General features: G+C 42.4%; 1 protein-coding gene across 4 annotated transcripts; it reads left to right on the top strand.

Moving 5' to 3' along the window:
* Positions 1-4,393: 4,393 nt before the first annotated feature.
* Positions 4,394-106,822, top strand: WTAP (WT1 associated protein). Of its 4 annotated transcripts, none has more exons than XM_073627859.1 (9): positions 4,396-4,759; positions 13,937-14,035; positions 39,403-39,438; positions 39,568-39,623; positions 44,773-44,831; positions 60,166-60,293; positions 70,575-70,753; positions 97,218-97,372; positions 105,598-106,822. In XM_073627859.1, exons 2-9 carry the CDS (start codon positions 14,006-14,008, stop codon positions 106,170-106,172), a joined length of 1,218 nt encoding a protein of 405 aa, XP_073483960.1. In that variant the 5' UTR covers positions 4,396-4,759; positions 13,937-14,005; the 3' UTR covers positions 106,173-106,822. The 4 variants fall into 4 exon arrangements, 3 of the variants coding, with proteins under 3 accessions (XP_073483962.1, XP_073483960.1, XP_073483961.1); XM_073627860.1 differs by having other exon boundaries at positions 13,940-14,035; XM_073627861.1 differs by lacking the exon at positions 13,937-14,035 and having other exon boundaries at positions 4,394-4,759.
* Positions 106,823-144,179: the final 37,357 nt, after the last annotated feature.

The raw sequence follows: 144,179 nt of genomic DNA on the forward strand, positions 1-144,179 counted from the left end.
GTCGTTTTGCAAGTCGCCCGGGCAGTCGAGGCGACCTGCAAGTCGTGTTGCCCCTGTGTGAATGGGGTCTTAAGGCATCTCAAATAAGCCAGACAAACATATGATACATTTCGTTTCTGAATGTACTATGGATTACAATACAAGAACACAACATTAAACCCAGCACAAACAGTCTACCACAATTCTGCATCATTTTTGTATCTCTTGTTTGGAAAAATCGACCCCACTTCTGGTACCAAATGTTTTGTCATGTTTTTGGGGTTGTGTTCGATATGCGCAAAGAGAGATCACACAAATACTTAAAAGTATAACATTTATTAAAAGTAATGACAGATACAGATAAAGAAAATAACAAGAACACTTAACTAAACTTGCCGTTTTCACAGAGTAACCCTGTTAAGGTGTGGACAGGTAATCAAACCAGATGCTTGCATGTTACATGATGCTGCTCTGGAGACAGGACTAGCCTATTCCAGTTTGGTCTGTGGTAGATACAGGCTAGTATGTGAGTAAATTATCAATCGAAGTTGTTTGGACAGTGATATCTACTTTTAAGGGGGATAGTGGGCTCGGTCATCCTTCATTCCTCAAGCTTTACATCAGGAAGGTACAACTATACATGTGACCTTATATGGCTCCTTGACCAAGTTTAGGAGGCTTAGAATTCATTGCTGAGCCACAATATGAACCAATAATAATAGGGAAATATGAAATATGCAATTTCCCCAAGAGCTGGTCCTAGGTGACCTAGACTGTAGCTCGTAAACATGCTATTTCCCCTGGTTGCAGTATCTTCACGCCCTTGTCCAATAGCCACTACTTCCGCTGGGGCTTGCTGCTCCTGAGCTTGTACACTTGCTGTAGTTTAGGGTGGACGCCTTTGGCTGTCAGTTTGTTTCTTGCTACAAGGGGAGTGGGCAGTCTCCTCAGAAGTTCAATGTTCTTCCCCACTAATGGAGTTCTTTTTTGGATCCAGGAGAGGAGGGCACAACACAGCTAGGGTATCAAATGTCTCGGATTGCCCAGCTACAACTTGATTGGCAGGTACCCATCATACAGGGAACATACAGGGCCCTTGTCTCCATCAACTTGGGGACAAGGTGCTTTGCCCCAAAGCAGCCCCCCCCCCCCAGTCCCCCACGGCAGTACCTGGGCCCCATACCCTTTTTATGGCCAATAATTTGCATATAAGCCTTCAAAATGGGCGCTTTTAATTTTTCAAGTTCGGGTCCTATAGACTTTAATAGGGTTTGTGGTTTGGGTCCAAACTTTTGGGATGTTCGAGAGTTCTGGAACTCAGGGGTGTTCGGCCCAACTCTAGTCACCAGAACTAGTGTCCCCGTTGGAAGATTTCCCCTCTATTACTTTTCTGGTGACAACCCAAAGTTCGGGTTTTTCTTTTACTTTCACTTTCAATGATAATGGTAAACAGGACAAATAGAAAGGGTTGTATCACCTTTAGGACCCTTTCACACTGGGGCGGTTTGCAGGCGCTATTGCGCTAATAATAGCGCCTGCAAACCGACCCAAACGTGCCGCTGCTTTGTCTCCAGTGTCAAAGCCCCGAGGGCTTTGACACTGGAGCGGTGCGCTAGCAGGACGGGGAAAAAAGTCCTGCTAGCAGCATCTTCGGAGCGGTGAAGGAGCGGAGTGTATACCGCTAGTTCCCAGCTCCTGCCCATTGAAATCAATGGGACAGCGCGGCTTTACTGCCGGCAAAGCGCCTCTGCGGTGGTTTTTAACCATTTCTCGGCCGCTAGCGGGGGTAAAACCGCTCCGCTAGTGGCCGAATACTGGCGGTAAAGCGCCACTTACAAAAGCGGCGCTTTACCGCCGCCCCCGCCCCAGTGTGAAAAGGCCCTAATAGCAATAAAAACTGACAGGTGTTCTAATCCCTCTCCACTCTAAAACTAAAAAAAAAGTTTTGTTTTTAGCTATACTTTAATGGCAACAGTGTACTCTCACCAGTGTCAGTGATACAGTAACCATGGCCTCACTGTTCAAATGTCAGCTCACCTCTGGATCTGCCTCCAGTGCTTCTGATTCACAGCACATAGCTTGTGGCAGGTTGATCTGTAAGATCGCCGGGTAATGATCTACGAAATTTCCGACCCCTCCTCCTTCCCCTCCCCCGCTGCCTTCTGGGAGACACACAGCTTCCAGAAGACAGCGGGACCATTCATAAAGTACAGTGCGACTTGTGCATGCGCAGTAGGAAACCGGCTGTGAAGCCGCACGGCTTTACTTCCTGTTTCTCTTAGTAAGGATGCAGGTGTCTGCACCCGAAGCCAATGGATGAATCAGCTAGGGGTGCCGACATCAGGGGATACCTGGAAAGGTAAGTGTCCCTATATTAAGGCTGCTTTCACACTGAGGCGCTTTACAGGTGCTACAAATAGCGCCTGTAAAGAGCCTCTCTTCTCACTCCAGTGTGAAAGCCTGAGGGCTTTCACACTGGAGCGGTGCGCTGGCAGGACGCCAAAAAAAGTCCTGCAAGCCGCATCTTTGAGGCGCTGTAGGAGCGTTGTATACACCGCTCCTAAAGCGCCCCTGCCCATTGAAATCAATGGGCAGCGCCACCGAAGTACTGGCAAAGCTGTGCTTTGCTGGTGCATTTAACCCTTTTTTGGGTGTTAGCGGGGGTTAAAAAGCACCCCACTAGCGGTTCGAAAAAACTACGGTAAAGCGCCGCTTTACCGCCGACGCCCCCAATGCCCCAGTGGGAAAGTAACCTTAAAGTCAGCAGCTACAGTTGTTGTAGCTGCTGACTTTTAATTGTTTTTTAATACAGGCTGGAACTCCACTTTAAGTGCCAGCTCACACCGGTATCGCACAGAAATGTGAAACACGTTCCTAGGTGGTGCGATTTTGCAGCGTATTCATTTGAATTGGCTGAAATCGCAACAGAACACGGACAAAGTAGTGCATGCGCTACTTGTGCAGTGCATGCGCACATGGTACCATGGGATTTTATGCACGCAAAGGCACTGCGCTTGCAATCTGCGTTTGGGGTGTCTTTAACTTTACACTGACACATGATGCAGATCGCAGATATAGCGCATTTTAAACGTGGTTTGAGAAACACACAGAACACGGGTATCCCACACCATGTTCCAGTGTGAATTGGCACTCAGACAGCATTTCACAAGTGGTGAGGAGGCGCCTTATCCCCTCCTCACCACTTGCTTCAACCCTTTACTTCCCGTACTGGCGCACCACAACTGCATGCATTGCAAACTGTTGTGGGATGCTCGAAAGTCGCATGTGGCCACTGCAGCAAAAAGAGGTAGTGTTTGCTGCGGAGGGGGGTGGGTGGGGTGAAAGTGCAGCTCAATCACAGGGTTTTACAACTGCTAGTGTGAATGAGCCCTCAGACCCCTTTCACGCTGGTGCCGCAGCCGCGGTAAGGCGCTGCTCGTCTTAGCAGCGCTCTTTGGCCACTAGCGGGGCGTTTTTAACCCCAAACAAGGGGTTAAAAACTCCCATGTTGCGGCACTTGGGAAGCGCTGCCTATTCATTCCAATGGGCAAGAGCGCTAAATACAGCGCTCCCAACCCACCCTAAAGATGCTGCTTGCAGGACTTTTCCCTTAGGTCCTGCAATCGTACCCCCCGAGGCTATTTCCGGCGCCTGAAAACCGCCCCAGTGTGAAAGGGGTCTAAATACAAGATGATTTCCAGTCAAATTAAAGGCCCAAAACATCTAGAAAGAAATGCACTTGTGACTCTTCTGTCAGCTTCCTCCTTAGAGCCCTTTAACACTGAGGTGCTTGAAAACTGCCCATAAAACGTTGAGAGCTTTTCAAGCGCAAGCGGTGTGCTTTTTTTGAAGGTCACATGACCCAAAAACTGCTTCAAGAACCATTTTGAAGCGCTTTACAGGTGCGCTTGAAGCGCTTCCCATTTATTTCAATAGATAGGGGAGCTTTTGAGGTGCTTTTTTTTTTAGCGCTCCAAAGATGCTGCTTGCAGGAGTTCTTTCACCTCCCCGCTAGCGCACCGCTCCAGTGTGAAAGCATTTATTGATTTTAAGAGTACTTTCACACTGGTGCGTCTGCACTTTACCGTTGTTTTAGCGGCGCTATTCGGCCACTAACGGGATGCTTTTAACCCCCGCCACTGTCCAAAAAAGGGTTGATTTCAATGGGCAGGGGCGCTTTAGGAGCAGTGTATACAGTGTATACATGCTGCTTGCAGGACTTTTTTTACCGTCCTGTAAGCGCACCGCTCCAGTGTGAAAGCAGATGAGAGAGAGGCTCTTTACAGGCACTATTTTTATACAGCGCCTCAGTGTGAAAGCAGCCCAATAGAAATAGGTTTTCGTGAGCCTTTCAGAGCTCAGTGAGCAGTTCCATATCACAAGCAGGCAGCTAGCACTGTGTATAATGTAGTCAGTCATGGCATTCCTTCATCACAGGGTTTCCTCAGAGAGCTGCAGGCCAGGAGAGCCGTTCACAGTGTGCTGAGGGTGTGAGCGCTGTGGGGGTGTGTTTGTGGCTAACATGGAGGCCGGCCTTTCACTCATTTCCTCCTCCGCCGCCATTTTGTGTTGGGGAAGCACAGAGAAAGAAGAGTACGAAGGGAGAGGACGAGGACTACAAGAAAAGAGCCAAAGAGAAGAGAGCCTTAAAAGCGTATATCTGCGGTGTCGGAGCCATTAAGTGACTCTGAGGAGGATTCCCCCAGCCGCTTCCATCCGGTGTGTTGCACGGGCGCTGTGAGGAGCCGTAGCCGCTCGGGTTGCGCAGCTCCCGCTCTAGGTAAGAGGCCGCGCTCAGGACGTTTGCGACTCTATGGCGGGCTGTGAGAGGGAAATGAGCGCTGGGTGAACATGGCGGAGCGGGCATTACAGTGGAGGTGACCTCCTATAGTCATTGCTGGGGGGGAGATGTACGCTGGAGATATGTGTAATGCTCACTTCACTAAGATGGCTGAGCTGCTGTACCAGCACTACATGCTTTACCTCACAATTGTCAGGGGAAAGCCTTGGTTTCCTCATACAGGTCATCTCCTCACACAGCTCCTTCCCTGCTCTCCTCTGGAGACATTTTGAAAGTCAATGGTCAGCCTGAAGCTGCCATTTATAATAAAGAGGCCCTGTCATGTGAGGTGTAAATCTGTCAGCGCCCCACCATAGAACACACACATTGGCATACGCCAATCGTTTTCTTTTCATTCTGCCTAAGAAGTGAATTGGGGGGAGGGGGCAGAGCCCTCCATCCAGGGATAGCAGAATCTGACGCTGTGCCTCCTGTATTCTGACACCCGAACAGTGGCTGCATCTGATTGGTTACAGCCACAGATGAGGCGTCAGTTTTCGCTCAGCTTCTTCGACTTTTCAGTCGTGTGATGTCTGGTGGGAGGCAGTGCACCGGGCCACTCGCTGAGAGAATTTCCCCAGGAACTGGCTGAGATTTATATAGTGTACGGCCAACTTGAGGCAGCAATTAAAAAAAAAAAAAAAAAAAAGGAAATGTCCCCCTGCAGGTTAATGTCATAATGGGCTAGTATGCGCCATATATTATGGGGAGACTTAGGGCTCATTTACACTTCAACACACATTCAGCCCTCGTTCACATTGGAGGGATTTAACAGGTCAAATCGCATGACAAGTCGCAGCCTATTGCCGGTAATGGTACAGTTCCAATTGGTGCGACACCGACTTTGCTGAACTGATTTAGTTCCTGCACTACTTTTCCTGATTTCAGGTGCGACTTTCAAGTAGCACCTGTCCTGAAATCACGCTGACCTGCTATTTTGAAATCACACTACTTCAAGTGAAGTAGCACAATTTCAAAGTACCCTCAATGTGAACCAGGGCTAAAGTGCCTACTGCTTCCACATGTGTGTTTGATGCTTCGATGGTACTTTAGGGCTAGTTTACACTTGCTTAAAGTGGATGTAAACCCACATTTTTTTTTTTTATATATATATATCATACTGTAGAGTATAAGATTTCCTATTTGAGCCCAGTCTTGCCACACAGAGTTAATCCATCTCTGAGCAATCCTCTTTTATTGTTCAGTGAGAAAAATCTTGACAAACAGAGAAACACTTTGTCAAATCCTCCCCCTTGCTGTGAGTGACAGCCTAAGACACAGACATTATTTTTTAATTCCCTCCCCCACTCCTTTCTTTAGCAGCTCTGCAAGGATTGGCTGTTCCACACCTGAAGTCATGTGGTTACTTTCCTGTCTTTTCACTGGATGTTAGAGATCATAGCAGAAGTTCAGTGTTAGAAATAAACAGGAGAAAATGCATATTGACAAGGAGAGTGTAGAGGTGGGCGGGGAGTCTACTGACATCACAACTCCACCCACCGAGCTCCAGACAACAGACCCACCCACAGAATCTGCAGTTTTTCATGTCTAATAACAGACAGAGGGGAGACATTTGACAGGTAAAGATACATGCAGGAGGCATGTATATCCTTATAGATAACCCCTATGGCAGTAGTTTAGAAAGGATGACATTGGGTTTACATCCACTTTAAGACACGCTTTTTTTTTAAAGCTCTCTTAACGCCAATCAAAGCTCCTGTCACTAAATAACATGATTAGTTTACAGTCCTGTTTACACCTTGCTTTTGCTTTGCTTCTGGCTCGGTTCAAAAATTATACCCCATGTCACTTTAGTGGTGCTTCAAAGCCTCCAAAGAAGTCTATGGAAAAGCTCGCTTGAAGCACCTGCAGCTTTTGAGAGGCTTTCATTTTAGCTTTGCTTTGGAGACATTGCAGGTATGAGATATCAACACACAAGCAAACACACACGGGTTCTGCCAAGCTTCAAAAGAGCAGCACCAAAGCATCAATAACGCATCATTGAAGCAGTAGGCGCTTTAGGGCTAGTTTACACTTGCTTCAGAACAGGGCATCAGGCTTTGGTAAAGCTCTCTTAACATCAGTTAACCACTTAGGGGCCGAGCCTCTTTCTGAGATTTGTTGTTTACAAGTTAAAAACAGTTTTTTGTTTTTTTTTTTTGCTAGAAAGTTACTTAGAACCCCCAAACATTATACATTTTTTTTTCTAACACCCTAGAGAATAAAATGACGGTCGTTGCAATACTTTCTGTCACATCGTATTTGCGCAGCGGTCTTACAAGTGCACTTTTTTGGAAAAAATACACTTTTTTGAATTAAAAAATAAGACAACAGTAAAGTTAGCCCAGTTATTCTTTTATAGTGTGAAAGATAATGTTACGCCGAGTAAATTGACACCCAACATGTCACGCTTCAAAATTGCACCTGCTCGTGAAATGGCGACAAACTTTTACCCTTAAAAATCTCCATAGGCGACCTTTAAAAAAAATGATACAGGTTGCATGTTTTGGTTACAGAGGTGGTCTAGAGCTACACCGTTTTCATATGCGGGGGCTACTCACGTATGCATTCGCTTCTGCACGTGATCTCGGCGGGACAGGGAGCGATTTTAAACATTTTTTATTATTATTTATTTTACCTTTTTTATTTTTACACTATTTAAAAAAAAAAAAAGTCACTTTTATTCCTATTACAAGAAATGTAAACATCCCTTGTAATAGAAAAAAGCATGACAGGACCTCTTAAATATGAGATCCGGGGTCCAAAAGAAAAAAAATGGCCCTTTAAGAGCTGTGGGTGGAAGTGACGCTTTGATGTTGCTTCTGCCCAGCAATTGTATGGAGACGGTTAGGGGCTATCTTCCCCTCACTCATCTCCATACCCAGCTACTGACAGGACGCGATCGCTGCCGGCGGCACTGGATCGCCGCGGAGGGGGGCCCCTCTCCTGCCACCGATAAAAGTGATCTCGCAGAAACCACTTTTATCTTGTAGCGGACTGCCTGCTGAAGACGGGGACACAGAACACACCTAAGGAACACCCCTTCCCTGCCAGTGTCTTTTATGAAGTAATCAGTGTATTTTTATAGCACTGATCGCTGTATAAATGTCATTGGTCCCAAAAAAGTGTCTGATTTGTCCGCCGCAGTATCCCAGTCCCGATAAAAATCGCTGATTGCCGCCATTACTAGTAAAAAAATGAATAATAAAAATGCCATAAACCTGTCCAATATTTTGTAGACGCTATAACTTCTGTGCAAAGCAATCAGTATGCTTATTGCTAAATTTTTTTTTTTTTATTAATATTTTTTTTCTCCCAAAATATGTAGAAGAATACATATTGGCTTGAACTGAGGAAAAATATTTGTGTTTCTTTTTTAAAAAAAAATGGGATATTTATTATAGCAAAAAGTAAAAGATATTGTGTTTTTTTTTTTTTTTGCAAAATTGTCGCTCTTCTTTTGTTTTATAGCGCAAAAAATAAAAACCGCAGAGGTGATCAAATACCACCAAAAAAAAGCTCTATTTGTGGGGAAGAAAAAGACGTAAATTTTGTTTGAGTACAGCGTCGCATGACCGTGTAATTGTCAGTTAAAGCAACGCAGTGCCGTATTGCAAAAAATGGCCTGGTGGTTAAAGTGATTGTAAAGGCTCTTTTTTTTTTTTTTTTTAAATAACAAACATACTTGCCTCCACTGTGCAGCTTGTTTTGCACAGAGTGGCCCCGAACATCCTCTTCTGGGGTCCTCTGGTGGCTCTTGCGGCTCCTCCTCGCATCAGATAACCCCCTAGGAGAAGCGCGCTCCCGAGGGGGGGGTTACCTTTCGGGTGCGCTCCCGGGTCCAGCATTTGTGTCCATAGACATGACTCGGCCCCAGCGCCCGTGTCACTGGATTTGAATGGCAGCAGCGGGAGCCAATGGCTGCGCTGTTATCAATCTATCCAATCAAGAGCCTGTGGAGAGAGAGTGCATCTCCGCCAACTTAAATAAGGAGCTCAGGTAAGTAAAACGGGGGGCTGGGGGGCCAGTCACTGCAAGGTGTTTTTCCCCCAAATGCATAGGATGCATTAACCACTTACCGACAAGCGGCGGTTCGGGTTAACGATAATGGTGGTCTCTGCGGCGGATTCGGTGGGAGAGGGCCCTCCGCCGCTTACCGGAGGCGATAGGGACTTGTCCGTGGCTGGGTATGGAGATGAGTGAGGTTAAGATGACCCCCACCTGTCTCCATACAATAGCAGGATGGAAGCGACGTCCAAACGTCACTTCTGGCCATACGTCTTAAAGGCATATTTTTCTGTTGTCGTTTTTTTTTCAAATGACAATTTTTTTTTTTTTTTCTTTTATTGCATTTTTAAATATGAGATCTGAGGACTTTTTGACCCCAGATCTCATATTTTAGAGGTCCTGTCATGCCTTTTTCTATTACAAGGGATGTTTACATTCCTTGTAATAGGAACAAAAGTGACCCAAATATTATTTGTTTATTTTTTTTTTTTTTAAAAACCGTGTAAAAATAAATCAAATCAAATAAATAAGAAAAACTTTTTTTTTTTTAAAGTGCCCCGACGAGCTTGCGTGCAGAAGCAAACACATACGTGAGTAGCGCCCGCATATGAAAACTGTGGTCAAACCAAACGTGAGGTATCGCCGCGATCGTTAGCGCAAGAGCACTAATTCTAGCCTTAGAGCGCCTCTGTAACTCAAAACATGCAACCTGTAGAATTTTTTTTTAAACGTCGCCTATGGAGATTTTTAAGGGTAAAAGTTTGACGCCATTCCACATGTTGGGTATCAATTTACTCGGCGTAACATTATCTTTCACAATATTGAAAAAATTGGTTTAACTTTACTGTTGTCTTATTTTTTTATTAAAAAAAGTGAATTTTTTTTCCAAAAAAAAAGGTGTGCTTGTAAGACCGCTGCACAAATACGGTGTGACAAAAAGTATTGCAATGACCGCCATTTTATTCTCTAGGGTGTTAGAAAAAAAATTTATGTTTGGGGGTTCTAAGTAATTTTCTAGCAAAAAAAGTGTTTTTAACCTCTTCAGCCCTGGAAAATTTTACCCCCTTCCTGACCAGAGCGTATTTTGTGATTCAGCGCTTCGTCACTTTAACTGACAATTGCGCGGTAGTGCGACGTGGCTCCCAAATAAAATTGACGTTTTTTTTTTTTTCCCCACAAATAGAGCTTTCTTTTGGTGGTATTTGATCACCTCTGCGATTTTTATTTTTTGCGCTATAAACAATAGAGCAACAATTTTGGGAAAAAAAGCAATATTTTTTACTTTTTGCTATAATAAATATCCCCAAAAAATATAAACCCATTTTTTTCCTCAGTTTAGGCCGATACGTATTCTTCTACATATTTTTGGTAAAAAAAAAAAATCGCAATAAGCGTTTGGTTTGCGCAAAAGTTATAGCGTCTTTTTTTTTTTTCCGTGACTGCGACAATACAGCGGACACTTTTGGCACTATTTTGGGACCATTCACATTTTATACAGCGATCAGTGCGATTAAAAATGCATTGATTACTGTGTAAATGTGACTGGCAGTGAAGGGGTTAACCAGGAGGGGGCGCTGCAGGGGTTAAGTGTGTATTAGGGGTGTGTTCTAACTGTGGGGGGGATGGGCTAGCTGTGACACTAGGCAGAATGGGGAAATGCTTGTCTTCATCAGCATTTCCCCATTCTTCCTCTCCGTGAGATGATCGCGGGTATCTCGGGACCCGCAATCCTACTCGCGGAGCTTGTGGCGGGCACATGTGCGTGCCTGCTATGCAAGCCCTGCAAAATCACGTAGTATAACGTGATTTTGCACAGCGGAGCCAACCTGCCACAGTAAAACTGCGGTGGCTGGTCCGTAAGCTGTTAACTTGTAAACACCGAGTCTGAAAAAGAGGCCCGGTCTTAAAGTGGTTAAGATGAAAAAACATGAAGGTTTACTACCCCTTTAATGTGTGTTGAAGCCGAAGCAAGTGTAAGTGAGCCCTTAATGAAGCTTGGCAGATGCCCTGTGTGTATATTGATGTCTCATACCTGCAATTTCTCCAAAACAAAGTGAAGCTAAAGCTGAATAAAAGCCTCTCAAAAGCTGAGGGTGCAGGCTTTGAAGCACCACTAAAGCAACATGGGGTATAATTTTTGAAGCGAAGCAAATGCAAGGTGTAAACAGGACTGTAGGCTAACCATTTTATTTTGCGACAGAAGCTTTGACTGACATTCAGAGACCTTTAAAAAAGTGGGTCCGAAGCAGTGTTTTGAAGCAAGTGTAATTGAGCCCTTGCCCTTCAAGTGCCGCCCTCCAGTAATGCGGTGTCATGACTAGGAGCATCCACCTTCACTTCTTTCTTCCAGGTTTGCGTTGTGTGGCTGTTTGAATGGCCGGGCTGCAATGATGTGACTCCTATGTGCACAGTGGTCGGAAAGGCACTCTCTGGATCTGCAGCACACTCCGTGTTCTGTGGATGCACAAATTACATTATCAGCTTAAGCTGATGCGGGTACTTGATAAAATGGCGCAGGCTAAAGCCATTTTAGAGGTGCCTACAGGCAAGACCTTTAATAGTCTCATCTGTAGGGTAAAGTCAGATTTTTTTTAAATTGATACAGAGTTTAAGCAAAACTTAAAAGTAATTTAGTCACTTTTTAAACTGTGCCAGCTTTCAGCTGGTTAGGTTCAATGAGATGTATGCCATCTGGAGTTCAGCTTTAAAGCAGTATTAAACTCAAAAGCAATAACTTATTATATACTACAGCTTAACATTTCTTAGATGTAGTGGCTACTTTAGTTATCTTTTTCCTTTTCACCTAGCCAGTAAGGGCTCGTTTACACTTGCGATTGGTGGGCAGTAAAATCTCATGGCGGAGCCACTTTCTTTACCTCCCATCAACCGCTCCCCTTTTTGCTGCTGATCAGTGGCCGGTGGTGTATACATCATGGCAGGAATTAAACCTCTGTCCGCTTGGCAGGTGGTACCGCCCACTAGAGATGTGAATGCCCGGAAATTGTGGAATATTTTATTTTAATATGATGAATAAAATATTTTAAGACAGGGTGTTCAAATGTTTTCCAAATCATTTCTAAAAAAATGTATGATATCAGATTATTCTAATTTCTGTGCACTGAGTGAGGACAAGCAAGTCCTAGGCAACAAACTGAACCCTCCAATGCAAGAACAGTATGCATTTCTTCCTTTAGGAGGTGCTGTGCTGCTATTGTAACAAGAACCGGTCCGGTCAAACCTTAAAGTGGATGTAAACCCGAAAAAAAAAATGTTTTATATCATACTGTAGAGTATAAGATTTCCTATTATTTGAGCCCAGTCTTGCCACAAAGAGTTAATCCATCTCTGAGCAATCCTCTTTTATTGTTCAGTGAGAAAAATCTTGACAAACTGAGAAAAACTTTGTCAAATCCTCCCCCTTGCTGTGAGTGACAGCCTAAGACACATGCATTATTTTTTAATTCCCTCCCCCACTCCTTTCTTCAGCAGCTCTGCAAGGATTGGCTGTTCCACACCTCACCATGATTTGGCATGCTGAAGTCATGTGGTTACTTTCCTGTCTTTTCACTGGATGTTAGAGATCATAGCAGAAGTTCAGTGTTAGAAATAAACAGGAGAAAATGCATATTGACAAGGGGAGTGTAGAGGGGGGGCGGGGAGTCTACTGACATCACGACTCCACCCACCGAGCTCCAGACAACAGACCCACCCACAGAATCTGCAGTTTTTCGGGTCTAATAACAGACGGAGGGGAGACATTTGACAGGTAAAGATACATGCAGGAGGCATGTATATCCTTATAGATAACCCCTATGGTAGTAGTTTAGAAAGGATGACATTGGGTTTACATCCACTTTAAGTTTTTAGGACAAAAAAGAGTAGCTGCAGAAGCAGAGACTGATACTGACAATTTCAACTCAGAAAATGATTCTGATTAAATGTCCATTGAAACTTAGTCCCACTCTCTTCTTAACACTTCCCCATCTTCAATTTTTTTTTTTTAATGAGAATGGGGTTTTTATTTTTATTTAATACTGTGGAGAGGAAATATCAAAAATTGTTACTTTTGGTTTTGAAAATTTTGTGGAGGCTTTTTGGCTGTTCCACATAAACTAGTAAGCAGTTCAGGAGTTTGTTGCTCCCTTTGTTACAAATAAATATTATAAAAAAGTAAATTCTGTTTGTGATTGTTTGGCTACACTATATTTTTAATATGCTAGTTGTTAATTTTATGCCAAGTCAAATTGTCCATAGTCATATTTTATGTTCCTAAAGTAACAGAATGACTTTCAATCTTAAAAAGACAAAAAAGTGCTAATGTAGCATTTTTTTTTTCAATTTTTCCGAAAATTTCCGTTTCCCCCAAAAATCAGGAAAAAAATTTTTTTTTTTTTTTCCGAGCTTCAAAATTTCCGGAAATTTTACATCTCTACTGCCCATTGAGCACGACCCATTCAAGGAGGTGGGGCTATGCTGCAACCACACATGGCTGTGACACAGTTGTCCAGTACTAAGGGGGGTTAAAACGGGTAGGCAGCTAGTGATTCAATGCCCCCCTCACCACTTTTTTTTTTTTTTGCTCTCTAAAGAGCGTTCCAAATGTGGATTGCACTTCAAAATGCAAAGCAGGTGTAAACGAGGCCTTAGTTAATTTTAAACTTTCTTTAAAAGCCCAAACTGTTCAGCAAAAGTAGCAGTTAAAGGGACAAACTATATAATACTGACAGGGGTGATTACAGTGGTCAACTTTTTTGTTTATTTAAATTGTTACTAAACCCAGGACCCTGAATTCACTATATCTGGTATCCCACAGTACATGGAAATGCAATTATTTTAGTAAATATAAACTGCGAAATACCTTTTCTTATCAGCAGTATATACCAGTCTTGTGACCTCTATCAGTGTTTGGTTAAAGCTTGTAGGAAGAGTTTGCATTCTACTCTGACTGTCCTATGAGGCTGCATGACCCCTGACCTTCTGTCTGGACAGTGCTGATTGGCCCTTTGCCGATCACATGCATCCTCAGAAGAAAAAAAATAATAAAACTTTCTAGCAATACACACTGAACTGAGCATGTGCAGAGTGACTCCAAAGGCTCTGTCTTATCAGCAGATGGATTGGGGACAGTAAAAGAAGGGGAGGATCAGAGAAGACAGGATCAAACAGCCTTTTTATACAATGCGGAGGATTCACCCCTTAGGTTCCACAGTGAGTATAACAAGCATGCTTTACTGCATATACAGACTGATTGTACTGTTGTGGGTTTAGTAACTCTCTAAATCTTTTCCCAAAAGTGGATAAAAACTGTTTTCTGCTGCATATATAAAGTTTGTGTTGGAGTTCAGCTTCAATTTGTTAGCGAAGTCCATAAATCTGCTTGTCTAACACTACCCTCTCCCCACACTGACCATGCTGCTGTCCAAAGGAGTTTGCTTTACTACTTCATCCAGAATGCAGATACCCTAAGACAGGATGAAAACTGTTACTGGCAGGATCACCAGGTGAAATAAATGGGGAAAAAAAGCCTAAAAAAACAAATGCAGCCACCACATCTAATAATTGGTTAGCTGCAATAAATGACCTTTTTTGTTTGTGGGTGATGTGTATGTAGTCAGAAACCTTGAACCAAATTCATAACTAAATGCTGCAATATGGTAATTGTCGGTCCACATGCGATACATTCACGTAGTTCTTGTTTCTGACACTTTTACTGTATGACACTATTGTGGGGCACGTACTTAAAGAAATAGTGATATATTAGTGGTAAGAGGAGATAAATAAGACCACTTCCACTGTCGAATGATTAACGCATACATGTAATTTTTAGAGGCCACTCATTAAAGTGGTTGAAAACCCTTACATGTACCCAGTGAAGTGACTGGCCTCAGGTGATACACAGAGATGAAACAAATCCTCCTACATCAGTTGTACCTGTTTATCTGCAGTCTTCTCTGTATCCGTTCAAAGTGCCGAATTATTAAGCTTGTCAGAGTTCAGAAAACGGGACGGGGAGCTGAAGTTACTCTGCAGAGTTTGGTGAGGAGAGCTGCTATCGGGGAAGAGACACCCCCCTCCACCCAGGAACAAAGCTGAGGCTGTCAATCAGCTGGAGGTCCCTCCCCTGTTACCTTTTTTTTTTTTTTCTATTTCTGTAAGGAAAACTTGTTAGAAGTGATTCATGCAGCTAGCAGAGGAACCAAGCAGTTGAGAGAAATGACACTTGGTGCTCTGTATTGAGACATGCATCCTATGCATTAAGGTGAAAAAAACCTGTAACACACCTTCTTCTCTCCACGGGATTCTCAGCTCTTGATTGGATAGATTGATAGCAGTGCAGCCGTTGGCTCCCGCTGCTGTCAATCAAATCCGATGATGCAATTGCCGGGGGGGGGGGGCCCAGTTCTGCATCTATAGACGCAAATGCTGGACTCGGGAGCGTGCCCGCAAGGTAACCCCCTCGGGAGAGTGCTTCTCCTAGGGGGTTATATGATGCGGGGAAGAGCTGATGGCACCACCGGGGGGGACCCCAGAAGAGGCAGATCGGGGCCACTCTGCAAACGAACTGCACAGTGGAGGTAAGTATGTAATATTATTATTATTATTATTTTTTTTTTTTATTAACAAAGAGCCTTTACAATCACTTTAAGGTCTCTTGCACATGGGTGAAAAAAAAGTTTGTAGCTATGTAGTGGGGTGTGTTTGTTTATGTGGTTCTTCCTTTTTTTTTTTTTTTTTTTTTTTTTTTTTTTTTAATGGATCTTAAAAGGGCTGCATTGTTGTCTATGGGACAATGCTCACAGCTTAGTAAAGATTTGTGGTGCAGCCATGGGTTCAGTTAAGTTGGAGTGCAGTAAACTTGCACAATATATACAAGTACAAAGGAGTGTATACATGTATATTAAAACCTGGACAGCTAGAAGAGGATGAAGGAGAATTTAATGTATGTATACTTGTGTACAGATGAGGTCTTTACAGAGCATACCTTGCAGTTTTTACTCAGGATTTTTCTGCTGGCAAGATCCTGCATTTAAACATCAATAAGTCATTGGAAGGTCCATGTACAAGAGGCCCAATTCATTTGTGATACTTTTTTGGTGTTATTGCCTATTGGAAAAGTCTCGTTTTACACAGGCAGCAACAGGGTGGTAAAAACATTCAGTTGAACCTCGTAATTTTACTGCCCACATAAAACATAACATACAGCCGGAGGGGGTCTTGTACATGCCACAATTCTTTCCTTTTCCTTTGTAGTTGAGGCAAAATTGATTTGGCATGTCATGTTTGACAGGTGGCACCGCCTGTCAGATTTACCCATTGAAGTCAGTTGGACTGTGCCACAAGCTCAATATTGCAGCATAGTAAATGCATGCAAAAATAGGAACGCCGGAGGAGGCAGTATCCCAGGAAGTTGCTGCTTTACTGAAAAGGAGCCATAGACCCTGCCACTGCTGTAAACAAGGTCAGTGACCTGCGCCAAATTTATGAAAGCTGTCGGAGGTGCGTGGCAATCTGATAGTTCTTATGTATGATACTTTTACATTCTGGTGTTAAGGCTATGACAGATTCATAAAAACCCTTCTCCTTTAATCTTAATGCATTCTATGCATTAAGATAAAAACTTTCTGTTTGTAGCAGCCTCCCCAGCACTCCCTACTTGCCTAAGCCCATCTCTCTCTCCAGTGATGTCCACGAGTGTCTTAACCATCTGGGACTCTCTTCCTGATTGGCTAAGACACAGCAGTGGTGCCATTGGCTCCCGCGGCTCTCAAAGTCAGTCAATCAGGGGAGAGAGGGGGTGGGGCCAGGTCGGAGATTCGTGTCTGGACGCACGGAGTTGTGACTCGGCTCGGGTACCCCCATAGCAAGCTGCTGGCTGTGGGGCACTTGACAGGAGAGAGGGGCCAGGAGCAGCGAAGAGGGACCCGAGAAGAGGAGGATTCAGGCTGCTCTGTGCAAAACCAACTGCACAGAGGAGGCAAGTATAACAAAAAAAACAAAAAACTTTACAATCTCTTTAAGAAATGCCAATGTCAGTGATTTAAAGTGGAGGACCTCTTCCATGGTGAAATTGTCACATGCAAATATTGTGCCACAATCCAAATTCTGTCTGAGACAATCCTGTAGCATACAGTATATACCTTACAACTACATGAATCTGTCACGAGTTGTGCCACTTCTTGCACAGATGGGAGACTGATTTCTAATGAGTGACTACGACACTTCTTTTAGGGATTGTACCCCATCTTTGGGACAGTTATTTGACAAAATTTTCTTTTTAAGTTGCTCTGGAACTGATATTTGATGCGTTCCCATTACTTTTCCAATTTCTCCCAAAAAGTCTCTTCCTGTAAAACTGCCACTTTGCAGGAGAGAGGTGCTGTCAATGTTTTGTCAGCGTTGTAACAGATTTATATAAATCTTAGGCCCCTTTCACACGAATGTGTCGATCGGGTCCATTTTCAGGCGGACTCGATTGGACTACCCATTGTTTACACCTGCCTGCATCCAATCTGGTCTGCCAAAAACAGACAGATGGGGATCCGTCCCCTATCTGTCTAGTGCAGTGATGCCAGTCCTCAAGGCGCCCCAACAGGTCATATTATTTTTTTTTATTTTTTTTTTACTTTCCATTATTTTGCACAGGTGATTTGATCAGTTTTACTGCCTTAGTAATTACCACAGCTGTTTCATCTGAGGGAAATCCTGAAAACGTGACCTGTTGGGGTGCCTTGAGGACTGTAGTTGAGAAACACTGGTCTAGTTGATCGGATGACCGTTGGATGGAAACCACCCCTTAGAGAACAGTGGGCTGTGTCTGCTCTGCATAAATGAACATGGACCTGTCATCCGCCTGCTCAGCGGGGATCAGCGCGTGAAAGGGGCCTTACTGACATGTACATGAATTTTGCATAGTTTTCGCTATTTGTCAATACTACAGTGAGACTGAGTATACAAGACACTACAAATTTCCCTGACTATACAGTGCTCCCCTTTCTGGTGTCCCATGTCTTCTACATCCTCTGTACCAAATCTGCAGCCTTTTATAGCACTGGGATGCTTTTGGTAGTGTTAAATGTCTATGCTTTTGGCTGCATGTTGAGGTTATTTCCTCAGCCTCTGCCACTACAGGATTCAGCAGTGATGAAAGGGGTTGCAGACATCCTGTGAGTGTGTCCAAGAGTCTTTCAGAAGTTTGCAGTGCTGGAACAGAGGGAGAGGTAGGAGACTGGGCTGCTGGAGAGGAAAATATACAACCCCTTCTCTGGCAAGAAGCTGATGGTTTATAGCTTTAGATACCTCACGGGGTCCCTTTTTTAGGAGTGGCAACCTGGGTGGTAATTGTGAATTGATAATTTGTTTAGCACATTGGGACTCTGGAGCAGGCCCCACTTTATTTAAAGAAACAATGGGGGGAAGAAACCCTGGAGGAGAGCCCAGTACTGTAGCATTATGTAGAGAGTATGCTGCGACACCGCAGGCTGCACATCACACCCCCGTAAAAACGGCTTATGAAATGCGGCAGGTGGCAATCCACTCTTTTTGTAAACTGACTCCTTAGATTCTGGTTCAGAATGCTTTTTTAATCCCAAAGATTAGAGGTTTGTAGTACTAGTAGTGGTAAAATACCACAATGTACAGGGCAGGCTTGTTGTTCACTATTGTGAATTGGGATTCAAGAAATATTTGCTGGGTAATGTGCGGTGTCAAGGGAATAGCAGCCAAACAAGAGAAACCGCTTTGTGAATTGAGCTCCATGTATAGTAATCCAACAAGAGGATCACAGTGTAAGATAGGGGTCGGCAACCCGCGGACCGTCACTGCTAAATCTCCAGCTCGTCAGTGCCTGTGATTAATTCATGGGCACCTGGCCCGCGGAGAAGTGATTGTATGTTTAATAATGTCTGCTGTCATTCTCGGCTCACCCTAATTGCTGAATTGTCAAACGAGGAGAAGAGAGAAGCAGCGAGTAATCTGAGTAACGCTCTTAATATAGCTGCAGTTTTGTTATATAACGCAGACACTTGTGCAGATAACACTATTGTACATCTTTAATATTGTTTAAATACAGTCCACAGCCATCACTTCTAAAGGTGCTTCTAAACCTCCAGTAAAACACTGAGCGCTTTTCAGGCGCTTTTGAAGAGCTTTCCATTCATTAAAATGGAGAGGGGTGTTTTTTCACCGCCCTGACAGCACACTGCCCCAGTGTGAAAGCATTCCTTGATTTTGATGGAAATAGGTTTTCGTGAGCTTTTTTTTAGCGTGAAAGCAACTGAAAAGCACCTCAGTGTGAAAGGGGTCTAATGCCGCGTACACACGGTCGGACTTTTCGTCTACAAAAGTCCAACGGACGCTGACGGACTAAAGCTGGCTGGTAATCCGATCGTGTGTGGGCTTCTCCGGACTTTCAACGGACTTTTTCAGCCTCAAATCCGACGGACTTTAGATTTGAAACATGCTTCAAATCTTTCCGACGGACTCGAGTCCGGTCGAAAAATCCGCTCGTCTGTATGCTAGTCTGACGGACAAAAACCCACGCTAGGGCAGCTATTGGCTACTGGCTATCAACTTCCTTATTTTAGTCCGGTGTACGTCATCACGTAAGAATTCGACGGACTTTTGTGTGATCGTGTGTAGGCAAGTCTGTTCGTTAGAAAGTCCGCCGCAAGTCCGTCGAAAGTCCGTCGAAAGTCTGTCGGACAGGCTGTCGGACTTTTGTAGCTGAAAAGTCCGACCGTGTGTACGCCCCATAAGAGTTTCTTGGTACAGCTGTGTGCATCTTCCCAGTATAGAAGTCTCTACACTCTGAACGGTGGATGAGAAGACACATTTTTAAGGCTAAAATGTCATCTATGGCATTTGTATCTAAAGTATATCTAAAGCCAAAACCTTTTTTCTCAGTCCCACACCCACCTTTTGCTCCTGCCACTGAAATCTACCTAGTGAAGCTTTTTATGGTGTGGCAAAAGTGCTGCATTGATCCTTAACCACTTAAAGTGGATGTAAACCCACTCATCCTTTCTAAACTACTGCCATAGTGGTTATAAGGATATACATGCCTCCTGCATGTATCCTTACCTGTCAATTTTCTCCCCTCTGTTATGAGACCCGAAAAAACTGCAGATACTGTGGGTGGGTCTGTTGTCTGGAGCTCGGTGGGTGGAGTTGTGATGCCAGTAGACTCCCCGCCCATCTCTACACTCCCCTTGTTAACAACATGCATTTTCTCCTGTGTATTTCTTACACTGAACTTCTGCTATGATCTCTAACATCCAGTCAAAACCCAGAAAAGTCACCACATCCTCAAAAAAGATAAGAGGACCTCTCAGAGCTGGATTAACTCTTTGTGGCAAGACTGGGCACAGATGACATGAAATCAAATACTGTACAAGGTGCAAGCTTTAATTTAAAAAAAAAAATTCGGGTTTGCATCCACTTTAACCATTTCCGGACCGCCGCACGCCGATGTATGTCCTTACTTTGAGGACGGATATCGTTGTTATGGCAGCACCTAGCTGCCATAACCCCGGTATCCCCGTGTTCGGCCGGCGGTCCAGTACAAGATAAAAGTGGTCTCTGCGGCAGATTTCCTGCAAGATCATTTTTATCGTCGGCAGCGGCGGAGGCAATCGGATCCCTCCCGTGGGTGTGCATGGAGACGAGTGAGGGAAGATGGCCCCCACCCGTCCCCATGACACTGCAGGGCGGAAGCGACGTCAAAACATCACTTCCGCCCATAGCTTTTAAAGGGCCATTTTTTTTGTTTTCATTTTTTTAAATGACAAATTTTTTTTTCTATGTGTAAATATGAGATCTGGGGTCTTTTTGGCCCCAGATCTCATATTTAAGAGGTCCTGTCATGCTTTTTTCTATTTTTTTTTTTTTTTTTTTTTTCTATTTCTATTTTTTGTTTTCATTCCTTGTAATAGGAATAAAAGTGACACAATTTTTTTTTTAAAAGGTAAAATAGATGAGAAAAAATTTTTTTTGTAAACGCGCTCCGTCCCGCCGAGCTCGCGTGCAGAAGCGAATGCATACGTGAGTAGAGCCCGCATACGAAAATGGTGTTCAAACCACACATGTGAGGTATCGCCGCGATCGGTAGAGTGAGAGCAATAATTCTGGCCCTAGACCTCCTCTGTAATGCAAAACATGCAACCTGTAGAATTTTTTTTTTAAACGTCGCCTATGGAGATTTTTTAAGGGTAAAAGTTTGTTGCCATTCCACGAGCAGGCGCAATTTTGAAGCGTGACATGTTGGTTATCAATTTACTCGGCGTAACATTATCTTTCACAATATAAAAAAAATTGGGCTAACTTTACTGTTGTCTTATTTTTTAATGTTTTTCTTTTTTTCAAAAAAAAAGTGCGCTTGAAAGACTGCTGCGCAAATATGGTGTGACAAAGTATTGCAATGACCGCTATTTTATTCTCTAGGGTGTTAGAAAAAAAATGTATAACGTTTGGGGTTTCTAAGTAATTTTCTAGCAAAAAAAACTGTTTTTAACTTGTAAACAACAAATCTTAGAGAGATCTGGGGTGCCAAGGTTTGACATCACTGCCCTAGAGAATAAAATGGAGATCGTTGCACCATATTTGCGCAGCGGTCTTACAAACACATTTTTTGGGGGAAAAAAATGTAAAAAATAAAACAGTAAAGTAAATTGACACCTAACATGTCATGCTTTTAAAATTGTGCACACTCTTGGAATGGTGACAAACTAAGGTACTTAAAAATCTCCATAGGCGACGCTTAATTTCTACAGGTTACCAGTTTAGAGTTAGAGCAGATCTTGTGCTAGAATTATTGCTCTCGCTCTAACGATCGTGGTAATACCTCATGTGTGGTTTGAGCACCATTTTACATATGTGGGTGCGACTTGCGCATGCAGTTACTTCTGTATGCAGGCTTGGAGGGACAGGGAGCTTTATTTTTTTTTATTATTTTACTTTTGTTGATTTTTACACTGTCCCTTATAAAAAAAAAAAAAAAAATATCACTGTTATTCCTTTTACAAGGAATGTAAACAGAAATTAGCCTGACAGGGCCTCTTTAATGTGAGATCTGGGGTCAAAAAGACCTCAGATCTCACATTTTACACTTAAATGCAATAATTTATTTATTTTTTTTTTTTTTGGGAAAAAGAAAGGGCTCTTTTTAAGGCCGGAGGTGGAAGTGACATTTGACGTCACTCTGCTCCTCCGAGGGCATAGTCGAGTGGGGGCCAGATTGCCCACTCGACTTCCTGCCCATCAGTATGTTGAATTGGATCGTTTCCTCCGCTGCTGATCTCTCTGGTAAGCAGCGGAAATGACCGGGAAGAGGGGGGTGCCGCCTGGAAGTGGTTAAAGTGGAACTTCACTTTCTGTCGATATGGACTATTTTATATCCTAATGCTGCCAGCATTAGTAAATGGATAGGAAGGTATATTTACTTTTTTAACCGGTTCCCGACCGGCTCATGTACTTTTACTGCGGCAAAATGTCACAGCTGCAGGAAACCCTGTACAGGGTTCCCTTTAAGAGCTGCCTGAGGCGAGCACCCTTTTGTGCGGCAGGGGGCACGATGCGCGTGGCCAGGGATCGCGTGCACGAGAGCCAGCATGGGGATTTGTGTGTGTAAACACACAAATCCCTGTTCTGTCAGGGGAGAGGAGACATATTGTTTGTTCCTACTAAGTATAAACAAAGATATGTCTCCTCCCCCAGTCAGTCCTATCCCCTCACAGTTAGAACACATATAGGGGACACACACTTGGTCGACCCCTAGTGTTAACCCCTTCCCTACCAGTGACATTTACACAGTAATCAGTGCATATTTTATAGCACTGATCGCTGTATAAATGTCAGTGGTCCCAAAAGTGTCCGACCTGTCCGCAATGTTGCAGTCTCGCTAAAAATCACAGATCACCGCTATTACTAGTAAAAAAAAAATGCCATAAATCTTTCCGATGGTTTGTAGACGCTATAACTTTTGCGCAAACAAATCAATATTTGATTATTGTGATTTTTTTTTTTTTTTTTTTTTTTTTTTTCACCAAAAATATGTAGAATATATATTGGCCTAAACTGATGAAGAAATTTATTTTATATAGTTTTTGCTAAAAAAAAAAGTTAAAAATATTGTGTGGGGTGTGTGTGTGTTTGTTTTTTTTTTTTCAAAATTTTTTTTGTTTTATAGCGCAAAAAATAAAACCCGCAGAGGTGCTTAAATACCACCAAAAGAAAGCTATATTTGTGGGGAAAAAAGGACGCAAATTTTGTTTGGGTACAGCATTGCATGACCACGCAATTGTCAGTTAAAGCGAAAAAGTAAAAAGTGCTCTGGTTAGGAAGGGGGTAAAATCTTCCGGGGCTGAAGTGGTTAAACTTTTTTTTTTTTTTTTAACATTTCTTCAGTTACTTCCTGATTTCCATGCCTAGGCAAATGATAGCATACATCCCAGGAGTCTGCAGAAGGGGAGGAGGGTCTAAGGACAAGCTAAGGACAGATGGCTCCCAGGAAGTAAATGCTACATGAACCTTCTGCCCTTACTCAAGATGGCCACGGCTAGAAATGCTAGAAATTTTTTTATTTTTTTATATATTGTTATTTCTCAGCAAAATTAGACATTGGGTTTGCTTTGAATGTTTTAAAAAATGAATTAAATAGTGTTTTTTGGTTTGTGGTGCTCAGAAGTAGTACTTTATTTTAAAACAGAGTTTCCAACCTGCAAGCAGCGATTCCTGTAATGACTCAGCCTCAGGAGACTCCTCCTTTCAGCACCTTTATAGTTCAGAAGGCAGGCTCTGTAGAGTCTACACAGCCATGCCTGCACGCAGGTCATAGTAAACACATATTCCAGGAAATGTGTGGGGATAATCACAAAGCATGTTTAAAGAGGCAGGCATTCCAGCCTGGGAAAAAAATTAAGTCAGTAGCTATTTTTTGCGCTATAAACAAAAAAAGCAACAATTTTGTAAAAAAAAAAAAAAAAAAAAAAACTTTTTTGCTATAATAAAAATCCAAAAAAAAATATTTAAAAATCATGTCTCCATCAGTTTAGGCCAATATGTATTCTTATACATATTTTTGGTAAAAAAAAAAAAAAATCACAATAAGCGTATATTGATTGGTTTTCGTTATTATTAAAAAAAAATATATATATATATATATATATATATATATATATATATATATATATATATATATATATATATATATATATATATATATATATATATATATATATAATTTTAATAATAACCAAAATTGTTGCTTTTTTTGTTTATAGCTGGGACCATTGACATTTATACAGGGATCAGAGCTAAAGATGGCCACTGATTTACTGTATGAATGTCCCTGGAAGGGAGGGGGTTAACACTAGGGGTCGATCAAGGGGTTAAGTGTTCCCTAGAGAGGTGTTTCTCAATGTGGTGGAAGTGGACTGATTGGGAGTAAAGAGAGATCACTGTTCCTGATCACTAGGGACAGCAGATCTCTCTCTTCTTCCCTGTCAGAATGGGGATCTGTCTGTTTTATATTGACAGATCCCCGTTCTCGCTCTCTGAGGAGCGGCCGCCGGTCATGTGCATCGCGCGCGCTCCCCCTATACCCCTTAGGCGGCCACTGTACAGTTACGGTGATTCGCGCAGGGGAGCCAACCTGCCGCCATATAACGGCATCTGGTCGGCAAGTAGTTAATATATTAACACTTACCTGTCCAGGGAGCCCGCGATGTGGGCACCCTAGCCGATCTTCAGATTGGCTGACGGGTGCTGCCACCACCATCTCCACTAAGGGAAACCCAGCAGTGAAGCCTTTCAGCTTCACAGATGATTCCGTACTGCGCATGCACGAAGTCTGCTTTGCTTTCTAATTGGCCCGGCGGCAGAGGAAGGAGGAGGGGAGCCAAACTTCCGAGGGACGACGCCATCTCCCGAAAGTGGGTACAGGGACCTGTCAAAGGTAACCCCTTCCAGGACCGCCAAGGTTTAAATGAATGTATTCCGCTTTTTGGTTTATGCCAGTAGTTCATAGTATTTTCTTTTTTCCTTTTCACACTTCTCGTGTACACAGGTGACACTTGATGTTTGGGTGCTGGCAATGTTATAGTTTGTCCTAAGGCTTCATGCAAACTGGCTGTTAAAATAACGTTATAAAAACGCCAGTAGCTTTACAGTGAGTTTTTAAACGTTTTTGCGATAGCTTTTTTTTTTTTTTTTTTTTTTTTTTTTTTTGCAATGGATCAAAAACGTTAAACACTGGTGAGCTGCATTTATCAGCGTTTTTTGACGTTAGAGCGTTTTTACACCTAAAAACTCCTCTCAGAACTCACTAGTTTTAGAGTGTGTTTTTTTTTTTTTTTTTTTTTTTTTTTTTAAAGCCAAAAAACGCCCCAGCCAAAAACTGTTAACAGCCTATGTGCATGGACACATGGGATAACATAATGGGGAGTTTATTGACTGAAGAAAAAAACCGTCTGAAGCCAAAAACAGTAGTTGTAAAAACGTCCAGCGTGCGTGAGGCCTAACATATATTTGTTAAGTAGAAAAAAACATACTGAATGCTATTGTGTGTCCACAGTTATCAGAATGCCGTATCTTTTGATTTGTGGTCCTCTTTTAATCTACAAAAGTGTTTTTTTGTTTTTTTTTTATTTTAATTTTTTTATGGTGAAAGGTGCAAATGAACAAAGAGGCACAAAAAAAAAAGAATTAAGTCAGCAGCTACAAATACTGCAGCTGCTGACTTTTAATAATCGGACACTTACCTGTCCCAGAGTCCAGCGATGCAGGGGAACGAAGCCCCGCTCATCTCCCCCTCCGCTCGTCGGTGCCGGCATTTTAACTGTGGGTGCCTACTGCGCGAGCTGCACCATGACTGGCCGCGCAATCATCTGGGACCTGTCATGTGTCCCAGTTGATTGACCGAGGGAGTGGAAAGAGGTGATCTCCCTTCCTGTGCCGAGGGAAGTGACGTCAGGAGCCCAGGCGCTGAAGGAGGCAGACTACAAGGGACCCCCTAGCAACAGGCATTTAGAGGTGAGTAAGGAAAAAAAAATTCTCCAAATGTTTTTTTTTTTTTTTTTATAAGCACATTGATAATTTTTATTTTTTTTTGGGGGGGGGGGGTGGAACTCCACTTTAAAAAGCAAAAGGCAAGACTGGTTATAGCTAGAAGTCTTACTTGGTGCCCAAGTGTAAGCTATGCTTGGTAGGACAATGGGAGGATCACTTTAAAGCTTGAATAAAGATAGATTGAGTAGGTCTTAGGCTCCGTTCACATCTTGGCATTCAGAATCTCCACGCTTCTGCATGTGATTCGAAATAGCGTCTACTCGTGGGACGCCTGTGCGATCTCCGTCACTTCCTATGGCCCCCTGATAGGCACGCAGGAGCCTGAAGCCCAAAAGAAGTACAAGAACTTTTGGGCAAAAGGCGTCCTGCGATTCTGTTTGTGTGATTTTACAGCGATTGTCACACAATGAATTGGGGCAAAATCGTGCCACGATCAGGGTGTCATTGGAAGTGACAGGGATCGCACAGCGTCCTGTGATTTGCTGCTATTTCGAATCACAGCAATTCCGAACGCCAAGATGTGAGCGGAGCTTTAGGGCTCATGCACACTTTTTTTTAAAACTAGTATTGGTGGCGATCTGCGTTTTTTTTTGTTTTGTTTTTTTTTTTTTTTCTTCTCTGGACTGCGACATTATGGAGGACACATCGGACAATTTTGACACATTTTTGGGACCATTGGCATTTATACAGCGATCAGTGCTATAAAAATGCATCGATTACTGTAAAAAGGTCACTGGCAGGGAAGGGGTTAACACTAGGAGGCGATCAAGGGGATAATTGTGTTCCCTAGTGTGTTCTAACTGAATGGTGGAGTGGACTGTGTAGGGGAGATGACGGCTCGCTGTTCATACTCTGTATGAACAGACAATCTGTCTCTTCTCCCCTCAGAGAATCGGAAACTGTGTGTTTACACACACAGATCCCGGTTCTCCGTGTGTCAGCAGTGATTGTGACCGCCGGGCACTTGCATCGGCTCCGGAGGCAAGCAGCGGGTGCACACTCCTAGTGGCCACAGGGCGAAGCAATGTAACAAATTGTCGGTTCGCCCAGCCGTGCCATTCTGCCACCGTACAACTGCGGTGGCTGGTCGGCAAGTGGTTAAAAATGTTACAAACTACACTGTTTAGGAAATATTACAGATATCTGTTTCAGTGACGTCACTCACGCATGCGCGTTTTGTCCCTTGTTACCGGCACACTCGGCAAGACGTCGGTCTATTCATCTATGTGCTGTGCCTCTGATAGCAGAGCTCCATGGCATCACATTCCCACAAGATCCTGGTGTTCTTGAAACACCCCATGTGACCAGCTACATCACAGGGGGTGTGAACAAGGACGTTCATGTTTAACACTGGGAGGAAATTGGTTTGCTGGGCCGTTGCCATGGTAACGGTATACTAAAACGAGGCTTGGTTAATCTTTACTGAGCGTGCCCGAGATTCTGGCTTGTTCAGGAAGGAAAGGGCGGAAGTACAGATGAGGCTGGAATCGGAAGGCAACCACAAACATGGCGCCGGCTTAGGCAGGAACAGATAAAGAAACCAAGCTGCAGAAACAGTAAGAAAGATACTAGAACGCTAATTCTTATCCTGGTGAGTTTATAAATGCTATACATAGTGGCCATATGATTACTGGGAATATTTCTTCTGAGTTTAAAACACTTCTAAATGTAGTTTACCGCGGTTACAAGCATTTGGCTTTGAAATGCCAGTAAACTACAGTCCTAAACACAATTTTTCTGCTTTCGAAAAAATGCCTATAACATCCATTGCCATTAAACTACTATAAACGACTGTACATGTACACATGAGATAAAGCGCCCAACTGCTCCTAAACTTCACTTTAGCAGCTGTAGTGTACATGAGACCTTATATGGGATTGCATAGCAACTTGCTTGTTTTTGAGTGTTTAAACCCGGCTTCATATTTTTACATAAAGTAATAACGATTAGACTAGCCTGAAGCCTAGTGCACACCAGTAGTGCTTTTTTTTTTTCTTCCCATCCCTGAGGGCTGAACAAAGAAAAATGACACCTCAGGAGGGGACCATGTACTAACTATCTGATGTTAGTACAGCATTCTCCCCTGCAGTTCTATTGCGTTTTGACAGGAGGACCCCCAAACCTCCCTCTCTCCCCCCACCAGAACGCCGAGAGCGCTGATCGGGGGCCGATTGGCAGACCTTTTTGGGTCACGCCCCTTTGATAAAAGCCCGCCTCACTGTAGTACACACAGGCCGAATGTCGGCCAGGTTTCTATTGAACCGGCCGATGCTGCCCAACATTCGGCCCGTGTGTACTAGGCTTTTAGTTTTTTATTCCCTAGACAGGGAATTCTTTAGGACTTAAAATTGTGAAAACTGGTTTATTTTGGTTAAAAAGGCAGGGAGTTGTTATGCATGTATACACTTTGTACATATTTCGTTTTAAAGCCCATTTACACCCTGCATTTTTATGTCATTATCTCCAGTACCATTTGTCAAAAGATGCACTTGTTGGGAATGGCAACGAAAAATGCAGCAACCAGGTTTTTTTTAAAGTACTATACGAAACTGAATAGCCATATGGTTATATTGGTAGCTGTAACTTGGGTTTGGTAATATGTACATGGGTTTTATTACTTTTAAGCCTAGGTTCACACTAGTGTGTGTTTGCTTGTACGTCATGGGTACAGCAGCTCATTTGTTTGAATAAGCTGCTTTACCTGAACCGCAGGATTCCGTGTTTGGCATTGCGTGGGGGTGCCATTAATTCTTAATGGCACTGCTAAAGAGCAGCTTGTTTTGCCTGCGGGTTAATTATGCACAAATTTTTGCGTGTATCTTTTTTCCAAAGTTTTTCCTAAATAGATGGCAGTTGAACTAAACCCATGGTAAAGTTTATGGCATTCTTAACCACAATTGGAGTATCATCACACTAGTGCATCACTTGTGGGCCCCTTGTGCTTCTCTTATTGGTGTGATGCAAGCTTCTGAACAAAAACGAAGACTCCTGGTTTCCTGAATTGGGCCTATAGGGATCGTATGTGTGCATCTCCCATACAGGACAGATGTCTCCGATGTTATGTTGTACCTTGGGGTGAGGGGTGATTGATGTGCAAAAACCTGTCAATTGGAAATAGCCAGCCCTTTGTTTTTAGAATCCTATTCTGAAGCAAACATGTTGGGTAATGTCACCCTTTTTTTAGTGGACACTAATGTTAGCCGTGCCTTGTTTGCAGTCACTTAACACAGTGCACTTCCTTACGGCTTTAGTACTTTATGTAGGGCTAGTCTTTTCCTAGTGACATGCAAAGCTTTTACACTTATGACCTCTACTTTTGCCTTCCTAATGACTTGCTGTTTTTCGAAAGCACACTTAACGTTGAACTCCAGGGAAATTTTTAAATAAGTTTGCAGTGGGGCCTCCCCTTCACTGCAAGGTTCGAATGCTTGTTTTTGCTTTGGGGAAGTTTTACTCTACCTTATCCCTCGCTCCCAGCAGCTAGCGGTTGCGCCAGGTTGGTAATTAGTAAACTTCAGCATCCTAATGAGCACTCTTGCAGCACAAAACAGTAGCAATGGCTGTATGCATGTATGTGGCAGCTGCCACACATACGTGAATGGGAGGCAGCAAATGATCCCTTTCAGTACATGTAAAAATGGCTTCATGCTTGGCCATACATAGGGCAATTTCCAGCAAACAGGAGCAGTTTTCAAATGTAAAAAAACAAATCATCATGACCTGTCAGTTTCTGTCAACACCATGTAAAGAAAGACAATGCTAGCAGTAGGTTGCCTTGATCAGTTCAGTTGTTTTTGTGATTGGAAGTAATTAAAACTGCTGTGTGTATGGCCAGCAATAGTGTAGTCATACATGTGCTTGTCCATATTATGTGCCTTTTATATTTCCCACTGTTTGAAATGCACAAGTGAAAATGTTTGTAATTCTGGTAAATGTGCTTAAAGAGGAAGTAAACCCTGATGGGTTTTACTTCCTCTTTGTTTCCCTGCAAAGGTAAAGCATAATGGGCTACTATGCATTGCATAGTAGCCCATTATGTGTCACATACCTGACACAGGAGCCTGCGATTTCCTTGATTTTCCTCACTGGCAGTGAGCGTCCATTCTTCAACCCTCCTTCCTTCCCAGGCCGCGAACTCCGGCTCTGTGACTGTCCGGAGTCGCGTGACGTCACTCCTGCGCATGTGCGCGGGAGCCTCCAGTCACGGCATGACCCCAGCTTGAAATGGCACTCTTCCTCTGCTTGGGGTTCTCGGCTCTTGATTGGATAGATTGATAGCAGCGCAGCCGTTGACTCCTGCTGCTGTCAATCAAATCCAGTGTCGCAGGGGTGGGGCTGAGTCCGGCATTCGTGTCTATGGATGCAAATGCTGGACTCTGGAGCGTGCCCTCAAGGTAACCCCCCGCAGATCGCTTCTCCTAGGGGGGTTATCTGATGAGGGGAGAAGCCCTCGAGGGACCCCAGAAGAGGATGTTCGGGGCCACTCTGTGCAAAACGAGCTGCACAGTGGAGGCAAGTATATGTTTGTTACTTAAAAAAAAAAAAAAACAAAAAAAACGAGCCTTTGCAATCGCTTTTAGCAATATTTGGGTGACGTAGACCATTATAACCCTAAAAAGTAGGTCTTTCCTTTTAGAAAGACCAAAGGTGTCAGTGGTACAGTTTCCCACCATCAAAAGCCACTTGTAAACTAGAGGAAACTTTGACAGGAGTAGTTTTGGCAGACCCAAAGCCTCAACAAATTCGGAAGTTTCTGAGATTCAATGGCTTGCGTGGCAGGCGGCTCACAGAACAGCCTGAAGCACCTTTTTCCTTGAAAAAGTCACGTGACTGTGATGTAACGCGTGGGAGGAGCCAAGGAAGCTCTGTGCAGATCAGCAGTTTCACACAGTGTACTGCACTGAATCTGCTCCTGTCTAAGGCGGCTGACTGCTATAGTAAAACCTGCATATGCCTTATCATTATAAGGCACATGTGAGTGGATTGAAGTTTGCCTGTGTACTTTGGTATCCTAACTATTGCACAATGATTGGTTTTTTTCTCTTATCTGCCTGTTTATGATTCCCACATTGGTTGTGAATAGAAGCAAAAAACACATTGGTACTATCAATGAGCACCTTAATTAAGCAAGTGTTTTTAAACAGCTTTGCTAGTGATCAAAAGCTCTATACCAATCAGGATTCTACACCTGTATAATTGAACCTTCTGAATACATCCCTATATATTTATTTTTATGTGGATTTTTTATGTGAATTTTTTACACATTTGGTGTCACTAATTTTTAATAATTTTGCACTATTTTGATTGCTGGATTTTATAGGAATTTTTACTCACCGCTGGATTTATTTGACTATTTATATTTATTCTTATATATTCATTTTCATGCACATTGTGAAGCGCTTCAAATATCATTATTTATTCTTTTTAAGTGACTCTGAAAACACTCTCTTTTGATAGCAGCCTCACTTGGTTTTATGTGTAATTATCAGCTATTTAGCATCACAGCGCTTTGTGTTTTATATATATTTTTTCCACAAACCCAAACTACCCTCGCAGGTATACTGACCAGAAATTTTCTTAGGTGTTGCAACTATTTAAAGTTACTTTTATTTTTAAGTTCTAATATTTGAATGCATATTAATATGATGTTTGATATGCTAGTTTTAAGGTTTTGGATTTATATACTCGATAGACGAATGACACTCTCTAGCTCGCGCTCTGGACCTTATGCTGTTGGCCTCCCCGAGACCCAGTGGCAACTCCAGAAGTTCCTCACCCTCCTCAGCAAGGTAGAGGGACACGCAGACAAGACATCCCTACATACAGGGTTGTGTACACTGGAACTAAACAAACTCACTTAACGCCCACGTCCCTCTATCTCTACCCTCCAACAAAATTGAGATCTGTCTCATCCCTCGCCCCACCTTATAGAAATATCCACAACCTCCTTCATTGCTATACATGGTCAGGTGGTAGCGGGACATCCGTGATTTTCGACACTCTCCCGTGTTAGGTAGTAGCCAACCCCCACACAGTGGTGGAGCAGGGTGCAATACCGCCAAGTGTGGTGTGCACGCTGTTCCCGCTCTGTACACGTCCGATTTTCCCCCCATATTGAGGCAGGCGGATAGATTCCCCACTGCCTCATTGGTAATCCATAGTGTTCACTACGCCAAACTTAAGACTACACTCAATACAACAGATTCCATTTTCCCCTACCTGACCGCCCTCTAACCCCCACCCCCATCCATTCATGGCGGAGGAAGTGGATTCTACCACAACACCATACTGTAAGGCTCAAACTCTCGAACAGCTCAAACTTTGCTCTATAAACATACGCAGTCTCAACACGCCTGAAAAGTGATTACAACTACTATCCTCTTTGCGCTTATTCAAGAAACACATTTTAGAATAGACAGCATTCCTAAACTACATGACAAACACTTTCTGACTGTATACCATGCGTCCAATAAAGACGCCAAGTCCAAGTGAGTTTCCATCCTAATATCTAAACATTGCCCGATTAGCATAACAGATGTCCAAAGGGATCCACTAGGAAGGTTCCTTTTTATAAAAGGTACACTTCACAATACGCCCATTACCATTGTGAATATATACGCTCCTAATACACAACAAGTTGCTTTCTTCCGTGAAACGCTCCAACAACTGTTGACATTCCATTCGGGCACTCTAATCGTCGGTGAAGATTTCAATGTAGCCATGAACCCCTCCCTTGACACATCCACTGGATTATGTTCACTTGCATACAGAGCCCTATGCGCCATAAAAACACAATTCAGAGACTTGTTGCTACATGACACATGGCGCACGTTACATCCTAAAGATAAGGACTTTACCTTTTTTTCCCCACCACATAACAAATACTCAAGAATCGACCACTTCTTTTTCACCCAAAACGGCCTATCCTTCCTCACTAAAGCAGCTATTGAGCCGATGATTCTGTCGGACCACAATCCCATCACCATGACCCTAAATATCCCCACCGCAATGATCAGATCACACATCTGGCACCTTGACAATTCTCTACTCGCTGATCCAGATCCAAACCAGACCTTATCCAAGACCCTTGCACACTACTTTACAGAAAACATGCAGGGTGATTCTTCCCCGGATGCAATTTGGGCTGCACGCAAATGTGTAATTCAGGGGGAATTCATCTCCCTGGCCACCAAAAGAAACTAACTTAGGAAAGCACGCATTGAGGACCTGACTAAACGTATCTCCACTCTAACAAAAACGCAAAGCATCCCTGGCCACTGAGGCCCTGACTGAATTGATTCTAACCAGAGAAGAACTCTGGGGGGGGAGTTGCACAAGACACTAAAACGTAAATACGCACTAATACAAAAGGTTTTCTATGAATTTGGCAACAAATCTTGGAGACTGTTAGCCAGAGCTCTACAGGTTAAGAAAGCGGCACATACTATTCACACGATCAAAGACCCCGCAGGTAACACCTTATCTACATCAGAGGAGATAGCAGACCAATTCTTGCAATATTTTTCCAAATTATACAACCTACCCACCCCATGGCTTACAACCTCCTCAAATGATCGGATGGCAGCGATCCAAGATTTCCTAAAAAAAAACAATATACTCCTTCTCCCCTCACGGACGAGGAATCCACAGGCCTAGACCTACCACTGACCGTGGAAGAGACCCTAAGTGCGCTGAAACAATTAAAAACAGGAAAGAGCTCAGGCCCGGATGGCCTGATGGTTGGCTATTATATGTCTTTCCCCGACACACTTATTCCCCAGCTAGTCAAGGCCTTCAATAACTTAACTCCATCAAGTATAGCCAGTAAAGATATCCTAGAAGCACATATCGCCCTTATTCCAAAACCAGACAAGGATACCATGCTGGTATCCAATTATTGTCCCATATCCTTGCTAAACGTGGATGTGAAACTCTACGCCAAAGCTTTATCCAAACACATCCTCCCCCTGATCCCCAGACTGGTCTATCTGGACCGAGGTGGTTTTGTCCCTGGCAGGGAGGCCAGGGATAATGCTACGTAAGCTCTGAACATTCACCATTGGCTCTCCACTAAATTTACGCAGGGCTTCCTTCTGTCCCTGGATGCGGAGAAGGCGTTCGACAGGGTGGCCTGGGATTATATGGAGGCAACACTATGTGCAGTGGGCATATCATAGCGCCTATTCTAGCTCTATACTCGTCCCACACAGGTAAAATTAGGGTAAACGGACACCTTCTCCGTCTCCAAAGGTACTAGACAGGGTTGCTCCCTGTCCCCCTTGAATTTCATACTCACCATGGAACCCCTGCTCCATAAACTCAGAGAGAACCCAGATATCAAAGGACTGTAGATCAATCATAAACAATATAAGATAGCAGCCTACGCGGATGACATCCTGCTCTTCCTAACTGACCCGGTAAACACTATTCCCAACCTTCTCAAGGACTTCTCACTTTTCAAATCTCTCTCTAATCTAAAAATACATTTCTCAAAAGCCCTAAACATTACCCTACCGACCACAATGGATACACAATGTAAGGACAATTTCCCATTTTGTTGGGATCCTCACGCCATCACATACCTGGGTATCAAAATCCGTACCAAACTGACTGACCTCTATGCCCAGAATTTTCAACCTGTCCTCCAAACCATCAAAGGTGATCTGCACAAATGGCATGCAGGACCATTCTCATGGTTTGGCAGAACAGCTATTTTAAAAAGGAACGTCTTGCCCAGACCTCTCTATCTTTTTCAAGCCTTACCCATAAAACTTCCAACAACCTTCTTTTCAGCATATAAAGGGATGTGTAGAACCCTCATATGGGCATCCAAAACGTCCAGACTGAGTTGGGATAGATTGACGCTCCCCAAAATACAAGGAGGTTTAAGCCTGCCGGACATCCAAAAATATCATTGGGCATGCCACTTGACGAGAATTGTCGACATATACATGTCAGCAACAAGGATTAGATTTAGCTTGAAAATGCATTTGCCCAAATTCCACTAGCACCCTGGATCAATCCTGCTATTATCACTAAAGAACTTAAGTCGCATCCATTAATCAACGCTACAATGCTACACTTCAGAGCTGCATGCCAAGAACTAAATTTGAGACCTACACATGGACCCATGACTCCTCTAAAAGACAACCCAGAATTTCAACCGAGCCTGGCCTTGCGTGACCCACCGGTAGACCCGCACAGGCCACAACTTAGAGTGCAGCAACTCTTCCTCAACGAGCAACTCCTGTCACACCAAGCCATGACTTCTAAATTCCCAGAATATCACATTCCTTTGTATAAGTATCTTCAAATCCGACACTTCCTACAAGTCTCTAAACCTACTCTGGCACAGAGAATACACGCCTTTTGAATTCATTTGCAATAGCGAAGAACCTCAATGACTCCTAATCTCGACTGTATATGCGCTCCTATTCCCAACACACAAAATCAAAGAAGACAAAATGGTCCAACGCTGGAGATGTAACGCAGCGCACGGCACACTACTCCATATTTGGTGGGAGTGCCCGCTCATGCAACCATTTTCGATAGAAATCCACCAACTAATCACCCAGATTACGACATATACCCCCCGACTTTACTCCCGCTCAATTCCTACTACATTATACCTCCATTCCAAGGACGGCATACAAAAATTCCCTTGTACTTCACCTCATTATTGCGGCAAATCATTGTATCCCAGTACACTGGAAAAGTAACTCGCCCCCCACCATTACAGAATGGATACAGCGGGTTGACTGGCTGAAATGGAAAACCTCATACACCAATCTAGAGACAATCCATCTAAATACAGGGAAACTTGAGCATGCTGGTTGCATTTCAGAGAATCACCGGAAACGAACACCTCCAATATTACCTCTTCTTCCACTATCTAGAGCAAACCGTAGCTAACGTTGACAACCACACCATAGAACTCCACCCCCCCTCCTCTCCCCCATACTCCATTCTACCACCAAAAACTCGCTTCATACTCAGTATGTTGAATAACTCTTTTTATACACATTCTAAACGAAGGCCATCACGGCCTATACAGACAGGTACACACCACCGGAGAGCTCTCGGGACAGCCTCCACCTCACAAACCTTTTAGAGCCTAGGATTGTGCTATGTATAGATTGGGCTCCCTCACACAATGCGAAGCACCGACCCTACTTGTACCATTGTTGCACATATGTATCCCCCCCCCCCCCCCGGACACAGTTGGATCCCTTTTAGGGGTGTCCGGAGGTGAGGGTTGATACTGTCGGTATACGTCTATACCTCACGCAGAGCTCACCACACACATATACCCCTACCTCCTGATACGGAGTACTATAGAATGCCTCTCGTTCATACCACCCTTGACCATGATACCCACATAGAGGTTCAGACAAACGTGTTTCAGATAGGTCTAGTCCTATATATTCGTCACAGAAACTGAGAAGAGAATGATCTAAAACGATCCCACTGCTTTTTGCAATGTATTTATCATTTTGGTTTTGTTGATGATTTTGTATTATACAATACTGTTGTGATTACTGTAAACCTGTAAATCTCCAATAAAATCTTAAAAAAAAAAAAAAAAAAAAAAAAGAAAACTGAAAAAAAAAAGTTATGCTTGCAATGGTTTTGCACAAAACAGCCCAGATTCTTGGGTCCCCCGCCACTCTGCTGAGTGCCTTTATAGAAAGCTGGTTGCCATGAGCGCACTCGTACTCATGGCAACCATTTTAGATCTTTGGGTTCATCAGACAGGGTTTTTGTATGCCGTCGAATAGGTGAACGGATGATTCCTTGATATGTGATGCCAACTGTCAAACACTGAGGAGGAAGCGTAGTGGTATAGAGCTGGATCCGTTTGCTGGATCCAGACTTGCAGAGTGGCACCCTGAACCAAATCTATTACCGTAGCATTTTTCAGCACCATGCAATACCCTCTGTAATACACTTAGTTGGTCAGGGGTTCATCCTAAATCAAGATTACCCAAAACCTACCTCCAGGCTGTCTGACTACCTTAGAAGAAAAGAACAAGTCGGTAAGCTTCAAATCATGGAATAGCCAGCGCAGTCTCCAGGCTTAAACCCCATGGAGCTGGTTTGGGATGAACTGTACAGAAGGGTTAAAGCAAAGCAAGCTAGAAGTGGAACACATTTGTGGGAACTTCTACAACAGTGTTGGGAAGAACTTTTCGAACAATTATTTGATTTCCTTTGTAGAAAGAATGCCCCAGGGGTCAGCTGTTTGAAAGAAAATGGTTCCATGATTTTTTATTTTTTTTTTTTAATGTCCAATCGTTTATTTGTTCTATGCTTTATTTTCAGAGTACATTGAGACCTTAAACTGCGTACATTTCAATAGAAACTGGAAAAATTGGGTAGTGTATAATGGAAAATTCAGTGGTTTTATAAGAGCTGATCATGTTTAATTCTTTGCACATTTGTGTTCTAGCCACAGTATCTAATTAGAAGGTATCTGTTTAGACGGCAGAGATTAATTAGGTGGAGCAGCTGTTATGCTAGTGCACAGGGCACAGAGGACCAAATCATTTCAGATAAACAACCCTGTACCTTGACAACATTCTATTTCTGTCTTGAACAATAATATGCAATCTACCTGACTAAAATTCTGTTATTAATGAAGCTTGGATTAAGCTATATGTACTCAATTGATGACTACTTCTGATTTGTCAAAAACTAATCGAGCTCTTTGTAGATCCTTTTTTTGTATAATCTTTGTACTGCATTTCCCACTTGAAAATTTTTTTCAACCAAAGCTATAAAGTTGGCTTTTAGGATGAACCTCTGCCATGTTTAGTGGAATAGGTTTGCTTAGGGTAAAGAAAAATCATTTTCACATCTGTATACACGTTAGGAAACTTTATTCCAGATGCATCTGCTCCATAGATTAAGGCTGGGTTCACACTGATACAACAAACGCTCTGACATTGGGAGCACATGTCACATGACGTGTGGAAATTATGAGAGCCGTCTTAACTGGCCCGAGTTTGAAAAAGGTTCCTGTCTGACTTTGGTCCTACTTCAGCCCATTGAACATCATTGAAGTCGGAAAGTAGGATCCTTGTCCTAACCATCCGACATGGTGATTCCAGCAGCAGTAAAAAAAATTTTTTGTCACACTGGGATTGTTTTGATTGTGCTAGTACGACTTGTCCTTTGACCAAAGTCGCATCAAAGTAGTATCCTGTTCAATCAAGCTGGATGGATGTAGGACTGATGTCGCAGAGTAAAGTAGGATGACAGTCGTATGACTCTCATGTATTATCAGTGTGAACCCAACCTAAAGGCTATTCCAGTGCACTTGCTCATGTTTATTAAATTGATTGTCAAATTGAACGTTTTGCTTTTAGTATCGTCACAGGTTGTAATTATGAAAAATTGTACCTCCATATTTCCTTAGACCAGTGGTTCTCAACGTCCTCAGGACCCACTAATAGGCCAGATTTTAAGTATTACCTTGGGGTGATGCAGACTATAATACTGCAATCACTGAGCTGCAAATGATATCACCTGTCATGTATTTCAGTTATCTTGCAAACCTGACCTGTTAGTGGGCTCTGAGAACAGGAGTTGAGAACCACTGGTCTAACAGGCCAGGTTTGGCCCGTTAGGCTAAGTTCACCCTTTTAGGAAAATGGTGTATGTGGGCAAGGGTCCCCTTTAGGTTAAAACGCACTGTGCAGTTTGTTGAAATGTTGTCTAATGTAAATTTTTTTCCTGTAGAATTTTTTGCCCCATCCCAGGACAGGCCAGCTGTTAATTGATTGCCTCCAGTATGACAGGAGTGAGCGCTGTTGCTCAATCGAATCCAGACACATGCTCAGTGCACTCTCTCCCTGTCAGCAGCAGAGCTGAGGCTGGACTACTGTCATCTGGGGGGTGGAGCTTATTTTCTAGAGCTTTGCTAAACGTGGCTTTCCCTAGGGCTTTCCCAAAAAGGTGAACTTGGCCTTTATAATTTAGTTTTTGACCTTCTATTTTTTAATTTTTAAAGGCAGCATTTTCCACGTGAGTACAAAGCGTTTGATATTGTGAAACTTTTCAAAGTTATAAGGACTGAGTACCAGAGAGTTCCAACTTATGTTTAGTATATGAAAAGAAAAGTGTGTTTTTACTATAACATTTTAGCTCGCCATGCCTTTGAATATAGCTGGCTGTAGTGTTTTATTACAGCTGTAATTATTAAAAACATCTCTAGTCAGACTTCTGTGCTTAGCACTATGTATACAGCAGGAAGTGGGAACTAGCTTACCTGGTGCTTTGTGTCATGTGAGATGAACGTCGCATAATGCAGAGCACAGTGAATTTGTGTCCCACTTTCCAGTAGTACACATAATGAGGGTTACCTGGCTAATGAGGTTTTTCCAGGTCGCCAAGGAAATTTTTTCTGACTTGCTGACAGGGACTTCTTGAAGGTTTGAACTCAAGTCTGATTTGATTATGCCTTATTAACATCTGATTTCATCGTTCAATAATTTGAGGTATCTTTGTTTCAGGTCACAATGACCAACGAAGAACCCCTTCCCAAAAAGGTCAGTTCAAGTTTGCGTGTTTTAATTGTTTTAATTGTTTTTTTGTTTTGTGTCTGTCTGTGGTGTTTTTTTTTTTTTTTTTTTTTTTTTTTTTTAGTTAACAGTAATTTCATTGATCTTTTCTTTCAGGTTCGCCTTTCTGAAGCAGACTTTAAAGTCTTACCAAGGGAAGAGTTACTTCTAAGGTAAAGAATGATCTATGGCACTTAAAAAAAGGAATTTCATTCTGGGGGAAAAATGAAGTCAACCACTACAAATACTTTAAGACTTTATTAAACATGCACTCACCAGCCCAGAGTTCCAGCTCTCTTTACCGGGGCTGGTTCTTCGCCGGTTTTCGGCTCTGCCATCTTGGATGTGGGAAGCTGGCTGTGACTTACTGGTGCTTCACAGCTGGCTCTGTACTGCACATGCACAAGACGCGCTGCGCTTTCTCAATGGTCCTGCAGTCTCCCGGGACCTGTCCCAAGAGGTTGAGGTGGAAAGGGGGAGTCGGTAAACTTCCGCTCTGCTCACCTAGGTGAGCAGAGGGGTTGGGGGCGGGTATCCGTCAAAAATGGGTAATAAAAAAAAAAGGCAGAATTTCCCTTTTTCAGGATAAGTTCCGCTTTTAAAGCGGTAGTAAACTCTTCCCCATAAATTTTTCCCTATTGAAATCATTAGTAAACACTGTACAAATTGCTGTGTGAGATGTCTCCTAACCTGCTCCGTTTGCTTGTAATTTGTCCAGTACATTTTCGTGATGTCAGTGGCGCATGCGCATAATTTCCCAGTTCGTGGCATGTTCATTTTGCTGTCGGTGCATTCATTACTATGCAGTGGCTCCATCATCTCTCTGCGGCACTGTCCCGAAATCCAGCAAGATTTGCTGGACTTGCAGCGTCACATGGAGTGTAAACCTCAGCTTATCACAGTACACAGGAGCAGAGATCAGTTGCATCACACAGCAGACTGCGCATGCACAAGATTACAGAAAATGAACGCAGAAGGGGTGGAAGTATAGGGCACCACGGACTCGGAAGGCGTTAATTAGCATGGTGCCAGCTTCTCGGGTAAGCCAGAATTTAAAAACAACTGAAAAAAAAAGTAAGAAACGTCCAAAAGGGGTTAATAATGCAGAATGAGTTGGAATGCTTGCTTTATTAAGAAGCAGCATTTGAGGGACAGTGTTTACTACCGCTTTAAGACTGAAGCTCACTAGATTTACTAAAGCATATTATGAATTGTCCTTTAAACACTAGCCGACCAGCCGCCATCATTTATACTGCGGCAGGTCGGCTCTCCTGCGCAATTCGCTGTGGCTCTATGTCGGGCTTTTTAAACGGCTATAGCAGGCTTGTGGCCACCGGGCGCAATGTCTGCCGGCCATACGCGGGCACGAGAGCCAGATTGTGTGTGTATAAACGCACACATCCCTATTCTGTCAGGAGGGACAGATCATCTGTTCCTACTAGTTAGGAACAGCGATCTGGCTCCTCCTCCTAGTCAGTCACATCCCCCCACAGTTAGGAACACATTTAACCCCTTGATCACCCCCTAGTGTTAACCCCTTCTTTACCAGTGACATTTACACAGTAATCAGTGCATTTTTATAACACTGACTGCTGTATAAATGTCAATGGTCCCAAAAATGTGTCCGATCTGTCCGCCGCAATGTCACAGTCCAGACTAAAAATTGCAGATCGCCGCCATTACTACACCTTGTTCCAAATTATTATGCAAATTCTTATTCAGTGTCACAAAGATTTAAATATTTTGTTTTTCAGTTTAACTCATGGATGGCATTGTGTCTCAGGGCACTTTTGATCACTGAAATCAATCTTGGACACATGTGATAATTAGATTGCCAGATGAGCCCAGTTAAAGGAAAAACTACTAAAGGAGGGTGTTCCACATTATTAAAACCCCTTTCACACTGGAGCCTTTTGCAGGCACTATAGTGTTAAAAATAGTGCCTGCAAACTGCCCTAAAACAGCTGCTCCATTCACTCCAGTGTGAAAGCCTAAGGGCTTTCACACTGGAGCGGTGCGCTGGCAGGGCGTCAGAAAAAGTCCTGCCAGCAGCTTCTTTGAAATCAATGGGGCAGCGCTGCGATACCGCCGGCAAAACACTGCTACGGCTGCGTTTTGCGGGCGGATTTACTCCCTTTTGGCCGTTAGTGGGGTGGGTTAAAACCACCCCCCCGCTAACGGCCGAGTAGCGCAGCTAAAACGACGGTAAAGTGGCGCTAAAAATATCGCAGCTTTACCACTGACGCCCTAGGCGGCACGGTGTAAAAGGGCTCTAAGCAGAGCACCATTTTCAAGCAATATGGGGAAGAAAAGATCTCTCTGCTGCCAAAAAGAGTGAAATAGTTTAATGCCTTGGACGAGGTATGAAAACTTTAGATTTTTCATGAAAACTTAAGTGTGATCATCGCACTATTAAGAGATTTGTGACTGATTCAGAGCACAGACGAGTTTCGTGCAGATAACATTGAGGAAGATTTCTGGCAGACCCATGCATCGGATCAAGAGGGCAGCTGCTAAAACATCATTACATAGCAGAAAACAGATATTTGAAGCTGCTGGTGCCTCTGGAGTCCCATGGACATCAAGGTGTAGAGTCCTCCAGAGTCTTGCAACTGTGCATAAACCTTCCATTCGGCCACCACTAACCAATGCTCACGAACAGAAATGGCTGCATTGAGCAGAAAAACACAAGAAGACTAATTTTCAAACAGTCCTGTTCACTGATGAGTGCCGTGCAACCCTGGATGGTCCAGATAGATGGAGTAGTGGATTGTTGGTGGACGGCCACCCTGTTCCAACAAAGCTGCAACGTCAGCAAGGCGGTGGTGGAGTCATGTTTTGGGCCGGAATCATGGGAAGAGAGCTGGTCGGCTCCTTTAGGGCTCTTTCACACGGGGCGGATCAGTGATGATCCGCCGTGAACACCCGCTTGCTCAGCGGGGATCGCTCCACCGATCCCCGCTGAGCAGGAAGATGACAGGTCCGTCGCTCTCCCCTATGGGGGATCGAATGATGACGGACCGTAGAGTCCGTTGTTATCCGATCCGAAAACGGATGGAAAAGTAGGGTTTTCCTCTGTTACACTTTTCGGAGCGGGTTGGATGTCAGCGGACATGTCACCGCTGACATCCGACGCTCCATAGGGATACATGTATGTCCGTTTTTCATCCAAAAACGGAAGGATGAAAAACGGACATACGGATCCTCCTTGTGAAAGAGCCCTAAGGGTCCCCGAAGGTGTAAAGATGACCTCTGCAAAGTATATGGAATTCCTGACTGACCATTTCCTTCCCTGGTACAGAAGGAAGAACTATGCTTTCCATAATAAAATCATCTTAATACATGACAATGCATCATCTCATGCTGCAAAGAATACCTCTGCATCAATGGCTGCTATGGGGATAAAAGGAGAGAGAGTCATGGTGTGGCCTCAATCCTATTGAGAACCTTCGGAGCATCCTCAAGCAAAAGATCTGTGAGGGTGGGAGGCAGTTTACATCCAAACAGCAGCTCTGGGAGGCTATTCTGACATCTTGAAAACAAATTCAAGCAGAAACTGTCCAAAAACTCACAAGTTCAATGGATGCAAGACTTGTGAAGCTGCTATCAAATAAGGGGCCCTATGTTAAAATGTAACGTGACCTGTTAAAATGTTTAAAAAGTTAAAATGTAGTTCAAAGTTTGATTGAAGTAGCTTTTGATTTCAGTAAATATGCTGCAAACAAAACAAATGACAATTTTCAGTTCTTTACAACCTATAACGTGTTTTGAAACTTACTGTGCGTAATAATTTGGAACCGTGCATTGTAAGTTTTTTTATTTTGAAAACAAAAAAAAACTGTTATTTAGGAGGTTTGTTCAATAAAATTTGAATTGTACTCTTAATAGTTGATAACATGAGAATTATGCTAACTGTTGTTTTTTTTTATCAATTTATTTAGGTAAATGAGAAAAATATCATTGGCATAATAATTTGGAACAGGATGTAGTAAAATAAAACATTAATAATAAAAATGCCATAAATATAGCCCCTATTTTAGACGCTATAACCTTTGAGCAGACCAATCAATGCACGCTTATTGCGATATTTTTAGGAAAAAAAAAATGTTGAATATATATCGGCCTAAATTGAAGGGTTTTTTTGGGGGGGGGGGGAGATATTTGTTATAGCAAAAAGTAAAAAATATAGCTTCTTTTTATTTTCAAAATTGACCTTGTTTTTTTGTTTATAGCACAAAAAATAAAAACCATAGAGATTATTGAATACCACCAAAAGAAAGCTCTATTTGTGGGGAAAAAAAATGACAATTTTGTTTGGGTACAGCGTCGCATGACTGCGCAATTGTCAGTTAAAGCGACGCAGTGCCATATCGCAAAAAATGGCCTGGTCATTAAGGGGCAAATCCTTCCGGGGCTGAAGTGGTTAAAGTCTAGAACTCCCCTGTAGGTGAATCAAAAAAAAAGAAAAGCAATTTTGGTTAGCAAAAATGTTGTTTTTTTCCCCCTCTGTTGGTATATGAAAAGCACATTTTGAAGCTAGAAGTTTGCATTTACATATTGATTTCTGTGGGTTCACGGCCTTTTGGGTTGCTTGCTCAGGAAGTTAAAAGAAACACCACTAGGTGCCTGCAAATGCCTCTGCTAAACAAGCAGTAAACCACCTAAACAATATTGGGGCTAGTGATGTTTGGTCTTCCATAAATTGCTATTTGTGTATTTTTTTTTTTTTTTCTTTTTATAATATAAAACTGTCGCTATAAGGGGCTATTCACACCAGAGGTTTTGTTATGCTCCATATACACTGTGCCTGCTGGCATTCATTGCGTCAGGACTGTGGAATGTGTTGTTGCAACTCATCTCGTGGATTACTTCTTTGTTAACTTTATTGAAACATTTAAAAATGACCCTCCAGTCAATATTACCCACCACAGCACATTGTGATGCATTGTAGCAAGTTGCACCAAGCTGCAGCACATAAAATTGGGACCTGTCCTACTTTTAGTGCACATCAATGCAGGGCTGTGGTGTGAACTGAAGCAATAGGACTTCAGGGAAATTGCCTTATATATGTATTGGGCAGTGCTCCCTAAGAACCCCCCCCCCCCCCCCCCCAAAAAAAAAAAAATCATGTACTAGAGTGAATGCCATGAAACAGGTCTGCGGGGCATCTCCACAGGCCAAAATAGTTGTCTATATTTTCACTGAATTTTTTTGCTGATTTTATATTGACATAAGGCAGTTTACTTAAATTTAAACCTACTATTTTAAACCTACTTAAGTTTTTTTTTTTTTTTGTTTGTTTTTTTTTCTTTCCCTCTATAGGTGGAAGCAATATGAGGCTTACGTCCAGGCCCTGGAGAACAAATATACTGATCTGAATTGTAAGTTTAAGTCTTGTTAAAAAAAAAAAAAAAAAAAAAAAAACGTTTGTAGTTGTGCGAAAAGACAGCGAGAATGTAAAGGGGACCTGTACTAAGTATAAAGGAGAACTGAAGCCTGAAAGCTGTGCTCTAAAAAGGCAGAGGCAAAGGGTTGTTCAGTATTGCCTGTGGTTTCCCAGCAGCTAAACCTTTCCTCCCCCATTACTGACTTGCCATGCCTTGTTCTGTACTGTGGTTATGTGGAGGCAGCCATCTTGGTAGAGCCAGTGCTTTGCTAGCTTTTATGTCAGAGCCTCTAAAAAGAACAACCCTGAGCAGCGTAGTCATACCACCAATTCTCATAAGACTAGCAGTCAGAGGCAGCAATCTCACATTACAGGCATACATCTATGCAGTGCCTAAATAAACTTGCACAGTAGGAAGTGCACTACCATTTTTTTTTTTTTTTTTTTTTTTTAAGGAGAAATTCCAGACAAAACCTACCTTTTTGTCACAGTACAGCTTAAGCAGAAATAATTTCTAACTTTTCCCTATAACAGAGCAAATCTTCATATGAGAATAAAATCTTGGCACCGTAGCGCTAAAGGATTCCAGAGCAATAGGACAGATAACTGTCATTGCGTGACGTAGACTGGATGATTAAGCCAATGCAGCCCTCCTAAAGTGGAAGTAAACCCATCGATTTTAAGTTTTGCAATAGTTACATTCCGGACACTGTCAAATGTTTGCGCTCTCAACCAAACTGTCAAACCATCCAATGACTGGTGTCAGAACTGAACACGTGCAGCTTCATGGCAATTGAAGACTCAACACAGGCCAAGATGACGGCTTCCTTGGCTGAAAAGGATAGGAGGGTTTATGTCCACTTTAAGATCGGGGAATCTTGAAAGGATAAATACAGAATTAAAGAAAAAAGGGCGCAAACACCTAGTCCATTATCAACAGCACTTTATTACAGAAGAAAGAGTACATACTCTTAAAAGTAATAACAGCATTGTATGTGAACCAAGGAACAGAAATGTCTTGCCCCTGATGGAACTCTGTGGCTCAAGTGAATGCCAAATTACCATCTGACATGTTTTGAGGGACGTACCCTCTTTTTCAGAGTAAAACTCTTCCTTGCCCCAGGTACGTCTCCCAAAATGCATCAGCTGGTAATTTGGCAGTCATATAAACCACAAGAGTTCTATCTGGCACAAGATGCGTCAGTTCCTTGGTTCGCGTGCAACGCTGTTACAATTTTTGCTTTTGTAAGCAAGGTACTCTTTTTGTCCTGTAATAAAGTGCTGTTGGTAATGCGCTAGGCATTTGCGCACTTTTGTTTTTATTATTTTTATACAGCAAATCTTCACTCTTCCACTATCAAGCTGGTTTGTCTCCCATTGTTTTCTTAGCACAGTGTAATATTATGAAGCAAGACAGTAAAGAAATGTGACATTGCATTATTCAGGATTTATATGCCATTGCAGCATGTACTGTAGGTCTGTACTTGGCTGCACAGGAACCTGTCAGTAGTTTTGTTAACTACTCTTTTTAGAGGGTTCCAGCTCCCACTTTCTCCCAGGGCACCGCGGCGCCGGAAGGAAGTTCACCTCTTCTCCCCCCCCCCCCCCCCCTCCCTCTCGGCAGTCATCTGGGACACGTCACAGGTCCCAGCTGACTGCCCAGCCAGTCACAGCATGGCTCGCATGCGCAGTGCGTGCCCGGCTGTGAAGCCACAGCCGGGTGCCCAGAGTGACAATGGCGGCGCCGCAGAGAGGAGGGGGAGACAAGCTGGTCTTTGTTCCCCCACATCGCTGGACCGTGAGACAGTTAAGTGTCCGTTTATTAAAAGTCAGAAACTGCAGTATTTCTAGCTGCTGACTTAAATTTTTTTTTTTTTTTTTAAGCGGAGCTTTAAAGTGATTGCATTAAGGTGAAAAACCTTGAGACGTTACATTCTATGCATTAAGGTGAAAAACCTTCTGTGCCGCAGCTGCCCCCAGAGCCCCCCCCCCCCCCCTTTCTTACCTGAGCCCATCCGATCCAGCAATGTGCACAGCAGCTCCAGCCGCTGTCTGTCCTCATTGGACAGATTTTATAACAGCAGACATTGGCTCCTGCTGCTGCCAATCAAATCCAGTAAAGTGGGGGTTGGAGCCGAGTCCTGCTGTCTGTGTAAATGTACGCAGCAGCTGGACTCGGGAACGAGCATGTACAGGTTCCCCCAGGGAAAGTGGCTCTCCGTGGGGGCATCTGATGAAGGGAAGGAGCCAGGAGCGCCAACGGGGCACCCCAGAAGAGGAGGATTGGGGGGCTACTCTGTGCACAACCCTTGCACAGAGCAGGTAAGTATAACATCACTTTAAGCATATCGTGCCTATTCCTGCTTCTGATTACTGGATACATTGATGGGCATCCAAGAGCAGTTAGGGCCATTCGGCAGAGACTTTTAGCAATGAATAAAGTGCTCCTGGGCAAAAGAAAAGCAGCTGCAGAATCTGTACTGTAAGTGATTTGTTATTTACGACCTATCTTACACTGTTTAAGGGATAAGATTGCTTGAGTCTAAAGCCTGGTGAGAGCTCAGGAGGAGCTGCTGTACAAACAATCCTATTTGTTAGTACAGCGATCTTCCCTACTGAGCTATTGTGTTCTGACAGGGGCACCCCTCCCATTGGCTCAGAGCACTGATGGGTGTCAATTGGCAGACCTTTTCTGTCATGCCCCTTTGACTGAACCCGGCCTGGCTGCCGTACACGCGGGCCGAATGTCAGCTAGTTTCTATTGAACTGGCCGTTTCGGCCTGTGTGTATGGCCCTTTAGTTCACTTTAGGATAACTTGATTGCACTTTAGAGTTTGCCCTGAATTAGATTAGCTCCACAAACCTTGATCTCTCCATGTCCTTCATTACTTTGAGCAGGTGCCACTTGCAGTATTTATTATTATTTGCTCTCTTAAATCTGAACTCTAACCTTTTTGTCAGGCTACATTTAAAAGCATTTTACATTGGCTAGGGGCATTGTGCTCAGATTTGCATTTTGGAAGAGCAGGCATTTTTTTAGACATATCGATGAGCTCAGCTTTTGCAGCTTGCTGATCATGCATTTTTGTCTACAAATTGGCAACAAGGAATGTCTCACCTCATCCAGGGACACAAATATAACCACCTCTGCTGTTTTTGTTTTCCTGTACTTGGAGAGCGGTCAACGTGGGCATTAGCCTGTCTGCCTTCTGTTTGTACCTATCTCTATCACAGGAATGAAAACATGGAAGGCATCTGCTCCACATACCTGTAGTATTACATGCATTAAAGTGGATGTAAACCCCCCAATTTTTTTTTTTTTTTAATTTGGATATCATACTGTAGAGTATAAGATTTCCTATCATTTAAGCCCAGTCTTGCCACACAGAGTTAATCCATCTCTGAGCAATCCTCTTTTATTGTTCAGTGAGATAAATCTTGGCAAACAGAAAAAAAACTTTGTCAAATCCTCCCCCTTGCTGTGAGTGACAGGTGATTTACATATCTCGTGCACTAGCTTAAGAGACCTGCATTATTTTTTAATTCCCTCCCCCACTCCTTTCTTCAGCAGCTCTGCAAGGATTGGCTGTTCCACACCTCACCATGATTTGGCATGCTAAAGTCATGTGGTTACTTTCCTGTCTTTTCACTAGATGTTAGAGATCATAGCAGAAGTTCAGTGTAAGAAATACACAGGAGAAAATGCATATTGACAAGGGGAGTGTAGAGGTGGGCGGGGAGTCTGACATCACGACTCCACCCACTGAGCTCCAGACAACAGACCCACCCACAGAATCTGCAGTTTTTCGGGTCTAATAACAGACAGAGGGGAGACATTTGACAGGTAAAGATACATGCAGGAGGCATGTATATCCTTATACTGTAGATAACCCCTATGGCAGTAGTTTAGAAAGGATGACATTGGGTTTACATCCACTTTAAATACTAGGACCATGAATGTTTCTGTAATGTTTCTGTACTGCACTTCAGTCTTGTGAATACTGGGGAAGCATACGCTGCTAAAAGTCAGCCCACTGCAACTATTTTATCAAATTCTTGCCTATGACATGTGAGGCCAGTTAGAGAAACGTGGAAAATTTGATCCATTTCTTGTTCTAAGTTTTGATATACAGGCATATGTAAACTAAGTAATATTTATACTGGCCTCACAATGCAGCAACTGCTCCCAGAGGAACAAAAGTAATGGGTTATATTTATTAAAACCCATTATATTCCTAGGATCATTAAATGAGTTAATGAACGTTAAAATTTGCTTTTGATTGCTTGAGGCATACATACTTAAAGTAAATGTATAGTTGTCTTTTGTTTTTTATGTCAGTATTTTTAGATAAGCTTGCGAAAAAGATACAGAACTGTGCAACAGTTATAGGCAGGTGTAAAGAAATTCTGTAAAGTAAGAATGCTTTTAATATATTTTAATTGATTTTATCAATTCACAAAATGCAAAGTGAGTCAACGGAATAAAAATCCAAATCAAATGAATATTTGGAGTGACCACCCTTTGGCTTCAAAACCGAATCAATTCTTCTAGGTACACGTGCACAGTTTTTGAAAGAATTCGGCAGGTAGGTTGTTCCAGAGACCTTGGAGAACTAACCACAGATCATCTGATGTAGGTTGCCTCAAATCCTTCTGTCTCTTTATGTAATCCCAGACAAACTCAATGATGTTGAGATCATGGCTCTGTGGGGGCTACTCCTTGTTCTTCTTTATCCTGAAGATAGTTCTTAAAGACATTGGCTGTATGTTTGGGGTGGTTGTCCTGCTGCAGAATAAATTCGGGGTCAATCACACCTCCCTGATGGTATGACATGATGGATAAATATCTGCCTGTATTTCTCAGCATTGAGGACACCATTGATCCTGAACAAATCTCCAACTCCATTTGCAGAAATGCAGTCCTAAACTTGCGAGGAACCTCCATCCTTCACTGATGCCTGCAGACCGTTATTATTGTACCACTCTCCAGCCCTTCAGCAAAAAACTGCCTCCTGCTACAGCTAAACATTTTGAATTTTGACTTCAGTCCAGAGCACCTGCTGCCATTTTCTCCTATGTTTTTGTGCATAGTTGAGTCACTTAGTCTTGTTTCCATGTCGAAGGTTTGGCTCAATTCATCCATGAAGACCACTTCTGGGCAGACTTCTCTGGACAGTAGATGGGTGTGTACCTGGGTCCCACTGTTTTCCTCCAGTTCTGTGCAGAGGGCACTGCTGGACATCTTCTAGTGTTGAAGGGAATTAATTATGATTTGTCTTTCATCTGTTGCATTAAGTTTCCCTGGCCGACCACTGCATCTACAGTCCTCAATGTTGCCCGATTAATGGTGTCCTAAAAGTGACTATTTGGCCCCCACAGAGCCCTGATCTTAACATTATGGAGTCTGAGGATTCCATGAAGAAGCAGAAGGATTTGAGGCAGCCTACATCCACAGAAGATCTGTGGTTAGTTCTCCAAGATAAACGACTTACCTGCCGAGTTCCTTCAAAAACTGTGTGCAAGTGTTCCTGGAACGATTGATGCAAGCGGTGGTCACACCAAATACTCATTTGATTTTGGATTTCTCTTCTGTTCATTTACTTTACATTTTGTTAATTGATAAAACACTTCTATTTCCAAAAGTATTCTTAATTTACAGTTGTAAAAAAAAAAACTTTTGCACAGGTGTGTGTGTGTGTGTGTGTGTGTGTGTGTGTGTGTGTGTGTGTGTGTGTGTGTGCGCTTTGCCCTGCTACATATAATGGGTACTCTTTTTATTACTTTTTACAATGAAAGTGTAGTTGTTGACCAGCCAGCAGAAATCAGTGCTTTTATGTGTGTGTGTTATCTTAACAACAGTTAAGTAATTGCACCAACAAATCCAAGAGCACTGTCTAGTAGATTATATATTTCTATGTTTTAACCACTTACTGACCAGGCCATAGCCAAATGACGGCTACAGCGCGGTCAGATAATTCTGGGAGGATGTACAATGACGTCCTCCCAGAATCGCGTGCACACTGGAGTGTCTGTGCTCGCTGAATTCTCGGGCCCCGGCGCTTCGCGTATCTGGGTAAAGGGCCAATCTCTGCGACCCTTTACCATGTGAGCGCTCCATCTAATGATGGAGCGACCGCTGTCATGTCCAGTTTTTTTTTTTTTTTTTTTCTCTAATCCAAGTGCCCCAGCAGTGCTCTACAGTGCACATCTGTGCCCATTAGTGCCCATCAGTAAGTGTTTATCAGTGCATCCTCATCGGCGCCCGCCAGTGCCGTGAAAATGCGTTTTCATTTTCTTTCCACATTTTCTAAAAACTTGTAGAATAAAATGACATGTTCAGAAGACTCATTATGCCTCATAGAATATACGTTGGGGTGTTTCTTTCCAAAATTGGGTCATTTTTGTAGGCATTTCCGTTGTCCTGGTGCTCCAGGGCCTCCAAAAGTGTGATGGGTAGTCAGGAAATTAGATGTGTAATTTATGTCCCTGGAACGCCTGATGGTGCTGCCTGCATGTTGGGCCTCTGTACGTGGCCAGGCTGTGAAAATGTCTCACACGTGGTATCGCCATATGCCATGTGAGAGAACTAACCTGTTAATATGACAATTATGTGAAAAAAATTAAAAATAAAAATCTTCATTTTGCAAAGAATTGTGGGAAAAAAATAAAACGTGAAACAACTTGCCATGCCTCTTACTAAATACCTTGGAATCTCTACTTTCCAAAAAAAGGGGCCATTTGGGGGTATTTGTACTTTCCTGACATTTCAGGGCCTCAAGAAATGATATAGGCCATCAGTACTTCAGGTGTGATCAATTTTCAATGATTGGAATCATAGCTTTTAGACTCTAAGCCCCGGTTCACACAGGGGCGACTTGTCAGGTGACTTAGCTGCCTGACAAGTCGCGTCCTGTTCTGTACTACGGAACCGTTCTAATAGGAGCCACGCAAGTCGCTCCGACTTAGAAAAAGCTTCCTGTAGTATTTTTGGGGTGACTTCAGGCGACTTGCATTGACTTCTATACAGAAGTCGTTTTGCAAGTCGCCGCTGAAGTCGCGTGCAGGTCGCCTCGGTGAGTCGGCCTGCAAGTCGTGTTGCCCCTGTGTGAACCGGCAGTAACTTTCACAAAGACCAAATATCATATTGCTACATATCTTTGGTAAAAATAACCCAAAACAGTGTGATTTCAGTTATTTTTGCCAAAAATATGTGGCAGTATAAATTTTGGCTAACATTTATGAAGAGAAATGATTAATTTGCTAAAGTTTATAACAAAAACAAAGAAAATGCTTTTTTTTTTTTTTTTTTTTAAGCTGAACTCTGGGCACATAAAGAATGTTATATTCATTTAAAAAGAAATTCTTTTTTTTTATTGCAATTAATGTGTGTACCTTAAAGGATATCTAAAAGTTTGGGTTTTATTTTGTTTGTTTTTTTTTTTTTAACCCTTTCATGCCTAAGTCTGGTTGACATTTGTTGCTTACAAGTTAAAATCTTTAATTTTTTTTGCTAGAAAATTACTTGGAACCCACAAACATTATATATATTTTTAGCAGAGACCCTAGAGAATAAAATGGCGATCGTTGCAATATTTTATGTCACACGGTATTTGCGCAGCGGTCTTTCAAATGCAGCTTTTTGGGAGAAAATACAAATACAATTTAATTAAAAATAACCAAAACACAATAGTTACCCCAATTTTTTTGTATAATGTGAAAGATGTTTTTACGCCAAGTAATAAGATACCTAACGTGTCATGTTTTTGAAATTGCGCACACTCGTGGAATGGCAACAAACTACGGTACCTAAAAATCTCCATAGGCGTAAAAAATTCTGATCACTTTTATTGTCACAAGGAATGTAAACATCCCTTGTAACTGTAATAGGTGGTGACAGGTACTCCTTTTTATGGAGGGATTGGAGCTCTCAAAAAACCCCAATCCCTCCTTTGCACTTCAAAGTATTCAGATCACCAAAAACGACGCTTCTGAATACTGTAGTTTTTTTCTTTTAAAAATTGGCAGCCGAGTAAACTAGAAGGGACGTTGCTTCTGTGTGTTTACATAGGAGACTGGAACAAAGCCATTTCCGACTTCATTCCAGTCTCACTATAGCCGGCGGAAGTGCCGGATTGTGGATCGGGTCTCCTGGTGGGGCGGGAGGCCCGGGAAGAGCGGTGATGTCCCCCCTCGCTCTTTTGGGTTAACAGCCGAGCAGCTTTTATCCGCATTGGTTGTTATTCCTAAAGAGCTAACCGCCAGCTCTAAAAAATGGTACCGCAGGCATCATCCCGGTATAACCCCTTAAAGCCGAGGCAGCATATGTGCATACGGTCAGCGCTAAGGGGTTAAATAAACTTGTCATACATGCCTCCTCTGTGCAAGGGTTTTGCACATAGTGGCCCCCGATCCTCCTCTTCTGGGGGTCCCTCAGTGGTGCTCCTGGCTCCTCCTCTTCTCGAGTGCCCCATTGGAGAGCTGCTGTCCCTCAGGGCAATCGTGCGGGCGTGTTTCTGTGTCCTGCTGCTGCGTTTATTGACACAGACAGCTGGACTCGACCCCGCCCCCGGCTCCCACATCATTGGATTTGATTGACAGCAGCAGGAGCCAATGGCCACGCTGCTATCAATCTATTCAATCAGGACCCAAGACACCGGCTGGAGCTGGTGTGCGTGTCCCTGTCGCTGGAAAGATCGGGTTCAGGTAAGTAAAAGGGGGCTCTGGGGGGCAGCTGCATCACAGGAGGTTTTTCACCTTAATGCATTAAGGTGAAAAACCTTGGGTTTACAACCCCTTTAATGTCTGCCTCTTGTAATCCTTTGTACAGAAGAGCACTTATAGGTGCGGGGGTCATTATTTTGAGCTGGACAGTATTCTGCACCAGTAAAGCTCTGCTGCATTCACATGTGCTGGCACTGAACCTGCTGATAGGAGAGCTAGAGGTAATCTTATCAGTCCACTGCTGCTCCATTATTGTCTAGTCATATTTTTGGTGCAAGTACATACATGACTGTGCTGTATTGCTAAAAGCTTATGTTAAAAAAAAAAAATTAAAATAAAAACCTATGCAGTACTTCCCTGCAATTCCCCATTGTTTTAATACCTTTTTAAAACTGAGTTCCACCCATTTAAAAGTCAGCTACAAAAAGTGTAGCTGCTGACTTTTTAAATAATCAGACACTCGCCTGTTCAGCGATGCGGGCGCACAAAGCCTCACTCCACTGCGCAGCGCCGGCATTCTAACAATGGGTGACCGGCTGTGACTTCACAGCCGGGCGCACACTGAACTTGCGCAAACCGCACTGTGCTCTGTGAATGGCCAGGCAATCTTCTGGGACCTGTGACGTGTCCTTGAAAATTGCAGGGAGGGAGGGGGGAGCGGTGATCTTCCTTCAGGTGCCAGGGGTGCCTGTAAAAACTGCTTTAAGATCCTACAAGTACAGAAAAATACTTTGTTGATCTGTTAGAAATGCACTCCAAAAGTAGTTCCATAGTCACAGCATACACTTTTTTATTTTTATAACATCAGCATTGTATTAGTGAGGCAAACAGTAGTTATATTTGGGAATCAAAAAGGAGTTTCCTTGCAAAATCTCCTTTCATATTGTGATTGCTGCCTGTCTACTGGTCATCTTTCAATAACTCCCCAGATTTCCTACATGCTTTGCAGCTTCTCCTCTGCCTATTTTTACTTTCAGTTTCTAAGGTCTACATTTCCCATGGTACCTTGCTGCTGATAGTTTGGTTCCTGCACTGGTGCCACCTCCTGGAACTCTTTCTCTCAACATTCCTGTAGATTAGAAGGCAGGCTCTGTGAAATGACATAACTGTGCCTACCCACAGGGCATAGTTAATGTATCACAGAATTCATGGAAGTAAATCTGTTGGAAACTTCACAAAGTACATTTACTAATTTCAAGATCGTTCAAATTAATAGAAGCAGGGTAGAAATACAACATGAAAAGGAATATATTTTTTAAATTTTGACCATAGATACGTTTTTAGCTCTGTGGTGGATTAGGTTGTGTCAACCCTGCTTATCTTTCTGAACTATTCAACCAGTCCCACTCTCTGAACTTTACAACATAGACTAATTATTCTGTAGAAAAGATCAGTACTGGAAGAACTTCTTGAGATAGGACAAGATGTGTTCAGAGGACACAGGACAGCTTGGAATGAGAGTATCTCGAACCAATATAACAATATACAATTTACAGGCCACTGAACTACGCTTCACAAACTACATTTTAGGACTTGTTCAAATTGTGTGTTTTCCTGCACTGCGCAAAAATGCGATCCCTTTTGAAGATGCACGTGAGTGCCATTAAAGTGGAACTTTAGTCAGAATATTAAGTCCTGCTGGATTACTTCTGGCTGGCCCCTTTTGCAGGTACAGGTGGTGCGCGGGTTACAAACATTCTACTTGCATATGGAGGGAGACAATATGAAGTGAGAGGAAATCTACCCCATGAAGGGAAATTCACTCCTGTAAGAGTTATCATGGGAAAAAGGTGTCTGCACTAAAGCTTTATCACCGATCTTTGTTTCCACAACAACCCAAAACTTTTAAAATCAATTTGTCACAGGGACAGAAAGTGAGGTGCAAGCTTCAGAACAGGGGCACAGACAGCAAAACCAATGTTACAAGGGTGTTAACCCATCCCTATGCTATCCAAAAAAAATTAAAAAAATTCTTTTGACTGGCGTTAGTTAAAAAATGTACCTGTTCCGACTTCCAAACAAATTCACCTACAGACCCAATTTCACCTGTATAGCTATGTAACACATTCAAAATAAGTGCCTATGCTGTTTAAAATCCAGTAATGCACTGTCTCATCCTGCTCTGCACATGATCTCTATTTTTAAGCACAGCTGAATTTGTAGAGGCCGATCTGCTGACAGCCTAAAGAATTGCTATTGTTCAAACTCGGGGCTTCTGCAAAATGGCAGCCTCTGGCAAGAAGAAACAGGAAGAATGCTGGAGGAAATTTACAGCAGCACTAATATTGGTAGCATAATTAATGTTGAATGTATATTTTTTGCTAAAGAACCTTCTTTATCACGTTATGGGTAAAGTTGCACTTTAGTTCTCTGTCAACCCCCCCGCCCCCAAATTTGCGTCTGTTAAAACACATGGTACCACAGTACCATGCATTTTTGTACCCGCAAAAAAAAAAAAAAAAACACATGTGCTCTGACGCCCCTCCTAGTAAGAATGAGCCCACAGACTTGTGTGCCTTGAGATTATGTAAAATGCTGAAGAATGTCTTGACTGAAAAAAGGTTGAGAAACACTTCCCTAAGGTATGTAACCAAATCTACAAATGTCAAAAGCACTGTCGGCTTGCAATCATCTAGAAGTGGTTTGTTATTGAATAGAGCCTGGCATGGCTACGTGAAATCATGGTATTGAGGCACAAAAAAGCTGTGAAAATGCCATCTGCCTGTAGATGAAAGAAAACTGCAACAGCAGACTTGGCCAAATTTGAATCATGCCCTTGTTATAGGTTTAGGCCATTCATGCATCTCATGACACCTGACTGAAAAACTCCCAGAGATCACAGCACCCCATTCTGCCTTGTTGCTAGGACATCGCTAAGAGACTTCAAGATGTTGCTGTTCACCCCCAACATCACAGAAGAGAGAGCATGTGGGATGGTTTGACTCGAAGAAAGAGCTCACTCAAGTTTTGGTGGAGGTCAACAGTTACACCTGAGTATGTTAGCGATGTCCTAGCAACAAGGCAGGATGGAATGATGCGATCTCTGAGTTTTTCAGTCAGGCTTCAGGAGGTAAGTAACTGGCCAACACTTACAGTATAGCTGCATAGTTTTTTTGTTTTTTTTGTTTGTTTTGGTAAAGGTGAACTTTCATTTGAGGTGTAGTTGTTAGACTTAAGCTGGCCATACACCTATAGATTATCTGCAGATTTTCTATGGTTAGATGGAAAAAGTGGGAGATTCCTCCATCCACACAGTTTAGCGAACATGGAGAAATCTGTTGCACTTTTTCCATCTAACCATAGAAAATTTGTAGATAATCTATATAGGTGTATGGCCAGCTTTAGGCTGACCATACATAATACAATTTTCTTATTCAGTTTCCTTTAGATTTACCTTCAGCTATGTAGTGCAAGGGCCTGCCTGATTGCATACAAATTGAACGTGTTTAGGTTTGATCTCTATTATATGGTTTTGGTAAATCTGAAGGAAAACTGTATGTATGGTACAAATGTGGCGTGTGTTTTTCTTTATTTTTTTTTTTTTTTCTGATATCAGTGCACAGGGTGAATGAGACAGAATACCGTACTTGTGTTTTTTGCTGGCTTTTTTCAAACTAGAAGGAAATTGTAAAAATAACAAAATGTTGTTTTTTGTGCATCTGTTGCATATCTTAAAAAACTAAAATATCTACAGAAGTGTATAATTTACATGTGTTTTTTCATAATGCTTGTTTAAGAAACAATTGGCACTAAATAAATTCCAGTTTATTATACTAATTACCTCCACGAGATAAAACAACTTTTTAATATATAAACTAGGTACTAGTATCGGTATTGGTGTCGATACCGAGCATTTGCATGAGTACTTGTCTCACTAAGCTGACAATTGCTTCTGTCCCCCCCCCCCCACACACACACACATATACACACATATACACACACACACATACACACACACACATACACACACATACACATACACACACACACACACACATACACACACACACATACACACACACACATACACACACACACATACACACACACACATACACACACACACATACACACACACACATACACACACACACACACACACAGATACACACACACACACACACACTCCTTTCTTTTACAAATGGACAGAGCAAACTGACTCTTTCCATTCATAACTGAGCATCGTAAACTGCTTCAGTTTATGAATGGAGAGGAGCCTGTCTCCTCTCCATTCATCTTCAGTGCAGCTGAGGCTGCTGAGAAAGGGACTGGGGAATCTGTGCCCTCAGTCCCTTTCCCTGTCTCAATCAAAGGGGAGATGTCAGGGGTCTGTTTAGACCCCTGACATCTCACCAAAGCCCCCCAACAGGGTTGATTTTAAAAAAAAAAAAGGGAAACATTTAAAATCAAAATTGTAAAATAAAATGAAAGAAGACACCGTCCACTCCCCCTGAGTGTGCTTAAAGTGGATGTAAATTCTTAAAATTTTGAGCTGGGCACATATCTGTAGTGTTTTGTTATCTCTCTTCAAAGCACTGTGTCCTGTAGCTGTCTCCTGCTCAGTTCTTCTGTTATCAGCATGATAACTCCTTACAAGTTCTCCATCACATGTGATAAAAGCAGCCAGAGTTTTGTGTTTGGGAGGATGCTATAAATAGATTAGCAGAGCCCTGAACTATTCAACGATCAGATCTGAAAGTCTCTACCTATGAGGAGAGGGGGTGTGTGCCTTTACTCCAATCAGCTGTCTTGGCTGTATGCACAAACTTCACTGCAGTGCTAACCAGGAAGTGAAAATCTCCTAACACAATCTGAACTTTCTCAACAGTTGAGAAAGCTAAAGATAGCAGATATACATGTAAAACTTATGTAGGGAGATTTGTTTCATCCCTGTGTATAATCTGAGGCTGTTCACTAAACTGGGTATATGTGAGGCTTTACATCCACTTTAAGGTAGCACATATATTGCAAAATTTGTGATTTCTGTTAGGCTGGCCAATCTCAGCTGGTTCAGCAGGAACCTGCCAAGATTTGACCCGGGCTGAATGTACCAAGTTGATCGATCTATCAGCTTGGGTACGACCAGCCTGCCGAATTCTCTTATGATTATCGGTAGCGGCTGCTATAGCAGTTAGAAATAATCACTATCTTCTCCTGGTTGGGACGATATGCACTGAAATTGAGATGTGTCTGTGCTTGGGTACTTTTGGCTTGTAGGTGTGTGTGTGTGTGTGTGTGTGTGTGTAGATGGAGATATAGAACACAACACTTGATACTCAAGGGGTAGAACTGCTTGTTAACAGTCTGCAAACTATCATACATGGTTTTATATATTCCTAGCAAATGGTTGGTAAAAAAAAAAACATTCTTAGTTTGCATATATTTCAGTACATATTCAAGCCAGTTGCGTCAAATTGATCCTTCTCTGGCCAGTCCTTGCTCTACTTTGCAGATGGCCAAATACTTATGGGAATCTTGTTCCTCTGTTCTCTGCATGAGTCACTTCTGGCAGCTTTTCAGGACTCCAAGAGATGATTGGTGATGGAGGAGGAGAGCTACAGCCTGTGATTGACAGCCATAGCCGCTGTGTCCCTTCCCAACCATCAGGGCTCAGATCCTCACTTTGCTCTGCAGTGTTAGACCTCATACCCCCACTTCCTGGTTCTTTAGAGCTGAGAGATGCTGTGTAAATTGTGTTGTAGAAGGCTGTAGAGAACAGAGGGCTGCAGATAAACAGTTGCAGCTTATGTAGGAGAATATGTTTCATCTACATATCACCAATCTAGTCACTTCAATGGGTACATGTAAGGGTTTTCAGCTACTTTAACCGATTGTTACTGTATAGTGATGTTGCCCTTTGGTGCTTTTGTGGTTGAAACTTGCACCCCTCCCTCTGTATCTGTTCAAGGTCCAGAATTTTATAAAGCTCATCTAAGAGTTTATAGAGCGCTTAAAGGAATAGTCAAGCCAAAGCTCGATTGGCTGTACTTCTATGGATCACAGTAGTGCAATCCGTTTTGCACTCCTGTGACCCGTTTTCAGCAGAGAGTGGACTGAAGTCCGCTCTGCTGATGTCACACATATACCAGGCACCGTGTCATCCCAACAGTGGTAGTCTGGAACCGCCAGGTGCCTGGACTGACACCCCGCTCAGCCTCTCTGCGAGCCGCTGAGAGACTGAGCCGGCCGCCCCTGCCACAGCTCAGCGCTGCAAGGAGGGAGAAGAGCAGAGAGCTGTGACTGACAGTCTACAGCTTTCTGCTCGGGAACTGTCAGAACAGAGCCATCGGTAATGTTCAATCACACGGTTCTCAGTGCAGAGGCGCCGGGGGGACAGGTGCAGCATTGGACCGATGCTGCATTCACCGAGGGAAGTACGATTCTTAAAAAACAAAAACAAATGAAACCCATACTACTTTTAAGTTACTTCTGCAATGCTCAGGGAAGAGCGCTCTAGAGGTGATCGGAGGGAAGGGGACACCCCCTTCACAACCTAACTATGATTCCTCTATTTTAATTCTATAGTTTTAAATGTTGATTGTAACTATAACTTTTAGTGTGTTAGATTTGTCTTTCCAGCATGATACATGCCTTTCTTTTGTCTTCAGCTAATGATGTGACTGGACTTCGAGAGTCTGAGGAAAAGTTAAAGCAGCAACAACAAGATTCTGCTCGGAGGGAGAACATATTGGTGATGAGGCTGGCCACTAAGGAACAGGAGATGCAAGAATGCACAGTTAGTAATTTGAGTCTTTTTCTGTATAACGTTTTGATCAGTTGTTAAATTTGGACTCGCACATCTATAAACACTGGGTTATATGTTGATTTAACTGGACAGGAGAAGTGGCATGGATAAGCTGCCAAATACATTACAAAACAAGTCCAGTTGAATATGACTTTTACTAGCTGGGTTATAAGTAAAAAAATGTTTGTAGCTGCAAACATATGTACAGTGCTGTGAAGCATATTTTCTGTGCTATATTGTAAAATGTATACTTTTATATTAATTTTAATGAAACATCTTGCCTATACAAACTTTTTCTTTTCATCTCCTCAGTTTCCTCTTGCTTATTTTGATGCCATGTTGATCTTTTCAGTGTTAAATTTATCCTTTTTAAAACAAACAGGTCAGACTAGAAATGAGAGCTGCTATTTTTTTGAATGTATGTGATCCAGGACTGTCATACCTATCCTTTAATCTTTACTATTTAGTAAGGAACTGATCTGGAATGACTTGGAGGAAATATGTGCTGATCGAGTGGCAGGACCTCACCTGCACATGCTTATTTCAGGACAGAGGCTCCATGCACACTAGCTTAAAAAAACAAAAAACACCGCCCTTGGCAGAGAAACTTACATTTTGAGCTTTTTTTGTACTAGCGTTTGGCATTTTTCTTCTGTCAGAAAAACACTCAAAAGCGCCAAACAAAAAGTTTGTTTTTTTTTCTGCCTCAACACTGAGCGTTAAAACACCTCTAGACAACCTAATGTGCATGGACACATAGGAGAACATTAGTTGCTTCTACAAGCAAAACACACAACTCTAGGTGCAGCTTTTTTTTTGTTTTTTTAAACGCTAGCGTGCATGGAGCCTAAAGCTGGCCATGCACTAGTTAATATCCGAGCGAACATTAGTACGAAAACTCTTATGGATATGTTCAATGACTTGACAAATGTCATTTGAAAGTATTTGCTTTTAATATTTGATTATGGAGTGAATTGACTTTCCAAAATGAAAACAACATTCATTGTTAGAAATGTGTTTATTTCTTTGTGGGTTTAATGTTCTGGTCGCTGTGGTTGAAAACTAATGTTTGTTTGACCCCACTAACAATTAGAAAAACACATTTCTTAAAATGTAAGTTTCCTAACAATTTTACTAGTCTAAGGCCAGCTTGAGAGGTCAAATATTCGTAAAGATGCCAGCCCCCAGAACATGTGCCATTCAAAGACAAGTAATCCATGGTGACTTCTATATTCTGTCGTGAATTCGTGTTTTACATATATACTCGCTGAGCACTTTATCAGAATCACCCGTACACCTGCTTATAATTATCTAATCAGCCAATCACATGTTGGCAGCTGCACAGTTCATGAAATTGTGCAGATGCTGATTAGGCGCTTCAGGTAAATTTTACATCCAACATCCCAATGTAAAAATCAGTGATGTTGACCATGGTGCCCAGGTAGTCTGCTTTGACTATTTTAGTAATTGCTGATCTGTGATTTTTATTTTTTTTCAGTCTCTAAATGCTACATAAAAGTGAAACAAAAGATATACAGTGCACTGTAGTTCTACAGGCATAAATGCCGTATGGATCAGAGATGTCAGTGGAGAATGGCCAGACAGACTGGTTTGAGTTGACAGGCCACAGTAATTCAGATAACCACTGTGGTGAGCAGAAAAGCATTTCAGAATGGACCACACTGGGCAACCTTGAGAAATATGGGATAAAACAACTAAAGACCATGTTGGGTTCCACTCTTGTCAGCCAAGAACAGAAATTTTAGCCGGGCTCACCAAAGCTTGTCAGTCTTCTACTGAGACACACGGATGGTAGGGTCAGAATTTTGCCATTAACATGAATCGTGAACCCGGCCTTTCTAGGGTCAACAATCCAGGCTAGTAATGTGGGGGATGTTTTCTTGGCACTTGTCCTGTCCATAAAAAGAAATAATTTGAATGCTGTAGTCTCAATTTTTCTGACAATGTGCATCCCTTCATAGCCAAATTTTCATATACTGCAGTGTCCCTAATAAAGTGCTGAGTGAGTGTATACAAGCCACAGTGAGCCTAGGCTTTACTGCTTACAAATTGAACAAAGAAATGTGACGGCAGGAAAAGACCAAGTCGTTTATCTAGTCTGCTTTTTTTTTTTTTTTTTATGTCTTTGTATAGGGCTATTTTAGACCTGTAGACTCCACCAGCAGATTCGTCTGCACAGTGGGTAATCTGTCCCCTGACCCCCGCTGGGCAGGCTGATGACTGGTCTGGTGTCCGCTCCGCTTATGCAGAGTGGACATGAACACAGCCTGCTTTTCTCTATGGGTGGTTGGATGATAATGGACCACCTTGTCCGTTTCCATCAGTCTATCTTCTGATCCAATCCCCGTCTGTTAGTGGATAGGATTGGATGTCAGCAGGTGTCAATAGATACATGTCCCTTTTGACATCCGCTGCTCCATAGAGTGCAATGGATGGTCCAGTCAGGTCTGCTTGCAAAAACTGACAGGTGGACCTGACCGATCTGCCTGTCGGTTTGTCCTAAGCAGGTGTAAATTCATTAAGGCCTCATTCAACAGGCCTACAGGACTTAATGAGTTCTCTAGAATGCATGGGGAGGTCCATTCAGCCACCTGCCTGTCACTTATTTTAACAGGCTATCTGCACAAAACACCTATATATCCCAGGTCACTAAAGACAGTAATCCTTGCACCACTGTGAAGGGCTGTGTCTGCGTGAATGAGGCTTTACTGTTTACTGATGACCTACCTCTGCTGGAAGTCGGTTCCAAGCATCAAATACTCTTGGTAAAATCCTTTCTTAGATTAGCTTTGAACTTTCCTCCTGGTAGCCTTGACGTTGTGTCCCTGTGTTCTTGATCGTTGCTTCATATTGAAAATTACTGTTCTCTTGGACCTTATTCACACCCTTAATTTATTTAAAGGTTTTAGTCATGTCCACTTCCTTCCTCAAGACTGTATGTTTACGTTTCTACAGTCTCTCCTGAAGTGTTTTATCCCTTTTCAGTTTCTGTTGCTTGTGTCTGGACTTTTTTTGAGGTCCCTAAAACTGGACACTGTGCAGGCGGTCCCTAGGTTACAAACATCCAACTTACAAACCTAAGGAGACAACAAGAAGTGAGAGGAAATTTACCCCTAGGAAGGGAAATTCACTCCTGTAAGAGTTATGGGAAAAGTGTCTCTTGGATCTTTATCACCGATCCTTGTTTCCACAACAACCCAAAATTTTCAAAATCCAATTGTCGCAAGGACAGAAAGTGAGGTGAAATCTTCTGAACAGGGGCACAGACAGCAAAACAAATGTTACAGGGGTAATAACCCTTCCCTATGAGATCCAAAAATCTTAAATTGTTTTTTTGGGCTGGAGCTACACTTAAAAAAAAAAAAAAATTTACCTGTTCTGACTTGCATATACAAATTCAACTTAAGAACAAACCTGCAGACTTCATCTTGTTTAACCCCGGGGACTGCCTGTATTCTAAATGAGGTCTTACTGAAGATAAATATAGGGGAATTGGGACCTCCTACCTCCAGCTGGTGACCCCTCTAGTGATGCAACCTAGAATTCTATTTGCTATTTCAAATAAGCATTCCCTAATCTTTTCCCTCTAGTTCTGACACACTCCATACCAACAATATTGTACTCGATCAGAGGATTTTTTTTTTCCCTAGGTGCTTCACTTTGCATTTAGAAATGAAATGCAGATTCCATTCCTTTGACCAATCTTCCAGCAATGCCAAATAATGTTCACGTTACTAACACTTCCAGGAATAAAAACCCTGTTGCACACCTTGGTGTCTTCAGCAAAAATAGACCTTGCCCAACCAACCTTTAGTTATATCACTTACAAAATGAATAAAAAGAACCATACCTAGTACATAGCCTTGTGGTGCACCACTAGTGACTGGAGTCTGTTCTGATTTTAGCCAACTGCGTTTCCACTGAACCATCGAAGAGTAGACACTTGGCTTGTGCGACTTTTTTATGAGATCATTTTGGAACCGTGTCCTAACGTTGCTGGAATTGAAATAGGCCATGTCCACAGCATTAACTTTTCCCAGAATGTGTAATATAGTCAAAAAATTAATCCGATCAGTCTCACATGATCAGCTCTCAGGAAAACATGCTGCTTTGGGTCAGCAAGTTTTATTTTTTGATCATTGTTTCTTTTTTATCTAGGAATCTTACTACTACTGATGTTTAACTTACTGGCCAGTAGTTGCCAACTCATTCCTTACTACCCTTCTTGTGGATTGATACAATAATAGCTTCCAGTCATAGAACACTTCTCTTTTTAGATTGGTTTATAAAGGTCAGTTTATGGTCCAAAAAATAAACCTTGAAGTTCTCTTAGAACTCTGGGATGAATCCGGAGCCATTGCTTTTTTAGGCTTTGGAGCTAAACTGTATCAGAGCACCAATAATTTTTAATCAAAGCAAACTCACACATCCATGTCTCCACGCTTTATTTTGTTGTGAAATCACTTTTGAAAAACACCCTCTAGCATTTCTAACTGCAGCCATCTTCAGTAAGGACACATTATTAATTTAGCATTTACTTCCTGGAATCCATCTTCCCTTAGCTCAGGCAGGAGAGTGTCCTCAGCTGAGAAAGCCCCTCCTCCACTCTTCCAGTTCAAAGGAAAAATTTGCCCATGAAAACTCATGGGATGCATGACATCATTTTGACCTAGGCCAGAAAGCGGCTAAAATGTGAGAAAAAAGTTTAAAATTGGTAAATAGAGTATACCTTTCTTGTCATTTACTAATACTAGCAGCAAGAAGGATTAAAAATAGTCAATGCCGATTGAGAGAGTCTAGTTCTCTTTAACCACTTGCTGACCGCCGCACACCGATTTACGTCGGCAGAATAGCATGGGTAGGCAAAAGGGCGTACCTGTACGTCCTTTTTTGAATTGTCCCCTAGCAGGTGGGAACGTGCCCGCGGATCCTGCAAACTCAATGTTCGCCATCGGCCCACAATTGCATTGAGGAGAGGCAGAACGGGGAGATGCCTATGTAAACAAGGCATTTCCCTGTTCTGCCTAGCAACGTGACAGGGATCTACTGCTCCCTGTCTTTGGGAGCAATGATCTGTCATGTTGTAGTGAGCCCATCCCCCTCACAGTTGGAACACCCTTAACCCCTTGATGCCCCCCCCTAGTGCCATTTATATAATCAGTGGCTGTTTGTATCTCTGATCGCTGTATAAATGTCAATGGTGTCAAGTGTCAGATACGCCATAATGTCGCAGTCCCGATAAAATCGCCGCCATTTTTTTGGGGGGGGGATAATAAGCGAAAAGTAAAAAATATTGCTTGGGGTTTTTTTTTTTTCAAAATTGTCGGTCTCTCTTTGTTTATAGCGCAGGTCAGGAAGGGGGTAAATCCTCCCGGGGCTGCAGTTGTTAAGCAAATTGGTTCATCTGCTACCTCTGTCTCTAGAAACCCTGCCTACGACCAATTGGAACAGCAGTAATTGTTTGCTACATTCAGGTCTCCTCAACATAAGTGTTGTACCCAATCTTTTATTTTATTTTTTTATTCTTAAGTATCTTTTTTCTTCCTGTCACTAATCTGTATCTGCTTAAAAAAATAATGTCTTCATAACCTAGGTTCACACTAATTCGGTTCTGCGAGCCGCGTTTTGCACTGGCACAGCCGTTCATTTGAATGGGCTGCCGTGCCCCCTGAAATGCAGGGGGAATCACTTTAGAAATGTGTAGCCTGCCCTGGAACCACCTGTGCAGGCAGTTTCCAGTGTGGGTGCAATTTCCCGTACATGCTGCGTGATATTAGGATTGACACTTGTACCTGGCTGCAGGCACCACCCACACAGATGTGAACCTAGTCTAACGGATTTAATCATTTCCATCTTTCTGTGCTTTAGCAACACCGCTAATATGTTTTCATACACATCTTTATCATCTTTCAATGTGTCCAAAGTATCTCTGCTTCTTAGCACAGTTTGATAATTCCATTCAGTGTTTGGACTATTGAAGTTACCCATAATTAAAACTTCCCCCTTCACTTTAGTTTGCGTTTTGACGAACAAGTTTTCGGAGGCATTACTGGATCATTTCTCTTTATTAGACATATTACAAAGTCAATCTTTATACTTGTGATTCAGTCCTCTGTAACTACACTATTGGGTACCTGTGTCTATACAGGGTGTTTGTATGTCCTTTTATATGTTTGATCATGTTGTAATAAAATTTATCATTAAAAAAAAAGATCTTTCCTCTCATTATGTGCCCACAAAGTCCACCAGAGTTTCTCAATCCTCAATCAACTATTTATAGCGACATTGCGGCGGACCCTAAGTGACACCATTTTTTTGGGGGGGGGGGGGGGGGGTGACCAGTGACAACAATACAGTGATCAACGCTAAAATATGCACTGTCACTGTTCTAATGGCGCTGACAGGTCAACATCAGGGGCAAATCAAAGGGTTAAATGTGTCCCTAGTAAATGCTACTATGGAGGAGGTGCTTTAACTGTGGGAAGATGGAGATCCGTGTTCCTGCTTATCATAAACACAAGACCTCTGTCTTTCCTTGTCACAGAGCGGCGATCTGCCTTGTTTACTTAGATTGCCATTCTGCCTTTGTTGGGAACAGTCGGTGGGTTCAGGTGGAAATCGGGTCCACCAGACCCGCTGATTGGCTCCCGCTGTGTCCATTCACAGTGGGAGCAGGTCGCCGTCGGCAAGCGTGTGTGCCGCAGACACGGAAGAGGAAATCGCGTACCTGCAGTAGATGTACGTGGGGTGGTTGGCAAGGGTTTAAATACAGTTGTCATTGCTTATGAGTCACAAATAACACATTTCAGTGCACACAGACCAGCCAAAGGCTCATTTCAATGTGATTGCAGGAATTTTCTGCAGAGAGTGATGGGTAATTCTCTTACGATGTTTTAAATACTCGTGTTAATAGTTATGTTTTTGAAAATGGCACAAATCTTACTTTTAAGATAAAAAAAAAAAAAACTGGAACCGTGAACCCTGCTTTCTTACTGCTGGACATTTATTACAAACCTATATACTGTACAGCCTAAAGCACCCTAAAGCAAATTACAGCTCACTAAGAATTTTACTGCAAAGTAGTGAGTCTGATTGTAGTATTTCCTCATTCTTTAAAGCGGAGTTCGACCCTAAAGTGGCACTCCTCGCCCCCTGACATGCCACATTTGGCATGTCATTTTTTTTTGGGGGGGGGGGGGGGGAGTGTGTACCTTATTTTTAGTAGGACTTCCTGTCCCTTTTCCTCCCTCCTCATTTTGGTCGCCTAGGCGGCCCCTCCCCGCCAGCGATCTTCTGGGACACAAGACAGGTTCCACAATATTGGCTGGCCAATAGCGCAGCGCGACTCGCGCATGCGCAGTGCGCCCCCTTGGCCGTGAAGCCCTAAGCTGCCACGGCCGGGTGCCCACAGTTGCTATGATGACGCTGGGGAGAGGAGCAAGGCTCTGGGCAACCGCATCGCTTTACCGTGGGACAGGTGAGTGTCTGTTTATTAAAAGTCAGCATCTATGCTTTTTGTAGCTGCTGACTTTTAATCAACTAAAAAAAAGGGTGGAACTCCCCTTTAAACGCCTCCCCTAAAAAGGCAGATAGTTGCTCTAAGGCTCCATGTACACTGGCTTAAAAATAATTTCTTTAAAGAAATGGGGAACAGTTGCTTTTAAGATTTCTTCGTAAATAAAAATAATTTTTCCTATATGACTGCAGATGTGTGTTTAAAGCTGGAACTCTGGACACACCAATTTCATTGAAATATATTTCCCAGTAGCCAAAATTGTATGAATTCACTTTGTGTGCCAAATGCCTTTTGTAAGCCCGGTTATTACCTTGCAGAAGTTTCAGTGGCATTACTATGCTGCACACTACAGACTTTCAGCAGAAAACTACAGGATGGGGGTGGACAAAAGACTGCTTACCCTGCACAAGAGGATCCAGTAGCAGTGACTGTGCTTGATAAAAGCAAAACCAAAAGTCCCCAAGTGCTAAACCATGGATCATTAGCAGTAAGGTCAAATCAATGGTGAATGGTCAACAAGACCCAGTTCAGCTGACAGAAGACATCTGGAAATGTAGCTGGCAAAGGATTTGAAGATAGTCGATGCTCGATGGGTTAATGGAAAAATCATGGGGGCCCAAAGTATTCATTGCATATAAAAACATATGAATAAGTACCAATACAAGGTGAAAAATTATGCAGAGCCTACGATGCCGCTGCAGGTCTCCATGGCAGTGGGAAGCCAACGACATCCAATGTGCCAGCGGTGGGGCACGGGGGGCGCCATTGACCGCGCTGTCCCAGATGGAATCCAAAGGAAAGTGTGTGGGGAATCCACTTGCTGCAGGTGGAATGACGAGCCGACAAAGCTCAAGCTGCCGTGGAATGTAGTGTGGCCACTGACAGCCTGAATGAGCGTGCTGCTGCAATGGCTTCGACACTGTTTGTGGTGACGGATCAGCTGACCTGGACAGCCTGAGCCCGGAACTGGAACCGGAGAGAGCCGCGCAGTGGGTGGAACGTGCTCGGTCATTGGCGCCCCACCGCTGGCACATTGGATGATGTTGGCGCCTCACTGCCATGGAGAACTGCAGCAGTATCGTAGGCTCTGCATAATTTTTCACTTTGTATTGGTACTTATTCATATGTTTTTATATGCAATGAATGAATAAATCTTATTTTATTTACTTTGGGCCCCCTTGATTTGACAGTCTTTTCCATTAACCCATCGGACGCTGACTATCTTCCAATCCTGTTCTTGTTAAAAGGAAGCTCAAAGGCAAATTTCACACTGGGTTGGTGTACTGATATGGAAGAAATACATAAACCATACACATGCCTCTTGTATTTCAACAATATATACTTATCTGCCAGTTAAACTTTAAAACCATCTGCAAAACATTTTGAAAAAAGCAGTCTATCAAAAATATGTACTCTTGTAGATTTGCAGTCCTTTGCATATGCAACATTTTGCTAATTGGACCATTTTATGTTAGAGGAATTCCAGGTATGGATAGTTTATTACATTGTTCTAGCTTGGACTATTGTAACCATTTTATAAACCATACATAGCTGATGCCCCTTGAAGCTGGAAATCACTGAAGCATACACTATTTCAGTGATCTCCACTAGCTCCTAGGTCCCACGCCGAGCGCATGTCCTGCATTCTGAACACAGGAGGTCGCCTGCCTGGCATGGGCACGATTCAGAGAATGCATTGCATTTTCTTAATTATTGCAAAGCATTCTCTGATTAGACAAGGTGGGATGGTGACATCACATTTGGGACCTCATCCAATCAGAGAACGCTTTTCATTCCATCAGAAGATGCAAAGCCTACTCTTAATGGCACACATGCTGAGCAGCTGACCTCCTGTGCTAGGAGCAGGACTCAGAAGCTTATGGAGGTCAGTGGAATAGCTGTGTCTACTTCAGTGATCTCCATCTTCCATGGGCATCAGCCAGGTATGATATATTCATGGTTGTATTGCTCCAAGCTGGTCCAATAAAAAAAAAAAAAAATTATTCATATCTGGAGTTCATCTTTTAATGGGGTTGTAAACTCTTACATATAGCCAGTTTAGTGCCTGGCCTAAGGTTATACACAGAGATAAAACAAATTCTCCTACATAAGTTGTACCTATCGGCATTCTTCTTTTCTCTACATCCATTCAAAGTGCAGTATTTATACAGCTTGTCTGAGAGTTCATAAAAAGGGGGGTGAAGAACTGAAATGACTCTCTGCAGAGCTCAGTGAGGAGAGCTTTTTAATTACTGATTGGGGGGGAAGAGGCACACCTCTCTGCACACAGGAATAGAGCTGAGGCTGGCAATCAGCTGGAGCTCCATTACTTCTTTTTTTTTTTTTTTCTCTTGGTCTCTTGACTTATGCTGATAAGAGGAACAAAGCATGGAGACAGACATGACACTTTTATGGGTTGATTTACTAAAACTGGAGAGTGCAAAATCTGGTGCAGCTGTGCATGGTAGCCAATCCGCTTCCAACTTCAGTTTAATCAGTTAAGCTTTGACCATACAATCTGAAAGCTGGTTGTTTTTTATGCAGAGCTGCGTTCAGATTTTACACACTCCAGTTTTAGTATATCAACCCCTTAGTGCTCGTAATTGACAAGTTCACACTTTAGAGAGATATACTTTTTTCATATTTCATGTGTAAGGTTTATCAACCAGCTTCTTGAGTCTTTATCTTGTTGCAGTCTTGGCATGCTGGTAATTTTCACTTTGACTTCTCTGCAGAACCAGATTCAGCACCTCAAGCAAGTGCAGCAGCCCAGCGTTGCCCAGCTGAGAACTACTATGGTTGACCCGGCTATCAACTTGTTTTTCCTCAAAATGAAAGCCGAACTGGAACAGACTAAAGACAAACTGGAACAAGCCCAAAATGAACTGAGTGCCTGGAAATTTACGCCTGATAGGTAAACAAACCAAATACTTCCCAGTCAAGACTTCCCTGACAATCCCACTGCGAGAATACTATGGTGGGATGGCCAAGTACTCGTTTTGCACACCAAGACTCAGACTCTTGTGAGCCAAAAAAAGCACCTTTCTTACATTATCCAGCTTATATTGCTTAATGTAAAACTTATCAGATGAACCTTGTATTTCAGCTTTTTATTTTCCTCCCCTCATTTGCTTCAGAGGCCTGAGAGCGTCGGACTATTCCGAAGAAGCAGCCACATCCAGCAGTGTCCCCAGTTCTAGAACACTTAGACACTTGCAGAAATGGTTCTGAGTGAAGACAATACAGGGGGAAAAGAAGTCTTATGTGTCTGGCACGTTGTGTCAGCAGCCATTTTATGGAGGAGAGAACCTAGTATTTTTTTTTTTTTTCTTTTTGGCATAAATTTCATGATTTGAACATGCTAAATCCCCATAAAAGGTTTTTAAAGGTGGAAATTTCCTTACGTTTACCTTGAGCCTAGTGACTTCTAGACATTTTAAGGCTGTATTTCCAATTAAGACTCTGGACTCCATGATTGTTCAATGAACTGTTGAGCCCAATCAAATGGTGATTTTTGTTTTAAAAGGGGTTGTTTTGTAGTAGCCTTTGGTGCATAAATGTGATCCATCACACTAGTGTAGTGCATGCTTTTGATCTACCAGCCAGTTTGTTTTTTTTGTTTCACCTATACAGCTGGTAATTAGTTTGCTTCAAGCATACTTTTGGTTTATTCAGTGGACTTTCAGTTTAAAAAAAAAAAAAAAAAAGTGTGCATTTTTGGGGAAGGTGATATAATCACTTTCATTGGAACAAAGTTTAATACGTGTTTTTTGACTTTTCTGTCAGTACTAGACATTTTATACAGTAGATTTGAAGAGCATGCCACAGACTTAATTTTCAGGCTTGTCGATGATGACTATTCATATTGATTTGCCTACATTTTAAGTCCTTTTTTTTTTTTTTAATTTTTCCGTATCATTTTTTCATTCGTACCTCTTTGGAGTTGCTATGCACTTTTGGTAAAAATCTGACGTTCCCCTGTTGGAACAAACCAGACGTTTTTTTCTTATAGTAAAAGTATTTTATATTTCCATTTTGGAAATAGTCCATAAAAGGGGACTTTTTTTTTTTCAAAAAAAAACAAACAAACCCAAAGGAACAATGTCTGTAGACATTTCTATTGAATTAGATCTTCTGTGAAGATGTTAAGGTACATGAGATTTTGTTATTTCCGTATAACCAGTAACCACAGTCTTTTCATAGGTTCTGTTTGCATTGATTTGTCCTTTTTGCTTAACCATGATGTGGGAAATAGTAATATATTTATATTTTTGGCATGTAAACTATTTAAACCAAATACTGACTATTTTTGATAATCATCAGGTAAGTGAGTTCAGAACCTGCCGTACTCCGTACATGTAGGTTGAGTTATGATTAAGATTAGCAGGTTGCAGAAATGTAAAAAAAAAAAAAAAAGCTTTCTAAAGCAAAACTGTTGTGTCTTTAATTTACAATAGGTTCCTTTTTATCAATTAAACTGTTGAAGTGACTGCTAATGTGAAAGTGCAAATATTGTGTTTCATGTTTAATTACATTAACCCAGAAAAGTTGAAATAAATTAATTTGGGTGCAGTTTATTGGATACCTATTGATATATGTTGTTAAATTACTTTTTAAATTAGGTTAAAGTTCAAAATAATTAGCCTCCATCCTGGAACAAGTATTGCATGTTTTGATAAAAGCTATCAACTTTGAATCTTCTTGTGATTTTGGGATCTCTGTTGGCAAGGTGAGGTTGTCCAGATATAGCCAAGGTCTGCACATCCTTAAACGCTTTCATCCTTTGTGTGTTCCGAAAAATATAGCAGGATGATTTGAGATTACATTGCATTTAAAGCAAAGTTGTCTTTAGTGGGAGTTTCTGAGAGAACAAGTGATTCAACTTGTCAGCTTTTACCAAACTTAGAAAGATCAAGTTGGGTTTGCCAGACCCCTCGATTCTGGATGAGAACAAAAATATTCTAATGGTACATATACATGAGGGATGTGTAAAGAACTTGTATTATTATCCTTTGATAGTGACTTTTAATTGGGAGTATAGTCTCAAGTAAAGGGTTTAGCTACAAATAACAAAGTACCATCATCCAAATTGATATATAGAGAAGAGGGTGTGAAAATAGGGCAGTTGCTGAAGCTGACCATATATTAGTTCCCAACCTCAATAGATGTGATGGACTATCTCTGTACTGATGACTAACAATGCAATTAGTATAAAAATTATTTATTACATATAAAAAGGACATACAGGGTACATGTAAAAGAACAATATTGAAAAAAATATTTTCAAAAAACAAATACTCAGGGTTCTCCCAAGAAGTATCTGTTGATGAAGTATATTTCAAGACTGGCTTTTCCTCTACTAGTTTTGTGGTGCATTTACCGCTTCTTCAGGAGGAAAAATCCGGCAGGTCAATGGCCATAAGTGGAACCAAGATGCCCAAAAAAGGGGTTCAATGTCATTTTGTAGAAAAATGAGCCGCACGGCGACTTTCTCCTAGGGGATTAAGAATCTATCATCCATGGACAGATTTCTTCTGCTAAGCATTAGCCTTGGTCCGGATTAACTTCTAGGGTGGCCATATCAGTATACCACCTGATGCTTTACTTCACTTGCAAGCCCACAGAGAATTGCTGACCTCAATACATACTTGGGTTAAGCTCTCTGGGTTCCTGCTTCCGACCTGTGTATCCAAACCATCAGGATCATTTATCCCTTTCCCCTGGAGTTTTGAAATTTTTCTACAAATGACATTGCCGACTTCCAGAACTATACCCGCACACATCCTCCTTGTCCGCCGTAGGGGGAACCCCTTTTTTGGGCCTCTTGGTTCAACTTAAGGCCATTGACCTGCCGGATTATTTCTCCCGAAGAAGCTGTAAATGCACCACGAAACTAGTAGAGGAAAAGCCAATCTTGAAATATACTTCATCAATGGATACCTCTTGGGGGAACCCTGAGTATTTGTTTTTTGTTTTTTTTTTAAATCATTTTTTCAATATTGTTTTAAATGTACCCTGTATGTCCTTTTTTGTATGTAATAAATATTTTTTTATACTAATTGCATTGTTAGTCATCAGTACCGAGAGAGTTCCCAACCTCAATAGATGTGATGGACTAATATATGGTCAGCTTCAGCAACTGCCCTATTTTCTCATCCTTTGATAGTGGTAAACAATGGGAGGGTGCATCTTAGGATGCATTTTCCAAGGGTTGGTGTTTTAAGTCAACTATAAAATCCTTCACTTAGTGCCTTATTTCCATCAAAGTTTTCTCTAGGTTTAATTCAGTTGCAGCATTTTTTTATGTTTATCCATTTTGGTAAGTAGAGTATGGCAGGTGATCTTAATGTCATCTATAAAAGATATGTAAGTTATGGGACACGTATACTCTATACTCGGTTTTAATCTCAAAAATTTGTATTTGTCTCACATTTAGTGTTTTGTTCTAGAAGTATTGCAAATGTTAGCAACATGTACAGGAATATAAATTACTTTTGTAAAGTGATAAATGCCACATGATCTGTCAAGAAAACTTAAATGTTTGTCTAACAATGTGATTGATATGGATCTTGAACTGCCAGAGAATTTAACTGGCTATTGTGCCTATAAAACAGAACAGGAAAAAGGGAAGTCCTCTCAAACAAGTAAGTTGTATTTTATGGCTCATGTCAGATTACTTGGTAAAACATTGGTAGAAGTTTGTATGTTCAGTCCTGTGTGTGTGTGTGTGTGTGTGTGTGTGTGTATGTGTATATAGATAAATATAACTGTATGTGCCCAATATGAACCCAAATATATTCAAGGATAATGTCACTTCCATATTTGATCAGCTTTGGGCTCTATTTGTAGATGCAATATTCTGTATTTTAATAAAAAAATATCCCCAGTGCCAGCCCTACATTTACATTTATTGAAGTTATGCCGCTCACTCCTAGTTAGCAGCTGGTGGTTAAGCTTTGGGTCAGCTGAATAGTCAGTGGTCCTGTATAGAATCTGCCTCCCTAGGGAGCTGCTCACTAGTGTTGGTTGGGAATGATGCCTCTGTGAGGCCTAACTTGTAACCCAGGAGTGGAACTGGGGTTCACATAATTTCAAGGGCTATCATAATGATTTACAGATTAGTATTTTACATAAAGTGATCCGTGCCTGAAAATGCAAGGTTTTCTGATCTTGCAGAGCCCATCTTCCTAATGTGAAAGCAAAATAAAAAATTTAGAAAACAAATTAAAAAACTACTTGTCTTACACTTCAGCCCTTTAACATGTTCCTCCTAGGTGAGGGTAATGTCACTGACCTTTATGTCCAGAATCTTGGGAAAGCTGAGGATCCACAGTGCCAGGACATCATCTTATGAGATTTGGATCCTTGGCTTTCCTAAGATCCGATGAGAAGACTTGGGGGATATTTACTAAAACTGGAGCTGCTGTGCATAGTAACTACGGTAATCATTTTGCTCTGTTAAACTGTTAAAGCGGTATTTAAACACCCCCCCCCCCAAATAAAATAACTATATTGCCGATTGGCTAATACTTAACGTAGTGGCTGCATTTGTTTTTGTTTTGTTTCCTTTATTCCTTTGTCACCCAGCGGTCCAGCCAGTAACACACTTCCTGTCTTTTGGACAGCTGTATTTTGAATATGGGGAGAGGGTTGTGTTAAATGCACTAGCAGATTTAGATGGACTTAACTAACAAATTAAAACCAAAATCCAGCTAACACTTTTTAAGCAGCTACAGCAACATTTTATTTTTTTTCTTTTGGGTTAAAGGTTTTACATAAATGAAGAATAAAAGCTTACTGTCATAAGCACTGAACAGTGTTTAGTGGCAGTTAAGTTTGTCCCAACCCTCTTAAATGCCACTTTTGCTGGACAGCTTGGTCTGTTAAAATTTTTAGTTTTTACTGGTGGAATCGGTGGGTGAAAATATAGGTGGCGGGAACTAATGCAGCCACATCTAAGAATTGGAAAGCTGCAATATATTATGGTTTTGATTTTGGATTCAATACCACTTTAACCACTTACGGGCCGCCACACGCTGATATACGTCCTAAGTTTGAAGAGGAATATCGTTGTTATGGCAGCAGATAGCTGCCATAACTCCAGTATCCTCTTCTTCGACCGGCGGTCCGCTTTCAGATTAAAGTGGTCTCTGCAGCAGATTCACCACAAGATCACTTTTATCGGTGGTGGGAGAGGGGCCCTCCTGCCATGCTCCCGTGCCCTCCGTCGCTACCGGAGGCAGTGGCAGAGGCGATCGGATCCTTTCTCCTCTGTGGTATGGAGACGAGTGAGGGAAAGATGGCCCCCACCTGTCTCCATACCATGGCAGGGCGGAAGCGACATCAAAACGTCACTTCAGCCCATAGTTCTTAAAGGGCTTTTTTTTTTTTTTTTTTTTTTTTTTAAATGACACTTTTTTTTTTTTTTTTATTGCATTTTAGTGTAAATATGAGATCTGAGGTCTTTTTGAACCCCAGATCTCATATTAAAGAGGTCCTGTCATGTTTTTTTTTCTATTACAAGGGATGTTTACATTCCTTGTACTAGGAATAAAAGTGACCCTTTTCTTTAAAAAAAAAAAAAAGTGTAAATAAGGAAAAAATAAATTTAAACTCTCCCTGTCCCGCCGAGCTCGCGTGCAGGAGCGAACACATAGATGAGAAGCGTCCGCATGTGAATGTGATCAAACCACACGTGAGAGGTATTGCCGGGATCGTTAGACCTCCTCTGTAACTCAAACATGCAACCTGTAGAATTTTTTTAAACTTCGCCTATGGAGATTTTTTAATGCTAAAAGTTAGCCGCCATTCCACGAGCGGGCGCAATTTTGAAGTGTGACATGTTGGATATCAATTTACTCGGCGTAACAACATTATCTTTCACAATATAAAAAAAATTTGGCTAACTTTACTGTTGTCTTATTTTTTAATTAAAAATTGTATTTTTTCCAAATGTGCGTTTTGTAAGACCGCTGCGCAAATACGGTGTGACAAAGTATTGCAACGATCGCCATTTTATTCTCTAGGGTGTTAGAAAAAAATGTAATGTTTGGGGGTTCTTCGTAATTTTCTAGCAAAGAAAACCTGTTTTTAACTTGTAAACAACAAATCTCAAAAAGAGGCTCGGTCCTTAAGTGGTTATGATTTGATAATGAGAACTAGAAGCTGATCGGTTTATGTGCACAGCTGCTCCAGCCTTTGTAAATTCCTCTTGCTGTCCTCCATCCTTTTCCTAGCCAAAGCATCCGGAATACAGTTTGGAAGGTAAGTAATCTTTTTCTGGTGTTATTTATTTTATTTTTTTTTGAGGTGGGAGGCTTCACTTTAAGAGCCAATAACATGAAAGTGGAAATTCATTGGTAAGTACTTATGCAGCCAGTTCTATTTGTGTTTGGTGTATTTGCCTGTGGTGATTATAAATTGTTGGCATTAAAATAAGAGGATTCTATGAGGTGTCCCCCTCTTATGGTCTCTGCCATGTTTTAGGATGAAACTGCATTGGCATATACTTATCCTAGCTTTATGCAAATTGCTTAAAACAAACTATTACAAAGAAAAAAGTGGCCTCTGCGACACGCTTAAAGTGGAACTTCGCTAAGGCCCCTTTCACACTGGGGCGGTGGGGGCGTCGGCGGTACAACAGCGCTATTTTTAGCGCTGCTGTACCGTCGTTCTTGCAGCGGTATTCGGCCGCTAGCAGTGTGGTTTTAACCCCCGCTGGCGGCCAAAAAAGGTTTAAAATCCCTCGTACAGCCCGGCTATAGCCGCGGTATTGCCGCGGTATAGCCGCGCTGTCCCATTGATTTTAATGGGCAGGAGCGGTGAATACACCGCTCCTTCACCGCTCCAAAGAAGCGGTTTGCAGGACCTTTTTCACCGTCCTGCCAGCGCACCGCTTCAGTGTGAAAGCCCTCGGGCTTTCACACTGAACAAACAGCGGAAGCGGTTTGCAGGCGGTATTTTTAGCGCAATACCGCCTGCAAACCGCCTCAGTGTGAAAGGGGCCTAAATGGATAGGAAAGTATTTCATATTTACTTTTGTTTTTTGTTTTGTTTGTTTTTTTTCTTTTTACATTATTTTGTTACTTTCTGGTTTCTTGCCTAGGCAAATGTCATACATCCCATAAGTCTTCAGTAGGGGTTTTCTCAGCTTAGCACAATCTCCTGCATACATGCTTGAGCTAAGGGCAGATGGATTTAAGGAAGTAAATGCTACCTGAATCTAGGGCTGAAACAACTAATCGATTTATGAAAAGAATCGTTAGTTGCAGCCCTACCTGAATCATCTGCCCTTACTCATGATTGCTACGGCCAGATATGCTGGGGGTTGCTTTTCCAAGTGATTTCTCAACAAAATAAAGCATAGAGACCTGAATGGACGAGGGGGTTTGCTATGAATTTTAAAAATGAATTAAGTGCTGTGTGGTGCTCAGATGCAGTGAATATCTGCTTTAACTGGACTGAGGGAATTTCCGTTAGGCTGACTATGGATGTCCTGAATTTTGTCCCTTGAGCCTGCGAGAAACCAGGAAAATGACTTGATTTCCCCCCTCTGTTTTATTCATTGTATTCAGTCAGTCATGGTTGCCAGTGATTGCATCTGATAGGATGTGATTACTGTTCAGTGGATAAAATTTTACCCGGCCTAGACAAATTTTAAATCCTTTTATGTCGTGCTTGGATGGTGCTTGCATGACCACCCATGGCTCAAATGGCTCCTACTAAATTGGTTTGAAATGCAAGCCGCCTTTTGGAGGCTTTAACAGGACCTTACCCTGATGTCAGACCATTTGATTACAAAGCAGAGAATTTATTTCTGGCTAATAAAAGTAATTGCAGGCATCTTTTGGATCTGCTCTAAGCAGGGCTTTTAAACATTTAAAGTGGCAGACAGGATCACTTTACAAATAAAACATGTAGATTTGGGAAGCAAGATGATTTGAAGTATGCAGTCCTTGATAACATTTTTTTGAAAAGCTTCATAATACGTGCTAGCATTATCCGGTTTCAAACTGAATAGTAGTAGTAGTTTTGTTGTCTATCGGATAATTTATCTTTTTGTTTGGAAATGTCTTTTAGAGTCAGAAGGTATTATGCTTTAATATACCATGTTTCTTGCAAGCATGGATTCAGCTTCCAGTACATGAAATGTTCAACCTTTTTATTTAAACAAAACCTTTTGTGTATATATATATATATATATATGGCTAGTATAATTAAACACTTCTGCAAGTGGCTGAATTGTGCATAGTAAAAACATCTGATCTTAGGTATTACAAATGTTTTATGTGCAGGTTATGTTTGTTTTCTTGTCATAATCCAAGTTCTGAATTTTTTTTATAATGACAACATTCTATAGAAATTTCTGAAGGTAAACGTACTGTGCAATACTGTAAGATAACTTTGTACCAGTATTTTTAAATGTTTTCAGTACTGTTCAATTTTGTGGACTTTTTGTTCTCCTGTCAGGTTTTTAAAGGCAAAACTTTTGGGGTAAAGATAATGAAGGCACATCTTATGCAACCTTATACAGCTTTCTGCCTGTACCTCTCTATGGACTTTCTGTTGAAAAGCTGCAGGGCTTGTGAATGAAGTACATAGGAGCTCTTTAGCGCTATCACACTTCATCGAGAACTTGTAGTTTCTTCATTCACCGAATGCTGTGAATGAATGATGCTGCTGTTTGAGCTGCTGTGTGACCCTGCACAGCTGCACCAGTTTTGAAATGCGATAACATCATGTAACATGCTTCAAAAGGTGAACTTTGCTTTTAACTAAAACACTGTACATTATCACCAAACATTTTCTATTACAGCAGTAGTGTCGTCTTTTGCTGAACTGTTTTTGAGGCACCATATAAGCAAACAAGTTGTTGTTTTTGAACTGGATTTATAAAGCCCTCTTTCATATTCAAGAGTCTTAATTCCAAAAACTTTGTTTAAAATCGGGGTTTAGGTTCAATTTAACAGTTCTGTCTTAAGAGAAAATGCTAACCAGAAGACTTTCTTTGGGTGGTTTTTGATTATCTCTGCGGTTTTTATTTTTTGCGCTATAAACAAGAGCGACAATTTTGGAAAAAAACACTATTTAGTACTTTTTTCTATAATATCCCCTTTTTAAAAAAAAAAAGTTTTCCTCAGTTTAGGCTGATATGTTTCCTTCTACATATTTTTGGTAATAAAAATCACAATAACAGTATATTGATTGTTTTGCGCAAACGTTATATCATCTGCAAAAGTGGGTGAAAGATTTGACATTTCTATTTTTTACTAGGAATGGCGGTGATCAGGGATTTTATTATTATTGGAACTTCAACATTATGGCAGACCGGACATTTTTGGGACCATTGACATTTATACAGCCATCGGTGCTATAAAAATGAATTGATTACTGTGTAAATGTCACTGGCAGGGAAGGGGTTAACACTAGGTGGTGATCAAGGGGTTAACTGTTCCCTCGTGTGTGTTCTAACGGTGGGGGGATGGAACTGTCTAGAGGGGATGACAGATCGTTGTTCCTAGCTAGTAGGAACACACGATCTTTCTCTCATTACAGAACAGGGTGTGTGTTTACACACATACACATTCCTGTTCTGGCTCATGCCTGCGATCGCGCATGGCCGGTGGTCATCGCGACCGCCGGCCACGTGCATCGGCACCCCCGCAGTGCAGCGTGCGCCTGCTATCCCCACTTAAAGGGCCGACGTACAGCTACGACGATTCGCGGGAACGTGCCAACCTGCCGCGGTATGACTGGTGGTTGGAAAGCAGGTAAACCATTTTTATTTTACTAGGGCGCTGCCTTCCAGTCTAAGGCTTGTTCACTCTTACCCCAACTACTAGGGCCACTCTTTCTGGACAAGGAAAATACTGTTTGTTGGGGGTTAACTTGGAGGTGTCAAAGTCAGGTCTCACTACCTAAAAAGTGAACAGTTCAAAGTCCCATGGTCCACACCCATCCCCAAACACAAATGTAATAGACTTTGCCAAAAGACAATATAAATAACACCACAGCTCTTCCTGGCTAATTTATTGCCTTCCACATAAAACTTAGTAAATTGATGTCCAGATAACCTCTTGGTAAATCAATTTCATATTTAGCATCACAGCCACTTTTCTAAGAATTCTGCATCTATTGACTTTCTGGTCTTTTTTTTTTTTTTTTTTTTTTTTTATTAAAAAAAAAAAGGTATCAATAACCACCTCAATACTACTTTAGCATAGGTAGATTTTAAAGATTATATAAAATGCTGAGAAGACTGACTTGAGTGCAAAAGACAAGATAAGAGGAAGAATTTTATAGCCAGTAATTGTAATAGTAGGTCATTTATGTTTTCAGATATTCACAATGAGAGGTTTTCTTTACTGGAAGAATGACAGTAAACCACCTGATGTCAGTTTATTATGGCAAATCTAGAGTGTGGTCTTGCTGAGCAGTAAATTATAGTGATTTGTAGATAATTTGATTTGCGTTTTAAAAAAAACACCTTGACCTAATCCTTTAGGCTTGCATTAGTTTGTATCTTACATGCTCCCTTTATCTTCAGAGCACCCAGGTACCTAAAATCCGGATCTTGTATCATGCAAATACTGCCTATCACTCCTTCCTGTTGACTAGGATGTCCATCGCATTAGACAGACCAAATATCAACCATGAAAGTAGTGGGGTCATATTTGTATAATAGAAGATTGAAGATGACCAAGTGCTCTAAGATAAACCGAAGATGCAAGCAGGCACCTGGAGATGTTTGCATTATGGACCTGAGACCACTTTACAAGGTAAGGTGAGCCCACAGGCTTACTTTTAACATACCTTTCCCTTTTTTTCATCATTTTTAGATTCCATTCACATCAAGCTGGGCTATGAAGGCATTCTAATCTAGATTCCTGCTGTTGGTAATGCAGCTGTTTTATATTACAGCTTTAATTTGATAGTGGATTCAAATACAGAAAAAACATCTAAAGCAGGCCGTAGATTATGCAGTTTTCTTTTTCCTTCCACCATGGGGGGGGGAAGCAAAGAATATTGCTTGATTTCTCTATCAACGCAGTCAATGTTGATGGGGGAATCGGTCCTGCAGTGCTATTGGTTTCTGCCAGTGGGGAGCCTTGCATGCTGGCAGCAATAGCCGCCGGCAGTGATTGCATGCAAAGAATCTGACAGGCTAAAAAAACGTTCCATACAACATGCCTGCCCATAGATATATTTGAATCTCTCGGTCAATTTTTTCTTGTATGTTGAGTTTACACCAAAAAGTACTCCCAAGTGTAAGTGCACCTTTACACGACCTACACATGTTCATTGTCTCTGTCTCCCTCAGTTTCACAGCAGTGGCTAAGATCAGCCCTGGCAACAGAGAAGAGAGACACACTGCATACTTTTAGCAGGAGAGTGAGTGCTCTGTCTCGTTTAAGTCTGAGGGACATGTGCCGAATGTACACTGCATCTTGCTACCTAGGTGGGTGCTTGCCTACGTAGTTGTTTTTCAGACAGGCTTTGGAGAAATCACTCTCACTCTCAGCTCCACAGAAATCACTCTACAGCTCCACATTGAAAATCAGCTGCTTTTTCAAAACCTTAGAATTTTTTTCTGACAATTGACCTTACACTGGAACCCCTCCACATCCCACCCAGTCCTGCTGTACCAGATTGCTGCGATCCCCCGTTGTCGGACACCAAAAAGCCGTTTCACCGGTCCGAGGATTTGAACAACCCCCCCCACGGCTTAATCTTGTGTCTGTATTGCTTAGCCAGTACATATTACATGGATTCAAATTGGTCAGCACTGTCACATGAACAGTGCTGACCACTCAGAAGCTGTCTAGCCTCTACAGTCAGCACTGCGAGGAAAGGAGAGAAAGCCGCCGGGATTTCAAATCCCCGGACTGGTGAAGCAGCATTTCAGTGTCTATCGGGGATCGCGGCAGTCTGATACAGCGGGACCGGGTGAGATGGGGTGGTGGTCCAATGTAAGGTCACCTTTACAGACAGGTGAACTTAGACTTTCAAGAATTAGTTCACCTTAACAGTAACATCGCCCATGCATTCCTGCATCCCCGGTGCATTTAAAAAATAAATTGCATTGCTAGGGTTTTGAATAAGACGCTCCTCTTCAATGTCATACCTCTGGGCTGAGCGAGACTTCTCCAAAGCCTGTCTGAAAAACAGCTATGTAGGCAAGCACCCAACTAGACAGCAGGATGCAGTGGACATTGGGCACATGCCTCTCAGCTTTGCAGGTGAGTGAGTGATTTGGCTCCTTTAAAACTTACAAGTATGCAGTGCATCTGTTGCAAGGGCTGAGCTTAGCCACTGTTGTGCAACTGAGGGAGACTTGGAGACACTGAACATGCGTGGGTTGTTTAAGCCAAAGCATTCACACCTTCAGAGCTGAGGGGTGTGCGCAACAACCAGTGGGGAGGGGGTGGCATGGGCATCCTACCTAGAAGGTTTTTTTTTTTTTTTTTTTTTTTTTTTTTTTTTTTGGACATGCTTGTCAGAGGCTGTGCATGGCATTGAAAAAGAGCTTCTTAACAAAACCTTAGCAGTGCTTTTGATTATATTGAGGATGCTGAAATGCATAGACAATTATATTATAAAGGTGAACTAACCCTTTCCATGTACAGAGAACATGGTTTTGGTTTAAAATGGTTGCTGGAATTTGTTAAGGCCTGTGGTAGGATGTCCTGTTCTTTATGTTGGTCTTTTAGATATAGCCTGCTGCTACTCCAGTTGGAGTATTATATATGTTCTTTTAGTGCCCATTGTCCTTCCTTTTTAATGGGAAGTAGAGGCATGTGTTAGAACTTTTAGCCTCCATAACAAAAATTAACAAACTTTTTAGAAGCAGATGAAACCTGCTTTTTTTAAATAAAGGGATATAATGTTTTCAGTTTTCCTCTTCTCCATCAAAAAAAAAAAAAAAAAAGTCTAAATGTAATCTTTTAAAACTCTTGTTTCTGTGTTTTTAACTTCTTAACATGGCTGTATTTAATTTTCATGATTACTTTTTTTTTTTTTTTTTTTTGCAACATGGTTCATCTGGGTCTGATTAGCTGGTGACCACTGACACTTTGCGATTCATTGCCCATATACTAGCTCCGGGACTGTGACTGGTTATGAGTTTTGCATGAGCAAAGGTTTAATGCTCAGACAAAGGTCTGCAATTGCTGACTCTAGTAATGAACTGCACTATACATGGTTTTTAAAGGTTAAGGACTTTTTTGAAGGACTATACTATTTGTTTTGCACTGAAAATTTTGTTTGAAGTTATGGTACAAAGTTTAAATGTCGATGGTTTAACCACTTAAAGACCAGGCCTATTTTTCAGACTCAGTGTTTACAAGTTAAAATCATTTTTATTTTATTTTTCCTAGAGAGAGAGAGATTACACCGAGTAAATTCATACCCAACATGTCATGCTTCAAAATTGCGCCCGCTCGTGAAATGACGACATACTTTTACCCTTAAAAATCTCCATAGGCGACGTTTCAAAATTTCTGCAGCTTACCAATTTTGAGTTACAGGAGATCTAGGGCTAGAATTATTGCCCTCGCTCTAATGATCGCAGCGATACCTCACATGTGGCTTGAACACCGTTTTCGTATGCAGGCGCTGCTCGCATATGCGTCTGCTTATGCGCAAGCTCATCAGGATGGGACGCTTTAAAAAATTTTATTTTTTTACTTTTTTATTTTGACACTGTCCTTTTTATAAAAAATAAAAATTTGGGTCAATTTTATTCCTATTATGAGGAATGTAAATATCCCTAATAATAGAAAAGCAATAGAAAAAAAGCATGGCAGGACCTATTAAATATGAGATCTGGGCTCAAAAAGACCTCAGACCTCATATTTAGACTAAAATGCAAAAAAAAAAGTTATTTGTAAAATAAAAATTTCTTCTTTTTAAGAGCATTAGGAGGAAGCGACGTTTGATGTTGCTTCCGCCAGTCAATGCCATGGAGCCGAGTGCGGGCCATCTTCCCCTCACTCGGCAGCCAGCCAAACAGGAGAGAGGACCTGATTGTCTCCACTGCTAGCGGTGGCTCTGGTAAGCGGTAGGGACCACCGCGGGGGGGGCTTGTTCTGCCCTCCTGATAAGTGATCTCGCGGTGAATCCGCTGCAGAAATGCAGAGACCACTTTTATCTGGAAGCGGACTGCCTGCTGAAGAAGAGTATACCGGAGTTATGGCAGCTGTCTGCTACCATAACAATATTCCTCTTCCAACAGCCGCCGTATATTGATGGCGGGCGGTCCGTAAGTGGTTAATACAGCACAGAGGGTATAGGCGCAGCAACATTTGCAATTTTTAGTTTACTTCACTTTGTGGGGACACAATTAGGTTGGATGCGGCCACCCATTATTAACCCAGTTATACATCATTTTAAATTAGCGCGGGGTAATTCTTCTTTTTTTTTTTTTTTTTTTTTTTTTTTTTGGCTCTACTAATCACAACCCATCCTCCGCTTTGACAAGGAAGTGTCAGCAAGGCAGTGGCTGGTAGAATAGGAGGAACCCTGTCTCTAGAGACAAGTCTATATTTGTGGGAAGGGGGGGCACTATGGAATTTAGGTCCCCTATTAAAACAACCCACAAGCTAAGCCCATTTGTCCCTTTTTTTTTTTTTTTTTTTTTTTTTTTTTTAAGGCGTGTAAGCTAAAGGAAGATGGCAATTAATCAGAATCTGCACTCCCTATCACTATGAGCAGTTGTATTCTTTAGTAAGAGCAGCTCAGCATGTTTAAAATATAGCAAGTTTTTTTTTTTTTTTTTTTTTTTAAACTATGGTACTTCAAGTATGTTTACAGAGCAGTCATGTCAAAAGGCCCCGAACAAAATAAATGTAGTTTGGTTTGAGGATCTGTTAAACATTCACAATATCAAGTTCAACAACAGTTTCAGGAACTCACTGGACTGTGTAGGGAAATGGAGATTTTTGGTCTACTGTGATCTTGGAAGTTTCAGTCTGATTTTGTAGGGCAAAATATCTTAGTGAATGTAATTGGCTATTTTAATTTATAGAGCTTTTTTCTTTAGGCTCATGGCAGTGATCTGTGCAAAGAATACATTATTGGAATGTAATCAGTAATGTCTGCTTACATTTTAATATTTTTATGCATGAGAGATGTAAGGCAAATGGCACTTGCTCTACATTTAAAAAAAAAAATTGTCAAAAACCTTCGCTATTATCACTATAATAAACTGTAGATAGTTTTTATACCTTTCATATTTACTTATGTAAAATAAAACTTGGGGCTTTAGGCTCCGTGCACACAGGGGGAGAGCTAAAAAAAAAAAAAACACTGGCTAAAAAGCTGGTAAAAGCTTTTTGTAGTAGCATTTTAGCAGCAAAAGGAAACACAAAAACTCAAACGCTTTTGGAAGCGTTTAGTTGTGTTTCTGCTGGGGAAAACACACCAAGAAACTTTTTTTCTGCTCCTAGGCACTAAAGATCAAAAAAACGCTAATAGTCTAAAGTCGTGTGCATGGACACATAGGATGACACTATTTTTAGCTTCCAGAAGCAGAAAAAAAAATGCTAATGGCTTCTAGGAGCTTAGAAAAAAACACTAGTGTGCATGGAGCCTTAACCTGCTAGCTCAAAAAGAGCCCACAAAACATGAAAAATCTTCATGTTTACCTTATTACATTTTTTATTTTCAAGGCTTGACCATAAGGGTTTCGAACATATTTGCTATATTATGTGTAAGGTTTTAGCAGAGGGTTACCTACACCAATAACGACTAGTCAAATGTCCATAGATCTAGACATTACATATAGATCTCGGGTTTCTGTGTACACGCTGACCTTTTGCCTCATCCATTTTGACCTGCGTTTCCATATTTGCTGTTTAATGTGATGAGTGACTTGACTTCTGGAAGAAATGTGAAGGTTTACATATAGTTGCCAAAATCTCTATCTACTGATGATTTTCACATAACATTTTACATCATCTCACTGAAGGCAACCTCTGCTGATGCAAGTTCTATGAAATGCTCAGCTTGAATTGCTTACTTTTTTCCTTGGGTTTACTTTTAAAATAATACATTTGTGTATTCTTAGGGAGTTCTTTAATAAGGTGTTTGATGAAAGGTTACTAAATTCTCACTTTTCCTGGCTAACAGTCTATTCTCACACACACTTCCAAATTCTGATGCACAGCGATGTCAAACAAACCCTTAGCAGTTTACATGGGTCCTAACTTATTATTGATGCTGTTAGCGCCGGTTCACATTAGAAGCGGCACGACTTGCAGGTCGCCTCACCGAGGCGACCTGCACACGACTGCCGCGGCGACTTGCAAGACGACTTCTGTATAGAAGTTTATGCAAGTCGCCCCAAAGTAGTACAGGAACCTTTCTTCTAAGTCGGAGCGACTTGCGTCGCTCCGATTAGAACGGTTCCATTGTACAGAACGGGAGGCGACTTGTCAGGCGGCTAGGTCGCCTGACAAGTCGCCCCGTGTGAACCGGCTATTAAGCACTCGGTTACTGGAAGATGGTGTGAGGTCAGGGAGTTGTCAGCCTTAGCCTTGGTTCACACTGTAGCGAATCGGAAACCAGTGCGACTCCAGCGCCGGTTCCCGCTTCGCATCGCTCCTGCAGGCAGTTCACGTTGCCCTTTGCGAACTGCTGCGGGTGTCAATATAATGTTAATTACACCACCAGAACGGTTCACAGATCGCAGTGCGCACTGTGGCTTCGGACAGTGATCCGATTCCAGTGTGGGGTAAAAGTCCCTGCAGCTTTTTTTTTTTTTTATGCGAGTTCAGCCATACAACTGTATGGCTGAACTCGCATTGCACAGACATCGAATGCGCAGTGTGTTCGCTATAGTGTGAACCCAGGCTTAAGCCCCACACGCAGGCAGAAAAAGAACTGCCGCTAGGGTCATCTAGAGTTTTTATACCTGTGAAAGCGGCTCTATGTTGTCCAATGTGCATATGCATTTTAGAACAGCATTCAGAGGCATAAAAAAATTCCCCAACCCTGGGTTCAGAGGAGTTTTCTAGTGTAATTTACACATGTAAACATGTGTAAATGCACGTTTATGCACATCATTTTTATTCTGGTAGCTTGAATAAATTAATATTTTTGTCAGTAGAATGAGTTTACGCTCGTACGCATCTAAACGCAATAGGCATGTGTGTGTACGCACTTAAAAACTTCTGGCCGCATATTTGGAGCATTTTTTTTTATACGCCCATGTGCCTGAGCCCTTAAAGTATTGCTAAATACGTGGTCTAACATATATTAAGTAAGCCAATGCAATTCTAATAATTTAAGGCTGAATCTTCATACTCCCAGCTGGTTCTTTGTATTGTCCTACAACATGAAAATGTGTCAGACCTATCTTGATTTCCTGTTTGTACAGGCAGTTGGACACAATACTCTTCATTGACAAATTAAAACAGTTAATTGTGACAATTGACAAGGCTGAAGGCCATATTCATGAAAATGCATTGTAAAAATATTGTTGCAGTCTGCTCATGGTGAATTGTGTGCTGGCTTCCTGAGCTGTGTCCTCAGCTGTTCCAAAGACATGATGGAATCTCCGCAGTTAAAGGCCTCATTTACACTTGGGTGCTTGGCCCCGGTGCATGACACTCCTGCCTTTAGGTGTGGGTGACAGGCACAGGCACACCTTCAAGCCCTGCAGCTGGGAGTCTGCAGAATGGAGAGCCTGCCTGCTCTAACATGCAGTCTGCGTTCGGAAATCCATCCCTGGCTGGATACTGCCCTAAATGTTAGTACCGTATGAGGCACGATTGTTCGATTTTCTTACCATTAGTATAGTGCTTTCGAAAGCTGATTCCGACTGTTCGGTGCAAGCTAGAAAAGTTTTATACATAAACACAACTCTGCCTGAAGCTGGGCTGGATGGTGCACCTGTGCCTTCCACCTGCACCTAAATGTTGGAGTCTTGTGCATCGAGGATAGAGGGCCGGCGTGCACGTGTCCTTGAAGGCCAACTGTGTCCTTGAAGGCTGTATTATGATCCTGTGGAGGACACAATAACCAAGGTAGAAATTTTTCTACCAAAGAGAGGTTTTGGGTGGATATTAATGATTTGACTTACTCTACAAGTACTACATTTAGGAGGTTGTGGTTTACCAATTTTAAAGTTTTATTATCCAGCTACTGCGACATTAAAAAAAAAAAAAAGTCTCAAGCTTTACGTTTAAAAAAAAAAAAAGAAGGGTAATGTCTTCAGAATTTGTATTTCTTTATAATTTTTTTACCTGTACTATGTGGATGGCAACTAAACATGTTTAATTGCACATGTTTGTTTAAATGTGGTTTACATGCTAATGCTAAAAACAAATTTTAGTTGACTGCTTTGAGATCTTTCCTGGATTAAGGCTGTATTTGATACAAGTGCAACATATGGAGTGCTGGGTGTTATTTTGCGTTTTAAAAGAATTGCAGAAGGAAGGTAAAAATCCATGTATTTAAAATCATAAAAATGAATACATGAACTCTAAAGCTTGCAGCATAATTTCTAAAACGGCTGCATGAAACCAAGGTCATTTATTGAGTACTTTTTGTGGGGGGAGAAAAGTAGGAGTGTCAATTAGGATTTTGACACTGAGCCCCAGTTCACACTTGTGCTTTTTATGATGCAAATTCATAGTGTAAATTTGCATGACAAATAAAATAGAACGGTTTCCTATTGAGGGCATTCAGATGCAGGCACATTGCAGTTGGTTTCAGAAAAAGGGTCCGGTGCGATTTAAAATGGCGCTTTATAGATTAGAATGAGAAGTCATTGAAACTATTGAGCAAGTAATGCATTTTTGTTTTTAATTGCCATTTGTACTGATCTTCAAGGCGGAGCCAGGAGGTGCTATGTGGCATAGAGCCTGCCAGTAGCATTTAGCTGCTGCATCAGCTTTTTTTCTGGTGGTGCTTCCTCCAGTCCATCTTATCAATGAATACCTTTGTGGATCAGCGGAGCTGCTGTTGCTGGTGGTCGGTTTAGTCTGCGTTTTGGATCAGCCTACAGTGTCTTTGTGTCTTTCATTGGCTTCCCTCTGGTGGTGCATTCCATGATCCATCCCTCAACACAGCTCCTTTCTAATGAGTGTTGATTGGCGGCTTTATATATCGCTCTGGCGGCTGACAGGCTCCTCTCTAAGATCCCAGTGTGAACACCTGCTCTTTTTCTCCTGAGTCCCTCTGCACATGAGAGAGAGAGATCCAAAATCGCTGCTGTAAAATCACATCAAAAAGCACTGGTATGTACACAACATTGGAATCACAGCTGATTCGCACTACAAAACTGTGCGATTTTACATCGAATATATGTGAACCTAGGCCTAAACTTTTTTAATGGTCTTGGCACCGCTTTTTTCTTTTTGATTTATTTATTGATCAAGTTAAATTGTGTATCACCTCTAACAATAACCTATTATTTGAGCCCTTGTTGTCTATTTAATATACCATTGAAAACATTGTTTTTGCCAGAAATCTTTTTGGCTGATAACTTTGTGCTTTCTGCAAATGCTGTTATCCGTTAAACTTCTTCTCAGTTATCTCTGAGGACTACAGAACCCCTCTGCTCTGTTATGGAGAGGAAGAGGTGGTGCTCTAGGGTGACAACACTGACCTATCAATATGTCTGGCCAATTGTAAAGTGTGTGTGCGGGGAGTTGGGGGGGAGGGTTCTGGAGTCCTCAGGTACTTGCGGGACAGCAAAGCTGACATGCAAGTTCTGAAAGTTTCTGCTTCTTGACTAAAATGTCACCCTAGAGTTTTTGTTGATGGCACCAAGTTCACTTTAAAGGTGATGAGGTTCCCTACTAGTGCACAAATATGCTCATTAACCACTTCACGCAAATTCACGTACCTGTACATCATTTGGTTGAAGTGGTTGTACTGGGGTGATGCCTGCAGATGCGGCTAATGAGCCGCTTGGCCATTATCATAAGGGGCGGGAGGGGAAACAGCTCCTGCCGCTCTGCCCGGGTCTCCCGTCCCACCGGGAGACCAGAGAAACCATCCGCCGGCTGTGTGGAGTCCCGAACAAAGCCGGCAACTGCTTTTGATCAGGTCTCCAATATAGACCCCCGATCCCTCCATAAAGATTACCTGTGGCTGCCTATTACTGTCACAAGGGATGTTTACATTCCTTGTGACAGCAATAAAAGTGATCAGATTTTTTTTTATAAAGGGACAGTGTTAAATAAGAAAAAAAATTGTCCCCGCGCACCAAAGAAAATGCATACCTATGTCACGCCTGCAAGTGTAAACGGTGTTTAAATAACGCGTGAGGTATCGCTGCAATCATCGGCGTGAGAGCAATAGTTCTAGCACAAGACCACCTCTGTAATTCTAAACAGGTAACCATTAGAAATTTGTGGAGATTTTTAAGTACCCTAGTTTGTCACCATTCCACGAGTGCGTGCCATTTTAAAGTGTAACCTGTTGGGTATCTATTTACTCAGCGTAACCTCATCTTTCACAATATGCAAAAATAATTGGGCAAACTTTACTGTTTTCTTATATAATTTTAAAAAAGTGTATTTTTTTTTTTTCCAAAAAAATTGCGTTTTGAAAGACCGCTGCGCATATACCATGTGACATAAAATATTGCAACGACGGCCATGTTATTCTCTAGGGTCTTTGCTAAAAAAAAAATATATAGGTTTAGGGGTTCTAAGTAATTTAATTTTATAGCAAAAAAAATACTGATTTTAACTTGTAAGCAACAAATGTCAAAAATAGGCTTGGTCTAGCTTTGCATCTGCTCATTTTACATTGAGACTTTATGGGAATGAACCTGTAGTAAATGTAATGTACATGTCCAAACGTGTTCAGATTTGTGACCACCATTGTTCAGGCAATTCATGTAACTACACCGAAATAGAAGGCAGCAGGTCCCCATTGTTTCTAAATGTTAAGCAGTTTAAAGAAAACTTGTATTGGAGAAATATATGGTTTGCTAGCATTGACCTCTTTGTGAAAATGCTTGTTTGGCTGTAGTGATCTGATAGGCATGCTAATCTGATGATGTTCACGGTCTTTCAGGTCCTTGATTTAAAGTATTGGTGATTGGCAGGTAACATTTTCATGACGTCAGTATTGACAGACTGTATATTTTTCTGTAATTTTTTCTCTTGGGTTTTTTTTTTTTTCTTCAAGGAGTGCTCAGGGCCATGTTTTTGGAGCTGCAGAGTTTGGTCCTTAACCACTTCAGCTCCGGAAGGATTTACCCCCTTAATGACCAGGCCGTTTTTTGCGATACGGTACTGCGTTACTTTATCTGACAATTGCACGGGCATGCAACGCTGTACCCAAATAAAACTGATGTCCTTTTTTTTTCCCCCACAAATAGAGCTTTCTTTTGGTGGTATTTGATCACCTCTGCGTTTTTTTTTTTTTTTTTTTTTTTTTTTTTTTTTTTGCGCTATAAAAAAGAAAGACCAACAATTTTGAAAAAGAAAACATTTTTTTTGCTATAACACATATCCCAAAAAATATAAAAAAACGAATTTATTCATCAATTTAGGCCAATATGTATTCTGCTACATATGTGAAAAAAAATCCAAATAAGCGTATATTGATTGGTTTGTGCAAAAGGTATAGCATCTACAAAATGGGGGATAGACTTATGGCATTTTTTTTTTTTGTCGTGATTGCGACAGACAGATCAGACACTTTTGACACTTTTTGTGACCAGTGACATTGTTGCAGTCATCAGAGCTAAAAATACACTGGGTACTGTATAAATGACTATGGCAGGTAAGGGGTTAACACTAGGGGGCCATTAAGGGGTTAAGTGTGTCCTAGGGAGGTGTTTGACTGGGAGTAGAGAGAGATCGCTGTTCCTGATCACTAAGAACAGACAATCTCTCTACTTCCCTGTCAGAATGGGGATCTGCTTTGTTTACACTGGCAGATCCCCCTACTGGCTCTATGGAGCGGTCACTTGATGTCCGGTGGACATTTTGGCAAGTGGCGACATGCCACGGGCGCCTGTTATGGCTATTGAACTAAGTACCGTTTCGGTATGGTGATTCGCGCAATAGAGCCGCCCTGCCGCAGTTTATCTGCGGCGGCTGGTAGGCAAGTAGTTAAATGGTCTGATACATTCCAAACTGGGATAAAGGAATAAAGTGAAATGCACACAACCACAAACTCCTTGAATTCCTTGTTTTGGTGGAAATCGAATTTGGTTGCAGTACCCTTCCTAAGTACATTTTATACAACTCTTAAGTCCTACGGGATGCTTTGTTTGCCTGACTAGATTTGACATTTGGTTCCTCAACCACTTGCCTACAGGGCACTTTCACCCCCTTCCTGCCCAGGCCAATTTTCAGCTTTCAGCGCTGTCACATTTGGAATGACAATTGCGCGGTTATGCTACACTGTAACCATGTAAAATTTGTATCATTTTCTTCACACAAATATTGCTTTCTTTTGGTGGTATTTAATCACTGCTGGGTTTTTAAAAAAATTGTGTCAGTAGATTTTGTAAATAAGTAATTTTTCTCCTTCACTGATGTGCGCTGATGAGGTGGCACTGATGAGGAGACCCTAATATGCCAAACTGATAGGCGGTGGCACTGGTGGGTGGCATTGATGGGCAGCACTGATAGCCGGCACTGATTGGTGGCATCTGTGGGCACTGATTGGTGGCGCTTTATTGTAATCGGGGCACTGATGATCAGTGTCCTGATTACAAGTCTCGATGTCCCCTGCGAGGAGATGCCGCTGATCGGCTGTCCTCGCCTCACACTGGCAGTGTGAGGTGAGGAGAGCCAATTACTGGCATTTCTGTGTTTTGTAATTGGACACAGCCGATCACATGGTTAAAGAGCCACGGCTCTTTACAGATATAGGGCTGCTTGGGCTCACAGCACGGCGGTCACGTCGCGTTTCTAGGACACAGGGCGAGCGCCAGGCTGCGAGCCCAAGCAGCCGCTCTGGGATGACATCATATGACGTTGTCCCAGAACGAGAGCCGCACTGACCCTCCATCATTTGACGGCAGGTGGGCGGCAAGCAGGTAAAGGAAATAAAGTGATTGTAAATGTTATGTGTGTGTGGGATTTGCACAGAGCAGCCCTGATTCTCCTTCTAGGGCCCCACGCCGGCACTCCAGGCCCCTCTTTCCATGGGGGCACCTGTGCAGGCTCGCTCCTGAGTCCCACTGCTGCGTCTATTGACGCAGTGGGACTTGGCCCCACCCCTGCCCCCATGTCACAGCTTTTGATTGACAGCAAGGGAGCCAATGGCTCCTGCTGCTATCAATCTGTCCAATAAAAGGAGAGTGACAGTGGCTGGAGCTGCTGCCCTTGTGTACATTACTTGATCTGATCAAGCTCAGTTAAGCAAAAGAGGGGGGGGGGGGGGGGGGGGAGCTGCAGCACAGAATGTTTTTCACCTTAATGCATAGAGTGCATTAAGGTGAAAAACCCTAAAGTGGACGTAAACCCGATTTATGAAATTGGACCTAGGCACATATATTTGTAGTGTTTACTTATCTCTCTCTCTCCAAAGCACTATATCTGGAGTGTTTCTGCTGTTTTGCTCCTCTGTTATCAGCATGATAACTTCTGACAAGTTATCAGAGATGGTAGATAAAAGCAGCCTAAAATGTGTGTTGTGGGAGGCACTGCACGCTCTGAAAGTATCTCCGTTCTTCTGCCTACATGGAGGGGGGGGGGGGGTGCACCTTTCCTCCAATTAGCTGTCTCCCAGTGTAAGCCCCAAGACTCCACACCTGTTGCTGAATGAGGAAGTGAAAATTCTAACCCGATGTAAGAACTTGGACCCCTTTCACACTGAGGCAGTTTTCAGGCATTTTGACTCTAAAAATAGCGTATGTAAAGCGCCTGAAAACTGCCTCAGTGTTAAAAGGGTCCAAGAGTTCTTACGTTGGATTAGAATTTACTTCCTCATTCAGCAATAGGTGTTTGCAATGCATGAGCAGCGTTTTGGAAGCGCTGCAACACTGGTGCTTTTAACCCCTTCGCCCGCTAGCGGGGGTTAAAAGCGGCCGAAAAGCGCTGCTAAAACAGCAGTAAAGCGCCGCTAAAACTAGCAGCGCTTTATCGCTAATCAACCTGCCGCCCCAGTGTGACAGGGGTCTAAAGAATATAGCAAGTTGAAGATTACAGCTATACATGTGAAACTTATGTAGGGAGATTTGTTTCATTTCTGTGTATCATCTGAGGCTGTTCACTTTACTGGGTATATGAGAGGATTTACAACCACTTTAAGACCCCTTTCACACTGGGGCGGTTTGCAGGCGGTATTGCGCTAAAAATACCGCCTGCAAACCGCCCCTAAACAGCCTCCGCTGTTTGTTCAGTGTGAAAGCCTGAGGGCTTTCACACTGAAGCGGTGCGCTGACAGGACGGTGAAAAAAGTCCTGCAAACCGCTTCTTTGGAGCGGTGAAGGAGCAGTGTATTCACCGCTCCTTCACCGCTCCTGCCCATTGAAATCAATGGGACAGCGCGGCTATACCGCGGCAATACCGCGGCTATAGCCGCACTGTACGCGGGATTTTAACCCTTTTTCGGCCGCCAGCGGGGGGTTAAAACCGCACCGCTAGCGGCCGAATACAGCTGCAAGAACGACGGTACAGCAGCGCTAAAAATAGCGCTGTTGTACCGCCGACGCCCCCACCGCCCCAGTGTGAAAGGGGCCTAAGGCTTTACAACAGCTGTTAATAATGCAGGGCTTTTCAGTTAAGGAAATGACTACCTTGAATTATGGTCTGTTTCCATTGTGTAGACTGAATTGTAAGTTTGGCAAATAAAGTGTAATATGCCCTAAAGTGTCACTAAAGGCAAAACTTTTTTTTTTTTTTTTGGTCAGGCCATAAATTAAGCAATTTTCTTTCCTTTCACCATAGGTGGAATGAAAGAATGTCTCAATTTCTCCATCCACTCAGTTCCCTCCTGCAGCGCTATTGTGTTCTGCCAGTGGGGAGCCTTCTCTTCTGGCAAAACACAGTGATTAGTGTTGCTGGCTATAGCCCACCGCACTAATCGGGGGGGGGGGATTCAGCAGGCTAGTTGTACACTAGTCAATTGATAAGATTGACTAGTGTACAACCAGGGTGCCCGCCCATACATGGATCAAAATTTGGTCAGTTCAGCCAGTTTGATCCATGTATGGGCAGCTTTGGTTTTTGATGGGGTGGAGCGGTATTGGAACACTTATCAAGTATTATTGTTTTCTCTGCCCCCTTTATGGAGATTGACCCTCTCTATTTGTCCTGTTTACTTTTATTGTTGAAGGTGAAAGTAGAATACAAAATTTTGAGTTGATGTCAGAACAGCAATAGAGGGTAAATCTTCCAGTGAGACACTAGTTCTGGTGACATCCCGGGATTTCCTTACTTTGGAGGGATTTTCTCACTTCCTGTTCCACAACCAAAACAGGAAGTGAAATCTCCCTGATGGCACACGTATGGAAAAATAACTGACATGGGTTATAGCCTTCCCTTTATCCAAAAAAATAAAATAAATAGGTTTACCCTTTTAAGGGACACTTTTTAAGTAATTTTACATATGTTTCCTCATACTGTAAAGGTTGAAAGACCCCTTCAGGATATAAAATAAAAAGGACAGCAGAGTAAAGTGTTTGGACCACCTGGAAGCAAGTGTCATTTTTTGATGTATGGATCTTTGCAAGCGGTGTACAGCGCATAAAATTACCCTTAGCTTAGTTATTCTGGTCTGCGTGCTTTCTATCCCTTGAATTGTCTTACTGCTTTAGTCACTGCAGTGGAAATCTATGGGGCCACCATTAACTTTGACCATTTCATTCAGAATAATGGGGTAAGTAAATTTATGGCACATTGATCTGAAGTGTTGATTTAATGGTACTGTTGTGCTCTCTGCGCAGATATTAGGGATCATAACTTAGAAAGTATAGCATGGAGGTAGGTGTACACTTTATCTCCTGCCGGTCTTTCTAGTTCTCTTTCCTGAAGAACTCCTTTAACAAAATATAATTGTATATCTTTTCTAAAATAGTTTAGACAAGCTAAAATTTCATTAAACTGGCTGCAGCTGTTTTGCTCTTGTAAGTTAAGTGACATTATTCCTTGATCATCTAAATCCTAGTAAAGACATTCTTCTAGTAATGTGATAATGGTGTTTATCGGCTTTGTTGCATTGGCATTTATCACTCTACAAAAGCTCCTAATTTTATTCCAACAAATGTTTTCTTCTAGATATTGCAATCCTACATTTAGAATTGAACCATCGCCTTGTACAGGAATATTCATGTTTTGAGTAACAAAACATTTGCTTCTCAATAGTTGTTTGTAATTTGCATGTTAAACTCAGTTCTTGAATTCAACGACCTGTGTAAGGTAACGTCTCCATGTTTTGACAAACTCTTTCCTTTACAGCCAAACGGGCAAAAAGTTAATGGCGAAGTGTCGAATGCTTATCCAGGAGAATCAGGAGCTGGGGAGACAGCTGTCCCAGGGTCGCATTGCTCAGCTTGAGGCAGAATTGGCTTTACAGAAAAAGTATAGCGAGGAACTTAAAAGCAGCCAGGATGGTAAGGGTTATATTGTTGAATACATAAAATTGTGTTACTTGTATGTTTATATTTTATTTTATTTTGTACCTACTATTTTTGTTCTACAAGTTCTGTTGAAGCTGACGTTAAGGCTAGGTTCACGCTGTTACGATCTGATTTTTGATCCAACTTTCAGTGCAATTTATGTAGTGCAACGTGGATGCAATGTTGATGCAACTTGGATATGGTTTCTATTTCTATGACTGGGCACTATTCCTCCCACTAATATCAATGACGGGGGCACTATTCCTCCCACTAATATCAATGACGGGGGCACTATTCCTCCCACTAATATCAATGACGGGGGCACTATTCCTCCCACTAATATCAATGACGGGGGCACTATTCCTCCCACTAATATCAATGACGGGGGCACTATTCCTCCCACTAATATCAATGACGGGGGCACTATTCCTCCCACTAATATCAATGACGGGGGCACTATTCCTCCCACTAATATCAATGACGGGGGCACTATTCCTCCCACTAATATCAATGACGGGGGCACTATTCCTCCCACTAATATCAATGACGGGGGCACTATTCCTCCCACTAATATCAATGACGGGGGCACTATTCCTCCCACTAATATCAATGACGGGGGCACTATTCCTCCCACTAATATCAATGACGGGGGCACTATTCCTCCCACTAATATCAATGACGGGGGCACTATTCCTCCCACTAATATCAATGACGGGGGCACTATTCCTCCCACTAATATCAATGACGGGGGCACTATTCCTCCCACTAATATCAATGACGGGGGCACTATTCCTCCCACTAATATCAATGACGGGGGCACTATTCCTCCCACTAATATCAATGACGGGGGCACTATTCCTCCCACTAATATCAATGACGGGGGCACTATTCTACCCACTAATATCAATGATGGGCCACTATTCCACCCACTAATATCAATGGTGGGGCATTATTCCTTCCACTAATATCAATGACGGGGCACTATTGCTCCCACTGACAATGGGGCACTATTTCTTCCATTGACACCTATGGTGGGGCACTATTAATCCAACTGACACCAGTGAGGGGGCACTATTGCTCTCACTAGTACAAACGATGATGCCCTACTCCTCCACCTACTGACCACTAACCCTAAGGTTCTGTTTCAGTCCTTTTCATTAAAGATTTGGACACCGGTATAAGATAGACCATATTACTAACCGTAATCAGAAGTCAGAAAAATTGAAAATCACGTAAAATCTCCATTAGACAAAGCATATGGAGAACACTAAGCAAAGCAAACAAAAACCATAGAGAGGAGTGTTTATCAGGTACTGTTAATTTTAAAAGTGGGAGGGGTGTACCACTAATCTGATTAGACGTAAGGAATCATATTCCCAATACCCTTAGTCTCACTCATATAACAACGGTACATTTCCTTATTTGATGTAACACATTGCGGTCTGTTCCCAGACTGAAGGCTGACAACCCTCAATATGCTACACAAAAGCATGTTACCTGTACCTAATGCTATACTGTCAGGACTGTCAGCCCCCTTCGTGGGGGGGGGGGGGGGGGGGGGGGGGGTGATTGCGTTGTGTAAACCCCTAGAACAAGCCTGTACCCTGAGTTGTCAAAGGGAGGAAGTGTAGTTACCAATTGAGAACAGAGGGCAGTAAGAGGTAAAAGAAAAAAAGGGGGGGGGGGGGGGTTGCGCCACGCTCCAAGCTCCAACGTTTACAGGCCACTAAACAATCTAAGCAGGTAGTGTCCTGGGATCAGCTGCCAGATATTTGATCCACAGGTCCCATACCTTCTCAAACAGCTTAATTTTTCCATTTTAGATTGCAAATAAATGCTCTTTTATCATGATCCAGGAGAGTTTGTGTTTGAGCTGATCAAACGATATGACTGCTGAACTCCAGTACCTGGCAATGATGATTTTAGCAGACACAAATATATAAGTAGTGCGTTTTCTCTGATATCTCGGGGCCTCCTACACCACACTGTCCAGTAAAGCATGTTTCGGGGATTTGATCAGATTACCTTGTGTGTGGGAAAAAATTTAAGTTATATACTTTGATCCAAAAATGCCTCACTTTAGGGTACTGCCACCAAATGTGGAACACTGTCCCCTCCTGACCACAACCTCTGAAGCATATCGGAGAAGATCCTGGGACATAGGTCCCCAGCCTAACCGGTACCATTGTAAGAGCACTTTATAGTTTGCCTCAAAGGATGGTATAAGCGGGAGGGGGGTGGGGGAAGAATCCGTGGTATTCCATGCTCAAACTATCACAAACCATCCTCTAGGGAGATGTACATATACAAAGCCCAAGGTGACCACATTTTTTCAAATTGTATGATCTTGTCAGTCAGCACCTTCTACAATTTCTCATGCACCAAAACCCTCTAGACTATGCTATGGGTTAAAGACACTCTCTTCCAAGCACACACGATTGTACAATTCTGGTGTATTTAACCACTTACTGACCAGGCCATTTTTTATGATACGGCACGTCCTTTAACTGACAATTGCGCTGTCGTTTTGACGCTGTACCCAAATAAAATTGTCCTTTTTTGCACACCGCTGATCTATCTCTCCACAGACTAATCGGCAGGTCGTGGTGGCCACCAGATCCGCTGTGTCCAATCACATTGGGAGCAGTGCGCGCAGCCCCCCTCTACACCGCATGCACGGAATCACGTACAGGTACGTGATCTTGTGCAGCTGGGCTGCCCTGCCGCAGTATGTGTACGGTGGGCGGTCCGAACGTGGTTAAAAAGTTGGGTGGAAATTAACCATTTCCAAACAGTGTTTCAAAAAATTTCAGTGGCACATTGACAACTCACTGTGCTTAAGTGATTTCTGTGAGGTAGCATGCAAGGTATGTAATTAAACAGTCATTTTTACATACCCTGTTGACCTGTGCATGCAAATGCCTCATTCAGTGAGGAAAAAGGTTAAAACAACTGGTTAGAAGTCTAGGGCTAGCAATCAAAAGGCATTTAGGATGACACAAATTAGAAATGTCTGAAGCAGACACCTTTAGGTTCTAAAATTTCTGTTTGAGCATAAAACCATTTGCAGAAGCAGAAACCCTGTACAGCAGTACAACAAAAAGTGACAAGCTGTCTGCCAGAAAGGAAATACATGTTGCTAAACAGTCTATGGGCTTGTGAGAAGCTGTTCAAACTACACCTACATCAAGTTGCATTTAGACTGAAGCAAATGGGGCACAAATGGCTTATGCTAAATAGTGAATAATTATTATTATTATACAGGATTTATATAGCGCCAACAGTTAACATGTAAAGTGTACAGTACACTTACAATACAAATCAATACAGGAGGGATCAGAGGGCCCTGCTCTTTAGAACTTACAATCTAGAAGGATGAATATTTTTTTTTTTTTTTTCCCCCCCCTATGTTTTGCCACTTTTAACCAATTAAGTTCCAGGGCCAATAACTCTTATGATACATAAGACATGTATTGTTTTGTGGTGTGTGTTTTTTTTTTTTTTTTTTGGTTTTTTTTTTTTTTTTTGGTTTTTTTTTTTTTGGTTGCGGGTTTGGCAAACAATTATTTTTGGTATTGTCTTTTAAGAGAGAAAATGTAGCGATGTACTGTAAAAGAAAAACAAATAAAAAATAAAATTAATGAATTAGAAAATTTAAGGGGGGGGCATTTTCCCTAGTATTAGTTTAGCAACCCCCATGGAAAAAACTATTATGCATCGCAATTTATTTTGACATCTGCGACTAATACATTATATCACTTATTTATTTACATTGTACCAGGTTGCTTTATATATTGATGCCATATTTACCTTTCAGTTGCATAAAGTGATTCTAAAGGCAAGACATATACCTCAATGCATTCCCTGCATTAAAAAACAGGCCCGGTGGTTGTTTCGTTCGCTTAATTCCTTATATACTTACCTGAGTGCTGTCTCGAACCAGGGCTGTCCCCATCTGCAGTGGCATTGGTCTCTTCCTTTCCTCACAGGACACAGAGGCAGCAGCACTTGCCTTTTACTCCTGTCAATCAAATCCTGTGAGGAGGGAGTGGGGGCGGATTAGAGCCACGTTGTGTGTCTATAGAGGCACACAGCTCGGCTCAGGAGCAAGCCCGGTGTGCCCCCATAGCAAGCGGATTGTTATTGGGACGCAAACACAAGAGGGGGAGCGCTGGTGGGTGACCCCAAAAGAGGAGGTTCAGGAAATACTATTGCACAGAGCAGATAAGTATACAGTGAGGGGAAAAAAGTATTTGATCCCCTGCTGATTTTTTTACATTTGCCCACTGACAAAGAAATGATGAGTCTATAATTTTTATGGTAGGTTTATTTTAAGGGAGAGACAGAACACAAATATGCAGAAAACACATTTCACAAAAGTTAGAAATTGATTTGCTTCTTAACCACTTCAATACCGGCCTATTCTGGCATTTCTCTTCTACGTGTAAAAATCATTATTTTTTTTGCTAGAAAATTACTCAGAACCCCCAAACATTATATATGTTTTTTTTAGCAGACACACTAGGGCAAGGATCCTCAAACTATGGCCTTCCAGGTGTTGCGGAACTACATATCCCATGAGGCATTGTAAAACTCTGACATTCACATACATGACTAGGCATGATGAGAATTGTAGTTCCCAACTGGAGGGCCATAGTTTGAAGACCCCTGCCCTAGGGAATTAAATGGCGGTCATTGCAACTTTTATCTTGCACGGTATTTGCGCAATATTTTTTCAAACGCCATTTTTTTTGGAAAAAAAAAACGTTTCATGAATTAAAAAAATAACAAAACAGTAAAGTTAGCCCATTTTTTTTTTTTTGTATAATGTGAAAGATGTTACACCGAGTAAATAGATACCTAACATATCATGCTTTAAAATTGCACACACTCATGGAATGGCGCCAAACTTCGGTACGTAAAAATCTCCATAGGCGACGTTTTGAAAATTTTTACAGGTTTCCAGTTTAGGGTTATAGAGGTCGTCTAGTGCTGGAATTGTTGCACACGCTCTAACGCATGCGGTGATAACTCACATGTGTGGTTTGAACGGCGTTTACATATGTAGGCGGGGCTTACGCCTGTGTTCACTTCTGAACGCGAGCTACCGGGGACAGGGGCGTTTTAAGTTTTTTTTTTTTTTTTTTTTTTTTTTTTTTTATCACTTTTATTCCTATTACAAGGAATGTAAACATCTCATGTGATAGGAATCTATTGTGACAGGTCCTCTTTATGGAGAGATGCGGGGTCAATAAGACCCCACATCTCTCCTCCAGGCTGGAAAACATGAGATTGAGAAAAAAAAATTCACCGATCTCATGCTGACACTTGCGATCGCGGCTTTGTTTACTTCTGGGAACCCGTGCGTGACGTCATAATGTCGCGCCCGGGCCTCCGACGGTCATAGATATGACTGGTGACCCTCTGGTCACTGGAAATCTCTATCGCCGTCATCCGGCGCCGGACGATTCTTTCTCCGGGCCCCTGATGGCACGGGAGAGCCCGGAGAAGCACCGGATGGCGGCGGGAGGGGGGGCGTCCCCTATAAGAATGATCAAGCGGTGGAACTGCCGCTAAATCGTTCTTATCGTGCACAGAATCGCTGGCTGGAAAGAATATTTGAATGATGCCTGTAGCTGCAGGTACCCTTCAGATATCCCCACACAAAGTCAAGGACGTCATATGAAGCCCTAAGGTATTGAAGTGGTTAATGAGTGAAATAAGTATTTGATCCCCTATCAATCAGTAAGATTTCTGACTCCCATGTATTTTCTATACAGGTAACAAACTGAGATTAGGAGCACTCTCCTAAAGGGAGTGCTCCTAATCTCAGCTTGTTACCTGTATAAAAGACACCTGTCCACAGATGCAATCAGATTCCAATCTCTCCACCATGGCCAAGACCAAAGAGCTGTCCAAAGATGTCAGGGACAAGATTGCAGACCTACACAAGGCTGGAATGGGCTACAAGACCATCGCCAAGCAGCTTGGTGAGAAGGTGACAGTTGGTGCAATTATTTGCAGATGGAAGAATCTGATCTCAAGGCAGCTGGGACCATAGTCACCAAGAAAACAATTGGTAACGCACTAAGCCATGAAGGACTGAAGTCTTGCAGCGCCCGCAAGGTCCCCCTGCTCAAAAAAGCACATGTACAGGCCCGTCTGAAGTTTAATAATAAACATCTGAATGATTGAGGAGAACTGGGTGAAAGTGTTGTGGTCAGATGAGACCAAAATCGAGCTCTTTGGCATCAACTCAATTCGTCGTGTATGGAGGAGGAGGAATGCTGCCTATGACCCCAAGAACACAATCCTGACTGTCAAACATAGAGGTGGAAACATCATGCTTTGGGGGTGTTTTTCTGCTAAGGGGACAGGACAACTTCACCGCATCAAAGAGACGATGGACAAGGCCATGTACCATCAAATCTTGGATGAGACCCTCCTTCCCTCAGCCAGCGCCTTGAAAATGGGTCGTCGATGGGTATTCCAGCATAATGACCCAAAACACATGGCCAGGGCAACAAAGGAGCCGCTCAAGAAGAAGCACATTAAGTTCTTGGAGTAGCCTAGCCAGTCTCCAGACCTTAATCCTATAGAAAATATGTGGAGGGAGCTGAAGGTTTGAGTTACCAAATGTCAGTCTTGAAACCTTAATGACTTGGAGAAGATCTGCAAAGAGGAGTGGGACAAAATCCCTCCTGAGATTTGTGCAAACCTGGTGGCCAACTACAAGAAACGTCTGACCTCTGATTTGCCACCAAGCACAGTCATGTTTTGCAAAGGGGTCAAATACCTGTTTGACTCATTAAAATGCAACTTTTATAATGCGTTTTTCTGGATATTTTTGTTCTGTCGCTCACTGTTAAAATAAACCTGCCATTAAAATTAGACTGATCATTTCTTTGTCAGTGGGCAAACGTACAAAATCAGCAGGGGATCAAATACTTTTTTTCCATCACTGTACCATGTTTATTATTTTAATTAAAGTATCCTTTACAATCACTTTAAATTGTCTCTTCAAAAACAGTTGGTTTTAAAATCCACACCATCTGTTTGTGTGGATCTGTTTAGCACAGAGTTGAGCTCTTTAATTCTGATCTGTAGCCATTCCAGTAAAATTCTATTTTTTATTTCTGATGTCCAGTTATATTGTGAAATGTATTTATTACCAAAGTGTTTTTTTTATTCAAAATCTCTTCCAGTATACCCTATTGACAACCCATTTAGGCCAGGGGTAGATTGTTGTCCATTGTGTGCAGAAGCTTGTGAGTTAGAACAGTGCAGCCACCACCACCACTTCTTTTTCCATCCACAATTGTATATTTAGTTATTAATTATTCGTAGTGAGTGGGTAGATTGTTTTCAGAAATCTCTCTCCAGACCAGTCCCTGTATTACCCCTCTGTAGTGAGCTTGACACAAGCCAGTTCTTTTTAAATTCAACATTTACATGAAAGCAGTAAAAGGTGAAGAATTAACACGGATATTACAATTTCAGACAAAATGTTAGTCCAGCTGCAACACATGGCATTTTCTAGATGACTATATTTCAGCTTTATTTTTTTTATTTTTTGTATGCTTGGAATAGAATGAGAAATGGACTTTGATGCAAAACTAAGCCATTATGAAACCACCTAATGTGAGGTTCAATGCTATGCTGTAACATTCCATATAATCATTTGTCCATAGAGTAATAGAGGTTTTATTATAGATCTAAAAATAAAAGCTTATGTGACAGTTTGTATAATGGTTTTATTTGTATTTCTTTATAATATAACTATAGGCAGAACTTTTTAGCCGAAAGGGGGGGAAAGATTGGAACACCTTTATTGCTATCAGTGTGTCCGTTGGGGCGATTCACCCTCTTTTTGTCCTTCTTACGGTTTTATAACAGAGTGAAAAGTAACAGAAAACGCCACATTTTGGTTAGTCACCAGAGCAGGAGTAAAGCGGAAAGCTTCCAATAGGGGCACTAGTTTTGGTGATTTTTGGCGACAACCAGTGATCCTCGCTTTGGAGGATTTTCCTCTCACTTTGTGTGTTTGTGCTTTTTTTTTTTCCTTTGAGACCGGAAGTGAAGAACTCTCCTTAATGGACATAGCAAAATAAAACTGTCAGAGGTTTTAACCTTCCCTTACTCTATTACAAAAAAAAGTTGCTGTTTTACTTTTTAAATATGGGTTTTTAATTTTGTGCCTTTTTGGTTTTCCATAACAGAGCTGAATGACTTCATTATTCAATTAGATGAAGAGGTGGAGGGAATGCAGAGCACTATTTTGGTCCTACAACAGCAGCTGAAGGAATCCCGACAACAGCTATCTCAGTTACAACAGCAGCAATCTCAAAATTCTGCTATCAGGACTCCAGCAGAGCCCAAGGAAGAAGGAGAATCTAGCAGTAAGGAATGCAGTCGCTTGTCAAATGGACCGAGCAATGGAGGCTCTTCTCACCAGAGAACTCACAGTTCTACAGGGCTTTACAGAGAGAGTAGTAATGCAGAAGATGACTTTCCTGCATCACCAGTGAATGAGGGCAAGTTGCCAAACCATTCGGAGGAGAGAACTGGTAGAGGTGGAGGAAGCTATATGAATCAGCTTAGTACTGGGTATGAGAGTGTAGACTCGCCCACTGGAAGTGAGAACTCTCTAACCCACCACTCTAATGACACAGACTCCAATCATGACTCTCAGGAGGAGAAACCAAGGAGTGGGAAAGGCAGCCGAACTGTAAGCTCCCGTCATGTTCAAAATGGCTTGGACTCAGGAGCAAGTATGCAGGGCTCTGTTTTGTAAAATAAACAAAATAAACTTTATTTTTCCCCCTTTTTATACATCCTTTAATTTCAGAACTAATACTGTCCAGTGCATATTTTGTCATAATTTTTGCCTTTTGAGTTTTGTTTTTCATTGTCGCTTACTGTAATACCTCTGCCAATTTGGATGTTTTAACAGATTATTACATTGAAAGTTGTAAAGAAAAATTACATTTGTTTAGATTATTTTTATGTAAAGTAATGAAAAGCTGAACTAATTTACAACTTTGGAAATATTTCACATAAATGATGTCTGTACAACGTGTTCTTAAAAACCTAGCTGTGTAATGGCATTCCTGCCCATGTTTTCATCTTATCTAGACATTCTCAACAATCTCATGGTACTGTGTGGGTTTGGCTGCCAAAGTTTGCCCAGTGACATAGCTATACCACAGGTTGGACTATTAGAGTCCCATGGTAGTTTCAGTGTTAACAGTTTTTTGCTCTCTTCAGTAAAAAAACATTTCTTCATGGCTGATTTTTCTCCTTTAGATGGCTGAACGTTAGACTTGTGTGCCGTTGCTCAGTTTTCAAACTGTTGTACTTTGTTTATGCATATGACTCTGTGACTCCAATATTACCTTGCCTGTACTGACCAAACCAAAATAAAGATTTTTAATGTCACATTTACACAGCCATTTTGTGCATTCAGTAACTGAAATGACTGAAATTGTATACCCAAACAACTAGTGCTATTATGGCACCTAGTTTAGGTAGGTGATCATTTTCTAAAATGGCTACCGCCACTGTAGGCAAGACCACTTTTATTGCAGCTTAATTTATTATATGCAAATGAACAGGTACTCCCCGCCCCTTGCCAATTATGAGACGTTTACATACTTGGAGATGTCTTTAAACGTTTTGTCCCTTTTTGTGTATGGTATGTTAATACAATTTGATGAACAATTGTTAAATACACCGTATTCTGGGGAGCTTAAAAGGAAACCTACTGGGAAGTATTTTGACTGCCATTGCCAACCTCGTCCTGGTTAAGTATGCTGCATTTCTGAAAATGTGTTGGCTGTTTGCCATGCCGATCTAGGAGTTCCATTACTTTGACCAAAAGACTGCACACTAAAGTTTCTGACATTGTTTGATTCCTGTTGTTTTGGGCCATTGACTTATTAAAATGTTAAAGCCAAAGGTAGCCAGGCAACAAGCATGTGCAGGAGGTCAGAAATGTCATCCCACATTTCTTTCAGTACAGAATTCCTTTAACAACTGGGGACTTATACCCCCTTCCTGACCAGACCAATTTTCAGCTTCCAGTGCACTCACATTTTGAATGACAATTACTCAGTCATGCAACACTGTACCCATATGACATTTATTGTCTTTTTTTTCGCACAAATAGAGCTTTCTTTTGGTGGTATTCAATCACCACTGGGTTTTTATTTTTTGCGCTATATATATATATATATATATATATATATATATATATATATATATATATATATATATATATATATATATATATATATATATGAAAAAAATGAAAACTTTGTTAAAAATGCTTTCTTCGTTTGTTATAAAATTTTGCAAATTAGTAATTTTTCTTCATAAATTTTGGCCAAAATGTATACTGCTACATATCTTTGGGAAAAATAACCAAAATCAGTGTATATTATTTGGTCTTTGTGAACGTTAGTCTACAAGCTATGGTGCTAATCACTGAAAATTGATCGCACCTGATGTACTGACGGGCTATCTCATTTCTTAAAACACTAACAAGCCAGGACAGTACAAATGGCCCCTTTCTGGCAAGCATTCCAAGGTATTTAGTAAGAGGCCTGGTGAGTTTTTTTGAAGTTGTAGTTTTTTTCCACAATTCTTTGAAGAAATTAAGGTTTTATTTCACAAATCTGTCATATTAACAGGTTATTTCTCTCACATGGCTTATGCATACTTGCAACTGTACCCCAAAAACACATTCTGCTACTGAGTATGGCGATACCACATGTGAGACTTTTTCACAGCCTGGCCACATACAGTGGCCCAGCATGCAAGGAGCACAGTCAGGTGTTCTAGGGACATAAATTACACATTTAATTTCTTACCTACCTCTTTCCTACCTCTTACACTTTTGAAGGCCATGGAGCACCAGGATAGTGGAAATGCCCCAAAAATGACCCCATTTTGGAAAGCAAAACCCCCAGCACATAATCTGTAAAACATAATGAGTCTTTTAAACATTTAATTTCCTTTCCACATTTTCCAAAACCTTGTGGAAAAAAAAGACTATTTTACACAGAGTCCATGTCCATGTATAAGATTTTTCTAACACATAGCATGTGTCAAAAATGGCACCCCAAAATACATTCTGTTACTCCTGAGTATGGCGATACAACGTGTAAGACTTTTACACTGCTTGGCCACATGCAGGGAGCACCATCAGATATTCTAAGGACATAGGTTTCAAATCTAATTTCCTGACTACCCATTACACTATTGTGAGGCACTGATGTGGCATGGATGAGGTACGATTGAGCAAATGTAATAATAAAATGTTGATTTTTAATATTTTGCTGAGAATCCTTTACTGGCAATAACTGCCTGACGTCTGGAACCCATGGACATTACCAAAAGACTGGGTTGCCTCCTTTCTGATGCTTTGCCAGGCTCAAACTGCAGCAGTCTTCAGTTCTTTGTTTTTCTGCCCTTTATTTTTTTTGCCTTCAGCAAGTGAAATCCATGCTCAATTGGGTTGAGATCAGGTGATTGACTGCATCTGTCACCTCATCAGTAAACACCAATGACCCAGTGCCACTGGAAGCCATGCATGCCATCATGCTGCCTCCACCATGTTTTACAGATGTGTGCTTGGATCATGAGCTGTTCCAAGTCTTCTCCACACTATTTTCTTCCTGTCATTCTGGTACAGATTAATCTTAGTTTCATCTCTCCAAAGAATGCTTTTCCAGAACCGGTCTGGCTTTTTTTTAGATGGTTTTGTCTAATCTGGCTTTTCTAATTCTTCAGGCTTATGAATGGTTTGCACCTAGTGGTGAAGCCTCTGTATTTGCTCTTATGAAGTCTTCTCTTGATTGTAGACTTTGACAATGATATGCCCATCTCCTGGAGAGTGTCCTTCACTTGTCTGGATGTTGTGAATGGGTTTTTTTTACCATAGAGAGGATCCTGCGATCATCCACCACTGTTTTCCGTGGATGTCCAGGCCTTTTTATTTTGCTGAGCTCAACAGTGCGTTCTTTCCTCAGAATGTACCAAACTGTTGATTTGGCCACTCCTAATGTTGCTGCTATCTCTCTGATTTGTTTTTTGAAGCCTTACAGAGGCGGTTTCACTTCCATAGACAGCGCCTTTGAACGCATGATGTATGCTCACAGCCATAGATTCCAAATGCAAACACCACACTTAGAATCAACTCCAGACCTTTTACCTACTTAATTGCTGAAGAAATAACAAAGGAGTAGCCCACACCTGGCCATGAGACATCTTTTGATTCAATTGTCTAATTACTTTTGGTCCCTTGAAAAAAGGGGGATAGCTGTTCTTAAGAACTGTAATTCCTTAACCCTTCCTCTGACTTGGATGTACATGCCCTCAAATTAAACCTGAGTGTGCACTTTCAGCCCATATCCACTATATAACTATACCTTGAATATGTTTTGGTAAATACCTGAAAAAAGCTAAAATTGTGGCTGTGTCATAATATAAATATATATTATTATGGACCTAACTGTATTTAACATATCCCACTCTGTGAGGGTTCCGAAAATTGCTGTTCAGACTCTCCATCCAATCTGACAGAGCTTGAGCTATTTTTGCGAGGAAGAATGGGCAAAAATTTCACTCTCTATGTGCAAAGCTGGTAGTGACATCCCCAAAAAGACTTGCAGCTGTAATTGCAGCCAAAGGAGGTTCTACAAAGTATTGACTTGGGGGGGCTGAATACAAATGCATGTCACACTTTTCAGATCTTTATTTGTAAAAAATATATTTATCATTTTTCCAGTTCACAATTATGTGCCACTGTGTTGGTCTATCACATATAATCCCAATAAAATACATTTACATTTTTGGTTGTAACCTGACAAAATTTGGAAAATTTCAGGGGGGTATGAATACTTTTTCAAGGCACTGTATATTACCACCTTATGCTCCATAGACACTATCAGAAATTCTGCCAGCAAAAGTCAGATGTGAGCTTTTGGTCAGAAATTCTGACCGTGTGTACGCTCCATCGGACTTTTGATGGCAGAATTCCAGCCAGCAAAAGATTGAGAGCAGGTTCTCTATTTTTCGGTCGGAAAAAGTTCCTATCCGAAAATGCGTTTGTCTGTATGCAATTCGGACGCGCAAAGAATCACGCATGCTCGGAAGCATTAAACTTCATTTTCTTGGCTCGTCGTAGTGTTATAAGTCACCGCGTTGTTGACGGTCGAAAGTTCAGAGAACTTTTGTGTGACCGTGTGTATGCAAGGCAAGCTTGAGTGAAATTCCGTCGGAAAAACCATCCAAGTTTTTTCTGATGGAATTTCTGATCGTGTGTATGTGGCATTAGACCTTATCAAGGGTTACTGGCAGATACATTTAATTAAGGAAGCCAGGGAAAAGATGGCCTTTTCCACTACAGAGGATCACTTTCTGTTTTAATGTCTTCACATTAAAAACAATAACAAAGATAAATATATATAATTTGCACAATCCAGAGTGCTCGTTTGCTGATGAAATGACAATGTGTACATTATTCATAAGAGGGGAGGCCGAAGGCATAAGGCCCCTGGCCCCACATCAACTGGAGAAGTAGTTCTTGAAATGACCACACTTAGACCCCTTTCACACTGGGGTGCTTTGCAGGTGTTACAGCGCTAAAAATAGCGCCTGCAAAGCACCCTGAAAGAGCCGCTCCTCACACTCCAGTGTGAAAGCCCGAGGGCTTTCACACTGGAGTGGTGCGCTGGCAGGACAGTAAAAAAAAAAAGTCCTGCTAGAAGCATCTTTGGAAAGGTGTGTATACCGCTCCTGCCCATTGAAATGAATGGGGCAGCGTGGCTATACTGCCGGCAAAGCGCTGCTTAGCGGTGGTTTTAACCCTTTCTCAGCCACTAGCAGGGGGGTAAAACCGCCCCACTGGCGGCCGAATACCGCCGCAAAAAACGACCGGCGCCCGCACCGCCCCAGTGTGAAAGGGGCCTTAGTCGTCTCTGTATCTACAAGCTCATGAGAGTGCTCCCAAGCTCTGCTAAGGCAGTAACAATATCCAACAAAGAGACTTCCAGTGCTCTCTCAGCTCGCAACACACCATAGTAGTCGCATAATAGTTGACGTGGGGCCCAAGAGTTGCTCCACGACTATTATAGCAAGGGTGTTCCCTGCCCCACGGGGAGGGGGGAAACCCCCTGTCCTCTGCCACTAGTAGTGCATGGTTAGAGTCTGTCAAGCACATAATTCAGCAAAGAGAAAGAAAAGCGGGGAGAAGAAAAGAGAGAGGGGGAAGGGGGAAGACCCCAAGCTCTGATCCACACTGCCCAAAGGTCCATCAGACTGGAGCCGCTTGGGGGTCTCCAGTGAAATAGCTGATCCACGGAGCCCAGGCTTGTTCAAAAGCCTTTATTTTGTAATTCAAGGCTGCCAAGAGCCTTTCATTGACCATAAGCCAGGAAAGCTTACGCTTAAAGCGGAGTTCTGGCTGAAATATGACTTTAACCACTTCTATACCAGGCCTATTCTGGCACTCCTCTCCTACATGTAAAAATCATCTTTTTTATTTTGCTAGAAAATGACTCAGAACCCCCAAACATTATCTATGTTTTTTTTAGCAGACACTCTAGGGAATAAAATGGTGGTCGTTGCAACTTTTTATGTCGCACGGTATTTGCGCAACAATTCAAACGCTTTTTTGGGGAAAAAAACTGTTTCATGAATTAAAAAAATAACAAAACAGTAAAGTTAACCCAATTTTATTGTATAATGTGAAAGATGAAGTTACATCGAGTAAATAGATACCCAACATGTCATGTTTTAAAATTGCGCACAATTGTGGAATGGTGCCAAACTTCGGTACTTTAAAATCTCCATAGGCGACGCTTTAAATTTTTTTACAGTTTACCAGTTTAGAGTTACGGAGGAGGTCTAGTACTAGAATGTGTGGTTTGAACGGCATTTACATATGTGGGTGGGACTTACGTGTGCGTTCGCTTCTGTGCGCGAGCTACCGGGGACAGGGGGCGCTTTACATGTATTTTTTTCTTTTTATTACTTATTTTACTTTATTTTTTTTTTAGTTTTACACGTTCTCGTTTTTTTTTATCACTTTTGTCCCTATTACAAGGAATGTAAACATCCCTTGTAATAGGAATGGTGTGTGACAGGTCCTCTTTATGGAGAGATGCGGGGTCACTGAGACTCCACATCTTTCCTCCGGGCTGTAAAGCATTTGATCAAAAAAAAAAAAAATTCACAATCCCATGCTTTCCAGCCGCGATCGCAGCTTTGTTTACAAGCCCGGATGTGACATCGCGCCCGGGCCTCCGACGGTCATAGAGATGACTGGTGACTGTCTGGTCACCGTAAATCTCTATGATCGTCATTGGGCGGCGGCTGATTTTTTCTCCAGGTCCCCAATGGCACCGAGAGAGCCCAGAGAAGCACTGGAGGGCAGCGGGAGGAGGGAGATGTCCCCTCCCCTCACCTGTAAGAATGGTATAGCAGCTGAACTGCCGCTGTGATCATTCTTACGGTGCACAGAATCTCCAGCTGAAAAAAGAGGATGTCTGAATGATGCCTGTAGCTGCAGGCATCATTCAGATATTCCCACTGAAAGTTAAGGACGTCATGTGACGTTCTTGGGCTGGCAGTGGTTAAAGATAAAATTACCCCTAGAATACTCATGTCTCGTGCAATGTAGCAAAGGTATGCTGTAAACTATGACCAGTGTTCTGTTTGTGCAGCATTGTTTTCTTACTTTGTGAGGTTCCTGCACAGCGCGGCCATCTCCAGTGTGAGCATCTGAAGCCACAGTGTCCTTCCACCTGGATTCCATGCATGCTGGCTGCCCAGCATGCACCTGCTGATCTCACGCATGTGCAGTGCAGTGCAATCTTGGTCAGCTTGCCATGCCAAGCTGACTAAGATTTTCCATAGATGCCAATGTTAAATGTTACAGGAGCAGTGCCATGCCAAGCTGACCAAGATCTCCCAGGAGCCAAAACCGGAAATGATGTACGTGGCCATGGCCCCTAAAGGAGGAAGTGAAATTAGATACAGGCTTAAATCAGGTAAGTGAACAGAAAAAATAGAGATTTCCAATTACACCCTGTTCCAAATTATTATGTCAATGATATTTTTCTCATTTACCTAAATACCGTATTTATCTGCGTATAACACGCACTTTTTTCCTCTTAAAATCGCGGGTGCGTGTTATAGGCCGATCCCCCGCTGACTGTGAGCGGAGGAGCGAGCGCCGCCGACATTCATACATAGCCGAGTGTACTCAGCTAGGTTCGGCTAGCTCCGCTCACAGTCACACCCAGTCCCGTCCTAAGAGTGACATAACACAGGGATTGGGAGTGACTGTGAGCGGAGCTAGCTGAACCTAGCCGAGTACACTCGGCTATGTATGAATGTCGGCGGTGCTCTGCTCCGCCCACAGGATTACGGGAGGAGCCGAGAACCGCCTAGAGACACAGGGCTGGCTCTGTGTCTCTTGGCGGCGCCATATTTTAAAACTGCAGTGACACTACAAGGCTGCAGATGGACACTGATAAGGCTGGGCATTTAAATGTAAGTTTTTTTTTCCTTAAAATTCCCTCCTAAACTTGGGATGTGCGTGATACGCCGATAAATACGGGTAATTGATGTAAGCAACAGTCAGCATAATTCTCATGTTATCAAATATTAAGAGTACAATTCAAATTTTATTGAACAAACCTTCTAATGATAAGACTTTTTTTTTCAAAATAAAAAACGTCCAATGCACTGTTCCAAATTATTACGCACAGTAAGTTTCAAAACACTTTATAGGTTGTAAAGAACTTAAAATTGTCATTTGTTGTGTTAGCAGCATATTTACTGAAATCAAAAGCTATTCCAATCAAACTTTGAACAACATTTTAACTTTTTAAACATTTTAACATAGGACCCCTTATTTGATAGCAGCTTCACAAGTTTTGCATCCATTGAACTTGAGTTTTTGGACAGTTTCTGCTTGAATTTGTTTTCAAGATGTCAGAATAGCCTCCCAGAGCTGCTGTTTGGATGTAAACTGCCTCTCACCCTCACAGATCTTTTGCTTGAGGATGTTCCAAAGGTTCTCAATAGGATTGAGGTCAGGGGAGGATGGAGGCCACACAATGACTTTCTCTCCTTTTATCCCAATAGTAGCCATTGGTGCAGAGGTATTCTTTGCAACATGAGATGGTGCATTGTCATGCACGAAGATGATTTTATTACGGAAAGCATAGTTCTTCCTTCCGTACCACGGAAGGAAATGGTCAGTCAGGAACTCCACATACTTTGCAGAGGTCATCTTTACACCTTCTGGGACCCTAAAGGGGCCGACTAGCTCTCTTCCAATGATTCCGGCCCAAAACATGACTCCACCACCGCCTTGCTGTCGTTGCAGCTTTGTTGGAACAGGGTGGCCGTCCACCAACCATCCACTACTCCATCTATCTGGACCATCCAGGGTTGCACGGCACTCATCAGTGAACAGGACTATTTGAAAATGAGTCTTCTTGTGTTTTTCTGCCCAATGCAGCCGTTTCTGCTTGTGAGCATTGGTTAGTGGTGGCCGCATGGAAGGTTTATGCACAGTTGCAAGACTCTGGAGGACTCTACACCTTGATGTCCATGGGACTTTAGAGGCACCAGCAGCTTCAAATATCTGTTTGCTGCTATGTAATGGTGTTTTAGCAGCTGCTTTCTTGATCCGATGCATGGGTCTGGCAGAAAACTTCCTCAATGTGCCTTTATCTGCATGAAACCCGTCTGTGCTCTGAATCAGCCACAAATCTCTTAATAGTGCGATGATCACGCTTAGGTTTTCATGAAATAGCTAATGTTTTCATACCTCGTCCAAGGCATAGAACTATTTCACTCTTTTTGGCAGCAGAGAGATCCTTTTTCTTCCCCATATTGCTTGAAAATGGTGCCCTGCTTAATAATGTGGAACACCCTCCTTTACTAGTTTTTCCTTTAATTGGGCTCACCTGGCAATCTAATTATTACAGGTGTCTGAGATTGTTTTCAGTGATCAAAAGAGCCCTGAGACACAATGCCATCCATGAGTTAAACTGAAAAACAAAATTTTTAATCTTTGTGACACTAAAATAGAATTTGCATAATAATTTGCAACATGGTGTAATTTTAACCACTTAAGGACTGGGCCTATTTTTCAAACTTTTTGCTTACAAGTTAAAATAATTTTTTTTGTTGCTAGAAAATACTGTTTGACGGTTCCAATACCCTAGAGAATAAAATGGCGGTCGTTGCAATACTTTTTGTCACACTGTATTTATGTAGCAGTCTTACAAGTGCACTTTTTTTTAATTAAAAAATAAGACAACATTAAAGTTAGCCCATATTTTTTTATATTGTGAAAGATGATGTTACGCTGAGTAAATTGATACCCAAGGTGTCACGCTTCAAAATTGCCCCTGCTCGTGGAATGGAAACAAACGTTTACCCTTAAAAATCTCCATAGGCGACATTTAAAAAAATCTACAGGTTGCATGGTTTGAGTTACAGAGGAGGTCTAGGGCTAGAATTTTTGCTCTCACTCTAACGATCGTGGTGATACCCCATGTGTGGTTTGAACACCGTTTTCATATGCAGGCGCTACTCATGTATGCGTTCGCTTCTGCATGCAAGCTCGGCGGGACGGGGCGTGTTTTAAAAAAAAATTTTTTTTCTTATTTATTTTACCTTTTTTTTTTTTTTTTTTACACTGTTCTTTAAAAAAAAAATATTGTAAACATCCCTTGTAATAGAAACAAAAAGCATGACAGGACCTCTTAAATATGAGATCTGGGGTCAAAAAGACCTCAGATCTCTTAACTACACTAAAATGCAATAAAAAAAGTTGTTTGAAAAATAAAAAAAAAATGTCCCTTTAAAAGCTATGGGTGGAAGTGAAGTTTTGACGATGCTTTCCGCCCTGCAATGGTATGGAGCTGGGTGGGGCTCTTCTCCTCGCTCAGCTCCATACCACAGAGGGGACAGGATCCGATTGGCGGCTCCGGTAAGCGATCTCGCTGCAAATCCGCCGCTGAGACCACTTGGACAAAGACAACATCGTCCTAATAAACAGCAGCATGGAGAGAAGGAAAAGAAGCCAGGTTTCATATTTACATTTGATCGTACAGTTTTGTTACAGATAGTACACCATTTTTATTTTAGGTTGGTATTAGGCGGTGAAGGGTACCTTAATATGTACAGTACATATATACATTTATCCACCTAAGGGATTAATCAAGGGACCCTGGGCTCCTTTTTCATCCTACACATTTCACTCTTCTTTTTCCTATTTCCTTCCCCTTTCTCCATTTCCAACATCTAGCTTATGAACTATTTGCGTGCTTGCATTAGAAAACAAAGGAGGGAAGATGTGAGGGAGGTAGACATGGGGGGGGGGGGGGTCTAAAGGGAGGGAGCTAGGGTTGGGAAGACTAGGGCCCTGGTTGATTCAGGGCGGTCTCGAGGTTTGGACTTACTAAGGTGTCTGTTCTATCAGGAGGCTCTCTGGGGAGAGAATGAATTGTTTCCATATCGCCCATGTCTTGTTATATTTTTCCTGCTGGTGTCTTGCAGAAAGCACTAGGTCTTCCATTTTGCTAACATCCTCCACCTTCTGAATCCAGCTTGCCACTGTTGGCGGGGATTGTTTCTTTCAGCAGAGTGGGATACAGGCCTTTGCAGCATTTATTAGGTGACATACAATTGATATTTTGTATTTTGCCGACATGATAGATGTAATAGGAAAAAGGTCGTATCGTCCATGATATTGTATTCCGTAAATTTCTGAATAGTTGCACTGATTGTGGACCAGAAAAGAGTGAGCTTAAGGCAGGACCAAAATATATGTAGTATCGTGCCTCTATCCCCCTAGCATCTCCAGCAGAGCTCAGATGAATCTGGGTATGGGATCTGTAAAGTTTGTGGGGTTAAACACCGCCTTGTTAGGAGCTTGTAATTGATCTCCTGTACTTTAGTACAGATAGGGGATTTTAAGGCAAACATAATTATGCGTTGAACCTGGGCCGACATGAAAGTGCGGTTCAGGTCTCTTTCCCATTTACTTATGAAGTTCAACGTCATGTCCTCTGCTGGAGAGATCAAGAGACTGTACATTAAAGACAACACCCGTGAAAGGGTATTTTCTGCCATACAGAGTTCCTCAAATGTCGTTAATGGTTTATTAAAACGTTGTGGATTAGGTATAGACGTGAGGTAGTGTCTTAATTTGGAGGGTGGTCAAGAAGAGCAGCTTAAAGGGACCTGTGGCGCGTGTGAGTGTTTCTATCGAGGGCCAGGAGCTGTTTATCAGAAAGTGTTGTGCCCTTGTGCGGTTAACTGTGTAAAAGCATGTCTCTGACTTGGGGGTCCACCCCGGGAGGGAACTGTAGGTTTCCTATAATGGGAAACAGTGGTGAGTCAGTCGTGGATAGCGAGTGTGTGAAACAAGCCTGTGAGCCTACGCGGATCGTTGTACCTATAAGTGGGTGTTTCTTTAGGTTTGGTGGCAGGTGTCCACAGCACCAAATAGCTCCTCCTAGCGGCACTTATGTTTGGGCCTGTTCTAAACGTGTCCATAAATTAGATTCCTGATGTCTGCACCAATCAAAGACTCCACCCAAGTGGGCGGCCTTATAATATTTCCTCACGTCGGGAATCACCAGGCCCCTGTTAAGCTTGGGGAGGGACATAAGGGCATGGTGTAAGCAAGATTTCTTGTTTGCCCATATGAAAGTATTAAATTGCGCATGTACTTTTTTAAAGAACTGCAAGGGAATTGAGATTGGAAGTCTCTGTAGTAGGTACAGAAATTTGGGTAGGATGCACATCTTGATTAGGTTACATCTGCCAAACCAGGAATGGAGGCCTTTGTACCATAAATCTAGCAGGGCTCGGGTCTTGATCAGTAAGGGTGGGAAGGTCAGGTCAAAAGTGCAGGTTAAGTCAGCTGGGACGGAGGTACCTAGGTATTTCAGGGCGGAGGATGTCCATTTAAAATTAAAACTAGAGTGGAGTGTGGACATGAGGGTAGTCGGTACTCTGACCCCCATCGCCTCTGATTTGTTACAATTAATTTTCAAATTGGATATAGTTCCATAATTGTTAAATTTTCGGAGGAGGTTCGGGAGTGAGAAAGATTTGTGAGAGGGAAAAGAAAGTCGCCAGCATATGCGGAGACTTTGCAATGAGTGTCCCCTACCGTGAGGCCTTAAATGTCTGGGTTCATTCTGACCTTGCATAGGAATGGCTCTAGGGATAAGGCGAATAAAAGGGGTGACAACGAACAACCCTGTCTAGTCCCATTTGTGATCTGAAAGGGGTCTGAGAGAATGCTATTAGTTTTGATCTGTGCAGTAGGGGTTGAGTAAATTTGGGTAATCCATTTAATCATAGTCTCCCCTAGCCCGACATGCTTTAGGACCGCAAACATGTATTGCCAGTGAACACAGTCAAACACCTTTTCTGCGTCGGTGTTGACAAATATAGATGGTGTATGGGTCTGATTAGCTATATGTATTAGGTTCAGCACTTTTGTTGTGCTGTCCCTGGCTTTCCTTGTGGGAATGAACCCCACTAGATCTAGATGTATTAGGTTTTGCATGTGTCGGGCTAGTCGGGTCGCTAGTATTTTAGTGAACAGCTTAAGGTCGGTGTTTAGTAGGGAAATGGGTCTGTAGTTACTACATATGGTCGGGTCCTTACCATCTTTGGGTATACCGGTGATGTGTGCCCTTAAGGTGTCCCTGGAGAGGGTCGCTGTCTGTCCCAGGTCATTATAAAAAGTTACCAGGGGGGTTAAGGATTGGGAGTAGGGTCTTATAGTATTGAAGGGTGAACCCGTCTGGGCTTTTTTTTTTCTGGTCCTGGGGCTTTACCCGGTTTGGTTGAGTCGATTGCTAATTCTAGTTCCTCTGGGTTGATTGGGGTATCTAGTTCGGCTTTGCTCTCAGATGTCAGCCTGGGCATCTGAGCGGAGGATATGTAGTCTTCTATTAGGGTGTGGGTACTTGAAGGGGCCGGCAGGTTGTACAGGGTCTCGTAGTAATCTCTAAATGCTTTAGATATTTGGTTTGGTAAGCTAACTTTGGATTCAGTCGAGGTCCTTATGTAAGGGATGTAAGTTTGTGTTTTAATATCGCTGACTGCTCTGGCTAGGAGTTTCCCGCATTTGTTCCCAGATTCGTATGCTGTGAGATGGCCTCTTTGTAGTGCCACCTTGGCTCTGTAACCAAGGAGGTCATTGATTTGCTAGCAGAGAGAAGCCAATTCCGATTCCAGTAGGGGGCTGGTGAAGTGTTTATACTGTGATTTGACAGTGCGTAGTTTGGAAAAAAGCAGCTCTAGCTGTCCCTCTCTTTCCCTTTTAATGCGAGCTCCGTGTTTTATGAGTATTCCCCTGATGACCAGTTTGTAGGCCTCCCATATTATCCCTGGGCTACAGTATTCAGTGTTTTTTGGAAATAGACGTTCAATTCCCTGCTTACTTCCTCTAGGATCCCTGGTCTTTGTAGAAGGCTTTATATCAGTCACCAAAAACACATTTTGTGTGAGGGGGTATTAGAGAGTGCATATGTCGGGAAGATGGAGGCATGGTCAGACCACGTCCGAAGGCCAATGGAGGAACTCCGCACCTCGTGGAGTTGGCTGTGAGGAATAATCTATTCTAATGTAGATTTTATGAGGGGGGGAGTAGAACGTGTAGTCTCTTTTTCCCGAGTGTTGAAGACGCCACACGTCAATCAATTGGGCCCCGTGTAGGGTTTGGACAATGCGTTTGTGGGAGCTTGTCAGGATCGAAGAAGAGCCCGAGGAGGTGTCCACCGCTGGGGTTAGAGGAACGTTAAAGTCCCCCCCCCCCCCCCCTGAGGATCAGGAGACCTTCCCGGAAGTCAGAAAGCTTGGACAGGGTGCGTCTTTAAAAAGTGTCTTGATGGTCGTTCGGGGCGTAGATAGGCGCTAATGTCAATTGCACGTCACCTGTAAGACTTTTGATAAATGCAAAGCGTCCGTCCCTGTCTAAAATGGAGTCCCGCAGGGTCCAAGGTAGGTTACTGGATAGAAGGATGGCGACTCCCCTGGATTTAGTCTTGTTGGTAGAGTGGTATGTTAGGGGAAAGAATTTGTTCTTGAGAACAGGGAGTTTGTCCTCTTTAAAGTGAGTTTCTTGAATGAAGGCTACATCTACTTTAGCCCATTTTAAGTCATTCATGAGCATGCGTCATTTATCCGGTTTGTTTAGGCCTTTCGCATTGATAGAATATACCTGTAGTCCATCCATCCTCAACCAGGGCTATAGCGGGATAGGGAGGGGGGGAATCAGCAGGGGAGGACCAGGAAGAGCCGCCGTGGTATCTGAATACATGTCAGACTCCATCGACACTGCGGGGGACGCCGGCCGGCCGTCTAATCCATGGGTCATCTCTGCCTCCTCACGCCTCTCCGCCATCTTGGAAGCAGGGGAGGCAAGCTGGGAGTGCGTGAGATATTGCTTGATATCTCCTCCATTTTTACCGGGCTTTGCTGCTTTTGCTTTCCCCTTGGTCCTCCTCCTTTTGGGGTACATGCCATGTATGGTGGAGTGGATTAGGATCAAAATTGGCTTAGCTAGCCGGGATAAGGCCGGGAGCTCAGGAGAAGTGTATCCTCAGTCAGCCATGTCCAGGCCACGCCCCCCGATATCTACTGAGACCACTTTTATCTGAAAGCAGACCACCCACTGAAGAAGAGGATACCGGGGTTATGGCAGCTAGCTGCTGCCGTAACAACGATATTGCTCTTCAAAGTGCCGCCGTATAATGACGGCGGGCGGTCCATAAGTGGCTAGGAATGCACATTAGTGCTGCGTGATGAAGAGTGAAAAATATGGGTCGAACTCCGCTTTAAGTTGGTCAAATGGGATAGCAGCTGACAACCAATTTCTGGCTATGGTGATTATGGCAGATAAAAAAGTGAGGAGTCTCCTATGGTTATTCGAGGCTTCATCAACTTTAAAACCCAACAGGGCATGTTTGGGAGATTTAATTAGGTTGATTTGGGATAAGAGTAATAAAGTTGTAAACCCTTATCCAAAATCATCGCACCTTGGGCCATTGCCACCATATGTGGTATGCAGTTCCATCCTGACCACAACTGAAAAAACACTTTGGAGAAGCTCCCGCAACATATATATCCATATATCCAGTCTGGTCGGCACCATGTACCATCTCAGGAGGACCTTATAATTAGCCTATATAATAGAGGTGTTAATTGGTGATTTTGATGCTGCGTGGGCAAGCAAATGCCACTCCTCTAGTTCAAGGTTTTTTTGAGGTCTTGCTTCCATTTGACCATGTAATCCTGTTTAGCCACTGTGCTCTTAGGAACCTTATGTGCAGCAGAAATTTTTTTGTAACCTTGGCGAGATCTCTGCTTTGCCACAATTCTGTCTCTGAGCTCTTCAGGCAGTTCCTTTGACCTCATGATTCTCATTTGCTCTGACATGCACTGTGAGCTGTAAGGTCTTATATAGACAGGTGTGTGGCATTCCTAATCAAGTCCAATCAGTATAATCAAAAACAGCTGGACTCAAATGAAGGTGTAGAACCATCTCAAGGATGATCAGAAGAAATGGACAGCACCTGAGTTAAATATATGAGTGTCACAGCAAAGGTTCTGAAAATTTAGGACCATGTGATATTTCAGTTTTTCTTTTTTAATAAATCTGCAAAAATGTCAACATTTCTGTGTTTTTCTGTCAATATGGGGTGTTGTGTGTACATTAATGAGAAAAAAAAATGAACTTAAATGATTTTAGCAAATGGCTGCAATATAACAAAGAGTGAAAAATTTAAGGGGGTCTGAATACTTTCCGTCCCCACTGTATAAATAAGAAAATAAAGTTTGACTGAACATAATATAATTTGAACAGAGTCATCTCCGTTATTTAGGTAGTACCTGACTGCCATCCGAGGTCCATCCGGAGCAAGCATATGGCAGACAAGGCTCACTGTGAGGGTTTCAAATCAACCCATGAGACTGGAGATCAGTGCCCAGAGCTAACCTGTAACTATCTAACAAGTCATTAGAACAGTAAACTTGTCAAAACGTCACTGAAAAAAAAAAAATAACGTGAACAGGAGTACTAATGGTCGTTCCACCACTGTCAGCAGGAGGGATCCATCCTAGGCATTTGTGAGATTGCTGCAATCCCCCAGTAAAGTAAATGGGGAATGAGTTCGCAGTCCTTTCAGCTGTTCGGTGGGGACTTCCTAGCTGGTGATGATCTCTGTGCCGCAGTGGCGTAGCGTGGGGGGTGCAGGGGGTGCCGTGGCCCCGGGCGCGACATTTAAGGGGGCGCCAGTATGTGTAACTGGCTGCCTCCTCCTAATTTCTCGATCCTGTGTCCCCGGCCCGGCCGCCATGTTAAGTGGCCGGCGCCCTGTGATTGGGCGTATGGGGGTCATGTGAGGCGTAGGGCTGGCCTGTCCTAGATCGCTCCTGAAGTCCCGCCTCCGCACATGACCCCCCCATACACCCAATCACAGGGCACCGGACACTGAACATAGCTGCAGCCAGAGTGCAGGGGAGAGAAGAATGTGAGCCACCGCTGTCCTCTCCTCCTCCGGATCGATGCAGGCCAAGATAAGAAGGTGAGTGAGAGTCTTGTTACTGGCCGGGGGGGGGCGAGAGAGAGAGACTGTAGGCAGGACAGTGTAGTGTAGTATAGTGGTTAGTATAGTGTAGTTTAGTATGGAGGGCAGTGTAATGTAGTATAGTGGTCAGTGTAGTATGGTGGTCACTATAGTGGACAGTGTAGTATGGTGGTCAGTATAGTGTACTATAGTGGACAGGATAGTGGTTAGTGTAGTATAGTATAGTGGTCAGTATAGTGTAGTTTAGTATGGAGGTCAGTGTAGTGTAGTGGACAGTATAGTATAGTGGACAGTGTAGTATGGTGGTCAGTATAGTGTAGTATAGTGGACAGTATAGTGGTTAGTGTAGTATAGTATAGTGGTCAGTATAGTGTAGTTTAGTATGGAGGTCAGTGTAGTATAATAGTTAGTATGGTGTTTAGTGTAGTGGACAGTATAGTGGTCAGTATAGTGTAGTGGACAGTGTAGTGTAGTATGGTGGTCAGTATAGTGGACAGTGAAGTATAGTGGTCAGTGTAGTGTAGTATGGTGGTCAGTGTAGTATAGTGGTCAGTATAGTATAGTGGTCAGTATAGTGTAGTGTAGTGGACAGTGCATTGTAGTATGGTGGTCAGTATAGTGGACAGTGTAGTATAGTGGTTAGTATAGTATAGTGGTCAGTATAGTGTAGTTTAGTATGGAGGTCAGTGTAGTGTAGTGGAAAGTATAGTATAGTGGACAGTGTAGTATGGTGGTCAGTATAGTGTAGTATGGTGGTCAGTGTAATGTAGTATAGTGGACAGTGTAGTATGGTGGTCAGTATAATGTAGTATGGTGGACAGTGTAGTATAACAGACAGTGTAGTATAGTGGTTAGTATAGTGTAGTTTAGTATGGAGGTCAGTGTAGTGTAGTGGTCAGTGTAGTGTAGTATGGTGGTCAGTATAGTGGACAGTGTAGTGTAGTATAGTGGTCAGCATAGTGTAGTTTAGTATGGAGGTCAGTGTAGTGTAGTGGATAGTATAGTATAGTGGACAGTGTAGTATGGTGGTCAGTATAATGTAGTATGGTGGACAGTGTAGTATAGTGGTTAGTGTAGTATAGTATAGTGGTTAGTATAGTTTAGTTTAGTATGGAGGTCAGTGTAGTGTAGTATAGTGGTCAGTGTAGTGTAGTATAGTGGACAGTGTAGTGTAGTGTAGTATAGTGGACAGTGTAGTATGGTGGTCAGTGTAGTGTAGTATAGTGATCAGTATAGTGGACAGTGTAGTATGGTGGTTCAGTGTAGTGTAGTATGGTGGTCAGTATAGTGGACAGTGTAGTGTAGTATAGTGGACAGTGTAGTATGGTGGTCAGTGTAGTGTAGTATGGTGGTCAGTGTAGTGTAGTATGGTGGTCAGTGTAGTGTAGTATGGTGGTCAGTATAGTGGACAGTGTAGTGTAGTATAGTGGTCAGTATAGTGGTCAGTGTAGTATAGTGGACAGTATAGTATAGTGGTCAGTGTAGTGGACAATGTAGTGTAGTGGACAGTGTAGTTCTCAGTGTAGTGGTCAGTATAGGAATCAGGTAGGTCAGTACTATTGTATTTGAAGGGACTCGGGGAGTGCTAAAAGTCCGCAGGTTAGGGGGCGCAAATTACTTGCCTTGCCCCGGGTGCTGACAACCCACGCTACGCCACTGCTGTGCGGACCTCTCTTTTTAGCCCTTTCTACAGAAAAACTGCCTAAAGCTCTTTTTTTATTATTTGTTTACTTTTTTGAGCATTTTTCTTTCTATGTGAGGTGAAAGGCAAGGCAAGACAAAACAGACAAACATATACTACTGTGACAGGTCGAGATGCGGATCCTTTTTTTCTGTGTGGCTTCATCTTCTTTAAGAAGTAGTTGTGTACTGCAATGTGTTCTTTGTTCTTTTGGATCTGTTGCCCAATTTGCTCCCTTCTCGTCGCTGGACAATTCTAGCGTACATGTATGGAGGCGAACAGAAGATTTATGGAGGTACACAGAGAACCTGTATGGAGATATGCAGGTGATGAATGGGGGTATAAAGGGGGTGTATGGGAGTAAAAGGGTAGCGAATGTTGATACAAAATGGGTATATGAGGGTATACATTTTTGTTTGTTTTTTTACTATATTTTTTTCAACACACTGTGACCAGAGCAATAAAGTGTTATCATTGTAACACTACTACTCTGGGGAAGTAATCCATATTTTGTTTTTAACACATTGTTTGTTTATATCAGGCAATTTTACTAGTATACACAACCATTTTTACTGAATGAAACTGATTTATTCAGTGTGTTTTGTTGTAAATAACTGTGATTGACCACAGCTAATCACATGGTACAGATGGGCTGTGATTGGCCCTGTCTGTACCATGTAATCACTGTCACCAATTACAGCTAGCAACACAAATGTACACAATGGATGGCACAAGACAGGCAAACATATAATACTGTGACAGGACGAGATGCGGATCCTCCTTCGCTATGTGGCTTCATCGTATTTAAGAAGTAGTTGTGTACTGCAATGTGTTCTTTGTTCTTATGGGCCTATTGCCCAATTTGCTCTTGTCTCCAAACAATTCTACCGTACTCTTGGTAAACGGATCCTGCTGTCTATCCTCTGTAAAGGGGTACACCCTCTTCCCACACTTTACAACCGAGACTGCGCACACAAATGGGACACCAGAGAAGAGATGTACAGCCAACATTGTATTTTCGTGTAGCTTAGTCCCAAAGTGGACTGTCTACAATCTCTTTTTAGCTCTTTGCACAGAAAACTGCCTAAACCGCTTTTTTTTTTTTTGAGCATTTTTCTTTCTATGTGAGGTGAAAGGCAAGACAAGACAGACAAACATACACTACTATGACAGGTCGAGATGCGAATCCTTCTTCTCTGTGTGGCTTCATCTTCTTTAAGAAGTAGTTGTGTACTGCAGTGTGTTCTTTGTTCTTATGGGTCTGTTGCTCAATTTACTCTTTTCTCCTCTCCGGACAATTCTACTGTATGTATATGGGAGGTAAACAGATGATTGATGGAGGTACACAGAGAACCTGTATGGAGATATGCAGGTGATGAATAGGGGTATAAAGGGGGTGTATGGGGGTATAAGGGTGGTGAATGTTAATAAAAAATGGGTATGTAAGGGTATACATATTAGTTTGTTTTTTTTACATTTTTTTTAACACAATGGATGGCACAAGACAAGACAGATAAACATACAGTGTCTTGTAAAAGTATTCATCCCCCTTGGCTTTTTACCTATTTTGTTACATTACAGACTCTAGTTCAATGTTTTTTTTTAATCTGAATTATATGTGATGGATCATAACACAATAGTCTAAGTTGGTTAAGTAAAATTAGAAAAAATATATACATAAAACTATTATTCAGAAATAAAAAACGGATAATTGGCATGTGCGTATGTATTCACCCCATTTGTTATGAAGCCCATAAAAAACTCTGGTGCAACCAATTACCTTCAGAGGTCACATAATTAGTGAAATGATGCCCATCTGTGTGCATTCTAAGTGTCACATGATCTGTCATTACATATACACACCTTTTTGAAAGGCCCCAGAGGCTGCAACATCTAAGCAAGAGGCACCACTAACCAAACACTGCCATGGAGACCAAGGAACTCTCCAAAGTAAGGCCCCTTTCACACTGGGGCGGGGCGGTGTCAGCGGTAAAATGCCGCTATTATTAGTGGTGCTTTACCGTCATTTTAGCGGCGGTATGCGGCTGCTAGCGTGGCGGTTTTACCCCCTCTAGTGGCCGAGAAAGGGTTAAAACCCACCGCAAAGCGCTTTGCCGGCGGTAAAGCCGCGCTGCCCCATTGATTTCAATGGGCAGGAGTGGTCACCGCTCCGAAGATGCTGCTAGCAGGACTTTTTTTCCCGTCCTGCTAGCACACTGCTCCAGTGTGAAAGCCCTTGGGCTTTCACACTGGAGACACAGCAACGACTGTTTCGGGTCGGTTTGCAGGCGCTATTTTTAGCGCAATAGCGCCTGCAAACCGCCCCAGTGTGAAAGGGGTCTTAGGGACAATGTTGTTGAGAAGTACAAGTCAGGGTTAGGTTTTAAAAATCTATGTAAATCTTTGATGATCTCTAGAAGCACCATCAAATCTGTCATAGCCAAATGGAAAGAACATGGCACAACAGCAAACCTGCCAAGAGACGGCCTACCAAAACTGACAGACCAGGAAAGGAGGGCATTAATTATAGTGGCAGCACAGAGACCTAAGGTAACCCTGAAGGAGCTGCAGAGTTCCACAGCAGAGACTGGAGTATCTGTACATAGGATGACAATAAGCCGTACGCTCCATAGAGTTGGGCTTTATGGAAGAGTGGCCAGAAGAAAGCCATTACTTTCAGCAAAAAAACAAAATGGCACATTTTGAGTTTGCGAAAAGGCATGTGGGAGACTCCCAAAATGTATTTAAGGAAGATCCTCTGGTCTGATGAGACTAAAATTGAACTTTTTGGCCATCAAAGAAAATGCTATCTCTGGCGCAAACCCAACACATCACATCACCCAAAGAACACCATCCCCACAGTGAAACATGGTGGTGGCAGCATTATGCTGTGGGGATGTTTTTGAGCAGTCGGGACTGGGAAACTGGTCAGAGTTGAGGGAAAGATGGATGGTGCAAAATACAGGGATATTCTTGCGCAAAACCTGTACCACTCTGTGTCTGATTTGAAGCTAGAACGGAGGTTCACCTTCCAGTAGGACAATGACCCCAAACACACTGCTAAAGCAACACTTTAGTGGTTTAAGGGGAAACATGTAAATGTGTTGGAATGGCCTAGTCAAAGCCCAGACCTCAATCCAACAGAAAATCTGTGGTCAGACTTAAAGATTGCTGTTCAAAAGCGCAAACCATCCAACTTGAAGGAGCTGGAGCAGTTTTGCCAGGAGGAATGGGCAAAAATCCCAGTGGTAAGATGTGGCAAGCTCATAGAGACTTATCCAAAGTGACTTGGAGCTGTGATAGCCGCAAAAGGTGGCTCTACAAAGTATTGACTTTAGGGGGTTAATAGTTATGCACATTGACTTTCTGTTATTTTGTCCTATTTGTTGTTTGCTTCACAAAAAAAAAAAAAAAAAAACATCTTCAAAGTTGTGGGCATGTTCTGTAAATTAAATGATGCAAATCCTCAAACAATCCATGTTAATTCCACAGTTGTGAATACTTTTGCAAGGCACTGTATAATACTGCGACAGGACAAGATGCGGAACCTCCTTCTCTGTGTGGCATTTATCGTCTTCGAGAAGTAGTTGTGTACTGCAATGTGTTCTTTGTTCTTATGGGCCTATTGCCCAATTTGCTCTTGTCTCCAAACAATTCTACCGTACTCTGGGTGAACAGGTCCTGCTGTCTATCCTCTGTAAAGGGGTACACCCTCTTCCCACACTTTACAGCCGAGACTGCGCACACAGACGAGACCGCAGAGAAGAGATGTAGAGCAAACATTGTATTCTCGTTTAGTGTAGTCCCAAAGTGGACTGTCTACAATCTCTTTTTAGCCCTTTGCACAGAGAATTGCCTAAAGCTTTTGTTTTTTATTTTTTTGATCATTTTTCTTTCTATGTGAGGTGAACGACAAGCCAGACAAACATATACTACTGTGACAGGTCGAGATGTGGATCCTTCTTCTCTGTGTGGCTTCATCTTCTTTGAGAAGTAGTTGTGTACTTCAATATGTTCTTTGTTCTTATGGGCCTATTGCCCAATTTGCTCTTGTCTCCAAACAATTCTACCTTACTCTGGGCGAACAGGTCCAGCTGTCTATCCTCTGTAAAGTGGTACACCCTCTTCCCACACTTTACAGCCGAGACTGCGCACACAGACGGGACAGCAGAGAAGAGATGTACAGCAAAAATTGTATTCTCAGTAGTGCAGTCCCAAAGTGGACTGTGGTGACAGGTGGCGGGTCATCTGATGCTGGGGAAAGTCATCTATGGTTCCCTAGAGATAATGCCCAACTCCAGCAGCAGATCTTCTCCATCCTGAAAAGTGGTAAAGGAGTGAGACTTTCCTTTATAGGTGAAAGACAGTTTAAATGGGAATGATCATCTATACTTGATCCATCGACTGAGTAGCTGCTGCAATAATGGCTTCAGGTTTCTCTGTTTCTGAACGGTCAATGGAGCAATATAATTGAATAATTGTATAGGCGCATCAAAAAGTAACAAAGCCTTTTTGTTTCTGGCAGCCATCATCTTTTTTCTTTTATTTTGTAGTAGTGTGGTTTGGCGATCACAACTCGTGGTAGGCTGTCTGCCCTAGAAGCAGTCAGGGCACGATGGATCCTATCAATTTCAATCTGATGGGGGGAAATATCTGGAATCATGTTCTTCATGAGCTCATGTATGGCCCCCTCCAGATCTATACAAGTTTCTGGCAGCCCCCTGATGCACACGTTATAAAAGCGTGACCTGATCTCCAGGTACTTTATTTTAGCGTTGGCTTCTGCCAGCCTGTCCTGAAGCTCAGTGATCATGGTAGAATTTTGATTGACACGTGTGGATGTATTATCGACTTTGGATTCAATGGCCTTAAATCTGCCTCTTATGCTCTGTATATCTCGCTTGAGATCAGTTGTGATAATCAACAAGGCTTTAGACAGCTCTTGCTGGAGCAGGGTGGAGAACCGGGCCAAAAGGACTGCGCCCCCTGCATAAGGGGCCTGTTGTGGAGTAGGCTCATTTTGTTTAGGGCTTGGTTGACTGAACAACAAGTCAGCCATGTACACGTCCATGGAAGATGTTGGAGAACCTGCAGACTCTGTGGTGCCCAGAGGATTAGCGGGGGGGGGTAATGAAAACAACTCACCCCTCTGGTCAGTGTTCTGTCCCACTGAGGACTGTGAAGAGGATGGGTCCTGCACTGTCTCCATCTGTTGAGCATATCTGGGTGGAGAGGAAGGTGAAGGTGGTAGGAGCTGAGAGGGGCCCAGGCCACCTCGTGTCATCTATCTATCAACCGCCATCTTGGAAGAGTGTGGTTGGTCAGGAGGGAGGCGCGCTGCTCCTCTTGCTTATATTGCCGCTGTTTCGGCTGACCGGATCCCCACCACTGCATCGCCCCACGTGGAAGACAGATGGATGGATGCTTCCTGTCCCTGCTCCTGGCTTCAGTGAGCGCTTAATTGAGCTGGCGGTGCGTGGAGCTCACTCACTGCATGTCCGATCCCGAGCCCGTGTGCATGCGCACTTCCAGAGAGTCACTTTCAATATAAAAGAATTCCATCTGGGTTGCAATCTGCCCTGCTTATTTTTCATAGGGCGATGGATAAAACACCACACCCTCATCAAAAATACACCTCAGTGTATTTGGATGACATTGTTATCTTTAGTAAAGACTGGTAGTCCCATCTTTTCTGAGTTCAGGAATTGTTGAAATCTCAAGTCTGGAAAGATCTGGAAAAGTGTTCCACTGTGAGGGAGAAGAAGTCAGTCGTGGTCAAGTGGAATTACAAGACTGAGGAGGTTTTTCTAGAGCTTAAAACAGCCTTATGCCAATATCCAGTGCTGGTTGCTCCTGATTTTTCTAAGGAGTTTTTAGTCCAAATAGATGTCTCAAGCTAAGGATTAGGAGCTTTTTTGTCCCAAGAGACAATGGAAAGAAACACCCCATAGTTTTTCTCAGCAGGAAGTCAATGGCCACCAAGAACAACTATACCATAGTGGAGCGAGATTGTCTAGCCATCAAGTGGGCTTTGAATTCTTTGCACTATTTTCTGCTGGGCAGGAAGTTCGGGTTGGTGTTGGGCCATGCCTCACTGGCATGTATGAGGCAAAACAAGCACACAAATGCTAAAGTAACCAGGTGGTTCTTGGCCCTACAAGAGTTTAAATTTTTGGTGGCACTTAGGCCTAGAAAGCTACACAAAAATGCTGATGCCCTCTCTAGGTTACACTGTAGGGTATCCCACAGTGCCTCTGACATCTCCGTGTCAAGGCAGAGGGGGAGAATATGTACAGGACGCCAGGGTTAGGTCCTGGAGGCCAGATGTTTTTGGGTTGTGGTATCTTTTACAGGGGTGATAAAAGACATTTTTGAAATACACATGGGTGCTCACCCAGCCAGGTTGGGGTGCTTCAAGGTGGTCCAGATGCAGACGAGAAAACTGATTTACAGTTCTCTCAGGATTGGTAAATCCTAATTTGGGACCCAGAATTCGGAGACTTCTATAAAAGCAGCCTAAGTAGGAATCATCATCTTATTTCACTTTTATACCTTACTGTATTAATTGCAACATGTTTCCATTTTTAATTCATTTTCAAATTCAAAAGATTCATTTCAGATTTGTTGTAATTCGTTACCATTGTAATTTGGAAATACAGGTACATTCAAATCTCGGAATAACAAACAATTTTGTCTGAATTTTGATTTGTAACAAAATGAATTGCACATGTCTAACACCTACCCCATTGTGCAAGTGTGTAAAAATGGGGGAGTCTTGCCACATCTAACAATACTGGATGAACCCTCTGCCCACTACTATACCCTTTCAAGCAAACTTTGTGTGAACTAAATGTCCCTATTTTTTATTGCATATTGCAATACATGTTTAAGCTGTCCAAATGTGTCAAAGTAATCCCTCTTTAGCCAGTCCTACTCTGCTTTGCAACTGCAAATGCTACTGTGGACACAATGCCAACCTGGGGCAAACAGACACAAAATGGGGAGAGCTACACGGTTTAGGTCTGGCCACTGACCTATTTTTTTTCTTGCAAAGTTTGCTTGAAAGGGTATAGCGGTGTGCAGAGGGTTCATCTAGTATTTTTAGCGTTAATATGCAAACTCATTCAGCACCTGGTAGATTTTATGCATGTACAAGCTATTGGGATCTGAGCACAGGTACAGTGCTCAGCATAAATTAGTACACTCCACAGATTTGCCAGAAAACCTTTACTTTCCTTTTAGAATTAACATTTTCTATGGGACACTATACTACAAAATACTCTCACAAATGTGGGCCATTGATTGCAACAAAGATTTGTTAATTTGCACACACAAAAAAGTATTTTTTCTAACATTAATTCAAGACCATGTTGCAAAAATGAATACAACCCAATGAAAGTCTTAGGAGTAAAGCAATATTTTAAACAACAAATCCTAATTAACAAGAAGTCAACTAGAGTCTAATTATTCATTAACCACTTGCCGACCGCCACACGCCGATATACGTAAGCACAATGGCAGAGATGGGCAAATGGGCGTGCCTGTAAGTCTCCTTTAATTTGCGGGCTAGTGGGCACGTGCACGCCTCGCACTGCGTGATCGTGCCCGCGGGTCCCGCGGACTCGACGTCCACTGGTGTCCCGCGATCATGTCACGGAGCGGCAGTACGGGGAAACAAGGCATTTCCCTGTTCTGCCTAGCAACATGACAGAGATCTACTGTTCTCTGTCATCGGGAGCAGTGATTTCTGTCATGTTGTAGTGAGCCCATCCCCCCCAAGGTTAGAATCACTCCCTAGGACACACTTAACCCCATGATCGCCCCCTAGTGTTTAACCGCTTCCCTGCCATTGTCATTTACACAGTAATCAGTGCATTTTTATAGCACTGATCTCTGTATAAATGACAATGATTCCAAAATAGTGTCAAAAGTGTCTGATGTGTCCACCGCAATGTCGCAATAAAAATTGCAGATGCCGCCATTACTAAGAAAAAAAAAAATAATAATAAAAATGCCATAAATTTATCCCCTGTTTTGTAGACAATATAACTACCACAGAGGTGATCAAATACCACCAAAAGAAAGCTCTATTTGTGTGGAAAAAAAGGACGTCAATTTTTTTTTTGGTGTAACGTCGCACGACTGCGCAATTGTCAGTTAAAGCGTCGCAGTGCCGAATCGCAAAAAGTGCTCTGGTCAGGAAGGGGGTAATTCAAGTATCCAGCAGACAGTTGATTATAAAAGGGTGTTACTTAACAAAGAAAACCTCTTCCCATTTCATGCTGTCAGCAATGGCACCACATGGAAGAGAAATGTCACAAGGCCTGAGAAAGAAAGTCATTTCTTTACACAACAAAGGCAAAGGCTACAAGAAGATCAGCAAAGCTTTACTTATCAGTCAGAATACTGTAGCAAAAGTGATACAAACATTGAACAAATATGGAACTATGACCATCTCACAGAGACGTCCAGGCCTTCCACGGACGTTAACACTTTGACAGGAGCATCTGAAGAAGAACAGGGTGAAAGTGATTCAGTGACCAAGTACTGTATGTCTCCTGGTCCAAGGCTGGTGCTACCACTAGGAGATCTAGGCACCCGCCTAGGGCGCACTGCTGCCTAGGGCATAGCCCCAGCTGCTGATTTACAAAGAACAAAGGGAAAAAAGCGCCTCTAAATGCAGACTGTATTCATATTTTATTAAAAAAAAGGAGGCCAAATTGCAACTCATATAGCAAGGTAGATAATAGGCTCATCAGAAAGGTATAAGTCTGGGACACTCTGCAGAATTACCTGCCGAGAACCACCAGGGTCCACTGACATGCTGCAGAGTGTTTAGGAAAGCCTTTCGGACACTTCCAAGATGGCACTGGAGTGCACGAGTGGCCCACAGCATCTGCAGGATCGCATCACCGGACTTGGAGTGTCATGTTTCAGAGCATGCGTCATGCTGTCTTTGCTTGTTCACGCACGCTCGTTCATTAGGCTGAAGATACAAAGATGAAGAGCCTCTATATATTGGGACTGGCCCGTTGACACTGGAATTTATCAGCAGTTGGACTGCAGCGCATTTGCTTTTTTAATATAATGGTATTATCATGGTAATATGAAAGTTTTTTTTTGGGGGGGGGGGTTGCAAGTGGTGGTCTTGCCTAGGGTACGAAATAGTCTAGTACCAGCCCTGTCCTGATCTGAACCCAATTGAACACCTATGGGGAATTCAGAAGACAAACATCTCTCTCCATCCACTCTCCATGCAGCATCCAGGCTCTAAAAGAGGTTGTTTTTGAAGAATGGAAAAAGATAGATGGTGCAATATGTCACCAATGTGTTCATTCCATGCCTAGAAAACGTTGTGTCATGGCCATACAAAATACTAGATGTAGTAGTTTTTGTTGTGGGGTGTACTCATATTTGCATCAACAAATTTGAGTAAAACTGAAGATTTTGTAATCTAAGTTTTTTTATTAACCTTACTTTCATGTAATGAGCTAAACAAATGTTCTATAAAAAGTTTTGTCAAAATTTTGTGAACAGCATAGTGGACCAATATTTGTTCGTTGTCCATCGTTGGGCATATGTTTACAAATGCACCCCAGTGTATCTGGTGTGAATAAACCTGAATTTCATTTTTTTTTTCTAATTACATGTAAGAATGCATATTTCATGCCTGGCTGTTCCCCCCCCGTGAATGTGGAGAATCACTGTAGTAGCATTTACTACTACAGTGATCCTTATGTCCTCCGAGTCCCGTGCTTCACACTGAACACAGGGGGTTACTGGCTCAGCATAATTGAATGAGGTGGGACCATGACGTCACAAGCTCTATCTCATTCAATCAAAGAGTGCCTTGTATAAATTAAGGGAGCTTTATTCCCTATTTTTTTTTTTCTTTTCCCTCTTTCCAGGATTGTCTGGTGTAATCAGATGCTCTGTCGCAGCATGCCAGGTCAGGCACCGCCATCCTCTTTTCTTATGTCATCAGGGGTATGGCTGTCTCTTCCAGGTTCTTGCAGTTGGCTAACTGAAGACATACTGCAGTAAATGTGCAGTCTAGTGTAGGCAAAACAAAAATCTGAGCGCACAGGCTCATGGTGCAAATAACGTTTGTTTATTGGAATATAGAACATACAGTGTAGTGTAGATGCATCATGATGACTTGATGAGGAGGCTTTGGGCAGGGGTGGGACAAATTTCTCGCCTAGGTAAGAAAGGGGGAAAGCATAATTTGCACGTTCAGGAGAGAAGCTTTTGGGCAATAAATAATGCTTGATGCGTCTAAACGCTAAAATTAATATTTTATTAATATTACTTAATTCTTTTTTATATTATTAAACGATAAAATAATATTTTGGCCAATGGAACAATCCACCTTACCATCAGTGTCTGCTACCCCTTACTACCAATCCCTCCATCGGCTTCCCCTCACGCAACAAATAAAATTCAAAATACTAACAATGACTAACAAAGCCAACACAAATAAAGCACCGCTCCAGGTAGGTCCACAATATCCTTTCACAGATCGTCAAATAAAGGTGCCCGTCCGGGTCGCAACTATAGAAACTCAGAAGGAAAAGTGGATGGCTGCACACTTTTCCATTTGGGACACTTTCAAAATGCAATATCTTTATTCCAATGAGAAATCCATAAAAGAGATAACAGCACAAGAATACACAGGAGATCTGTTGACACGTTTCACGCTACAGGGCGCTTACTCATAACCATAACTTGCAAAGTCATCCACAAAATACCAACCAAAACATTCTCTTTGTTCCTCCCAAGACCTCCTGCTCTCTAGCTCCCTCGTCACCTACTCCCATGCTCTCCTCCAGGACTTCTCCAGAGCCTCTCCTATCCTCTAGAACTCCCTTTCCAAATCTGTTAAACTATCTCCAACTCTGTCCACTTTTAGGTGATCCTGCCCCCACCTAACAACTATACTTTTATTTTCTCTATCAGCTTGTAGGCAGGTTGAAAAGTTCAGCCAGTTAGATAGGTGCTGTCCTGGCTGGAAGGGTAACACCTTTTCTGGTTATTTGGGCTTTTTGGCAGGTTCTGCTCTGGGTCCGGCACACTTATCCTGTGACATATAAATTGGGTCAGTGGTCTGGTGCGAAGAGTTCGGTGTTCAGAGTCAGCCCCCAGGGGGAGTGGGGATTGGAGTTCGTGGAATGCTGAGTTCTGTGTGGAACAGAGTTGGATAGAGATCCAGTGCAGCCATGAGGTCTGTAAGGGATGGAGACAAAGAGATCTGTAGGAGTAGGAGCATGTCGCTCATCATGGCCTGCTTTTAGTGACTCTTAACTCAGGGTTATGCCTCTGAAGGACTAAGATTTCTGGACTACACCTTTGCAGGTATGTTGGGGCAGCACACAGTTAGGGTTAGGGTCGTAGGTAAGAATAATATTCTTTATGTTGGACTTTGTATTGTCTTTTGCACTTTTTCAAGTAAAGTATTGAAACATTGTCTCTGATTGGTCTGAAGTTATTATAGAGGTGTATCTTAAGTAACTGGCGCACACATAGTTCACCAAGTGGGTCTTAACACATTGGGGTATGAAAACATCAGTGTAGAGCAGTGTTTCTTAACTCCAGTCCTCAAGGCGCCCCAACAGGTTATGTTTTCAGGCTTCCCATTATTTTGCACAGGTGATTTGATCAGTTTCACTGTCTTGTAATTACCACAGCTGTTTCATCTGAGGGAAATCCTGAGGGAAACACTGGTGTAGAGTGGAGTAATGTGAAGAACACAAGTGGTTACCTAGAGTAACAGAAGCTTAACTACTTCTGGAGCGCCCCACATACATATACTGCAGCAGGGCGGCCCGGCTGCACAAAATTACGTACAGCTACGTGATTTGCGCCCGCAGCTAGGGGGCATGTGTGCCCACCGTCCCTGCAGAGATCAGATTTCATTCAGAACCAATCATTCATCAGGTCCAGGTCATCGGTTCTGGCCAATGGCCAAACGTCATGTACCTGTGTAATGTAAACACAGGCACAGGAAATGATGCAATCTCCTCTCCCTGAGCCCTTTTTGGTTCCAGCGTGGGAAGAGAGAGCATCTACCATAAATAGGGGCAGTTAGCGTTAGGTTTAGGGTACCCGTCATATATTCCCTAATAAAGTTTAACCCCCTGATCACCTCCAGTTAACCCTTTCACTCCCTGTCACAGTGTCATTAGTACAGTGTACAGATTTTTCTTGTGATCACTGTATTAGTGTCACAGGTGATGCTAGTTAGCATCAGCGTTGGTCTTATATAGCGTCAGGGTCCTGCCACATAATCCCTAATAAAGTTTTAACCCCCTGATCACCTCCAGTTAACCCTTTCACTTCCTGTCATTGTCATTAGTACAATGTACAGATCTTTTTTCTAATCACTGTATTAGTGACACTAGTTAGCGTCAATCCCAGACAACATCAGATTTTAACCCTTTGATTGCCAGTAACATTAACGCGCACACACACTATATACCGCCATTACTAGTATAGTGTGTGAACGGATCAATATCTTTGATCTGATCAGAACTATACTAGCATCCCCAATAGTGTTCCTAAAAATGCGGCGTTAGCAGGATCAGCCCCGACATCTGCCAGCACCTGCGTTTAGCCCCTCCACCCTCCCCAAACATGTGCACAATCAGTAGATCTGATCAGTAGATCTAACTGCACTAGCAGTTAATTTTTTTGTAGCAGTTCAAACGGTCCTCGACAACCAGGTGCTTTTTTACCTGTGAGTCACACTAAGTACTTGTAAATTTATTGGCCAAAATGTCAAAGGAAAGAGGCCTACAGGATACTGAGCATGACGGATGAGAGCGATGGGGAGTCCTCACTGTCAGATTCAAGCTCAGTATTAAAACCTGTAGAGAGCAGTGGCACCCTGACAGATAGCTCTGACGACGGAGTAGAGGTCCCTGCTAAGGTCAGGCGTACCCGACCCCGTTCCTCTGTTTCTGAGGTGCTACAATCGCATGATTCTCGTATGCAGCAGAGTTAGGGTTGCCTCCTCATCCCTTTAAACCCGAACACATATGAAATACACAGGTTCTGTGGCTAATTTAATGCAGATAAGGTGCAAAATTAGTTTAATTACCAACTTTATCAGCCACAGAACCTGTGTAATCAATATGTGTTCGGTTTTAAAGGGATACGGTGGCAACCCTAAGCAGAGTGTCGGTACTAGTGCCGCTCTACCTTCTGGTGAGCTGGCGAGCACCAGTGGCCTAGTACACCCTGGTCGTAGACAAACCAGCACTGCAGTAACACTTGGTGACGTGGCAAGTCCCATAAGTGCAGTTCAAGCTGGTGCATTGGCTAGCACAAGTAGTGTCCCGCAGCCATCAAGAATTCAAAGACAGGCCCGTAGAGCCCATAGTGCCCTTCCTAATGCACTTGCAAATCCTGATTGGCAGTCCAGAGATTCTGCAGCTCCTGTACTTCACCCATTCACTGGCCAACCCGGAATTTTTTTGCTGTTTTTCACTGAAGATTTGTACGGATCTATTGTGGACCAATTTATATGCTAATCAATTCATCACCACAAACCCAAATTTGACCGTTGCCAGACAATTTGGCTGGAAACCTATAAGGGTTCCCAAATTTAAGACCTTTCTGGGCCTATCCCTCAACATGGGCATTACTAAAAAGAATGAGTTGCGGTCATATTGGTCCAATTCATCATATGCTCATGTTTTCTGCTGCCATGGCCAGGGCTAGATACGAGCAAATGCACTTCAATGACAATGAACTCTGTCATCCTCAGGGTGACCCTAGATATGATTGACTCCACAAAATTCTGCCCCTCGTAAACCACTTCAACCAAAAATTTGCAGCCTAATTTACAGCCTTGTATACGCCCCAACAAGATGTCTGCGTTGATGAGTCCCTGGTTAAGTTTTCTGGCTGCCTTGTTTTCAAACAGTTTCTCTCCAAACAAGCGTGCCAGATATGGGGTCAAAATGTATAAGCTCTGTGACATGGCAACAGGCTATATATAGAGTTTCCTGGTTTACGAGGGAAAAGATAGGAGCGTGGAGCCCCCAACTGCCCAGGCTACATAGGAAGCAGCGGCAAGATTATTTGGGACTTGGTGTCACCCTTATTCGGAAAAGGGGTACCATTTATACATGGACAATTTTTATACAAGCATGCCACTTTTTAGACACCTCTTTCAATTTGCAATTGGCACATGTGGCATCACGTGATCTAACCGCCGGGGCTTCCCCCAATGGTTTGTAAATGTCCCACTTTGACAGGGGAAGAGAGCCTGCTTGAGTTGCTTGTAGTGAGGTGGAAGGACAAATGGAACGTTTAGGTTCTGTCTTCCATTCACACAGATATGGCAGTCCAAATTACAACGGTGACTGGTGCTGTTGGGAAGCCCCTCTGTGTCCATGACTACAACCGTAAAATGGGAGGGGTGGACTTCAACGACCAGATGATGGGTTGGACTTAGTTGCCTGTAAGGCCAGACGCTGGTACAAAAAGTGTCTGTATACTTCCAATTCGTTCTGTTCAACACTTATGTACTATACAAAGCATTAAGAAGAAGTGGATACTTCCTAATGTAGCGATGTAGTTGCCGCTAGTAACAAACAATCCACCAATTCACCCCGCTGCCAGACTTCATACATCACTTGCAGAGACAATGAACAGTCTTTTGGTGGTTTTGTTTTTGTTGTTTTATTGGGGGGTACAATTTGGATGGGAAAAGGGTATATGGGATGCCCATAGGATCGATTAATTGCCATCATATTTTTAAGAACATACACACTAGCACATATTTAGAGCCAGAAGGTATGATGTGCATCTGTAAATGTTATGTTTGTCCTCCTGCATCTCCGTGCAGACTGTGCTCCTCCTGCGCTCTACTCCCGCAGACTATTTGCTTCCAAGGATTCCTCATTCAAGACCGTGTAGAGAATGAGGACACCACTTCTGACTGTGTAGAAATGATGTTCCCAGAAACTTCTTTCTTCCTGCACAAAGCTTCCCCTCAAGTTCCCCTCCTGCACAAACATATTCTGTACTGTCACATCTTCTTCTATTAAGGCAAGAAAGACCCACTCTGAATAAGTCCTTTGCAGGCTCTGGTAGCTCGCTGCCACTGGGCCTGAGGCCTGCAGTACCTCCCCCCGGAGGCCCAGTAGTTTAAAAGCATTATCTTGGATGGTGGACTACTGTTCCCAGTCAGCCCAACTTGCAAATCCTGTGCCCTCAAGCCACATCTATTTGACGCAGATACCCACAGTCTCTTCCTCTGATCCAGGACTCCCCATCATTCAACGTGTAAATGATGAAGACTTTGCTAGTGACCATGTAGAAGCAAAGTTCCCTCACAGACTTCCCGGCTCATCAAGCCCTCCACTGTGGTAACACTCACCGACCTTTCACTGCCCTGAGTCTTTGATGAGGAACTTGACCAGACCATACGTTCCGACAGCTTGACCTGCCCCTTCTGCTCCAGGAGTTCTTTATCACCGACCTTGTGGTGACAAAGACAATGCCAATGACCGTGTAGAGGAAAAGATCCCTCACAGATTCTCCCTGGGCCTCCTCCTGTGATCGGCGCAACCCCCCCCAGATGGGAGTGCCCTCCTGCTGCTGCCTAGTATTCCAGTTCTAAGCCCTGCCCCTCTTCCAGAACATTCTCCCTGGAAGCAGGGGAGGCGCCTCAGAACTAGAGCGCAGGTGGTCACATCCACTGCTACTCTGACCACTCCCAGGCCCCAGATCAAAACAGACAGGCCTAGCTTGCAGCATAGGCCTGCCTAAATTTGCTTGTGCTGACAGTATTTTGACATTTCTATTTTGACAATTCTGACATTTTCTGGATGTCTTCCCTGGCACTCCTACCCAAAGAGCACCCCAAAAAAGATGCCGTGTCTGTAACAAGCGTGGATACAGGCCTGACACCCACTATTTTTGTCCCTCCTGTCCTGGTGGACTTGGTCTCTGCATCGGGGACTGTTACAGGAACCGTCGCTAACACACACTAGTGGATTATTAGTATAGGGTACAGCATGGCACAGTCTAGGGCACACATTCACACAGGGTCTCAAAAGATGATGGCTATTGTATTTTGAGAGACCCTAACCTGGAACGTTTAGCCCTCATGCACACAGGCTGTTAAAAAAACGTTATGAAAACGCCAGTATCTTTGCAGTGATTTTTTTAAACTTTTTTCAGCGTTTTTCAGCGTTTTTGCAATAGCGTTTTTGAGCGTTTTTCCGCGTTAGCGTTTTTACAGCTGAAAAACGTCTCTCAGAACCCACTGGTCCTGGGTTTTTTTTACAGCTTAAAAACGCCTATGCCACTTGCAGCTCAAAAACGCCTAGGTGGGCATGAAGCCATAGACTAACATAGACAGGCCTTTTTAAGCTGCAAAAAAAGCTCAAAAAAGCAGCTGTAAAAACGTCCGTGTGCATGAGGACTTATAGTTACAATAAAAGTGTAAAAAAAAAAAATAAAAATTAAGAATTAAAAAATTAAGTAAAAAGCCAAAATAGTTGTCATTTTTTTGTTCTTACTGTTTTACTGTATTTTATTCTATACTGTAATGTTTTATTGTTACTGTGTTTTGTTGTTAACCATTGTTTGTTTTGCAGGTATGCCATTCTACTGTTTTACTGTGCTGTTACTGTGTTTTATTGTTAACCGTTGTTTACTTTGCAGGAATGTCATTCAGCTGCAGCACTGATTTGTTTATTTTGACAGCAACAGGGTTTGCTCTCACAATATGTAAAATCAGTGAATCCAGTGCTGTAGGAGGTGATTTCACCACCACAGTTTAAAAAAAAAAGCATATATGACGAAGCATAGGGGCTGGGGTGGACAAAGGCAGATCGCCACTATGCTTCAGCATATATTTTTATTCACTTTTCCTGGCAGAGATTTCTTCATCCACATCGATCTATGAGAATGGAGGAATCTGGTAGGTTATTTTTTTTCGTTTAGCCCAGTGTTAGAAGTGGGTGGATGCATGGCGGTATTCTAATGGTGGGCATACTACACACTTTTTTTATTTCACATCGATCTATGTAACTGGAGGAATCTGTTAGGTTCTCTTTTTTCATGCAGCCCACAGGCTGCATGAAAAAAATAGAACATTACAATATATGCCCAACAAGGATCAGCAACGTACTGGTATGTTGCTGGAATTTAAGTGGTTATACCAGAATGATGCCTGCAGGTTTAAGCATCATCCTGGTATCATTTTTTTTAGCCGGCGTTTGGCTTTTATGTAAAAGCAATCCTAGTGGCTAATTAGCTGCTAGACTGCTTTTACAAGCAGTGGGAGGGAACGTTCCCCTCCCATCGCTTTCCATGGTTTTCTCAGACTGTCCCATCGGGGGAACCCGAGAATGCAGCCAGTGGTTCCGCCAGCTGACCATAGAGCTGATCAGAGACCAGAATGGCTCCAATCATCTCTATGGTTAATAAACCGGAAGCTACGAGCATTTCATCACTTCGGTTTCGCCGGTTATAAACAGCGTCATTGGGAAATTGGGAAAACATCTTATCACACTGATCTTGGTGTTGACAGATGCTTTAAGGGCAGAGGAGAGATCTAGAGTCTAATAGACCCCAAGTTTTTTCGAAAAAGAGGACCTGTCACTACCTATTGCTATCATCCAGGATATTTACGCTCCTGTGATAACAATAAAATTTATTTTAAAAAAATGAAAGGGACAGTGTAAAAATAAAATATAAAAGCAAAATAAATAATTAAAATAAATAAATAAATGTACGCATCCTTGTCCCCCCGTGCAATTTTAAAGCATGTCCTGTTTGGTATCTCTGGTCTCGGCATAAGATCATATTTTATATTTTACCAAACATTTGGGCAATATAGTGTGTTTTTGCGCATTAAAATTCAGAAAAGTGTTTTTATTCCCCCAAAAAAGTGCATTTGGAAACTCGCTGTGCAAATACTGTGTGAAAGAAAAATTGCAACACCAACCATTTTAATCTCTAGGGCCACTGCTTTAAAGAAATTCAGTAATTCAAAGTAATTTTCTAGGAAAAAAAAATATTTTTTTCATGTAAACAAAAAGTGTCATAAAGGGCTTTGTCTTTAAAGGGATTGTAAAGGTTCATGTTTTTTTTAAGGTGAAAAAACACTTGGCAGTCACCGGCCACCTAGCCCCCCCGTTTTACTTACCTGAACCCCTTAATTCAGTCGGCGGGGACGTGCTGTCTCTCTCTCCACAGGCTCCCGGCTCTTGATTCATAGATTAATAGCAACGCAGTCATTGGCTTCAGCTGCTGTCAATCAAATCCAATGACGCGGGCGCCGGGGGGGTGGGGCTGAGTCCGGCATTCTGTGTCTATAGACACAAATGCTGGACTCGGGAGCGCCCCCGCAAGGTAATCCCCTCGAGAGCCACCGGAGAGCAGGTTCGGGGCCTCTCTGTGCAAAACGAGCTGCACAGTGGAGGTATGATATGTTTTTTATTTAACAAAAAAAAAAAAATTACCCTTGCAATCACTTTAAGTAGCTAGAAGAGGGGGTGATGGATGGCATAAGCTTCTAATGTTGGGCATAAAATGCCAGGACAGTTCAAAAGCCCCCCAAATGACCTATTTGGAAAGTAGAGACCCCAAGCTATTTGCTGAGAGGCATGTGGAGTCCACGGAATATTTTATATTTTGCCACAACTTTCAGGAAAATTAGATTTTTTTAAACAAAGTTGTCACTAAATGATATATTGCTCACAAATGCCATGAGCATATGTGAAATTACATACACCCCAAAATACATTCTGCTGCTTCTCCTGAGAATGGGATACCACATGTGTGAGACTTTATGGCAGTCTACTCGCGTACGGGTGCCTAAAACCAATCACCGCCTTCAAGCTTTCAAAGGGCTTAAATTGCTCATTTCACTTCCTCACTACCTATCGCAGTTTCGGAGGCCCTGAAATGTCAAGATGGCACAACCCCCCCCATGACCCCATTTTGGAAAGTAGACACCCCAAGCTATTTGATGAGAGGCATGTTGATTTTTTTTTTATCATTTTCCCGAAACTTGTGGCAAAATATAAAATATTCCATGGACTCAACATGCCTCTAAGCAAATAGCTTGGGGTGTCTACTTTCCAAAAAGTGGTTTATTAGTTAAACCCACAAGTGCTTTTTTTTTTCACCACTACTATTCCCTTATACTGACTTTTGAAAATTAGAATTTGGATGAAAGGTTTAGCACTGGGAAAGATTTTTTTGGAAGATAAAAAGTTAATTTTATATACAACTATATACGGTATCTCACAAAAGTGAGTACACCCCCCACATTTTTGTAAATATTTTATTCTCTTTTCATGTGACAACACTGAAGAAATTACACTTTGCTACAATGTAAAGTAGTGTGTGTCCCCTCAAAATAACTCAACACACGGCCATTAATGTCTAAACAGCTGGCAGCAAAAGTGAGTACACCCCTAAGTGAAAATGTCCAAATTGGGCCCAAAGT

The sequence above is a fragment of the Aquarana catesbeiana genome, linkage group LG04, assembly GCF_042186555.1.
Source record: "Aquarana catesbeiana isolate 2022-GZ linkage group LG04, ASM4218655v1, whole genome shotgun sequence".
Lineage (NCBI taxonomy): Eukaryota > Metazoa > Chordata > Amphibia > Anura > Ranidae > Aquarana > Aquarana catesbeiana.

Coding starts and splice junctions, on each gene's coding strand:
- WTAP (XM_073627859.1), top strand. CDS start 14,006: ATGCGGAGGATTCACCCCTTAGGTTCCACA. Junction 14,036..39,402: donor TTCACCCCTTAGGTTCCACA/GTGAGTATAACA, acceptor TCTTTGTTTCAG/GTCACAATGACCAACGAAGA. Junction 70,754..97,217: donor TGGAAATTTACGCCTGATAG/GTAAACAAACCA, acceptor TTTCCTTTACAG/CCAAACGGGCAAAAAGTTAA.